General features: G+C 43.7%; 1 pseudogene; it reads right to left on the bottom strand.

Annotated features, from left to right (window-relative positions):
- Window positions 1–27,841: 27,841 nt before the first annotated feature.
- LOC146856003 (uncharacterized) lies at window positions 27,842–124,021 on the bottom strand (annotated as a pseudogene).
- Window positions 124,022–144,179: the final 20,158 nt, after the last annotated feature.

Genomic DNA, 144,179 nt, shown 5'->3' with positions numbered 1-144,179 from the left:
GACTGAATAAACTCATTTGCGACAAAACTTGTAGTCAAATAGTCTCTTATTTGCAAATATTTTAAAAAAAAGTTTATCGGTAATTTATAGATTATACGCAAATTTTCAAATGATTTAATTCCTTTCTCATTATAAATTTCGCCCAGACATGAGATCCCATACTGAGCCCAGGATTTGCCAGCCTGATCCTGAAAAATCTCAGGGAGCAATGGATTCCCCAACAATGGAAATTTATTATGGATTTTTGGTAGGTTACACTTAAAAGACATGTCTCTCCAGATATCCACAATATCCCTCAGAGTCTTAAACTTGACTCTCTTAAAATAATTTGGATTGTTTATTCCATACAAAAACATGTCCCTCTGATTACCTAGAATAAGCTTAAATAATGGATCAGTCTGGTCCAGGCCCAGCAAACAACGAAAACAACCAGTAAATGAGGCCCAAAAATATATTTTGAAATCCGGGAAGCCTAATCCTCCTTGTTCATACGAAGATTTAAGTAACTCAATTGCTCTCCTAGGTTTTTTATAACCCCATATAAAGCTACTACAAATGCCCTCAAGTTTTTTGAAAAATATGTTAGGGATTTTCAAAGGAATTGACCGAAACAAATATAAGAATTTGGGGACTATTTTCATTTTGATTAAGTTACATCTGCCAAGTAATCCCAAAGGAAGCCTATGCCAAATTTTAAACAACTTAATAGTTGCCTGTAAGAGTGGTGCGTAATTAATATCTATGATCCGGTTAACTTTAGCAGTTATTTTTACCCCCAGATAGGTTACAGTTGTATACGCCCCAGACGTAACATTTTGAATCCCGATTGTAGTGAGCACTTGAGTTTTATTAACATTCAGCTTATACCCTGAAACATTACCATATTTCTCTGCTTCGTCGTTGATCCTAATCACGGCCACGCTTGGATTAGTAGCATAAACCGCTATGTCGTCAGCGTATGCCGTGAGTTTAAGTTTAAAAGTACCAGATTCCAACGGATTAATATGTGCACAAGATTGAAGAATGCGTAGGAATGGCTCTATGTATAAAGCAAAAAGTAGTGGAGACAAAGGACATCCCTGCCTGGTCCCACATAAAATCCTAAATGAAGCTGATCTAGATCCCATATCAGAAAGATTAGCTTGTGGGTTACAATATAAAGCTTTTACACAAGACTGAAACTGCTTACCTATACCTATCTTTGATAGTAGAGCCCATAAGAATTCCCATCTAACACGATCAAATGATTTTTCAGCATCTAATAGGATCATACCGAAATCTATTTTCTTTTGCTCTGCAAAATCAAATGCGCTAATAGCCATGTTAACGTGAGCAGTAGTATCCCTCCCTAATATAAATCCGTGTTGACTTTCAGAAACTAAATCCGGCATAAGCGGAGCTAAGCGGATTGCCAAAATCTTAGAAAATATCTTTGCGTCCGCATTAATAAGAGAAATTGGCCGGTATGAACCACATTCAGTTGGTGGTTTGCCCTTTTTTAAAAAGAACACAATCTGTGTCCTGTTCCATGATGCCGGCACCTCTCCACTAATAGCTACATATTGTATCACCCTAGTAAGAGGTAAAAGTATAATCTTTTTGAAAGATTTATAGAACTCTAATGGTATCGAATCGATGCCAGTCGCTTTCCCATTAGGCAATAATGATAATGCCGATTCAACCTCTTCTAACAAAACGGTTTCTTCCAAAGTGGCAATTTTCTCATTATCTGCAACTTGAAGACCACTATTATTAATATACCGTAGTACCTCGTCTTGATTAGAGGGCCGTGTCAAAGAATATAGCTGTTGATAAAACTGCAAGAATTGATCTAAAATATCTGATGGTTCCGTATATAATATCCCATTTGTTCCCATGATAGAACCAATCTTAGTTTTAGCTTTTGTCTCTGCAGTCTGGTATGCCAATACATGTCCTATATCCTCCTCATACTCATACTTTTCTAACCGATGCTTACAATAATTTGCAGCCATTTTTTCTCTTAAATTTTTTTTTACTGCAATTCTTGCATCAATTAAAGAAGAAAACGTACTGTCCTGGGCCTTTAGATCCTTATTCTTAACTACCTTCACATGTTGTCTCTCAATGTTACGCAGATTAAGTACTAAAGTCCCCATTTCACTTTTTCGTTTTCTATTCTGTAAGAAAATATATTTTTGTGTAATGCCACGGACAAACGCTTTCATAGTATCCCATACAGTTATTGGGGATGCGGACCCAGTATTTATTTTAAAAAATTCCTCCAACTGCTGTGTGGTGCTCGACAGGTATTCATTATCTGTTAGCAAGTACCTAGGGAAGGAGAATGGCCTAATCTCCTTATCTTCAGTTTTAACCTGGAAAGAAAAAATAATAGGATTGTGGTCAGAAGTCACCCGGGGGCATATTTCCATTTTTGATGTTGTAAGTAAACTATCAGACACAAGGGCCATGTTGATCCTAGAATATAATTTATGAGGGGCCGAATAATAAGTATAGTCCGGTATTAAAGGATATATATGTCTCCAAGCCTCCTTAATAGACTGAAGCCTCATCATTTGTAGAATTGCTCTCCGTATTTTACACATTCTTAGGTTGCGCCTATTCCCCGTAGAATCTATATGATAATCTATAACGCAATTGAAATCCCCCATAATTAGTTTTTCCCCCTCCCAATTTAACAATTCCAAATTGAGGAATTCAAAAATAGCAGGGGCATCCACATTAGGACCATATATGGCACAGATCACATATTTTTTAAGCCCTATATCCAACTGAGCTATTGCCCATCGTCCCCATTGATCAGCCTGTTTTTTAATAACTTTGCAATCAAACTTTTTATCTTTTAAAATAGCTACCCCTTTGATAGATACAGTTTGAGTAGTACTAATAATTATATCCAACCCCAAATCCACCAATAAATTTCGGTCTTTGTAAGACAAATGTGTTTCTGTTAAAACCACCAATTGAGACTGATACATTCGTAGCTCCTCTCGGACTAGCCTTCGTTTAACTGTGCTATTAAGGCCGGCAACATTACAAACCAAACATTTGATCCAATTCATAATTAATTTCTGTCTTTTGAGTTAATCCTCCTCCTGTAATAATAATTATCAAAATTAGATGAGTTATAGTATACGCTACTTTTAATCTGTTGTTATATTCATTTCGTTTATTAATTATACCACGCAAAACTAAAAAAAATCTTCCCCATTCTTTAAATCCACAGTGTCCTAATGATGATGATTTTCTCCCCCCCTTCAACCCCATGCTCCCTCCCTGCCCCTCACCAAACATAATTCGGATCTGAGAGTGACACCTCACCCCGTCTCTTAGAAGAACCCCCCCCCCCTATTAACAGCTGCAGCTGGAAATGGCAGCGCTGCAGAGCCGCAGCCCAGTAGGTCAACCCAACCCTCCCTCGTTTCTAATCATAAATCACAATTTCTGCAAGTTCTGCACTTCTATTTTAACTTCAAAAAAAAGAAAGAACAAAAAAAAAGCGTGAGCAAGAGAGAAGGAGAAAAAAAAAAAAACAGGGCCCAAAGACACAATAAAGCAAACCCCCAATCTATCCCTGTTCGGCAGCTTCTGCCCGCCACTTAGCGACTGCCACACTTGTTTCCTTTTCTTCCAAAAAAATATAAGTATGGCTGCCCTAAAAACTTTCAAACGTGCAGGCTCTTGTAGAAAGGCCTGAGCGCCAAGAGCTTTTATAGGGTCAATAAATTGACGTAGTCTCCAGCGTCTGTCCATTGTAGCCTTACTTAGATCTGATCTGACAAAGAAAGAAAAAGAGTCTACCGAGACCGGGGCATTAGGTCGTGCTTTTGTTGACACTGCCTGTCTAAGTAAGAAGTTCCCAAAATAAATCAAAAATGGACGAGGATATTGCCCTCCCTTGTTCCTCTGGGTAGACGGTAGTCTATGGACCCTTTGAAGTTGGGAGTCCCAATCCCAATCAGAGAGATCAGGAAAGGCCTTTTGAAATAGTTTGACCAAGAACCCCCTCGGATCCGACCCCTCTGCTCCTTCTGAAATACCAAAAGTCTGAGATTCTGTCGTCGCTGGCGATTTTCAATATCCTCCAATTTAATTTGTATGCCCGAAATCTGTTCCTCATGTTTTTTAGCAGAAACATCTGTAAGCGCTGATAATTCTTCAGTAGCGGAGACTCTCTGCTGCAACTCAGTTATATCTTGTGTAAGGCCGCTGATTTTATCAGTCATTTCCCGCAGGGATTGTTGGATTTTGTTATTATCTTCTCTAACCTGCATATAATGTAGCTTCGCCTCTTGTCTTTGCTCAGCTAAAGACTGCAAGTCAGAGAAAGTGATGGTGCCGCCCCCTCTTGAATACCAGCAGTTCCTACCTCAGATAGAACCCTCGCCCGAGTGGCTTGGGTTTCCTTTGAGGAATACACATCGCTATGACTTGAAGATATAAACTGTGCTCCTCCTGGAGCACCCTGCTCAGAGCTAGCTTCTGATATCGCACCCCCAGAATGAGGTTTCATTAAATTATCCTCGACGAAGCTAGCACCTGAGAGTCTTAATGCCATGTTTCGCACGCCACCTTTTGCTTGCACCCAATTCCTAAGGGGGCTGTTATCAGAAATAGCTATTCCTGCTAAGGGCACAGTATGGAAATGAAGTGTATTTTTTTTAGATTTATTTTTAACTTTCCTTTTGCCCTTTCTGATGATCGATGACTTACTCCCCGTCTGCTCTAAAAGCTCGGCTGGCTCTTCTATATCATCAAATGAAGCCGAATCATTAGCTTCGCTATTGCCTTCTCCTTCTTGTGCAACACTGTCTTCTGAAGTAAAAGTCTTAGCTCCCCCGCTGGCGAAGCCACATTATGCTGCCCCGCTTCTCTGCTTTGATTTCTGCTTTGATTACGAGTTTGGCTCAAGTCAAAAGATGTGGGCAGCTCCGCTACCTCTTCCTCTTCCTCGTGTCTACTAAGCACCTCAGCATGCTGTGCTGACAACAAAGGCTCAGTTAGCTGACTCCCCCCGCCTTCGCCGTTACTCACGCTGGACACATTCCCAACACAATCATTGTCCAATACTACCAAAGCTGTATCTATAGAGGGAGCACCAGTACTTGTTACAACAATGTTACCGTCCGAAATTGCAGTGAGTAAAGTCTCAGTAACATTGTTGCCAGAAGAACACTTGCCTGCCAAGAGCTCCGGAACTCTCCCTGTTTGTAGTAGGTGCGAAAGCGGTTTACTGGTCGTAATGCCCGGTCTCTCCTTTACACCGGCACTGGTAAGCAGGCCAGTCTCTCCTCTCCCAGCAATATTACGGCCGGTGCGGGTGCTCCGCGGTGTCATTTTCGGCGGCGCCATCCTTCCCCCGTGTTCGAGGTCTGAAACAACTGCTGCAGGAGAGAGACCTGACCAGTAGATTACCGAGCAACCAGACGAACGCCTCGGGAGAGAGCAGTAAGCAGCCAGCAACCGCTCTAATGATCTTAGACTGAATTTCAGAAGAAAAAGCTGCCACATTCGTTCAGCTCTATTGTTGCAGAAGACTTCTCCTCGGTATTTCGCTCAAAACTTCTTCATTGCGCGAGTTATTGCAGGGGGTATAGGGAGACCGTCAGGCTGCAGCTCTCCATGGCGGCTTCAATCCGCCATCTCGGTCGGTGAATTTCACGTAGCTCGCATCGTACTTGCTCGCTCGTACAGATGTACGAGTCAGGCAGAAAACACGCGTACGGCTCGTAATTTTTCCATCCGGATCGCGTTCGGTGCCCTTCCGACCCGGATCGGAATTGGCCCCTTAGTGTCAGAAAGTCAATATGTTCTTGGAATTTGTTACTTGAAATGAAAAGGTTACATTTGATTTAAAAAAGCTGGATTTTGAGAGTCATGTGCTAATATTCGAAAACAAAATTCTTTTAAGTTAATAACAATACCATAATGGGATCAGGGACACAGTGGAAACAGCAACAACCTTTATTTCATTATTCTCAGTATCATATAGACTGGTCTAAGAAGAATGAGCACTTTTAATGGTATTTATTACTACAGGAATTATCTATTTCTCAGCACAGCCATCAGTAGCCAATGCCTGAAGCTCTTGGTTGCACCACTTGACGAACCTCTGTGCACCAGGCCTTGTATTGCTCGTTTGCTTACAAGTTCATGCTTTGCTAATGCCAGAAACTGTGTCCTGTTTCAGTCCATCAGACTTCTCCCAGCGGTACTTTTTATTTTGATTCTATTTTTTGTTCCAAGTCTATAGTCAGGTGGAGCTTCTGCACTGCTCCTTCTCTAATCTGCTTCGTCTGTTCCGTTTACTCTGGTTATCATTTTTATTTGCGTGTTGTCTTTTATCTTCTTGTCTGATCCAGCTGTACATTTGCTTACTCTTTGTGTGCTTGTGCTTAGCTCCAATATCCTGCACATGTGGCTACTCGTTTTTGCCCCTTGTATTATCTGTCCATTGCTTGTGTTTCCCATCTTGCAGTCAACAGTGGTCCTTACATTCCATGCCTCTTGCTTGCTGATGTTTTTAGGCTCCCTAGCTTTTCCGCATCTTGGTTGTTACAGTTTATAGTATCCGTCATTTTATCCTGCCATCGTCTCCATTGTTTCCTTGCTCTGTTTATTGTAGTTTCTACTTTTTGTGTCCTAGAATGGAATAGTTGGTTTTTCAGTGTTCCTGTTTTACCTTGATGCCTTTGCCTTGTTACATTTGCCACAGTTCTTAGTGACTTTGTGCTCGCCCTTTGTGTTTTGTGATTCTTCCTATTTCCATGGTTGCATTCAGTTTTCCAGCGCCTTGTGTGTGATTGTTTACTTACAATTAAATTGTTTCCACCAATCACCTTGAACTTGTCTTGGGCCTGAGTGACTTGATAAGTGAACTATGTTTGTCATCATCTGCACACAACTGTATTCCTCTTTTACTGGGTTTTCTCGTGGATATCGGCTGGCAGTTCCTACACCTTGCCCGCCTTGTGTTACATATATCTTTAAGTGCCTTAATTGTGGCAGTGTAATGTTGCTATTTTCTTAGGAATCTCCACTGTGCTTCCAGCTGGAGCCACAGGAGTTTTCTTGTGTATGTAAATACAATCCTTGTTTATGCCCTAGGGTGCAGGTTCAGAATCACACTCTCTGGATGAGTAATGTGCACAGAGATGTTGTGCTTCCCTGTTGCTGTGAAAACCTCTAAGACTTATCTGTGTACAATCATTCTGGTAACCTTATGTATTTATCCATTCATGTATTACTTTCCCTATTTATGCATATTTGAGTTGACATTCCCTTGTATTATGTATCTTTTTCTTGTTTCCCAGCCCTGTTTATATCTGTTATTCCTGGTGTATGCCAGTACTTGTTCCTCTGCATTTCCCTAATTTGTTGTCTAACTCTGCTTTTCTTTAAGGCGTGTTCCCCTCTGAGCCCACAATGCATCCATTATAAAAAATATTGCATGTCTGTAAATTCATGTATTCCACAGCAATGCAGCAGAATGCCTTTTAAGTTGAACATTTGGCTTAATTCTATGGGCCTTATAAGTACTGCAGTCCGTAGGACCGTCGTACTTGCACTGGCGGTCCGACCACTGCCACACTACAAGCCTGCCAGCATTATTAATAGTTGGGCGACTGTCAGAGTGCCACAGGAAGCTGCATCCATCGGGGATCCAGGATCCCACAGCAGACGCACGCAGTCGTGGAGCTTCAATATGCTGGAGGTGCTGCAGCGTCACTGCAGAGCATATTATGAGCTACCTGCCCGCTGCTCCTTTCCTGGCGGAAAACGGTTGTGGAGAAGCAACTATGGGGGCCCTAACAGGGCCCCTGTGCCACTCCTGGGCATGTGGGTGCATGCAGGGGGGCACATGTTGTGCCCCCCTAGAACTGCACCTCTGTTCCTGCAAGGTGCGGCATGCATGACACTGTGCAGGAATGTGCTGCATGTGCTATCATGGCAGCGGACTGTATGTTAGCCCCTCCTATGAGTTTAACAGCCCACTGTCATGAGACTGCCACAACACCGCCCACCCAACCAGAATTAAACTCCTAATCTGGCTGTTGTGTGGCCAGTAATAAACTCCTAATCTGGCTGTTGTGTGCACCACAGCTTGGGCAGTCCTCTAGCAGACAGCGCAGTGGTGTCAATGTCAAAATAAGGCCATATATTTCTAACTTTTGAGAGGGAAAATATATAATGCCCTCCTTTGCAACATGTAGATAGATAATCTAATGCAAACATTTAATTTTGACTATATCTATTCCTTATACGTGATTTTAATATTACTTGGCTAACCGAAGGTCTAATCCCCTTATTCTAAGTTGAGCTAACCATACCATGCAAGGTGAATGCCTTAATTCAAACCCCTTATTCCCTCAAATACCTGGCCACTTAACCTACTTCAAAAGTCTAAAGCGCATGGAGCCCCGGGAAAAAGCTTGGACACACCAAAGCATTATTTCTATGTTAATAATTTGCTATGTTACTTCCTTTCTTTTGAAGAAGAGGCCTTTATCTCCAGCAGAGCTTTTAACGCATGAAGAGGAGACAAAATGTGCCACCAGGGGTTGGGGATTTTTTATCCTGTTTATGGAAAGCTAAGGTTGAGATCTTTGTTAACTCTTGCACTGGGACAGAAGTACAATGAGATATATTACTGAGAACGCAACAGGGATAACACAGTGGAAGAACTTAGGTGGAAAAGTGTAAGTAGAATATTTTGATTTGCGCAGGAGTGTCACTAGTCACTGCTGCGTTCAATTTTTCTAAACTTCTTGAATATCTCTGTGAGGGAGAGAGCTGGTTAGTTTAGAGGAATAGAATAATACTGCCTATATATCCCCATCTATTGAAATATATTGTGGAGAAACATGTCTCAAGCAGTATCCTGAATCTTTTGGCCTGGATTGCTGCTTCAGTTGCTAAAGAGGTCAGCCTCTTGCTGATACACAAGAGCAGTCATAAGTGTTTTCCATGGAAACCTTCTTCCCTGTTGTAAATTAGTCCTAAATCTGGAAAGAGCAAAGTTCCTGGAGACAGGGAAAGTAACACCCACCTTGAAAACAACAAACGAGTGGCAAGCAGACATTTGATAATGAACATGATTGAGTATTTTTACCAATGGAGCCTGTGGAATGATGTTTAAGACATTTTACCTGCAAGTTTAGAGACTGTTGTATAGTGATTATTAAAACTGGGTCTTGGAAAAGGAGCACTAGGACTAGGTACCAAAGCTACTCAAAAGACACAATCATTCAAGCTGCATTTTCCATGATGGCCCCACCTAGAAATTCCAACTCCAAAGTGTGAGATTACAACAGGGCTGTGGAAAGGATGTTACCAGTCTTGCTATTGTACAGCTAGGTTTGTCCTGCTGAAGATTGTTGAACACTAGTGAAGTTTCTACAAGTAAAGGTAAAGTTATTGACTGAGAATAATCCTTCCCACCACCAGTCGGCCTAAAAGGATGCTTAAGACATGGTGCTGCATAACTTTTGACCACGGTGGACTAGCACAAAGTATTGTGACCTCACTCCTTCCCAAGTCCGGCACAAAGGATATCCGAGTCCCAGTCAGACACAACTCATTCACTTACAAATAGTTTGAACCATATTGTGTAAATTGGCTTTTTTTAATGAAAAAAAATTCTATCACTTAAATCACCCTTTCTTCCTTTTTTCGTCTTTTTACTAATTAAATTATATTATATTTTTTAAATAGATTTGTTGAGATTTACTTGACTGCAATGTTTTCTTTATTATTGATGTTCAGGTATCGTAAACAATTTTCCCTGAGAAGTCTACCTTGTGCCTACCTACCAAGGATGAAACCTTCTTAAAGGGGTCATAATGCTTTGGCCTTAATACTGAATAGTCACATCTAGACTGCAGCGTCTATCTCTTGTAGTTGAACAATCCAATTCTTAACATATATAGTCAAGATTAACTAAATTAGTAGATGGAAAGACTAACAAAGAAACATGCCATAGGTGAGGGTGTATTGCAGTACCTCCATGAAATTGAATCCTGGTAGATTATACTAGCCCAGTTATCTACAACTCAGGCACCTTATTACTTCAAAAAGCATGAAACTGACTTTTTAAGAGATGATACTGGGATCGTGTATACGCCCGTGTATCTTCTCTCCCCACTCTGTTGTTACTTATGTGGATCTAATCAAGTACTATACCTACTGCTTCCATGCGACCGAACCCACACATATCGGATATCGATGTTTTTGTGCAACTTTTTCTTGATATATGTAATTTTATTGATGTTCACCTGTTGAATTCGAGGTTGGCTGTTTTTCAGATGAATCGATTATGTTTTTTATCTCTTTTATCATTTGTTTAGACCTAATAAGTCATGTATTGATTGACTGATTGATTGATTGATTGATGGGTCTCATTAGTAAATACTGGCCAAATCCGGATTACCAATTGTGTGGAGAACTCTGCACTTTTGAGATTTTCCCATGAGCCATTATGTCTGGTAAAATATTAAGAATGTATGCAGCAAAAACATATATGAATCATGTAAAATTACCAACAAACACCTACTCAGGCAGCTATTCCACATTTCCCAGTATAAATCTTGCAATAGTGCAGCTAGTCATCACCACAAGAAGCAGTGATTTTGTGTGGTATGCAGATGCTGTTTTATGCCCGACTTCTTCAGACCAAGGTACCAAAGCACACTAGGAAGTCAACTGGTTATTGTGCACATAAAGTGTGAACAAGGAATTCAATTAACTCAAACACGCCAATATTTTAAGTTTGTATTTATTCTTTCAAACGTTTCGTAATCCTTAAAAGGCAAGCCTGACATCACAGACAGGTCAGCAGCCGACACGTGTTTCGCCTCATGGACTTTTTGAAGGTTGAGACAAAGTAAACTGTATCACGAAAAGACGCAAAATAGCGTCAGTGAGAGAGGTACTTGCCGCAATCCTAGGGCGTTTCAAGAAAGCATACATTGGCAGTTTGCGTCCCGGGGAACCGTAGGGCTTGATAAACCGGCCACACACCCCTAATTCCAGAAAGAGTCGCTTCCCAGCAGTAATTTTGTGTGGTTTCCAAATGTCATGTTATGTCCAACTTGTAATGAGCACCATTGTGAATTCTACAATAAATGAGAGAGCAACCTGTGAAACGTGCAGGGATCCGCTGTGATTACTTTCATATGTGCACTGTTTTTTAATGTTATTACTTATGGAAACAACAATAATGCATTTCTAATTTGTTGGTCCCTAAGCTTTTGCATTTTCCTGAATTCAGTGCATTTCGCTTGAGTTAAATGAAGGTGCAAAGCTGAAGGCTACGAAATAAAATCACAGCAGTTAGCAGCAACATATGCTTTTCTGCAGATTCAGCAGCCTGCTGCGGATTGTGGACATTATGAATTCCAGTTCAATGATCAGGTACAAAGTTATTGTGAGTTCCTTGTATTAAGCTGATTTATTTCGAAATCTGTTACGAACTGAAGTACATTGTTCAGGTATGTACTTAGCAAAAAAAAAAAACAGACTGCTGCTTTACAAAGACCATTACACTGTGTATGCAATTGCATTTCGCCATCTGTATCGGTAAATGTTCAGTCGGATATGTTTGGAAAGCAATAAAGGCATGCTAGATCGGCTTTCCTCATTCTAACAGATTGTCATTTATGGAGCACAAATCACAACAGAAAGGGCATCTTGGTGCTTAAAAATGCAGTTTTTTTTAACCTGACTAGCGTGCATTTCTTACAACCATCTAACTACATTGCTACGTTGATGTTGCCACCCGAATGCCTCAGTTAGGCACTGGAACAAATATAAAATACACCATTACCACTTCCTTCTCATATTATTATCATATTGAGGCCAAGCCCTGTCCCCGAAATAGAAATCCTTGCTAGTCCCCTATATAGATTGCAAAACTCCCTTTTACCCTTTCCTTGGGTGAGATGTCATGTTCTATGCTGTCTATTAACTATTTATGTTGCCTGTCTATATTTGGATTTCATTTTGCGATTTCTACTATGCCTGGGATCTGACAGAGAGAGGTAATATTTTTTGCAGGCCATTCAAAAATACACATCGAAGCAAAGTCGAATTCTAACTTTTTAGGTCTCGCCTAGCGATGGCTGCGCTTGCGCAGTCTCGCTCGCGAGACATAATGACTTGGGAGAAGAGGGGCTTGAACCCGCCCCTCTTCTTCCCTGTTCTCCATTGGCTGGCCTAGTAAATGCTGGCCAGCCATTAGAGAAGAGGTCCCGTCACTCTAATCCTGCCCCGTCCTTTTCGGATCGGGGGGCGTGTTTTTTGCGAGAAGTCTCAGGGAGGAGACAACAGCAAAACACGCCCCCAAATCCGAAAAGGACGTGGCGTTTCTCCGAGGCATTTTCTGCCGTGCCTCGGAGAAAGGCGGTGGTGTCCCGGCGTTGCTCCCTCACCTGATCTCCTGTGATCAGCAACCCAAGACGTTACATCAGTGGTGCCTGCGAGAAAGGCACAGCAGAACTCGACGGGTTTACAGGGATTCCAAATGTATTCTCCAACAGATGCGTTTCGACAGAGCATGTCTTTCTCAGTGTTGGTTTTTATCTGTTAAACGGGTGTCTATGAAGACAGCAAACAACTTGTGCACGAGACGAAATGCAGTACTGTGAGTGAAACACTCCTGCACTTCTCAGGCCCCTGGCAAGATACGCTCCGCACAGCGGAAGAGGGAAGAGGTGTGAGGAGAGAAGGCGGGCTGTGGAGCTGCTGCTCGGTTTGTTTGTTCAGCCTGCATTTTGAAACGGAGCAGGAGTTAATTCTTAACTTGCTCCCAGTGGCGTCACGTGCCAAGGGCATGTGAGCTGGGAGACGGAGGGCAGCGGAGCTCAGCTCGGCTCCTCCATCTGGGAATTCAGGGGCCGGCGGGCACGCGGAGGGAGGCTCCGGCGCGGGCACGCAGATTAACACACTCCGCACCAGGGCGGCAACTACACCAAACTTTGAGGGGGGGCGGTGGGGCTATGGTTTTCAGTAGTGGGGGGGCTGCGCTTGCCACAGTATGTCACAATTATTCGTTGGTCTCTCTTCTCTGGTAAATGGTGCTTATTTATATATTTTTTCTAAAGTAGTCCAGTACTACAGGGTGTAAGGTATGTTTTTTAAGATATTCACCCCCAGAGGTTTTAGGAAATTGGTGGCCAGTGCTGGGGTGCAGCTCGAGGGAGGGCGTTTGGGATGTCGTTCCCAACCACCCCCGGTGAGCGGATTCTGGTGTGTGTAATTGGGCCCAGGGACCTCTAGTCGAGCTGGCTGTGTCTGCCTGCGAGAAAGGCACAGCAGAACTCGACGGGTTTACGGGGATTCCAAATGTATTCTCCAACATATGCGTTTCGACAGAGCATGTCTTTCTCAGTGTTGGTTTTTATCTGTTAAACGGGTGTCTATGAAGACAGCAAACAACTTGTGCACGAGACGAAATGCAGTACTGTGAGTGAAACACTCCTGCACTTCTCAGGCCCCTGGCAAGATACGCTCCGCACAGCGGAAGAGGGAAGAGGTGTGAGGAGAGAAGGCGGGCTGTGGAGCTGCTGCTCGGTTTGTTTGTTCAGCCTGCATTTTGAAACGGAGCAGGAGTTAATTCTTAACTTGCTCCCAGTGGCGTCACGTGCCAAGGGCATGTGAGCTGGGAGACGGAGGGCAGCAGAGCTCAGCTCGGCTCCTCCATCTGGGAATTCAGGGGCCGGCGGGCACGCGGAGGGAGGCTCCGGCGCGGGCACGCAGATTAACACACTCCGCACCAGGGCGGCAACTACACCAAACTTTGAGGGGGGGCGGTGGGGCTATGGTTTTCAGTAGTGGGGGTGCTGCGCTTGCCACAGTATGTCACAATTATTCGTTGGTCTCTCTTCTCTGGTAAATGGTGCTTATTTATATATTTTTTTCTAAAGTAGTCCAGTACTACAGGGTGTAAGGTATGTTTTTTAAGATATTCACCCCCAGATGTTTTAGGAAATTGGTGGCCAGTGCTGGGGTGCAGCTCGAGGGAGGGCGTTTGGGATGTCGTTCCCAACCACCCCCGGTGAGCGGATTCTGGTGTGTGTAATTGGGCCCAGGGACCTCTAGTCGAGCTGGCTGTGTCTGCCTGCGAGAAAGGCACAGCAGAACTCGACGGGTTTACGGGGATTCCAAATGTATTCTCCAACAGATGCGTTTCGACAGAGCATGTCTTTCTCAGTGTTGGTTTTTATCTGTTAAACGGGTGTCTATGAAGACAGCAAACAACTTGTGCACGAGACGAAATGCAGTACTGTGAGTGAAACACTCCTGCACTTCTCAGGCCCCTGGCAAGATACGCTCCGCACAGCGGAAGAGGGAAGAGGTGTGAGGAGAGAAGGTGGGCTGTGGAGCTGCTGCTCGGTTTGTTTGTTCAGCCTGCATTTTGAAACAGAGCAGGAGTTAATTCTTAACTTGCTCCCAGTGGCGTCACGTGCCAAGGGCATGTGAGCTGGGAGACGGAGGGCAGCGGAGCTCAGCTCGGCTCCTCCATCTGGGAATTCAGGGGCCGGCGGGCACGCGGAGGGAGGCTCCGGCGCGGGCACGCAGATTAACACACTCCGCACCAGGGCGGCAACTACACCAAACTTTGAGGGGGGGCGGTGGGGCTATGGTTTTCAGTAGTGGGGGTGCTGCGCTTGCCACAGTATGTCACAATTATTCGTTGGTCTCTCTTCTCTGGTAAATGGTGCTTATTTATATATTTTTTTCTAAAGTAGTCCAGTACTACAGGGTGTAAGGTATGTTTTTTAAGATATTCACCCCCAGATGTTTTAGGAAATTGGTGGCCAGTGCTGGGGTGCAGCTCGAGGGAGGGCGTTTGGGATGTCGTTCCCAACCACCTCCGGTGAGCGGATTCTGGTGTGTGTAATTGGGCCCAGGGACCTCTAGTCGAGCTGGCTGTGTCTGCCTGCGAGAAAGGCACAGCAGAACTCGACGGGTTTACGGGGATTCCAAATGTATTCTCCAACAGATGCGTTTCGACAGAGCATGTCTTTCTCAGTGTTGGTTTTTATCTGTTAAACGGGTGTCTATGAAGACCGCAAACAACTTGTGCACGAGACGAAATGCAGTACTGTGAGTGAAACACTCCTGCACTTCTCAGGCCCCTGGCAAGATACGCTCCGCACAGCGGAAGAGGGAAGAGGTGTGAGGAGAGAAGGCGGGCTGTGGAGCTGCTGCTCGGTTTGTTTGTTCAGCCTGCATTTTGAAACGGAGCAGGAGTTAATTCTTAACTTGCTCCCAGTGGCGTCACGTGCCAAGGGCATGTGAGCTGGGAGACGGAGGGCAGCGGAGCTCAGCTCGGCTCCTCCATCTGGGAATTCAGGGGCCGGCGGGCACGCGGAGGGAGGCTCCGGCGCGGGCACGCAGATTAACACACTCCGCACCAGGGCGGCAACTACACCAAACTTTGAAGGGGGGCGGTGGGGCTATGGTTTTCAGTAGTGGGGGTGCTGCGCTTGCCACAGTATGTCACAATTATTCGTTGGTCTCTCTTCTCTGGTAAATGGTGCTTATTTATATATTTTTTCTAAAGTAGTCCAGTACTACAGGGTGTAAGGTATGTTTTTTAAGATATTCACCCCAGAGGTTTTAGGAAATTGGTGGCCAGTGCTGGGGTGCAGCTCGAGGGAGGGCGTTTGGGATGTCGTTCCCAACCACCCCTGGTGAGCGGATTCTGGTGTGTGTAATTGGGCCCAGGGACCTCTAGTCGAGCTGGCTGTGTCTGCCTGCGAGAAAGGCACAGCAGAACTCGACGGGTTTACGGGGATTCCAAATGTATTCTCCAACAGATGCGTTTCGACAGAGCCTGTCTTTCTCAGTGTTGGTTTTTATCTGTTAAACGGGTGTCTATGAAGACAGCAAACAACTTGTGCACGAGACGAAATGCAGTACTGAGAGTGAAACACTCCTGCACTTCTCAGGCCCCTGGCAAGATACGCTCCGCACAGCGGAAGAGGGAAGAGGTGTGAGGAGAGAAGGCGGGCTGTGGAGCTGCTGCTCGGTTTGTTTGTTCAGCCTGCATTTTGAAACGGAGCAGGAGTTAATTCTTAACTTGCTCCCAGTGGCGTCACGTGCCAAGGGCATGTGAGCTGGGAGACGGAGGGCAGCGGAGCTCAGCTCGGCTCCTCCATCTGGGAATTCAGGGGCCGGCGGGCACGTGGAGGGAGGCTCCGGCGCGGGCACGCAGATTAACACACTCCGCACCAGGGCGGCAACTACACCAAACTTTGAGGGGGGGCGGTGGGGCTATGGTTTTCAGTAGTGGGGGTGCTGCGCTTGCCACAGTATGTCACAATTATTCGTTGGTCTCTCTTCTCTGGTAAATGGTGCTTATTTATATATTTTTTCTAAAGTAGTCCAGTACTACAGGGTGTAAGGTATGTTTTTTAAGATATTCACCCCCAGAGGTTTTAGGAAATTGGTGGCCAGTGCTGGGGTGCAGCTCGAGGGAGGGCGTTTGGGATGTCGTTCCCAACCACCCCCGGTGAGCGGATTCTGGTGTGTGTAATTGGGCCCAGGGACCTCTAGTCGAGCTGGCTGTGTCCGTGGCCAGGTTTCCACTCGGATCATAGCACTGGAACACCTTACAGAGCTTGTATACATCCACCCCCTTCCCTCTCACACAAAAACAAGCCAAGGCTAAACAAAGGACTGGCTGGCTGTTAGGTGGTGCAGAGAAGCATTGTTTACCTGCACACAGCACCTTTACAATATTTACAGGACAGGAGGTCAGCACACGAGCCCGCTCTCTCAGGATGCCTCATGTCCAGGCTCTCTAACATATAGAATGCTGAAATTGCACTGTATTCAACGGAGGCTGGAGCGTAGGGTTACCCCTGGACGGTCACTATAAGCAGCTCAGAAGTTATTGTCCAGAGAGACTCTTTCTATGCAAGAAGGTGTAAATGCTGCACCCTGCCCCCAAAAGCTGTCCAAAAAATATTTAGTCTAGTCTGGCACTTTCCGTGGAAAAGCATCTCGCAGCAGCTCTGCCTGCTGTGGCTTGGGGGTGGGGGTCGTTCATGGTAAAATATTAGGGGAATTAACCCCTGCGTTCGCTTTGGTCTGCTTCTGAAACACAGCCCTGTGCTTAAGAGTCACAAGATAGACGCTTAGCCCCAAATCACCGGGAAATAATACGAAATACACACACCTCATTCTCAACACACACGCCCAGGAGAAATCCCATTGCAACATTCAGCGGCAATATACATGACGCATGGACCGCCATCCAAGAATGCAAACTATACGCAAACATTCACACGCACACGTCACAGAATATACGGCAAAATTTTATCACAATGACACGATCTACACTGAGCGGAAATCACCAGAGATAAACTACACTCGTCACCAACAGGATAGAATCACCATGACCGTCACCACGAAACACGAACTTCTCACTGAAGAATACATATAAAAGGCACGCGTCATTACCGAATAAACATTACAAACACATGTAATCACTAAATAATAAAAATGACTCGCACATCTTCGTCTCGAAATATGTTGCGCACACGCATCATCATTACCCAGACAACATATAACCGTCACCATCAAAAGAAAACCAACAAGCATTTACAATGCAACGGTCTCGGCATTGTTAAAGTTAGAGCTATTGGCATTGCTCATGACAATGCCGTTTCTTTAAATGTTTTAAAAACAAAAACATAAACAAAAATAATGTCATGAGCAATGCCAATAGCTCTACCTTTACCAATGCCGAGACCGTTGCATTGTAAATGCTTGTTTTCATGATGAAAGTACTGGCTGAGTTTGAAGGTGCACAGAGCAGCTGGGGCCCAATTATGTAAATGGCGCACTTTCCCTGTTTGTACCCGGCGCACCTTAAAACTGGTGCGCCAGGCGCAAACAGCGAAAGTGCGCCCTTTTACATGGAATGCGCTGCCCCCAGGGAGTCCGCAAACTCGCACTGCCCATTCCTGTGAGAAATGGAACGGCTGCTTTGACGACGCTCTGTGTTTTCACATTGTAGGCGGCACACGTCTGCACTTTAAAGGGGGATTAGAGATCCCGTTGTGAGCAGATGAAGCCAGTGACTGCACCTGCCTGCAAGGAGATGTCTGGGGGGTCCATGGGACCCCACTTTGGCCCTTCCAGAGGGCTGCTATCAGGGTGAACACTGACAGTGTGCCACCTTTTAGATGGCGCACTGTCAGTGTGCCTTTTAAGAGCTTGTTTGCCTCTGGACTCACGTCTGTAATAGGGCGCACGTGCAGAGGCAAAAGTATTCCCTCATTTGTATGGGGCACGCCCCCATGCAAATGAGGGAACGCCCCGGAAGATAGCACTGGTGCTTTATGTGCGCCAGCGCTATTGGTATTACAGAAGGGGCCGCACAAGTGTCTGCGGATGCTCCTGTAATACCAAAGTGTCCGGGGTGCGCTAAGTGGGTGCCCTCGGGGCACTTATGTAATTTGGCCTCTGGGACTCCTTTGTCTGCTCTACATCACCAAATCCAGATTCTCACTCACTCTGTCTAAGAGGCAATAAGAGTCTTGCCGTTGGGTGTTTTCCTGTATACCTTTTAACTACTTCATCCTATGGTAAGGCGTTTTTATGGGCCACTTGTAATGATGTCCCTTGTGTTTTAGTACCGGATAATAATGCAGCAACACAACCATTAACAAGTGCAGATGGGAAAAGATTTGAACCTTGATTTTAGTAACTTGAGTTGCTTAAGGTGACATTTGCACAAACTTGTTTATCCAATATTTCAGGATCTAGAAGTTCAATCAGCTCCTCCTATTCATATATTAGAAAATGTAATGTTGGAGGCCTCCTTCCTTTCCATTCCTTAACCTTTGCACTATATGAAGATTATAACAAGGAATCAGTGCAGACTCTAACTGCAAGCTAGAATATTTTTTTAACCATGCCAGGGGTGTTTTGTGTACTAATGGAAAAGCATGCTTTTCAGCTGCCTCAGTTAGAAGGCTACACTCTCAGCACCAACGCTGTGCCACGGTGGACTGCAGGTCACTGAGGGGCTATGAGATGGTCACCACCGGATCATTTACTTCCAATAAATTGATACGTAAGCACAAACACTCAGACACCATTTCAACTTTGTGCCTTTGCACAAAAACAAGGATCCACTTCCCACCTAATGATAAAGGACTGGCTCCCCTCCTTAGATAGATAAATACCTAGGATCTCATTTACAAAGACTTGGCATAGGGCAGTGCTGTAAACCATTTTGCAGCACTGCCCTACACCAATTTGAAAGGGCAGGTACCATATTTACAAGACATGGTCCATTCCTGCTTATTTCAACCAGCGCCGGTGCACAATTTCCAACCAAGAGCCTACACAGGCAACCTTGCACCATGGTCTAAGGGTGTCGGTGTTGTTGGTATGATTGTTTTTGTGCAGAATACGGCACCTTTTTGCACAAAAACAATCATAAGAGGCACGTGGGAAGAGGAAAAAGTCGTTACACCTGCTCTGGGAAGGTTTATGTTTTTGGCGCTGTCCCATGTTTAATTGATGTTGTAAATCTGGGGAAGTGTCAAAATCCATTGGTGTTAAGTGGGAACACCCACAGCAATGCCCATGGAATGCCTCCTTGATGTAGAGTCAGACAAGGCAGTGCTTTGCACTGTCTTCTCTTACTCCATATCTATGAGGCCATACAATTCCACACAGGGTGGCTTTGCGTCACCTTATAGCTATTGTTAGATTTGGGGGTCTCTAGTTGGCAGAGGTAGGTACCTTTGACCACATAGGGTCCCTTGCATCTAGTCAGGGTAAGGGGCTACACTCCTAAAATAACCCCTGCTCACCCCCTTGGTAGCTTGGCATGAGCAAGCAGGCTTATCTCAGAGGCAGTGTGTAAAGCATTTGTGAACACATACAGTAATACAGTGACAACACTACAAATGGGCACCACACAGGTTGTATTATAAAAATAAGTGTTTTTATATAGACTTATCACAAGACTAAACAACAAAAATTCACAATACTGGACTCAAAAGTAGACTTTAAAATGATAGGAAATGGCTCAGTTCTCTTAAGAATTTAAATGCAACATTTACTCTCAAAGTACCTTGGATGCGTAACGCAAAGCAAACAAAAGGGTCGCAGGGAAGGTGATGCGTCAGTTCCTTTCACTCAGGGGAGTTGATGCTCGCTTCCTTACTGTGTGGGGAGGTGATGCGTCGGTTTCTTACTGCTCTCCGGTAAGATGTGACAAGATGTCGTCTTGGTGTGATACTTCTCTCCGGTGCGATGCGACAAAATGGCGTCTTGGTTACGATGCGACAACGTTGATACGATGTGTGCACGCATGGCGGCCGTGCGGCAACTCGATGATTTTATGAGCCGCGACAGGCCCTGCGGTGATGCAGGGGTGACCTCTGTGGCGGCAGCACGCTTCTCCGGTGATGCGACGCGCTTCGGTGATGCAATGGCGACAGCGGCATTGCGGCACACTTCCTTGGCGATACAACAGCAGCTGCTGCAGCAGCGACACGCTTCTCATCGCTGAGTCATGCTTCCAGCTCCTAGCAACACACAGTCTCCCAGACGGCCCAGCACAACAGCAGGCACTTCAATTCCCAGCAAGGGACTTCAGGGGGGAGCTGGTTGGTGGAGTCTTGTATCCCTGAGACTTCAGGCAGGAGGCAAGCTCAAGTTCAAGCCCTTGGAGATCTTCTGCAAGTTGATGAAAAGCACACTCAGTCCTCTTCTCCTTTCTTTGGCAATGAAGCAACCACTGCAGGCCAACCCCCAAACACACAGCACAGGGCTAGAGTCCTCCTTCAGTTTGGTTCTTCTCCTCAGCAAAGGTTTGTCTTGATTCCCAGAAGTGATCCAAAGTTCTGGGGTCTGGGTCCTCCCTTTTATAAACCAAAATCCTTTGTCTCTGAAGGCAGAGAGTGTCTGTACCTAGTCAAACCCAGTTATGTGCAGTCCTGGAGCACTTTGTTTGCAGGACTCCTTCTTTCCTTTGACAGTGTGGGCCAGGGTCATTAGACGCACCACAGGAGGTGGAGCCAGCATTGTGTAAGGCAGGCACAGCCCTATTCAGGCCCAGGTGCTACTCCCCCATCACCCCTCATGCAGATAGGTCTACTCAGCCTTGTGCTGACTCACCCTTTCTCCTGGAGCCCCCCAGCCCCTGTCACTCAGAAACCAAACATGGAATACACAACCTAGCAGAGGCAGGCTTGGAAAGTTAGGCAAGAAAATACCTACTTTCTAAAAGTGGTATTTTAAAACACAGAATGTAAAAATCAACTTCACTAAAATATGTATTTTATCATTCTGAGTTCAGGCATACTAAACTCGAATTTCCACCATGTTCCCTGGCTCAGTTAGGATTATAAGGTGTTATAATCAAGCTGCCCATTCTGGGCTATAGAGACAGGTAGCCTTGCAATAGTGAAACACGAAAATGGCTATAATTCACTATCAGGACATGCCACACATATTGGGGCATGTCCTACCTTTTACATACAATTCACCCTGCCCTTGGGTCTACCTTAGGGGTGGTTAACATGTAGAAAAGGGAAGGTTTAGGGACTGGCAAGTGGGTGCACTTGCCAAGTCAACATGGCAGTACCGGACTGCACACAGGCTCTGCAATGGCAGGCCTGAGACATACTTTACAAGCTGCTCCGATGGGTGGCACAATCAGTGCTGCAAGCCCACCACCAGTAGCATTTTATTTACACGCCCTGGGCACACGCAGTGCACTGTACTAGGGTCTGACAGGTAAACCAAATAAGCCAATCATGGAGTCACTAATCCATACATCAATTTAACATAGGGAGCACTTGCACTGTGGCACTGAATAGCAGTGGCACAGTGCCCAAAGCATCTAAAACCAGCAAAAACATCAGAGGCAACAGCAAAAATGGAAGGGAGACCCACGCCAATGGTGCCAGGTCTAACAAATATGATTGAGAGGCCTGCGCCACCAGACTGTCATAAAAAGTGATGTGCCTGGTGGTACAGGTCTCATGTAAATGAGGGCTCTACTCTTACTATCTCTGCAAGGGCCTCAGATGATACATACAAAAATTGCACTTCTCACCCGAGATCATCAGCAAGGATGTCAGAAACCATGCCGCACAGTTGGTGGTCCTCCCACCGTGTTACGATGTTGGTGGTTGGTGAACGAAAGACCACTGTAGCACCGCAGCCACTCATTCTCGGACCGCCTCGAAGGTGGTAGGGGACAATCAGCTGTCAGAGGGCAGTACATTGTAGTTCACCGCCGCCCCGAATTACATGTTGGCTTTCCCACAAGCCGACCATGGCTGGAATACCGACTGCTTTGAGTCGGCGGAATTGAAGGAATTGGGGTGCAGACTCACACATTTCCATTTCTCCCATTCAGTCTCCCACGTTGATCCCTTCCTCTAGGTCCCCCCTTCACAGATGGAGCTGAAATCTAAGGTGGTCCTGGCTGTTGAGAACTAAAGCCCTCACAGACTCTAGCTAAGCTGGACGACTGATCCCTTTATGTATATACTCCATCATTTTTCAAATTTTTAAATTGTCTTATTTATTGTGTTTATATGTATTTTTAAATTTTTTTAAACTTCTGCTGTATAACTTGGGATCTATGGATGCTACTGTACTTTTCTGGTTTGTGCTTATTTTGTATGTTATATTTGTATGTGCTTTTTAAGATATCTTTTTATCGAAATAAAGCTTATTTCAATTCAATTCTAAGTAAGTCCATTTTACAGTTTTTATCCATTGGCTGGACTAGGCTGATGTGGTCCAGACTCTAGCAACGGGAAAGTACTCGTAGTAGGTATTTATTTTTTAACATGTGTCATACATATGTGAACATTCAACACTTTGACAGTCAAAATATACACACATGCCTCGATATACATGAAAAAATATTCCCTGCCATCAGAAACACTGCCGCTGGGCCAGCGGTGACATTGGAATATGGCAGGAGGGAGACCACCCCTGCTATGGTCTTCTTGGGACCACCGCCGTGGCGGTACAGTGGTAAGACCGCCAAACTCGTAATCAGGCGGTTAGTCACTTTCTGTGATGTGGTCTAAGTGTAGATATTTATCGTGCTTACAGAAATATGGCAACTATAGCAAGCTCACTCTCTCAAAAACGGCCCAGAATATCCTTTCCAGTCAAAGGGCCCGATTCACAAAGGGCCTTTACACTCATGGTGGGAACACCATACTGCAATTTCTAATTGTGAAGTGTGGTGTCCCTTTGTGAATCAGGCCAAAAGTGTTCAAGTTCTGTGAATAAATCTTAGCTTTGCTTTAACTCAGTGATTGGCTGTATTCCGGTTTATCTCATGAGGTATCGTAGACACTCTGTGAAGGTCACTTATTGCACCTTGCAGCACAGCTAAGATCACCTTCAGACATTCTAGGCTTGTGTGAGGCTCCTATATATGATGAAGGAAACTCATTTTGTCCCAGACTTTATATCTCTACACTTAAGGTCTGGGCACAGTAAGTCATATGTTTCATCTGTGATACTAATGCCACAATTATTGCAGAACACCATAAATCTGTCCTTCTTTGTAGGGACAGTATAAACACTGATACTTTCTCAAAGAAACTTTCTGGTTGTTCTCCATTTTCATCTGCTCTAATAATGTGTAAAATATTTGTGCAACACACATGCATGGTAACACAATGAAAACACCACAAAAAGACTCCACACAGGTTTAGAAACAAAGAGAATATTTAATTGAGTAAAACAAGACCTTCAAACCTCCAATGAGTAGAAGTCGAGATATGAATTTTTAAAGAATAAATCAAAAATACTGCTAAGAAGTCACTAGTGGTCAAAAGATTACTTGAGGTTGTGAGGGACAGGTACAAATGCAAAGTTTAGGCCGACCTTGATGGAGAGAATGCCAGCTACAGGACCCAGGCAGATTCAGCTGAAGAAATACCTTGCCTGGGGCAAGTCTCGGCGTCGAGAACCTACTCTGTCATTGTTGAGCCGCACAACGAGGGTCGCGCACGATTGTTGCGCTTCATTGAAGTGAATGCAATGTGGCGTCATTGAGCTGCACAGAGCATCGTAAGCGCATGCTGTGGATCCACCATTGTTATCTGAGACACTAGCACTCAATGTCCCTGAAAGTTCAAGCTTAGGCAGCCAGATCATAAAACTGAGGAGAAATCTTTGGACGTTCGTTTTTAAAAATTAAAATCTTTGTGAAATTTTGAAGGTCAGACTTTTCCTACATTGACAGGAACTGCCATAGAAATGTTGGCGGACTAGCTGACATTTTAAAATATGGCAGGCGAAGTAAGGGCAGTGTGGCCGATGTAAAGTCCTCCACCTGCCTGTCTGCCTTTACTCTTTCTGACAAACACTAAATCAGGCCTTCTGACTAGAGGGGAGTGGCACAATGGGCAAGAAAATTATGGATTGGAATGGTACCCCAAGGAATTGCCTGTAGGTTTATTATTTGCAAGCATTCTCCGCATTACCTCTGGGTTGTACAATTGCCAGTACTATGCCAGGAACCCTGAGACTGGTGCACCTTTCCAAGCCTACTTCTGCCAATATTTGTGAATTTTAAAATGTGTTACATTTGCATTAATTCAAGGAGTCCTTCAATGGGTCCCGATTTGTATAACCAGACTCAGGGGCACCAGACCTAACCTCCTAGCTAATAATGCATTTATTTGAGGGGTGTCACACCCCAAACACACCGCCCCCCTTTTAAGATATGCCCCTGACTGGGACTTGATTCAACCCCTCCTTTTGCACTTCATGGGAATCAGATCTAATGAGACACTTATATGATTCAGAATGACAGAAGATATTAACATACCCACATAAAGTAGCCTGAAATTCATGGTTGAAATACATTTAGTTTATCATAGTCAACAGAGACTATTTGACATCTAAATGAATTAGTAGAATAAATGCTGGTGCTGACTTGAGATGCATTTGATGCTACTTACCAGAATCTAACCTCCCTACTGGTCTACAGTGGAGACAGTGTCTTGTGCAACGTGACAAGAATTAACCACTTTCACAGAAATCTCTGTATACGGACTCTTTTCTCACCCCATACATGGAGAAGCTTCTAGTAGGTTCATAGGGGCATATTATCAAGGATGGCGTTAAAATTATCGCCGGTTTAGCGGCAGAAAACTGCCGCTAAAGCGGCGATAATGGGCTTGATAATATGCCCTGGAGAATTTCAATAGAAGCCCAGGTTCACACCAGATCAATATCTGATTTAATTGTAGCTCTCTCATCATCTTTTACCTGTGTCTTATTCCTTTTCAACTTCTCAGGTCTTTCAGAAGTAATAGCTAAATACAGTCAAGTCCCTTCGACTATAGCTTTCCTTCATCTCTGTTGCTCCTCATCCAATCGAGCATCTGATTTTATTCTGGAATTTTTCTCTCTCCTTAGCAGGGCTCTTTTTTCCCAAATATTTAATGCTTCGAATTGTGTGGGTCTAGGTGGTGGCTTCATCTTGTAAAGCTTTTCTCTCAATCTTACAATTATTCTTGATTTAAATATGCCATATCTTGGAAATCTCAAAGGACCTTCCTTTTCAGTGATCTTGCATCATTGACGGAGCCACAAACTTGTATGCAAGCCCATATTCGTTATCGGATAAAGTGTTGATGTACCCTCTGGAGACGCCTTTTCACCTTCCTGTACTGGAATTGTCACTTCACCTCTCACAACATTTTTAAAGCCTTTAAAACATTTCAAGATGTCGGATTATTCAACACATAGCAAACAACGTAATTCAAATTTCCAAATGTTTTGATTCTATTCTGTAAACTTTCAGATTTTTTTTTTTAATCTTGTTATAGATTTTATACATGAAGACTTATCAAGCAATATCAATGCAGCACTTCCACAACAATTTAACTATAGCAGCGCATCACTCTGTTTCATCACCAACCAATAATTGAACAACAGTACACCAACCAAACTCTGTGTGCCACATTATGACGTATGATCTCACTCCTTGCAGAGGTTCACCCTCCTTTACAATTTCTCTTGTACACACAATTCAACAACTCTATGCGAACATAAACAAGCCTTTGCAATGCAATCGGTCTCACCTTTGGGACCTTATATGTATTTAGCTATGCAGCAAATTAGCCGGGTGCTGAAACATCTACTGTTCTTTAACATGGAGGGAAATTAATCACCAAACTGCGTGACACACCAGGTATGGGAACACATGGAGAGAAATATTGCCTTTCAGTGGGAAATGGTATAGTCCAAAGCTCTGTTTTTAATATAAAAGCAGGGCCTTCGGTGGTCATATCACTGAAAATACAAGATTTGAAAAAAATATTATTGTCTACGGGTGCTCTTTGAAGACGATTTCTATGGACTGGAATCTAGAGAATGCTCAAGCGATTCTGGTATTTTACTGACCTCTGCTGGTCGTTTTCTATCAAGAAAGTTAAATGGAGGCAGTTGAAAAGAAAAAAGTCACTAAGCGGAAGCAGACAAGTCCTAGGGCTGATCTCCAGAGCCCACAAAGTAAATACACATATAACTATATACTAAAGTATATATTAAAGTATATACAAGAGGTCTTGAATCCGCAACCTAATAAACATTCTGTGTCTGCTCCTATAAAGAAAAAAAAATACAATTCAACAATCAGAATATTCATGTTTTAACACCCTCTGACTTTTTCACTACGAAATATTTTCTCACACACGCAAGTTAAATCTCAGCCATCAGGAAATCTCCCTAATCCAAGTAGCTTCACCTTTTGCACAATTAGGTTCTGCCAACACTAATCAATATTAGTACATTCACAACAATTTGGTATAATCCCTATCTAAATTGTGTAGTCGGTGGTACCTCACGACCTAGACCACAAAACCCTTAGCAGACAAGAAAACCATAAATCAGCTCTTATTTTTATGTCCCAGAATCTTAAACTACTTCAGAGTCCGATAATCTCTTCAAATTCTTCACAATAGGCACATAAACATCACCAATTCATTCCACTTTCTTCTTCAACATTCAACAATTTCAACAACAATAACTGCAATGGTGATAGATGACCTTATTGATATTCACACCTCCAATACATAGCTGCCAAGGTTTCACATTTCTATGTGTGACATTTTTATAATTTTAGTGAAATTATGAGTGATATTTCAACGACTATGAGTGACACTTTCTCAGGAGCAAAATTCACACAATGAAGACAGGGGGAAAATAAATATCAGAAATTACAGCTATTTGAGCAACAAGAAACTCCAAGACGATGTTAAAACTGCTGCAGAGCACCAGAAATGGAAGGGCACTAGATTAGTGCCCTTGTAACCTGATTGTACTGCATTTGCCTGCGAAACCCTGAAATTAAACATTAAACTAATCTTTCAGAGGCAGTACTTTATTAAATGTGTGTGCATATATGCAGACACACACAAGGTTAAATACAAAAGTACTTACTGGATGCAACAGATTGTCATTTGCATTATAAAATAAACAATATACTTTTAAAGTCCATATGTACATAACATCTAGACCAAGCATAACACCTGTCCAACTTCACAAAACTTGAAATGAACAGACACACTAAGACCAGTGCGAACAGGCCAGTCAGATCATTTACAGTGTCGGGTGAAGAGTATCAGAGGCTGATGGTGACTCATTAATTACACTAACCTGTATCAGGGTTATGGACACTTATATCTGAAACCAAATTAACACACAGGCTAAGATGTTATTATGTACTTCTACGGAACTTGTTGTACTCCCATGTCATAGCTCTTTTCTTCTTTTTCACGTTTTCAGGTGGAGAATATTTACAGCATATTTCACCTCAAGGTCTGTTCATTTGAAACATTAATATAGAAGACGTTCTTCTATCAAGTGATAAACTGGGGCGGAATTTGGTTTTATTCTTTGTTACTCTTGAGAACACCCTTTCTTAATCAGCATTGCTATGATGCAACGTAAAGATAATTTTGACTACTTTTAATATAGGGAAATCTTGCTTCTTTGAGAGTCAACAACAGTACATTCTGTGAGTATGGAATGCCAAATGACATCCATCCTTTAAATGACAACCTCACCAGTACTACAGTTTATTTCAATAGCAGCCCTTTCTCTTCCATTTTTTTTTATGTCCTGAAAGTTAGAGACATAGTATTTTACAAATTCTTGCTCTAATCAAACTAGGTCCTGCTCTGTAAACTTGAGGTAGGTCGAAAACCGTTCCACCAAGAACAGCAAACTATCAAAACTATGTTTCTTTTCTCAAAAAAGTTAAAGACCTGTGCATGCTTGACAACATTGTCATTAACTGGAAGAACTTTCAAAGCAAACTTTAATCCATTCTTGTGTAAGCTGCCTACTTCTTCATAGAAAGCTTTCTGGGATCCTGGTTCAATGTGCCCACTTTCTAACATGTTTCTTAACTTTCCTTGCATGGTGATGCAAACATACAGACTTGAATCTGGGACCTGGCATTCTTCTGATTTTAAATCATCAGGTAAACTGGCATCTGAGCTCCCCTTGAATGACTGTATGACATCTACATGAAACACTCTACTCAAGAGCACAACAATTAGTTCAATCATGGGTTTGTTTAGGATGTGAATGACTGGATCTTCCCTTTGAAGCAAAAGGTTAAAATTAACAAAAGCAGGTAACAGAGTCTGAAGAAATAGGCAGTGGACCTCAGTCATAGGGTTCTCAAAACTCTTAACAAGTCTCCTTAACCTGGCCTTGCTTGTTCTGTCACTGTCTGGTGTTGATAGGAAGTATGAACGCAGAGCAGCAAACTAAAGAATTAGTCTATCCAAACATGCGGACAATCCTAACCACCTCACAGAAATAAATATCATCATCCGGCGGCAATCAGAATTAACACATTGGCAGAATTCAGCATGCATATTCTTACGTTTGGAAAAATAGTCAAACCAAATGTAGACTACTACAAGCAATTGTTCTATATCAAAATGTTTCAAGCTAGAACAGAAAGCAGAAACTGCATGGGATGCTGTATTGTGAGCCATGTGGCATGGACAAGCCATAAAATACACATTAGAATTCAAAGACAGTACTCTAGTTTTAACAGAGTTATGCCATCCTACATTCACTGAGGCACTATCTACACCAAAGCAATACAATGTTCCCAAGCAATGGAATGCTTTGCCATTAAATTAGATACTGCAGTAAATATACCTTCAGCTGTGCTTTCTTTGATTAAACACTTCAAGAAATTTGCAACATACCAAACCCTGCTTCATATAAAAAATACATCCAGTTATTTTCAATGCTTTTACCATTGCTAACCTTCAACACACATACTAAAAGCTGAAGATGTCATATCAGCCACTAAGTCGGTCAATAAATTTGGTGCAATGGAATCATTTAATACACAAGTTGCTTTCGTTCTAGCACAAGCAAAACCCTATGCGATTTTAGAGTCTGGGAAACATGTCCTTATGAGGTTGCTCAATTGATCATCAGCAGTAAAGGGCACAATATGCTCTGCCAAAAATCCTGTGAATTGTATTCACAACCCTCTCTGGCAAGGGAGTCTTCATTGGAACTCTTCTTTGACATGTAGCCTGAGATGGGCTTCATTTTCATTTTTGTGCCCTGAAGAGATGTATAAACTTTACCGCTAATATGGCATTTCAGATCAATCTCCCCTTGATGCCCACATGAGACATTCTTCTCACAAATCAAGCAGTGGAAGACATATGTATCGTCTTAACAGGAGCAGTGATCCCTGCAATTAAAAAGAATTCCAAAATTAAGATTGTCCTCTATGAGTTTTAGAATATATGCATTGTAAAATTAAAACACTAGTGGATACAGTGAGTCAGCTATTCACAATCACCTTCTGACCACATCTAATACAGGCTGCTTTAGTACAACACAAAAAGTCTATGCTATCCATTATGACATTTGCTGAAAGCTGACTAGATACTGTTTAGGGAAGGACACCAAGTAATGAATTGAGTCTACCGGGACCGCTATTGCACTGACGTAAAATAGAGAAGTCCAGTTCATCATAGTGTAGCACTACCACATGATTGACTTAAAAGTAAACTGTACATAGAGAGAAACTGAAATGCCCAGGAACACACAATGTGTGTGAACATTTATTAAAATGTTAGTCTCCTAAATAACTGGTGCCAATAGTAGAAAATATGCATTCTCTTCATATAATGAAAGGGAAACAAACATATGTAAAAACAGTTGTCATTGTGGTGGTTTGACTCTTAAAACATATGAGCCAACTCAAAACTGATGCAACAAAACCTCGGTGGAAGCATGGGGTAGCAAAAAGAACCTACATGGAAATAGATATGCTATTGTCAACACACTTTAAAGTATATACCCTTATTGAGCTACCTTTGCATTGCTCTGCTTGCATCCAGGACAGGTCAAATTTACTTCAATACTACCATGCCCTAGATTTGTTCTCACTATATTTCCTTTGGCTACCACCAGCCTTTCCATTTCTGGAAGTCATAGCTGAAGTGCAGGGCTCACTGTCATCAGTATCAGACATTATTCACCCAAGACATGGAAGGGAATGAAACTCAAATATGCCCAACATTCTACATGTATGACCAATGGGGAGAAAGCATGGTTTCGCCAATCCACAATGCGGTCATAGTGAAGATGCAGTCCAGCAGGTGTTGCCTCCCAAATGAATCTATTATTCTCCTGAGCTCCCTCTGTTTTTATTTTGCATAAAAACACTGTTTTGACTGTTCACAACTATCTGGCATAAATGAAAATATCTCTCTTTTCTTTTAAGTCAGACCTGTTTTCAATTCAGGTCACTGATCTGTTCTGCCCTCGGGAAATATTAAAGTATGCCCTTTCACTAATACCAATGTGTCTGTGGTACACAGCCAAAGCCAAAAGTTAAGAGTTTAGTACTCACAGTACGCCTGGTGTGTCGCTGACTCTGTTCTGCTGTGCAATGGCTGATCCTGTTCAGCGTACTCCTACAAAGATTTCTTGGGTCTCTCATGCATTCACTGCAAAGATGGTGGGCTATGAATATATAGAAATACACAAAAAACACAATATGAATTTACTGGTCCAAGTTTATTATGAAGGTTAGAACCCAGAATGCACTAAAGCAACACAAATTAACATTTCAATATGGTGTTGGCATATTGAATTCAATCAAGCACAAGATCATAGGAGACATGGAAGAAATCCTGGGTTGAATTCTGAGCTATATTAAGCCTCCGTATTGTTACCAGCCACTGCCCCTCCACTTCTCATCTCCCACTGTGCCAAGGCTCAATAGCAAAGAGAGAAAAAGACTAGCTAATACATGACACACCTTGGGATATAACACCACAATATACTGATATGGCTAGCCAGACAGTATCAATGTTAATTTGCACCCAATATGGTTTAAAAAACTCACTACAGGATTGCTGTGTTATTAAAGTGCTGAGCATTGTGAAGGCAGCCACAATCATGGATGCCTTCACCTAGTATTCTGCTTTTGTTTAGCTAACACACTGCGTTATAGGACTTGTGGATTTCATTCACCATACAGAAACAAGCAGTATAAAACTTTACTAAAACCAGTCAAGCTTAGGGGTGGCAGACAGATACACTAAAACTATTGAAACATAAGTGTCAACATAGGAGTAAAATACATTACATGTGCAGGCTCACAATGGATTAATTTTGGAAAAATCCCTCTATACCTTTATCCAACAAAACATGTATACAACAAGTTTCAGCATAAAAACTTAGACTCTGCAGAAACTTAACAAGGGCAATGTATATATTGCAATGGCATGGTAGCCTGTAACATGATTAACCACAGACTTAGGCATAGTTGCTGGACCATCATACATGCTTCTCTTGACATATTTGCAGATAGCCTGAGGACACTTATACAAACCATGTGACCTCCACCTCCTTAGCACACCTGCCATGCAGAGGAATTCCTCAAGAAAGAAAAAGATTTTTCAGTGTGAAATGCAGTAACTCACAGCTAACCTAATAAAATACACATTTCTGGTAAAACATGTGCTTCATGATCTTTTGTGAAAAATGTCACTAGACAAACTGCTCATCTTACTGCAGCACTCCTTTATTCACCAATTATCTTGACATTTTTGTTGTTGCACGAAAACTCCTGGGTACACAAAGAATTGAGCCCTACCATCATTTAAACAAAGAACCCTCAAGGTGAGCACCAGGTACAGCCAGGACACAAGTTCCACTAGTAAACAGAACAGATCTCTCATGATCTAGTTGTGAAAAGAAGTATTCACAGCTAACATCAAAATGCACAGTTCTGCTAAAACATAAAGTTCATGTTTGCAGCAGGAATATTAACCCTCTGGGCTGCCTGCTGAAAACTGCCACTAAACAAAACACTGATCTTGCACTGAATTATCTTGAAATTACTTGGGGGCATATTATCAAGACAGGCGATAAAATTATCGCCGCTTTAGCGGCAGAAAACTGCCGCTAAAATGGCGATAATGGGCTTGATAATATGCTCTATGGAATTCCAATTGAAGCCCATGTTAGATGTCCTTCACATCTAACATGGGCTTCAATTGGAATTCCATAGAGCATATTATTAAGTCCATTATCGCCGCTTTAGCGGCAGTTTTCTGCCGCTAAAATCGGCGATAATTTTATCGCCTGTCTTGATAATATGCCCCATACTGTGTTAACCAAGTACCCACCCTGGGACAGAAGCTAGTTGTACAAATTAACAAGCACAAAAGAAGGGTTTGTAAGAATTAAAGCTATACTACTCAAACAGCTTTGGTAATATGCAGGTACATTGACCTTAACATATAACCCCTTTCTGTGCTCGAACATTTAGGGGGAGATTACTAAGCTTTGCGCTGTTTCACAAAAGTGATGCCAAACGATACAAAATCTTTTTTTGTAATTTACTTTCCAGCGCTAAACTTGTTTAGAACTGGAAATAACGTAAAAGTAATGCGAAGCAGCGCAATACGCTGCTTCGCGCTATGCACTGCTTCGCATTACTTTGTGCCATGGGGGCGTACCAAGGGTGGTGCATGGGCGTTCCCATGCAACCACCCAAGGTTCCTCAACCTAAACCAAATTTACTAAAAACAGTAGATTGGGTTTAGCGTGAGAAAACTGTGCCCTTTTCAACTAGGCGCAAGGAAGGAGAAATACGTTAATTTCTCCTTCCTTTTCTGACTATGCAAAGTGGGAAAAGCTTTTCCTTGTGTCGAGCATAGTATTTTGTACAGGAAGGATACCCTTCCTGTACAAAGCCTATGCTGGACTCTTGCACACACCCAAGAGCTGTGGCGCTAAGGTGTGTACAAGGCGCACCGCAGCTGTAATCAGTGCCAGTGCAAGGGAACGGGGAGGAGAGAGCCATATCTTTGAAGATATGGCACTCCTCTGCTCTCTTCCTGTCGCGCAAAGCAGTGCAGCCTCGTGGGGGGCTTCGCTGCGATGCACAACTTTTTTATAAATCTCCCCCTCAGATTGTATTTTCAGTAGTTGGCACATTAAATCTCCCTGGAACTGTTTATTTAATAAAGTGAATGACTTTGTGGCTCAGTCCCATTGCTATCTGCTGCACCTAGGGGAGAAATAAAAAAAAGGCAGCTGCTGATGTCCTTGCTTGGAAAGAGAGAATCTATTCTCTGCTAGTCACACAAGGTCACACAAGGTCTTTCACTCACTGGCTCAGGCAGCTACACTCAGCTGCTGTAGTGGCAAAGTGGAAGTCAGTCTGTCTGGAGTCACAGCTGGCGAGTAGAGAGGAGCTGCTCTCTACTGTGATGCATTTAAGGCTTAAAGCACCACCTCCTCAGCTTTCCCGGGATCAGAGCATGTGTTCTAAACACGTGCTGAGGATGTTCTGTTCTCAGGCGACAACAACAATTCTGGGGAGAGGGCAGGCCCAGGCTGGGGCACACTAAGGTAGGAAAACATTGGATCAGGGCTGGACATCTGTGTTGCTGGGGGCCGGCAAAAACAGATGAGATCTTACCTTCCAGCCCTTGACTCAGACGAGGTCTAGCCTCTGGCTCCTTCCTCCTAATGATGTTGCAGTCTTCTTGGAGCATCACTCCAGGGCCTCTCTCTCACATGGTGGGACCCAGCCCAAGCAGGATATGTGTGAGGCCTCAACTCACTGAACCATCTTTGAGAACCTGGACTGGTCATGATGATGCTCTGTGTTGCTGGGGGCCTCCTCCTCCCTTGTAATCAAATATGCTGCCTGCAGCCTGCTTATTCCAGGACCTCTCTCACATGGGTCTCTCTGGACCTGGCCCCAGCATGATGTGTGAGCCTGAACACACACACTGGTGCCAGTGTTGCTAAGGGGGCCAGCAAAAAATAAAAACAAACACACTCAGATTGCCGGCCAATGTGGGGCCCACCCCCTCTGCCTCAAAATCGAGAGAGCATGACCATCTGGGCTCCAGGGCCTCTGCTCTGAGTGACACGAGTGACGAACACCCCAAAAACAGGGATGAGACTCGCACATCTGTAAAGTCCGCTGAAAACAAACACCTCTCAGTATGCTGCATGTAATTACTTGCACCATTTCATTAAGCAGTTTAATGTATGTGATGTAACGAACTCCAGCAATGAAACAAGTAAACATTAGCCATATATCTGTTTATCAGCTACAAACTGACTGACATTGTGGAATAATTGTCCATAGTAGAAAGCTGAAAATTTTATTACAGGCACAGTATTCTAGTGCTTCCATGTCTAATTGACGGTGCTAACAGTTAACCTCAGAAGATAAATTGGACAGCCAGCCAAGCTCGACCGCACCTAAGCCAAAACCTGATCAGATCTGCAGAATGTGAAAACAAAAGCATCTTTGCAGCACAGTGATGCCCAGGCCTGCCGACTGACTCCCTCGCCCACCCTAACTCTTTTAGTCTATCATGTTGGGCATAATGTGTCCTTCATAGGGTCTGTGTGGGCTGAGATGGGGCTTTAAAGTTCCCTAATAGGTGGCGGGCCCTGAACAACAAGATCATGTGCTCTGGCCGACAATTATTTCATCAATATAATATAAAAACTTGGAAAGTTATGTGACAACTACTTGAAGTCAAGTAACTGGGAAGACTACTTGCTGTCTGTGTTCAGTTCTAGATCTTCAGAGCCAGCCAGCAACGTGGTCTTCTGGTGTGTCGGCAACCAGACTAGGCAGCTCAAGCTGGCCGGCAGTGACACCCGCAGTAATACTCCTCTGCTGCCTGGCATTCCATTCAGTGCTGCAACCACTCAGTGACGTTGACGACTCTGTCACTGCATAGCTTAGTACACTCACTGTCCCTCACTCGGCCACGTGGGCCCACTGCCCAGAGAGAATCATTGCCGATGGTCAGAACTTAGCCCCTGGGCACCGACGGGCCCATAGAGCGGGCGGCCCGGTCAGGCTGCAGGTGAGAGCAGCAGTGCTGGGAGGGGCCATCCGAGCACCATTAATGCCGGCGACACCCGCCAACAGGCATTCCCTCAGCAGCCACGGCACCATGCTGCTGACCAGTCTACTGGACAACCTACTCTCCACACATGACTCCCAGCAGGACTTGAGGTCACATCCCCCCACGGCGCCACAACCAGTTAAGACAACCATTGGGGCAGACAACTCCTGGGGTGTCTTGGTATCGGGCACAACCCCAGCCGGGCCGCGACGTCAGGCTGTCGTAACTCAGCGGTGCCACAGTGGAAATCATGAAACCAGGCTTGCAAAATAATACCTTGTAGCAGCACAACTGTGAGCCTCACTGCTGGCAGTGCCCCAGCAAGCCTGCGGGTGCAACCGGAGCAGGCCACAGGCATGCGCTGGCAGCAGCCTGTTGTGGCCACACACCCTAGTATCAGATTGTGTAACAGTTGAGACAGGCATTAATGCGTGTGACAATGCATAAAGCTTCAACATTAAAGTCAGCTCAATAGATCAAAAATAGTTTGGAGCAGAATTTCCTATAAAGAGAGGTTAAAAAAACTCGGGAGAGTCTCTGAGCAATGTGACATAAAATCTTGCTTCGGGTAAATGGAACTGAACAAGTGTCCGAAAAGAGTTAGGAAAATGTGTGTTAACCTACTATTGGAACATGCACTATTGTAGACAACATGTTTTATCAATGTAGCTTGCAGTCTTATTCCTCCTTCAGCCAGCCAGTCAGCACTTGATGCTTTCATGGGAGCAGGCTCGCTCCTCATCTTCTCACAGAAATACAATAGTCTAAAGGCAGCAGTGTTGAGTTTGCAACTAAGCTGTATCACATCTAAGTTTCATTCTAGGTCATTCTCCCATTCAGGTCTGCTTTCCCACATATAAACTACATTTCTAACTTCCAATATATCAAATGTATTCATATGTTTTATAATGGTCTATGTAGAAGTTGAAACATCAATACAACAAAAATTAAAACTTTTTAGCACAGCAACCATGTATTCTCTTTAAGAATACGCATCTTCATATATAAACTCTTCACTACTCAGTCAGTCTGTCTGGAGTCACAGCTGGCGAGTAGAGAGGAGCTGCTCTCTACTGTGATGCAGTTAAGGCTTAAAGCACCACCTCCTCAGCTTTTCTGGGATCAGAGCATGTGTTCTAAACACGTGCTGAGGAATTTCTGTTCTCAGGCGACAACAACAAATCTGGGGAGAGGGCAGGCCCAGGCTGGGGCACACTAAGGTAGGAAAACATTGGACCAGGGCTAGACATCTGTGTTGCTGGGGGCCGGCAAAAACAGATGAGATCTTACCTTCCAGCCCTTGACTCAGACGAGGTCTAGCCTCTGGCTCCTTCCTCCTAATGATGTTGCAGTCTTCTTGGAGCATCACTCCAGGGCCTCTCTCTCACATGGTGGGACCCAGCCCAAGCAGGATATGTGTGAGGCCTCAACTCACTGAACCATCTTTGAGAACCTGGACTGGTCATGATGATGCTCTGTGTTGCTGGGGGCCTCCTCCTCCCTTGTAATCAAATATGCTGCCTGCAGCCTGCTTATTCCAGGACCTCTCTCACATGGGTCTCTCTGGGCCTGGCCCCAGCATGATGTGTGAGCCTGAACACACACACTGGTGCCAGTGTTGCTGAGGGGGCCAGCAAAAAATAAAAACAAACACACTCAGATTGCCGGCCAATGTGGGGCCCACCCCCTCTGCCTCAAAATTGAGAGAGCATGACCATCTGGGCTCCAGGGCCTCTGCTCTGAGTGACACGAGTGACGAACACCCCAAAAACAGGGATGAGACTCGCACATCTGTAAAGTCCGCTGAAAACAAACACCTCTCAGTATGCTGCATGTAATTACTTGCACCATTTCATTAAGCAGTTTAATGTATGTGATGTAACGAACTCCAGCAATGAAACAAGTAAACATTAGCCATATATCTGTTTATCAGCTACAAACTGACTGACATTGTGGAATAATTGTCCATAGTAGAAAGCTGAAAATTTAATTACAGGCACAGTATTCTAGTGCTTCCATGTCTAATTGACGGTGATAACAGTTAACCTCAGAAGGATAAATTGGACAGCCAGCCAAGCTCGACCGCACCTAAGCCAAAACCTGATCAGATCTGCAGAATGTGAAAACAAAAGCATCTTTGCAGCACAGTGATGCCCAGGCCTGCCGACTGACTCCCTCGCCCACCCTAACTCTTTTAGTCTATCATGTTGGGCATAATGTGTCCTTCATAGGGTCTGTGTGGGCTGAGATGGGGCTTTAAAGTTCCCTAATAGGTGGCGGGCCCTGAACAACAAGATCACGTGCTCTGTCCGACAATTATTTGATCATTATAATATAAAAACTTGGAAAGTTATGTGACAACTACTTGAAGTCAAGTAACTGGGAAGACTACTTGCTGTCTGTGTTCAGTTCTAGATCTTCAGAGCCAGCCAGCAACGTGGTCTTCTGGTGTGTCGGCAACCAGACTAGGCAGCTCAAGCTGGCCGGCAGTGACACCCGCAGTAATACTCCTCTGCTGCCTGGCATTCCATTCAGTGCTGCAACCACTCAGTGACGTTGACGACTCTGTCACTGCATAGCTTAGTACACTCACTGTCTCTCACTCGGCCACGTGGGCCCACTGCCCAAAGAGAATCATTGCCGGTGGTCAGAACTTAGCCCCTGGGCACCGACGGGCCCACAGAGCGGGTGGCCCGGTCAGGCTGTAGGTGAGAGCAGCAGTGCTGGGAGCGGCCATCCGAGCACCATTATTGCCGGCGACACCTGCCAACATGCATTCCCTCAGCAGCCACGGCACCATGCTGCTGACCAGTCTACTGGACAACCTACTCTCCACACATGACTCCCATTAGGACTTGAGGTCACATCCCCCCACGGCGCCACAACCAGTTAAGACAACCATTGGGGCAGACCACTCCTGGGGTGTCTTGGTATCGGGCACAACCCCAGCCGGGCCGTGACGTCAGGCTGTCGTAACTCAGCGGTGCCACAGTGGAAATCATGAAACCAGGCTTGCAAAATTATACCTTGTAGCAGCACAACTGTGAGCCTCACTGCTGGCAGTGCCCCAGCAAGCCTGCGGGTGCAACCGGAGCAGGCCACAGGCATGCGCTGGCAGCAGCCTGTTGTGGCCACACATCATAGTATCAGAGCTTGTGTAACAGTTGAGACAGGCATTAATGCGCAAGACAATGCATAAAGCTTCAAAATTAAAGTCAGCTCAATAGATCAAAAATAGTTTGGAGCAGAATTTCCTATAAAGAGAGGTTAAAAAAACTCAGGAGAGTCTCAGAGCAATGTGACATAAAATCTTGCTTCGGGTAAATGGAACTGAACAAGTGTCCGAAAAGAGTTAGGAAATGTGTGTTAACCTACTATTGGAACATGCACTATTGTAGACAACACGTTTTATCAATGTAGCTTGCAGTCTTCTTCCTCCTTCAGCCAGCCAGTCAGCACTTGATGATTTCATGGGAGCAGGCTCGCTCCTCATCTTCTCACAGAAATACAATAGTCTAAAGGCAGCAGTGTCGAGTTTGCAACTAAGCTGTATCACATCTAAGTTTCATTCTAGGTCATTCTCCCATTCAGGTCTGCTTTCCCACATATAAACTACATTTCTAACTTCCAATATATCAAATGTATTCATGTGTTTTATAATGGTCTATGTAGAAGTTGAAACATCAATACAACAAAAATTAAAACTTTTAGCACAACAACCATGTATTCTCTTTAAGAATACGCATCTTCATATATAAACTCTTCACTACTCCATTAAAAGACACATTTCTAATCATATGTTAACAGAGACCTTTGTTTAAATATCAGCATTCTTTGGCAATATATATAAACATTTATGCAACTATTATGTATTATGAAAAACACGTTCATGGAAAGGTCAAGAAATAAACTTTTTATGCACATATGGGGTTTCTAGTCAAGTCAGAATGTCAGGCAATATTGCTTTAACCATTTGAGGCCTAGTACCAGTAAATATGTTTGCAATATACAATTGTTATGCATATAAATGCATTTTATTTTCATTTAAGCCTGCACAGGTGTGCATTTCTGCACATTATTGAAACTCTTCATTTTCTATATTTTAAAAAGACTTCCACAATGCCAGTTCACTAAGTTAAAGTTTGTCTCTTCATAACAGAAGAATACCACCTTAGTCTAAGCCTGATGTAAAACAGTTCAATGCAATATGCTGCACCACGTCCCTTGGCACAGACAACACCAGATATGTATCTACTTGCATGCAATAATAGATGCTTTCTTTCCTGCTTTTATTATTTAATAAGGACTTGGGGGCATATTATCAAGGGTAGGCGATAAACTTATCGCCGCTTTAGCGTCTGTTCATGGGCAAAAAGCAGCAATTAGTTTATCGCGAATCAGTAAGACCACGCTAACGTGTGTTTTGCTAATTTTGCTCCCGTTTCCAGCACGCCTAACTTCGCATTCCTAATGAGGTGCAAAGTAGGCGTGGCTGTGGAAACGCCATTGGGTAAATATCGTGAAGGCAGCTTTGCGATATTTACAATGTGGGGAAGCGATTATTTTAATTGCGCTAAGTATGCCTTAACGCAGGAATTTAACGTTATGTTAAATTCCTGACTAAGGCATACCTAACATGGGAGGTGGATTCATGTGATACGACCTCAGGGTCGTATCATCAAGCATATCGCCGTTTTACATGGAACATCGCTGGAAAACCAGCCATGTTCCATGGAAAAGGGCTCTATCATTGGAATATACATCGCCATGGCGCTAAGCGTTGTTAATACAACGCTAGCCTGGCGAAATATTCCAGCGATATAAAAAAATACGGTATACAAGGTCAGCGATAATTATCGTTGAATGTTGCAAATATGCCCCTTCGTTTGTTTTCTTTACTTGGTGGAAGTAGATTAGGACTCCCTATAACAGGAACAGTACTTTCCAAATGAGAATTCTCATTGGGTATAATGATTACGTTGAAATCATATATTTTACCAAATGCGGGCTCTCCCTAAATGGTTTCATTTTCTACACACAGTAGTTATTGATGTTGATTTGCAATGTACATATTAGAAAACAATATGAGCGGATATCGTTTGGGTAAGGTGTACACATACAGCCAGGCACGTTTTTCAGTATTGACAGCAGTTACTTTGGGACCAAAGAAATCTTGCGACTGATGGCCTTGGAAAGTGCAACAGTTTAGATGTATCTATGATACAAGAGTAGTTTTATGGACCATCTATAGATTCAATATGGCCTCAGGTAATTGCCTGCCAGTGTGAGCTGCTTGTTTGCCGACATTCCAGATTGATAGCTCAGTCATGTTACCAATTTCAATTTGCATGTAGATTCACTGTAAGAAAGGTGTTTTATTAAATAATATTCTAAATCCCAAGTGGTTTTTGAATGAGAGAATTGCTTTGAGCACCTCAATAAGACACTAACTGTATCCTCATTTTTATTGCTCCGATGGCTGTTTCCTTCTCCCCCTTTTCGCTCCCAGTGATGAACAATGGAGTCTGCTGGTACAATAACCTAAAACCTACCTTACAGAAATCCTTTCTCATGATACAATGGTGTATAAGGAGACACGAATTGTCAATATATTGCATGTTAATTTAAAATGGAGTATTCTTGAAAAAATGCTAGCGATATACACCGCGAAGTCACGTTTCCAGAATAGGCCACTAATTGTTTGTTTTGCTTTAAATACATTTGGGACTAGATCGGGTTCTCTGTAATAGATTAAACAGAAGAGCTGCATGTCAAGTGTGATTAAGGAAGAACATTATGGAAAATAATGAAACCATAAATGATTAAAATAAGCTGTCTTTATAATGCAATGCCTAGAAGATAGACTTATTTGCATATACGATCTGATGCACTTTGTGAAATACCGATTAATCATTGGATTAATCTTATCTGTGGATACTTAGGGAGAAAGTGGGAGCATTTTTCTGGCATTTCGTTTGAGGTAAAAGTAAAAGAAATGCTGTCTTAAAGCATATGGGTAATGTTTCATACAGTGTTCTAAACATAATAAAATAATATTAAACATATTATAGCAGCTCTATTTTTCTTCTCTGAGCTTCGTTCGTGTAAATCCAGCTACAGAATGACTGCTTGGTTTCAAAGGTCTTCTCTCCCAAAAGACAAGTAAAGTAAACTCATGGGATCTCATAAGATTAAAACAAGGTCATGTACGAGGCTCATCTGTGCTTTGTGCTTAACGGGCAGGTTTACTAGTTTCTTACACAGTGCAGCAGTCACAAATACTTTGCTGCATGAGGAGAGAGCACAATATCTACAGAAATATGGCACTCTCCTCCCCTCCTCGCTCAAGCACCCATGCACTATGACGCAAAGGTATGTGCATGGTGCTTGGAAGCAAATTTCTGCACCGGCGCTAGATAGAGGGGAGGAGAGTGGCAAATCTCTGTAAGTATTGTGCTCTCCTGCTCTCTCCTTCTTAAGCAATGCAGTGCAACATTTTTGGCTGCTACGTTGCGTTGAATGAGAATTTTGTAAATCTGGGCCTCAGTTACCTACCTGTGAAGCTCTCCTGCTTGAGTCTTTGTTCTCTTTGTTTCATTTTATCAGTCGAAATCATGGTTTCCGAGGTGCTTTGCATGTTTTTAGTCTACTAGCTGCTTGCCCATGGTTTTCATGACTCTATGGCCAGAATACACCCTGGTCTTTCATGCCGCTCCACTACAACCTTTTGGGTAGCAGACACAGCTGGGTCCGTGCAGGTAAGCGCAGTAGAGCAGTGGGGCAGGGCGGGGTGGAGGGAAATCGACAGGCGATGGAAGAGGATTTATTTACTTATGTAATTTTCCCTATACCGTCGTCTGTCAACTTCGCCCTGCCCCACCCCGTGCGCTTACCTGCACAGACCGCTTCTGAGCAGACATGAGAGTGTTGTAGGTTGCTTCTCCACTGCTGTCTACCAGATCAAGAGCTGTTAATATATCTGAGAGAAAAAATGTTGCAGCTTCTTCTGTTTGGTGATAAGGAATGGTTGAAAATGTCCCTTTAAGTCTTCAGGTTTGGGATTAGACCAGGTTTTTTTAACCGGAATTTGATCTAAAATGCTTAAAATTCAGTGTGGAGTATGCTGCTCACTATTGAGATCTTGAAAAAAGAGAATTAGGGTGTTGTAATTTATTGGAAACATATGGTGGTCCTGGGTCAAAAGGACTAGCCAGATTTCTTCGGGGCCATTTTCTGTCAATGGGGTGTAAGGCTCTCTGCTCAGGACTTGCTAGTGGTTGAGAGGGGGCATTAAAAATGCTCTCCCCTCATATCCCTATTTCCCAATCTGAATGAGGCTGATAGGCACCCAAACTGTGAGAAATGCTTGCCTTTCACCTGTGTTGGTAATGGCAGTGAGAAGAATTCAGTCCTCAGGTGTAATATGTATGTAGGCAGGGTAGATGCCAAATGTCAACAAGCCAGAGGATGGAAACCATTATGAAAGGTCTCATCCCTCACTCACTGTTAGTTTCACAACTCTGACTGATTCCAGTTTTGAAACTTCACAGCCAGTCTACCTTTCATATTTAGTCCTGAAGCATCCAGCTGTTTATGACTTCTGTTTACATTTTTTCCTACTCTCCTCGCCTCTGGAAACATTTCTGAGCATATTCAGATCTTCCATTACCCAGCTTCTACTCCAGCTCTGTTTGGATTTTCAAACAGTCTTGAACCCTCATTAAGCCAGGCTCTAGTCTGCGCTTCATTGCACTGCACGCCTTTTACGAGTATATGATGTTACAATGCAAACATTTACAACGCATGCTTTTACAACGCTTTTTTTACATCGCAACTACCATTACATCGTATGATTTTACAATGCATGCCATTACAACGCATTTTTAAAAACTACCATTACAACGCATTCCATTACAATGCATACCATTACAACGCATATTATTACAACGCATAATACTTTTAGGGCAACAGTAGGGTAAGTGTTGGATAGTGTAGGGGGTAACAATTAGTATTCCAACTCCAGTGAGTGCAACAGTAGGGAAAGTGTTGGCTAGCATAGGGGTAAAAATTACTATTCCCATCTACCCCAAAACCCATACTCACCCTAAAACTTAAAAATCTCCATTACTTTCCTTATAATTAGTTGTAATGGCATGCGTTGTAATGGTATGCGTTGGAATGGCATGCGTTGTAGTGACATGCGTTGTAATGGCATGCGTTGTAATGGCATGTGATGTAAAAGCAGTTGTGTTGTAACAGTTGCACTGTAAAATCAGTGCGATGTAATGACTGCGTTGTACTGGATTTTCCCTGCCTTTTACACCAGTACTACCACCTTTCTGGAGTCTGGCTGTGCTTGCAATCTATTCTGTCTTCCAGTGTTGAAGACCTACTCAAAGCACATCTACAAATTGAATTCAAGTGCAACCACCTCATCTGTTTCACCTTGTCAGGAAAAGGAGAAAAGGAATGGATAGGTTCATTGCAAGCTACATTTTTTGCATCGTTTTCATTAGTTTTCATTAAAAACATGGTTAAGACACTAAACAAAACATATTAGGCATCATTATTCAACTTAATAATATGTTCATGAAACAGACTATCACATCAAATATGTGAGAACATAGTTTTCTGCCTAGACCCCTGGAGTGGAGGACTAGTTCAGCCACATACCCCATATTTTTATATGTTTTTGGGGCAACCCGTTTATGTATAAGCATATTTTACTACCCTGGCACACTAGTCCATACCAGTAGAACAAGAGGAGCGCTCTCAGAGCACCAATCAACAGCAGTGACTGGAAATTTCCTTGCAACTCTAAATTCATCCATCAGAGCTAAGTCTGCCATCCTGTGATTAACTAGGGAAGAGTTCCCACTATCTCCCAGAGAATTGACTGAATATGGACTGAGAATAGCTCTATAATTGGACATATTCACACATGTGGTAAACCCTGTCTGACTCGGCACTACACATAAGGCAAGAAGGGTCAAGGCCCTTCTTATGTTACGTATTATTCAGAATGGGCTGTAGTATACTCTGTGTAGGTATTTGAACTGGATGAGTAGAAGTCTCATAGAGATTGCCAGCATACGAGCAGCCAATTTGCCTCAAACCAGTCTGCATCATCTAGAGGGCCATCATCTTGTGCTGATCTGTCTCACAGTGCCACCAGGTGGTTGTAGTTGTTAGCCACCAGTACAGTAAAGCCTACATGCCCCTGACCTCTATAGCTGATAGCGTGATTTGTGCCTCTATCAGATTATATTCAGAGGTTCGTAAGGACATCTGTGTGTGTGCCATATAGTAAGTGAACTATCCATGTGGTTTTATTAATTCCAGCTCTGATGCCACTGTAGAGTTCTCTCAGTTTGAGAATAGCCAGTCATTCACAGGAATAACTTTGCTTGCACTGTAATAGAATTTGGCCCAAATCCTCCTTCATATGGCGGCAAAGGGCACTTTCTAAAAGATATTTGAGTTTGTTTGGTGGGTCAAAGAAACCTTAATATTACAGATTATACTGTTTGAAATAAATGGAGGATGGTATCCTGTGTGGAAAGATTTGTAGTACATATAGTAATGGAATTGGCATCTATATTATGTGCTTCTTGAGGCTTACTTTGGTTCTACTTGGTGCTCTTGCAGTTGTCAGGTCAAAAGTTGTGTGCTTGTAGATATTGGTAAATCTTACTTTAGTGAGAGGTGACTTCAGTGCTTGTTGTTGGTTTCTGAGGTCTCTGATGAGCTTAAACATTTGCTTTGTGGGGGGCATGGCATAATTCCCATGGAAGATGGCATCATCCGAGTGATTCTCCTCGGGATGAGAGCAGCTTCTCGGTAGCTGTTTCATTGGAGGACCGACTTTGGCAAACAGAAACAATTCAAGGACTTCGTAGATAAACTTTTCTCAATTTTCTACCTCCCTGGTTTCAAGAACCATGTATTTTCTTGTAGATGCGGTTCTCTTTAGCTCGCCGCTTGCCATTTTGTAACTTGGACGATCTCCAATAAACAGAGCTGTGCCTCTGAGGTGGTGCGCCTGTCTCCCTTTCATTTGAAACAGTGCACTCCTGGTCTAAATATTACATTTCTCCTCCTGTTGTCCTTCTAGATGGCCTGCATATTTCACAATCTGACTGTGGGACCGTTTTTTACACAAGACACAGAATGTGACATAATGCTATTTCAGAATAGAACACGTTGTAATCTACTTAATGCATGCATTTTTTGCTCTGTTTTGGTAGCACTTCTTTTTCAGGTACCTATATATCTTCATACCCTCATTGATGAGTTTCTTCTTCTCTCATATTTTCCTGCATTATATGTCTATATTGCTTAGGTTACATAGGTGCTTGGATCTGTATCTGTAGTCCCTCTTGTTGTTTTTTGGGATTGTGCAAGCACTCATTTGATCTCACGTTCTTGTATAGGTGTATGAAATATTTGCCTTCATGGAAGACCTCTCATTTGGTAAAAACATTTACTTTGGTTGTCCTTCAATTTTGTCTTATCTATGGGAAGGCTGAAAAAAACAAGTTCCTCCCTGAAGTGTTCAATACATAAGTTTCTCAAAACTTGTACTATTTTTTCCCCGTTTTCAAAAATGGAAGACTTTCTGGCTTCGCTTAATAAGGGCAACCCTTCCTTGAGTTCTGTTGTGACTTCTGCCCCACTTGCTTCTGGGAAAGCTTGCACCAAGCACATGAAAAAGGACCTACTATCCCCCTTCCTTGGATCTCCTGTTGGAGGAGATTCGTGCTTTACACGCTTATATGGAGCAAACCAATGGCAAAGTGCAGACAGATGGAGAGACTGACTGCAGTAGAACAACATGTTTCCTCCTTTGGAATGACAGATCTAAAAATTATTGCACTTCAATCTCAAGTTTCCTCACTTCAGAAGCAGGTTGAGGACCTTGAAAACAGAAATAGGAGAAATAATCTGCAAATATATGGATTACCTGAAGGCACGGATGGCTCTGAATCTCTCACCTTCTTTCAATCCTTTCGTCCTAAAGTATTAAACATGTCAGCTGGAACTCCCCTTATTATCCAACGTGCTCAAGATTAGGTCATCAGCCTACTGTTCCTTCCAGCTCAGGACAGCCAAGCGGAGTTACCTTGTATTTTTGGGAATATACTAAACTCCTTAAAATACTCTCGGTGGTCAAATCAGCAAAGTGCATTTCATGGTCAATTTACACTCTGTATTTTTCTCAAGACTATGCCAAGAGTACAGCTGATAGGGACAGGGAATTTCTAAATCTGAGGCCAGATTTTTGTTCTTTTGTAGCCCGTTATGGTCTCTTTCATCCTTGCTTATTTAAAGTTACTAATAAAAATAAAGCCAAATAAATATGAGGATCCCATCAGATTGAAGAGCTTCATCAACGCTTGTGTTGGACTTGGCCCTTTTTACAGGGTCATCCCAGATCTTTTTGCCTTCCTCCTGTATTTTTTCTGACCTGTTGTTGGTGGTATTTTGACTCTGGGCACTTTACCACTGTTGATCAGTGCTAAAGTGCATATGCTCTCCCTGTAAGTTACTGTTATGGATTAGTGATTCCATGATTGGCTTATTTGATTTACTTGTCAGATCCTAGTACAGTACACATGTGTGCCTAGGGCATGTAAATCAAATGCTGATGGTGGGCTTGCAGAATTGATTGTGCCACTCACAGAAGCAGCTTGTAAAATGTGACTCGGGCCTGCCATTACAGAGCCTGTGTGCAGTCTGGGACTGCCATGTCGACTAGGCAAGTCCACACACTTGCCAGTCCCTAATCCCTCCCTTTTCTACATATTAGGCACCCATAAGGTAGACCCAAGGTGCCCCTGTGGCAGGGTGCATTGTAAGTGAAAGGTAGGAAATGCCCTGATGTAAGTGAAATACTGCCAATTTCGTTTTTCACTATTGCAAGGCTATCTGTTCCCATAGACCAGAATGGGGAGTTATTTTCTAACATCTTATAAACATAACTGACCTTAGGAACAAGATATGAAAAAAAGGTTAGTATGCCTGAACTCAGAATGTTAATATGCATCTTTTGGTGAGGGTGTTTTTTACATCCTGTGTTTGAAAATACCACTTTTAGAAAGTGGGTATTTTCTTGCCTAACCATCCAGTGTGCCTCTGCTAGGTTTGTGTATTGTATGTCTGACTTTTGGATGACACTGGCTGGAGAGGGCTGTGGCTCCAGAAGTCTGATGAGTCAGGGCTGGGCTGAATTGACCTGGGTTGCATTCAGAGTAGGGGGAGGAGATTTCCTTTCACCTGCCTGGGCATGATCTGCCTTCAACAATGCTGTCACCACCTCCTGCCAGGAAGCTGCACCAGTGAGAACAGAAATGATTTTGGCTGGGTACAGACACTTGCTGCCTTCAGAGAACAAAGGATTTGTGTGTATATAAAGTGGGGCCCAGACCCCAGACTTTTAGATTGCTTCTGGGAAATCAAGAGGAAACCTTTGCCTAGGAGAAGAGCTGGATAAACTGAGGAGGAATATTGCCCCTGTGCCTGTTTGCTGCCTGGGGGTTGGCCTGCACTGGCTGCTTGCTGCCAAGGAAAGGAGAACAAGGACTTTGCTGTTTTGCTTTGCCACCTGCTTGAAGAAAAGATCTCCAAGGGCTTGAAACTGGGCTTGCCTCCTGTTCTGAAGCCTCAGGAAGACAAGGACTTCACCCCTCTTGTCTCCCTGCACCTGGAACTGATGATCAGCTGCTACAGAAGGAAATTGCAAAATATGAAAAAGATAATGCCTCGGGACTAATACTATCACATAAATTTAGGTGAAAAGATAGATAAATTATCTCTTCCCTAGAGTAATATTTTTTCTCCAACAAAACCTATGTTACTTTATTTTACAACTAAGTCAACTGCGATTCCAATGAAAACAAAAAGTATATAAGAATGACTTTTTTGTAGGTGTAAGTATATTTATTTTATACCCCACTTTTTTTTTAAACTCTTTTGTTTTTAGACATATATATACAAACAAATACAATATTTACAATACTTACATATAGCTAAACCACTGAACATATACATATCAACAAACGCCCTTTGTTTATACCAGGATGCTTATGGGCTTATTTTGAAACAGCATTCCTATATATCGAAGATCACTTCTCCAGAGACACTACGAGATTTTATCGTTTACAATCTCCTAATTATTTTGAGTGCTCTTTCAAAAATTATTCCAAACCACAAAACACAATCCAGTGAGTGTCTTCAAAACAAATTTCGACGCGTTTCAGCCAAATAACTCTTTCGGCCTCCTCAGGACTAGGGCATCCGAACAAATAATTTTCAACCTCTTGTCCAAATAGAGTCTTTTGGAACAAATGGTCGTCTTTTCTTTTTTCTATAAATTTTTGTATATCTTGGCGGGCTTGTAAATCACTATTAAGCCATTGCGAAACAACTCATTACACGGTTCTTGTTTTCGGCATTTGCTGTGCATTTACAATGTTTTAGTACTTCACCTCTCCAAGCTTATACCAGGGACCAACTTCTAACGTTCCATCTCTCCAGTCTGAAAGGATCACGTCTGAAGGAAATTGCAACACCGATGCCGGCGAGCGACACTGTAACCTTCACCGAAGCATTACGCACTGCCCGACTTGCACCGTAGGCTCAACACCTGCTAACGCCGTGCCGCATCGACTCCGAAGCCGTCAACGAGGCCGCTGCCTGCCCCTGAGCCAAGGACACCGCTCCTGACATCCACGATGCACCCTCTCGACTCGCACCGCTGCCCCGACTTCACTGACGCAATGCTTCATCAACGCAAAGCCGATCCTCAACGTGGGTGACTCCCAAATCCATCGACACAGCACCGTTGTAAGGAGCTGACACCTCGCCGCCATTCGTGACGTCACCTCCTCAAAACAGTAAGGAACAGAGGCATCACCTCCCCTGGGGTTTTAAGGAACCAACGCCACCGGCGCCGATGAAGCATCACCTCCCCGACGCTGTGCACCGTCTTTGCTTTCATCGAATTCCAGGTACTGTTCTTTGTGGGTCAGCTTGACTCCGGGGCCGACACCGGGCACCTCACGGTCGGCGCAGTACTTTGGGATTTTCATCTGTCGCGACATCGTAATAACTCTAGGTGGAGTTAATTGCTGCTAGGAACTTGATTAAAGTGGATAACCTTTGGTCTTGTTTTAAGTTTTGATAAAGATTACTTTCTTTCTAAACTGGTGTGGTGTCCATTTGTAGTATTTTCACTGTGTTACTGTATGTAATGCTTTACACACTGCCTCTGAGATAAGCCTGTCTGCTCGTGCCAAGCTACCAAAGGGGTGAGCAGGGGTTGTTTTAGGAGTGTATCTCCCATACCCTGACTAGAAGCAAGGGTCCATATTTGGACAAAGGTACCTACCTCTGCCAACTCAAGACCCCCATTTCTAAGAGCTTGCAAGATAGAAAACATGGAACTTCTGTATTTTGAGAGTTAGAATCATAGATAGTCTTTACTAATTATTTTTTTCATTGATTACAGGTGTCGTTCTTTTTTCTGTGCCTGTCCTCATTTCATGCCTTATGTGCTGCAATCATGCTCATGCCCTCTCCTGCAAATTTTGTACATGTGATCTGTTCCATGTAGTCTCATTCCCCTGTCTTTTTTGGGGTGTTTTTAAGTATGTTTTACTTTTTCTTTGTTATCTTATTATTGTTCTCCTTCCTCTTTCTTTCTAAGGGGTCGATTACAATGTCATTCAGAAAGGCTGCGAATGGCATTTGGTTAGTCTGAACCCTATTTGGAACTCGCCTTTCTGACCAAAATTGACACTTTCCGAAGGACCGACTATGATGGTTGGAAACCGTTCAGAACTTCTGACTTGGTTTGTATTTTGAGTAACCGAGTCAGATGGAGACGAATCGTGTTGGTCTACGGACTGCTTTTCCCACCGAGTGATTAGGCTTTCGGATTCAGACAGCCTTTCCGAATCAGCTGTTATGACACGGATCGGCTGTCAGAATCTGACTTTGGGGGCACATAGCAGGAACCCCTTCCCCACGACCCTCTGCATGGGGCCCGTGGGGGGAAGCCATGGGACCCCTCTTTCCAACCATGCACAGTGTGGCAGGCACCATGGGCCAGTGTAGTCGGTCGGAACACAGGCTCCCATTGAAGTCAATGTGAGTCCAATCGATCGATTTTCGGAAGCATCGTAATTGGTTGGAAGGACTTGCAGATTCAGTCGGAAACGATTCTGAAACCAATTTGGTCAGAAGCATTTCCCATAAACATCATATTTGACCCCTAGGTCTTTTCTCCTACTTTTTCACTTTCTACACTTCTTTTATCATTGTACTCTTGTACTTCCTACTGTTTTATATTCTTCACCTAATTTTTGCTATGTTTTAAAGTGCTATGATGAGGTTGGTTGTTACATGGTTTTTACATGGTTTCTTATATGATTTTGTCTGGTCTGCCCTTTCTTTTTTCTTGAAATGTTTATATACCTCTAAAAATTATTTCTTAGCCTGTCAGGGGTTTAAATTCCCCCATTAAGAGACAGTGTGTTTTATTGCATCTGTCAATACTTGGAGCTAATATAGCTTTACTTCAGGAAACACACCTTACAGAAAATGAATCTTTAAAATTAAAAAGGAGTTGGGTAGGCGAGGTTTCCTGTTACCAGGGGATGGTACATGGAATGAAGTTAGAACTCTTTGTCATAAATCACTAAGTCAATAAGTTGTTTTCTCAAGAATCTGATGATGAGGGTCGATGGTTATTCACTAAATTATTGGTTGGGAATGTTCCAGTTTCTTTGTTCAATGTTCATGCTGCTACCACTGCCGATTGTTCTTTTTGCTCTCACCTCAGTCAGCAACTCATACATTATCCTGATAATAATCTTTTTTTAGCAGGTCACTGTAATCAGATTATTGATCCTTTTATTGACCGCAATTCTATAGTCTCTTTAATGCCAACTAGAGCACACAAACATTTTGTTTAAACAATTAAAAAATAGACACTTCGAGACTTTGTAACCCTATTTTAAGAGACTACACATATTTCTCCCCCGCACCCCAGACCCAATCAATAATAGATTATTTTTTCATATCACATAACATAACCCAGTCTTAACAAACCGCTGATGTAGGTTCCATCCTAAGTTCTAATCATGCCCCTGTTTCAATCCAACTAAATATTTTTAGTAAACCCAATTGCCTAGATGCTGGCATTTCAACAACTAATTTCTTTTAGATCACACCTTTACCTCCTCTGTTACTTCTTTTTTTAATTAATATTTTCTTTTTAACCAAGCAGATCACTTACCATTTCACGTCATTTGTTATACATTTAAAGCGGCTGCACGTGATTTTATCATTAGCTATGTTTCGAAGTAACAGAAAAAATCATGCATTTATGCTGTGGAACTTTTAGCAAAAATGAAGTGACAGAAACACTCCTATTATTCCTCTAAGTTGAAAGAATGTGCATCAGAGCTCATTTATAGTACATTTCAATTCAACAAGGAGTCTTTCGATAATGCTTCACTTTATTAAAGTTGAGTAAAAATTTTTACTTGGATCAGATTAAATCAGGCAAACTGTTAAACTATCTTTAGGTCAACCAAAATAATTGAATGGATTATAGATACAAAACAAATACCAACATACAATGATTCAGAGGTTCTAGAGGATTTTGTCCAGTTTTATCACTGTATACACCGGAACACCTACCTTAGGACACTGACATTATTCAATATCTTTCTATGCAAAAGCCTTCTGACACTCAAGTCCGATATATTACAAATGTGAACTTCACACCGCAATGAATATACTTAAATAACATAAAGCCCTAGGTCTGGATGGTTTCACAGTTGAAATTTTCGTGCACTTTGCTCAGTTACTTCTCCCTAAGTTGCATACTCTCATAACGTCTTCATTTATATTGACATGAATCGTCCGGCTCATTTTTGGATGCCTTAATTTGTCTCATTCCAAAGGAAGGGAAGAACCCACATTGTTGCAAAAATGAGTGCAAACATTATAGGCCTATCTCTTTAGATAATAATGATTATAACTTTTTTTCTAAGTCTTTACTTTTATGATTAGATTCATTCCTTCATAAATTGTTCGGTAAAGAACAATCAGGTTATGTTAAAGGACGATTTATTTCTGGCAGCACTTATGTATTGTTTGACACTTTATCAAAAACTTCCTATACGTCTGAACCTCTTGGAGCAATTGCCTTATATGCAGAGAACTGAAAAAAGTAATGGGGCGACCCGGTGTCCCTCAGAACCTGGGTATATGTATTAAACAAAACAATTGGTTCTGTCGGGGTATTTCTCAATTGCTTAGAATATAATAGTAGCAATGGCTTACTTATAGCACATACCAATGATTGGAGAAAAAAGAAAAAAACAGCATAACACGCACCAAAATTAGTATTCAATAATATATTTAGAAACAGGTATCAAATCTTCATGGCTGTCGCAATTTACAAATTCAATTGCGATAGGAAATAAGTGACTGTGGTGAAAAGGTGACACGTGGTGATTGGTGACGTTGACAGTCTAGGCAGCCTATGGGTTTAATTAAAGAGCTGGGTAAGGTGTGTGTTATGAAACAGAATTATGAAGTCACTGTTTGGCTTTAAAAATAAAGTTTACCAAAATGCAGATTCTTTATTGTGTTTGCAAGTCTCAAATGGTTCTATTCCCAGGGGGGCTTAATTATACAGCCTCTCAATACTCCACCAGCCAGTTGGTGCCTACGATAAAATGACAGGGACTAATTCAGTGACTGACAGTATTATTATTATGTTTTATACAGGTGGTCCGCTGTAAATGTGACATACCTCAATAATATTATTTTAACGACTTCCACCCATCGGTTGGAGTCTTTGGTAATATCCAGTCAAGTGATTTACTAGAAAAAATGATAATTAAAAAGGTTGCTTGAGTCAATAATTAAAGAACACTCATTGGTGTGAGAGCGCGCTTGTCAAAGTGTTTCCTAACATCCTCTCACCGTGATCTGGAGCAAGCGCGTCGGTCCGGTAGCTGCTTTGGTTAAAAAATGGGGCCGGGGTGAGTGGCAGGATATAAATAACATTTAAAGTGTGTGAGCGACGTGCACGGTCGAACGTGTCTGCTTAGAATGCAATGTGCACGCATGGTGCAGCAGCTAGGTGTAGCTGTCATAAGAACCCGGCTGTTGGTTTCAGGTTTAGAGACCACATGTGATTAAGGAACGTGACGAAATTGCAAGGCACGGCAGTTTGAGGTATTGCATAATTGAACGGTTTACCGCATGTTTCAAACATACATACAGGCGAATGCGTAAAAGACACGGTAGTTTGAAAGGTTTTAACAAATGGAAAGTGATTCATGCGAGTGCAGAAGTTGGACTAAATAAAAATCTCCAACACTTTTAAGGTATAGGAATAATACGTTACGTTTGTATGAGGTTTCAAAGAATACAAAAGTGTGAGTGCATTCGAGATACAGCAGTTTGAGAGATTATAGAATAGAAAATGAAATGTATATATCATTTTAAAAGTAGTTCAAATGCATAAGTCTGGCTCAATAAAACGTCCAACATAATTAAGGCATGGGAAATTTAAGTGTCAGAAATCCTGATATGTATCTGTGGGTATAACTGCGTGAAAACATCTTGCAGATATCTAAGGTTTAGTTGGTAAATAGACTGTGGCATCCATTATGTGGAGCATTTTTTCGCATACATTAATACATAACAGAAGTAATGTTACTGAGTGCAATCTAATGTTCTAGATTCAAAGGGTACGAGCATATTTATATAAACGTAACATCATACTTATTTATGGCTCGGTTGGTAAATGGACCATGGCATCAATTATGGGAAGCATTTTTTCGCATACATAAATGCATAACATATATAAGGTTACCAAGTGTAATCTAATGTTCTAGATTCAAAGGGGATGAGTACGAGCATTTTAATATAGACTTAGCATCTAACTTATTTATGGCTCAGGTTATGAATAGTCTCTGGCATGAACTCAGATGTGCAACTATGCTCAGACATTAGTATAAAGTAGAAGTGTAGAAAGTTCTAGAAGTAGATTTCAGAATTCTTGAGTCTGACCATCTGCCTGCATGTTTCCTCAAGTTCATTTAACCCTGTGTTTAATGAATCCAGGATATGGATCCATCTGCATTCATTAAAATTTAACAATGAGAGTATGCTGCCTCCTCTAGGATGCAGAGTGGTCTTTTCCAGTATCCACCACTGTAGGTCATCCGCAGTGTGATTGTTTGTGGAAAAGTGTTTGACCAAGGGAGCCTCTTGGACCTTACAGCGGAAACTACTGCGATGTTGGAGAATCCTTGTCTTGACCTTTTGAGTGGGTTGGCCAACGTTGATTTTGTCACAGGGACATCGTATGGCATAGATGACATTGTGACTGTTGCAGTTACTATGGTACCTCAGATGATATGTTTTTCCCATATGTTGAAATGTTGAGCCAATCATTGCAAACTAACAGGCTTTGCAGTTACAACATTTGAAATGACCAATTAGAAGTGGTAGATTGAGTTGTTGTCTAATGTCCAGTGGTTTCTCAACCTCTAGATAGGAGCTTACAACATAGTCTTTGAAATTTTTAGCTCTCTTGAAGGCAAAAATGGTATTCTCCTGGATCCCAATCTCAGTGCTTATCAAGTTCCAATATTTCAGTAGTACTTTCTTGATTTCATGAATGCGTGTGTTGAACGTGGTTACACAAACCAACTCCTCAATCTCTTCCATTGCAGGTTGTATCTCAAGGAGAGTTTCTCTTGGGCGGTACCAGGCCCTTTTTCTAGAGCGGTTTAGAAAGCCTTTCGGATATCCACAGTCCCTCAGTTTTGAAATAAGGATATCTGTCTCCTTGAAGAAATCACTTGGCTTTGAGCAATTACATCACAGTCTTAAAAATTGTCAATAAGGCAAATTATCTCTGAGGCTCCTGGGATGGTGTGAGTCACATTTTAGGGTGGTATTGCGCTCAGTGGGTTTTCTGTAAAGTGTGGTAATCAGCCTTCCGTCTTCATTCTGTAATGTGATGTCCAAGAAGCTAATGGCTTCACTGTTGTAGGACATGGTGAATTGTATGTCCAGAGTGCGTGCATTTAACCATGTTTTAAACTCAGTTAGGCTCTGTTCTGTGCCTGTCCACACCATCAGCACATCGTTGATGTACAGATTCCACACTGATATGTTGTTCAAAAAGGGATTAGTATGGTCGTACAGGTGTGTATCCTCATAGTCATCCATGTAAAGATTAGCTAAACTGGGGGCAAATCCAGCCCCCATAGCCACGCCTTTGCATTGCAGGTAATAGGTGTTTTGAAAAACAAAATAGTTCTTCTTCATGGCCATTTTTAGTAGTTAAATCAGGAAATCGGTTGGTATCCACACAGGTGCAGGTCGGTATTACATCAATGGCATGTTCCTGGGGAATGCTTGTGTATAGAGAGGAGACGTCTTGAGTAGCTAGAAACTGTGTTTGCGTGTCAAAGGTTTGGCTTTCCAATAATTGTATGGTATGCATATTGTCTCTTAGAAAGGAACATGTCTCTACCACAAAGGATTGAAGAAAACTGTCCAGAAATTGATTCAGGGGCTCCAGGATTAAACCACACCCCGATACGATCGGGCAGCCAGGTGGCTTTTGTAGGTCTTTGTGAATTTTTGGTAGTGTATTGATGGTCGGTATTCTTGGTTCATATTGTTCAAGAAGTTGTATTCATGTTGTGACAGAAAGCCTTCTGTTAGTCCCTGATGTGTGAGTGATCAAATGAGCGTAGCAATTTCTTCGGTAGGATTTTTTCTTATCTGTTGGTAGCTATTCCTACAGTTCAGTTGTTTGTTAATTTCAGTAATGTAGTCCTGAGTGTTTTGAATCACCACGGCTCCTCCTTTATCCGCTGATTTCACAACAATCAATGAGTTCTTACTTAGTGAGTGGAGGGCCTGCTTTTCATCCTTAGTTCTGTTATACTTGATGTATTTTCTTTTGTTAAGGAGGTCCATCACTACTTCCATCACTATTTTTTCATAGGCGAGGATTTTTTCACTCAGCAAGTAGGCTGCAGGAAGAAAGGTCGAAGGAGTTCTAAATTCAGTAGCAGCTGAGCGTTTTCCCCATTTCTCACTCTTCTTGAAGTGGTGCTTCAGGCGTATTTTGCGAATAAATTGTGAAGTTCCAACTTGATATTAAAATTGTTTGGTGGAGTCGTGGGAATAAATGATAGGCCTTTTGATAGTACATCATGTTCACTTGGTGTCAGTACATTATTTGAAATATTGATGATAGGGTCTTTTGAAGCTAAGCTGATCTGTGTGTTTTGAACCGTTCTTGTATTTTGTTTTTGTCCATGTTCATCCTTGTGGAATGACGATTCTTTTTCTGGGGGAACCTCTTCATCTCTATCCAGTGATCTTACCTTGTGTTCATATACAGGGGATGTGAGTGCTTCTTCCAGGGTATTCATGTAGAGTATCAAGTCTTCTTCCTCTGGGAAGATATCTTCATCCATATTCAGTAGTGATAATAGATATATGCAGAGAAAGCGTTTGATCGAGTCTACTGGCCTTTTATTTTTCAAATTCTTAAATGGTTTGGGCTTGGCCAAAAAATGATATTCTTATGATATTCTTGTTTTTCTTCTTTCTTCAAACCTGCAGGCAGTGATGTTTCCCAATGGCTTCACCTCTTCATATTTAAAACCATTTGTTGCCTGAAATATGACAAATTCAAGACATTCATGGTTTTGTTTTCCATAAATTAGCAGCATATGCCGAGGATGTATATTATATCTCTCACCACCTTAATCCTCACTTGTAACCTTCTTACAAGAAGTGGCTTCTTATGTGGCAGTATCAGGCTATAAACTGAACAATGATAAGTGTGAGTTATTAACTTTCACTAAATACAATTTTAGAGATGATTTTACCACTTCCAATTTAGTGTGGAGTGCCCAGCATATAAAATATTTGGGTTAATGCATTACTCAATCCATTAAAACTTCAATTTCCATAAATATAGAAAGCTGAACATAAAAATTAACTGCTTAGCTGGTAAAATGCACCCCTTATATCTTTCTTGGTGGGGTCACCTTGATACCATTAAAATGATGTTTTCTCCTATTATAATTTATATGATTTCTATTATACCATTTCATATACCCTTTAAATCCTTCTAAAGGTTAATTCTATACTTTCCACTTTCCTTTGGAGTAACACAAAACCTTGTATGTTGTTGTTAAGACAAACAAATCCAAATCCTATCTCTCCCCTTTTTCTTTCCAAGAGTATCTTTCTTTTACCCCAAACCACAAACTATTTCTACTTCCTTCCTTAAATATTCACTCACATTGTTGGAGTCTATACGTTCTTGTACTCCCACATATCTCAAAACCTTTCTTAATACTACTATTTGGCATAATACATTCTTATTTATTAATAAAATGCGTTTACTGGAGGTACTGAAGAAAAAAGAGTTTAATTTGGGTGCATCAAATTTTTGCTCAAAATACTTTTGTATCTTTTTCACAAGCTTGTCATCTTTTTGCTTCCTCCCTCTTGTCAGACTAAATATTGGCTTTTACAACATGCTCTTTGCTCTGTGTATGCTCAATTTCATTTTTATCTTCCTTCTGTTTCAGTTTCCACTAGGCGATTGTGTAACCTTCTGCTCACTAATTCCTAAAGCATATACTATTTATTCCCATTTTCTCTCTCTATTACAGACCGAGAAAAAACAAATGTAAAACTATCTTAGGAACAGGATTTAGGATTGGAATGGCCTATTCTCCTTTGGAACAAAATATAGGCCAAAATTAGGGAATCCTCTTGAGCGTCAAAACCACACAAACACTCTTTTTTAATCTATATCAGACTTCTCCTATCACCAATGGTCCTACATAAGATACACTCTGAGTTTCTTGACACTTGGTGGACGTGTTCCTTAGAACATGCTGATTTAAAACACTTACTTTTCACCTGTCCTTTTGTTCACGGTTATTGGAAACTACTTTGGATTCTGATTAATTCCATTTTTCCCTCCACAAGTGTTGGAAACATCTTTCTTGGAATTCTATCTGGTGATTGGTCTACATGCTCATCTAATTTGAGAATACTGGATTTATTAATAGCAGTTTCATTTCAGCAGATGACCAAAAATTGGAAGGACTTAATCAAATAGTCTTTTCAAGCATGGTGGTATTCAGTCTGTTATATCCATAGGTTGGACACAGCACATGGTTTCCCTCTTTCGCTTGCTGTTCTGAAACATTTGATGCTATGGTCTCCTGTTACAAAATTCCTCAAGGAAAATGCAAAACGCTCTTTATCATGAACATCCACTCAGCAGGAAGTTTTTCAACCTCCTTAACTTTCTTCTTATTAATAGTACAAATGTTTTAGAATGTTTATTACTGGTATTAAGCTTTTTATATCAATTGTATTGAATCTCTCCATGTGTAACCCAGACTTTCCTCCTCCCAAACCATGTACAATTCCCTTTTTCACTGATAATCTCTTCAATCTTAATTGTAAGAATATTTACTACAGTATTGCATTATGTACTTATGTCTCAATTTACCTGTAATAACCTTACTTTTGAAAACTTAAAACATGTCCTTTGTCGGAAGAATGAAACTGCTGCCAGTTTTTAATAGTGTGTTTCTTTTGCATTGCATATAATTGCTTGGTATGATATGAGTCATCTCTTTTAATCTTGTTTCTCATTGTGGTTGCAATGCTTGCGCCATCCTAACATATGCTCTTGAATCTTTGCATTAGCTTTCTTGAGAAGATGATTGAAGTACTTCACATCTGTCTTTTTTGTAATTTCATAGAGCAGTAATCTCCCTGATCAGCACATCAGCTGGTTGCATGTTGTTTTACGACTAAGGGCCTGATTTCGATGTCAGGTGGAATTCCTTCAGCCCATCACAGATTCGGTCCCCACCGTCTCATTAGGATGCGACCGAAGACTGTTTGGTCGCAGTCCTACATTTCACTAGGGGAGCAGGAATTATGGCCCATGTCCCCATAGTGAAATGGGAGGTATGGTTCATCCCTGCACCACGTGACTTCCACAAGATGCAGGGATCAGCAGGGTGGCACCAAAGATGCCCCCTTGGCCTTGAACCAGAGGCCCTGCACCAAAGGGGGCCCTGCTGGGGGCCCCAAACACTCTTTCTGACATGATTTCCATGACAGACAGGCCGGCGTGGAAACCACGTCAGAAACCGTGCATTGTAATCTCAAGAGCGGAAATGCCCGCTCTTGAGATTACTGGCCAAATTCCGACTGGCCGATGGGCTCTCTGAGCCCATTGGAAACCAGCCAGAATGACCAACCAGTTTACTTTCTGGCCGCCTATATCTTAATTAGGCTGCCGGATAGTAAACTGATGAGCCTAATATGATGCAGCTCGGAAGGCTCCGGCCATCAGTCATTTTCCCCCCTTAATGTAATAGACAGACATAAGCAATACAACTTCTTAAAATTTTTTTGGTTGACAATGTTGGCTATACAAGGGTGAGTTGCCTTACAACAATATTCCTCTTAAATCTACCAGAGTCTTGCTGTTTTTTTCAGTGTACAGTGATGAAATCAGTGTCTTTCAAAGGGGTTCTTAATCCTTACAACTTAGGGTGACATTCTAGAGCATGTGTACTCGGAAACATTTTCCCAGGGGCCAAAATGTTAGGTCTCTTGTGGGGCAGAGGGCTGCACTTATGCCGGCAGGGTGGATGCAAGGGGGGTCTGTGTGGGTTGTTAAGATGGGTGTAGGGCAATCAAAGTATTTACATCTAGTGTCTGAATTGTAATGCACAATGTGGAATCAGAAAACCTTGGCTGCCCCACTCGATTAACTTGTGTGATCCTGGGCAATTGTTTTATTTCACTTTCCCTCCTTTTTCTTCATCACCTTATATAAGAAGACCTCGTAATGCATGACTTCATGATGTGTGCTTTAAAAAAACTTCTCCTGATTCTCTTGATTTAATAAACTATAATATTGTTCACGTATGATAGCAAACCCGGCCACCCTAACGGTGCACACATAAACTGACTTGCCTCTTACTTCACTATTGGCATTCTTGTCAGGGTGAGGGAAGAAGCATAAATGTTTCTAAATTCACATTTGAAAACGATCATTTTTAAAATAATACTCCTCAATGCACTGGTATAATCTGATTTACCAAGAAAAAACGGTGGTTCTGCATGTTAATAAAATTCACATTTTTAATTTTGAACAGACCTTATCATATTTGTGCACATTTGCTGCAAGATGTCTTTATAAATCAATGTGTTCCTAAAGTTAGGCAGTGCACCATGTCCTAGTTACTTCTTTTCTTTAGCTGTAATTAGCATTTAATTAGAACATTGGAATGTTGGAAGCTCCATTGAAAACAATGGAGTGCTCCGGGCTTATAATGACTGGTATAAGCCCGGAGCTCCAACATTCCAATGTTTCTATGTTCACAGCTCTGGCTGTGAACAAAGGCTTCAGGGAGCCTGAGGGGATTCCAATCCCCTCGCGCTCCCTGAAGGCTTCGTTTTATTTGTTAGAAAATTCTGCCCTCTAGTGGAAGAATGTTCTAATAGCCTTATAGCCCTTCGTAGCAGGGCTATACCTGCTTTTAAAGTCCCTCTGCTTTGTTAACGATGCAGCGGGCCTTTAATAGCCGGTATAGGCCGCTACGGCGGGCTATAAGGCTATAATAAATGCTTTCCCATTACATAACATATTTTAATGTTAGTGATGAGTCGAATATACAGCAGCCCTGGGCTGCTGTTGACCAGAGGCCACACATGAAGGTCAGGAGGGCCGCATGCGGCCCCGGGCCGTACTTAGAGTATCACCCCAAGACTCCAGTATCTCATAAACAGTACTGATCTGAGAGACTCTTCTCTATCAAGAAGGACATTGTTTCCATTTTTAGGTTGACAAACATTTTAATCACAATTGTAATTACATAATGAGTTGCCTCAGTTATCCACCCCCCATTTACCCCTCAAAGACAAACAATGTAAAATATATGTCTTCAGCTTGAAGATTTTATTTCTCAACAAACTGCTGGTTTACCGTTCAGCGGGGGAAGCCGTTGTAATCGAGTAAAACAGGTTCCATCTTTCAGCATTGTGTAAATCTTGTTTCACTAAAAAACAGATTTTGATTACATGTGGTGCATTATTTGAGGTATTCCATTAATATATGCGACTCAAGGACAATGTATAGAATATAGTCTTTGATGTAGTAAATATTTCATGCTGCCAAATATTTTCTTAAAGTGCATAAAATATTACTGCATTCGGATTCATATATTTAAGCATGCTTACTATGTATAACTAAACATTACGGGACAGATTTATGTTGCACTTGCGCCACTTTTGCGCCGCCGTTGCGTCACTTTTGTGACGCAGCAGCGGCGCAAATCCTGCGCCATGGTGTGGGGTATTTACAACGTGACGCATCTGGGAGATGCGTCACGTTGTAAAGCCCTGCTCCACATGTAGGCGTTCCAGGGCAGGTGGGGGCGTTCCGGCGCAGGAACGCCTCCTAAAAGTGGCTGAGTGAAATCTACAAGATTTCACTCAGTCACTTTTGAGCCCATGCTGCGTCAAAACCCTGCGCCTGCTTGCAGCAGGCGTAAGGATTGACGCAGCATTGTGCAGATAGGGCCCCCCAGAGCCTTGCTGGAGCTGCGTCGCGCTTGCGACGCAACTCCAGCAATGCGCCACTTTTACGGCACAGATGCGTGACGCATCTGTGCCGTTTTTGCCCCATGGTGCGCCGCATTATAAATGCGGCGCATTCATGATGGCGGAGCTGGGGCGCAAAATAACTGCCACATCCCTGCTGATATGCAGGGATGCGCCAGTTATTATAAATCTGCCCCTATGAGTATATCATGTTACAATTTATATGATAAAAAGTTCCAAGCAATAAATATATTGCCGGAAAAGGGACTCCTTTACATCCCCTAATATACTTAGATCTATCAATTCACACATTTGAACATATTATTAGTAATTCACTTTGAGTCATGAATTTTCAATTTCTTTTTTTTTGTGGCACCTTCACACTGATAACAGAAGCAAATCTAACAGCCTGCTGCCAAGTGCAACTTGACAAAGATGGATATATTTAGATATGCTTGCTTACTTGCAGATTTGCAGACCATGTGCTTTCATCGTAGCCTCAGAAGTAGTTTCTATCTCTCATGAAAAAAGTAAAGGTGATTTTGTGTGATCTGCATATTTCCCAAAAAAGAAATGTAGACACATTTCATTCCTGTCACAACATGTTAGCAGTTTGTACTCTGTACTATATTTGTTTTTGAGGACAGATGAGGTGTCTCTGTTGAAAAAATGTGTGCTCTTTTGAGCTGTTTGCCAAAGCTAACAGCAATGTCGAATGAGGCAGGAATATTCTTCATTCTCTCTAAAGTTTAAAGCCATGATATTCTTTTATAATTTTAAATTGACATTTCTGAAGATTTAATTGGTGATTTTATGTCACGGCTATTAGGTTTCATTCCTACTACCTAATATTAGGTCAGCTTGTGTACACCAGTGTACAGTTACTTGAACTGCTACAGGGATTCTGTTTGGAAACAAACTATGCCTGGGATCAAGAATGTCAGTATGCAGGGACCGAGTCACCGAACCATACCAGTACCTGTAGGCCCAAATCCTGACTAGCCCATAGTTTCTAACACGCCCTCCTAACCCTCCAGGAGTAATAGGTAAGTTGGCACCCCAGAACATAACACTTTAGTCTTCAAGGAGAACCGCAGTACAGGTCATCACCTTTTGTTCTCTCACTCTTGTATGTCCAGACTGAGTCCCAGGAAGATGTGCTGAATAACAAAAACATGTGCACTATATTTCTAAGATAATATTGTGTCACAAAAATAAACGTGCTACTTCGCAACATGTGCCAAGCAAAAGTGACCAAAATCTACAGTTAAGCTAACCTAGGGAAGAACTACAAAGGGCCCCAAAGGGAACTAGCGACACACTGCCCTGGTCGGGGCAGTAATGTAACAGCTTTGAAATATTAGAAATCTAAGACACAAGCTAAGCACACTCGAGGCTTTGCTAATAAGCATGTTTAAAAAACAATTATAATCATGATAAAAAATATTGCATGTCTATTTGGAAAAGGTAGCCAAATTAAGGTGAGTCTGAGTCATTCATGATGTCTTTTGCAAGTTTAAAAGCGAATGAATTCAGAACGGATTCCGTCTCTGCAGACGGCGATTGTTTGACAGCCCAGTTCACAAACAGACATCAATCAGATATGATCCTTGGAATCAGCCGATGCTAAGAAAGTAGCTGAGTAACCCACATCTGTCTTATTAGAGCCAGCATATAGTGATTCATGTGCTGAAGCACTCGTCTCTGTTGAAAGGAGTGGCTCATAGCTCTCAATCTGAAAAAACCATAGGCCCAAGGGACAACTCTGAAAATGGATCACTAATGAACTCATCAAAAGGTCAATGTCCATGGGAACTGGGTTCCACAGAGCCAGGTAAATATCTAGTGCCCATTCAAAGAGACACTGGGAGGCAGTGAGTTGCATGCAGGTAAACTAGGCAGGTCGGAACGGCAATGAACAATTATGGTCCAGTTTCTTGAGCAAGAGGATTCCAAAGAATCGAAGCATGTGCTCACAGCACAGCTGGAGCGGTGGTAGTTTAGTGGGCTTGTAAATAGAACATCCATTGAGGAGGAGTAAAACTAGTGCCAAAATGCCACAAATGAGGAATATCACCAGTGCGATGCCCAGAACACACTGGAAAAATGAGAGGGAATAAAAGCCAGTATTACTTTAAAGATTTTCTGGAAGGAACTGATTAAGCCAGAACTGATAACTTTAAAAAAGTGAGTAAAGCCGGCAGTATTAGACGCATAAAAAATGTGTTGAATTAATTTGCTGAAATGTAATGGGAGGTTGGTGTTTAACAATGACTGTATTTCACTGAATGTCCTTGTAATTTAAATGTTTCTTGAGCAGATGTTAGTGCTATATCTTTTTGAAATAATAGTGCCGTGAGTCTGCTTAGATTGTTAAAATGTGCCTTCAAATTTGAAATGGAAGGCCAAAATGAGCTATCCATAACCTCTTGAGGGGAAGGGAAGATTACTTTGTTGCAGCAGGTCACTATCTGGGTAACAAATAAAATGCATGGGATCCCAGCTTTCATACTGCAACAGTCTTGATCGCCTAATATTTAGGGGCAAACTACAAGTCTTGAGGTCCATGGACCGCCAGACTCACAGGGGCATGGGGGTGCAGCAGCAGTGGTGGTGGTCTTCTGCTGTACTATTTCAACTAGAGCCGCTGTGCTGCCCTGGGACTGCTGCAACCACCAGGGATTCCCTGGTTGTGGTGCAGCAGTCTTGAGGCCACAATATACTTGGTGGGACTGCCAAGGTCCCGCCAACCATATTATGAGTTTACTCTCCACCCCGGATTTCATGGCGGTTCCATCACCATGAAAACTGTGGTGGCAGGCAAAGAAATAAAGAGGGCCCTACATGGCCCATGTTGTCTCTGGGCCTGGGGATGTATGTAAGGGGGCACATGTTGTTCCCCCTTGTGTGCATGCACCCCAGTACCTGCACGGCATGGACTGCACCAGTCCATGCCATGCAGGTACTGATTTTGACATTCCCATTGCAGTGCCTATATCATAGGCACCTCCGTGGGAACGTCACAGAGCCACCTGCCTGACCAGGAGAAAACTCCCAATGAGGTGGGCGGTTCAACCACAGATTTGGCTGTGCGGGAGTGGGGCAGTCCCACTCAGGCACCACCAAACTTGTAATCAGGCCCTAACTAACTTCCATTTGAAAGGACTTTAATGAGTGTGAATATTGCAGGGGCTGGTATTCCTTTTTAAGAAACAGGCCAAATTCGCTACTGACGTATTACATGCCCCGTGAATGGTAAGTATGCCTGGGCAGAGCTTGTGCAGTTTCACTCTTCGGAATTCCGCGGAGCTACCTGGAAACTCAACCAAATTCTGTGGAGTTCTGTGAGCGGGCGGAGTTTATTGCTTGGCCAATAGCCACCCCTAATTGACACACTACTAAATTACGTCCACAAGCCTTTCACTCTATTCTATTCAAAACACCCCTGTTCAAGTCACCACATCTTTGAAATGACCCCCTGCCCGCTACTCACAGGATCGTCCAAGTCTGTTTGGGATCCGCAATTCATCGTTGGACAGATTGCATTTCACATTTGTCCATAATATCAGCACTTCCAGTTCATTAGGGAGCCAATTCCATGGCTGAACATATTTTATGGGGGTCACCTGGTAGAGGGAGGGACTCTTGATGGGTAAGGAGACCCAGGATTGCAGTATTGGGGCAACTCAGCCAATCCTAGCACACTTCACAAAATTCTGAAGTGCTCATTCGCTGTGGAGTCACACGTGCCTCAGCCTTCACTGTGTGTAAACACTGCCCGTCTGATCGGTCATCAGCTAGCTGGTGGGTGCCGTGTCGTTTGGATCTGACAGTCAACCTGTGGCTGGCATATCACATATGGTACGTCATTCACAAAAACCACCCAGTGAAATTTAGTCTATCGTGATAGCCTGTCTCCGCCCGGCATTCCCTGCTACCATCTCTGATTGGGGAGGATATCCTCCCATGGCACCGGGTGTGAGGCGGCAGCCTGCTCCCGCTGAGGGTGCTGATGTAGTTCTTGCTGTAGATTGGAGATTGAGCCCTTTTCACCCCCACTTTGTGTGAGAACCAGCAGCCCCCCTAGCACAAGCACTTCCACAGTGTGTGAATTCGCTGACCCAGCATGGTGACAAACAACGTTACCCAGTCGTTTCGTGCAGCTATCTCATCTGAGTGGCTGCCTCATTTTCCAGCAAGCATACACCCTGCTATTTAGCAGAGGTTTGGGGCGTTGGAGTGATTTCTCTGTGACAGTTTTCGGTAAGTGCATAGAGAAGAGAGCCAAGTGCCACTATGAGACAAAGGAGTTTAAGCTGACTTTTGATCATCTTTCCCTGCATTGCTGCCCCCATCTACAAGCCAGCAATGTCTACTTTACGTCTTGGAAGCACAGCGAAAGCAGCAGCATTATTGCAATGGGCAAGCTTCAAAAGATAAGACAATTGTGCTCACAAAGCTCATCGGTGAGCTCCGCTCTGCCAGGGGTAGCCGGACTTTTGCCAAACTCTGCGCTCCAAGCAGAGTGTGGAGTCGTAAAAACTGTGAACCCTGCCGCCGGTGTGGCGTTTACCACTCACCCTTAATGGTAACATGATTGTAAAGAGTGACTGTCTGTCAGAAGAATTGCATTCCTTTCCTGTAAGGAAGACCTCTTTGTTGGCACGTCCACAAAGATATGAAAATAGAAGTGACCATAATTCATGAATGAAGCTGCCCCTAGGGGTTCATATCTACTGAAGGAAAAGAAAATCATGCAAGCTGTGAATTGGAGTGTTGAAATTGACAAATTTATGCCATGTATTAACCAGGCAGCTGAAAGTCTTTCTGCAATAGTAAATGGGAGCTATTCTAACTTCTCTAGCTGTAACATTGTGTATGTGTCATTTTTCTTCGCCATGAGTCCTTGTTTACGTCTCAGATGGAAAGGCAGGAATAACTGGCTGGAATTGAGAAAACACCAAGAAACTCAACCATTTTTGAGGGTTTGAAGTGGCTAGCTAATCTACATAATAGATCTAAGCTGGCTTTGGCCATGATACAATGTAGACATGTCACTATGCATGATATCAAATACAGACGAGACAACGTTATTCAAATTGTAAATGCGAGAATACTATTATCAACAATAGCAAGCGCTTCATCCAGATCATTTGACTTAAGTGTGTTTCAGCTTCTATTTGAGACAATTTCCAAATGCCATTATATGTGGCATAAATAAATCTTTTAGAACATGGAGACTTAGGACCTTATAGGAAATCTGATAAGTCCATGTCTTCAGACAAGAGAGAAAGATGGTGTTTTACTGCAGACAGTATGGAATGTTCCATCATCTGGTGACACAATTTCCACACAGAATAGGTCAGCTTGCATTAAACCCTAAGGTGGAATTCAAGAAACAAACATGACAGCCTTTAGTGTCTACTGGCCACACTAACCACCCGTGAGGACCTGAAAGTGTTGAATTAAATGTACCATTCTGCAACATGCTATTGAGCTGTTTTTCATTGTCATTTGTCAAGTTTTGCTAATTTTTAAACCAGACAATGGAAGGAATATTGGGTGCATTCCTTTAATTTAAGCAAATTCTAGACTTGTGGGTGGATATTCTTAAGAACGTGCGATAATCATCGCCAAAATAGGTAAACCAATCTCTCACATTGCCGTCTATCGCGGGAAAAAAACTCTATGTTAACGTCACATTCTCAACACGGCAGTAACATGCGATAGTGTCCTGATAATGATCAAATGTCAGTGATAACATTACCAGGACGGTGATACAATCCCAAACCTGAACGCGAAAATACTTGCGTTGGGCTCAACCGCCTTGACAAGATCAGCGATAAGCTGTGCTAGGCCTGCAATTCACACACATCAGGTGGGAAAAATCACTATAAAAGCAGAAAAAGAAAACACAAACAAAAACATAACAACTGTGAAGCACAATGGAGGTAGCCAGGGCAGGAACAGAGGATGACGAGAACCCCACAAGCACCCCAGAGGCCCAGGCCGGGACCTCGAGGTCAGGGAAGGGCAAGGACAAGAAGAAGAGGAAGACGCAGTTTAGTCCACAGGAAAACAGCGTGGGAAGGTGGAATCTGACTACATGGTTGCCCCCACTTATTTCCTAGTGTTTTGATGGTTTTTTACTTAGTTTGGCTGGGAACCTGCTATTCACGTCCCCAGCCTATCTGCATTCTCTTACAAATTGATTGCATGTACTTTAGGTACACTCCAGATTGGATTCTGCGGTACCCTTGTGAGTTCCTAGTATATGGTATACTATGTACCCGGGGCATAGGTACCCCAGAGGCCTACCAGGGGCTGAAGCATGTATTGTGCCACCCCTAGAATGTCATGCAAAATGACACCACAGGTCTGCTACAGCAGCCTGGGTAAGGTGGTGCATGCACCCCTTACTGAGGTATAGGTTCACTATACCTCACCTATCACTGCACAATAGTAACCTATCAGTCACCCCTATGGCAGGCCTCATCAATCCTAAAGGCAGGGTGCTTGGTTATATGTGAGAGGGTGCTGAGGCAGGAGCTAAGCCCCTCTACAGCCTTCGGAATCCCTTCTCCAGGGTTGTCAGTGGTGCAGCCTGACCGTATACTCTTAAGTGCATTAAATCTTAAACGGCAGTACTGGTATACCCGGTAGAAATCTAATAGAGCCCTGGCATCACAAAATGGATGCTGCAGCCACAGACACGAGTCTGACCTCCTGCTGCTGACCAAAACTCTGGCAGGGGAGGCCTGGACAATAGGTTTCCTGTCACAGGGAGGTGTAACCACCTCCCAGACAGGCTTATGTGTATTGGAGCTGGGTGGGAGAACTCTCAGAGTGCTGCGAAGTCCTGCACTGGGGGCACATTTGGTGTCCCTGTGCATAGTCCAGCTCAAACTGGTTCAGGGGCTTCCAGCCCCTGCTCTGGTGTGAAACTGGACAAGGGAAATGGGTGTAGCCACCCCTCTTTCCAAACCCTCCCATAGGTGGGTCCCCAGAGTTAGTCCAACCCCTTCCTTAGGTATGAGTAAGGAACCTCTGTAACCAGAACTTTAGATATCCCTGGACGAAACTCTGAAGCTGAATCCTGGTACTTCGATGCTCTACTAACAACTATAGGACTGAAGAAATCTCCCTTGGGGTCAAGGAGTGACTCCCCTGCTTGGCAGGCACCAACAAAGCAATTTGCCGGTCTGCATCTCCGAAGCTCCCGCCGGTCTCCGAAGTATTTGCAGCCCAGGAAGAGGATTTCCAGACATCTCAGAGGCCAACCCGAGTCCCCAGCAAAGCTGAGACCCGCAGCCCTCGTGAGTAGTGTGGAACCGGAACTCCTGGTCAACGTGCACTTTTGCAAGTCCATTGACTTCTCGACATCTCTTGAAGTTATGCTTGGGCTCACTTGTAGCCCCTACCTTGAGCACAGAATCCACCGAAGATTGTTGGCCAAGTCACCCCGAGTGACCCGTGGTCTGCCACTTTGTGTTTCATCTTGAGATCCCTTTGCGATCCCTGGTCCGTCAACTAGTGGGTCCCTGAGGGGGTAACTTGGAATTTCCTTGGGCTTCCCTGGTTGCTCCAGATGTTCCCTGACTCCCAAGTAAGTGGTGAGTCCCTCAGACCTTGCTGGTCTGCCCCAAAGCATCTTTCTCTTTTCTGCATGGGTTGCTGTTGCCAAGGCTTGTTGTGTCCAATCCGGGCACCAACGCTGCAGCACTCGACATCCTTTGTGGGACAGCTCGAATCCAGCTCCTTGTCATCCTCGATGCCTCCTGGTCCTCATGGCTGAAGAGTCAAGCTTCACCTCCTTCACCTGAAATCACCTGACATCGGTGGGCATCCGCCTATCGCCTTACTGGTCACTGGCAAGTGACCCAGACTCTGTCCCCTCTGCTTTCTGGTTCTTCTCGACTTCGATCCAGGCTTGGATCTCTTCGGACACTTCGCATCTTCCCGGCAGCAGCACTTCTTCGCCAGCTCCCATTGAAATCGACGATGCGACGTGACACCATTTGACACCTATGCACCGGGCTTCCCTGGGTGAGGTAACACGAGTACTCCGGTGCTCCCGTGGGTGTTGACCCTAGAACTTCCTAAGACCCAATGGGTTTGGACCTGACTCATTTCTAAGTGACCCTAATCTTTAAAAATCTAACCGCGACTTTCCCCATAGAAGCTAACGGAAGCTCGCAGCTGTGTTCACACACTGCACACGGCCCAGTGGGTCGCCTGTGTCACTACCTTGGGTGGTTCATTGGGGTCCCAGCGATTCTACAGGCTCTAGGCCTTGTGTCTAGTTAAGTAGTGGTTCTTATACCACTATTTTAGTATATGGTTTGGCTCGCCCCTAGGGCCTGATGTGTATTTGTGCTATTTTACTGTGATATTTGAAGTGTAACTTATGTGTTTTAACCTCTAGTCTTATAAAGAGTCTAGGAGGGTGTGTTTAGAAATAAATACATATATTTTATATATATATACCTGGTGTGGTTATCTTTCATTTAGGCACTCAAGAGATTATAGACTGGTAAAACAAGCTGCTTTACATTCCTTCAAGACTTAGCCTGAAGGCTGCTCTCCCTAGCTAACACTAGGATACCTTTCAATACAGGTTGTCTTTAACCTATAACCAATAAGGGGTTGTTTGGACTGGTACAGGGTGCCCACTATAACTAGTGGACAGCATATACCAAGCCAACTTCTCACATTGGTGGCAGCGGGTTGGATTCCAGCTTACTATTGTTTTACCAGATAATCTCAATTGAGTGACTAACTGAAAACCACTAAAGGGACCCTAGGTACATATAATACAAGCTTTAGAATACAGTAAGTTCTACTGAACTTAAAGTTGTGTGTTAAGGGCTTAGCACACCCTTTCTACAACTCAAGAGAGTTTAGTAGGCCACACTAGAGTAGGTAGTGCAATACACCACACCTCACTAGTAATGTCTTCAAGGCCAGGAACCAGTGGGTCCCTGCCAGAAGCCAATGGGCTTCTTGTCTCCAAGTATGATAACCTCCCATTCATGGAGCTGAGAGCATTATGCACTGCTAGGAAACTTAAGATAGGCAAAAGTCCAACCACCAAGCATCTCATAGAGGTACTCAGGCTGGATGATCTCAGAAGACCTATAGGGTCTGAAGGGGTAGGCAGAGTGGGTGGGACAGCAGTGGAGGAAGGGCCTAGGGGTGAAATTCCCCATGACCTGACCTCTGATGCTGGCCAGGCAGATGACAATGATCTGGACCTGGAAAATCAAGCTCCCCTGGAAGGTGATGGAGAGGGCCACAATGGTCCCCTCTTTTTCCCTCCTGGAAGAGTTGGTGGTGGGCCTAGAAGGTCTAGATCTCCTTCAGTGGAGTCTAACCATGCTGGTTTCATCAATAGGGACCTCTATCTTTTCTAATAGGAGGGAAACCTCTCAGGAGAGAAGGGAGAGACTGCTTACGTATGAGGAAGCTTAGCTTGAAATCAGAAGAAAGCAGGTAGCTCTGGATAAAGGAGGCCCTAGAGCTCTACAGAGCTAGAAAAAAGTTGGGACTAGAGTCCCATGGTGGCAGCAACGTCCCTAGAGATAGGGAGAGGTCTCATGACCATAGAAACCTGAGTAAGATTGTCTCTCCATACCAGAGTGGGGATGACATCCACAAATGGATAACTGCACTGGAAAGGGCCTGTGAAGTTCAAAGTGTCCCCCAGGAGCAGTGGGCAGCAATCTTATGACTCTCCTTTGCAGAAAAAGGTAGAGATAAGCTCCTCACTGTTAGAGAGGAGGAGGCAGATGGTTATAGCAATCTGAAAAGTGCACTAATGAAGGGTTTGGCCTAACAACTGAACAATACAGGTTAAAGTTCAGGGATACCCAAAAAGCACAGAATCAAGACTGCGTAGACTTTGTAGATTGTGCAACTAAGGCTCTGGAAGGTTGGAAACATGGGAAAAAAGTGCATGCCTTTCAAGGATTGTACAATTTGATTATGAGGGAGCAGATCCTTAATAATTGTCAAAACCAGCTTTTACACCAGTACCTGGTGGACTCCGATCTGACTTCTCCCCAAGAATTGGGAAAGAAGGCAGACAAATGTGTCAGAACCAGGGTAAGTCCTAAAAATCAGGGTGATGACCAGAAGAAAGATTCTACCAAGTCCCAAGAGAAAGGTGGGGATAAATCTAAAGATAAGTCCCCTACAGGGCCCCAAAAGTCCTCCCCTGGGGGTGGGTCCCAAACTCCTTACTCCCCTGAAAAGAAACCATATTGCCATTTTTATAAAAAGCCTGGCCTCTGGAAAACTGATCCCAGTTGCCCCAGGATTGGCAATAAAGAAAATGTTCCTCCAACTAATACTACCACTCCTCCTGGTACTACTAGTAGTAATCCCCCAGGTGGTAGTATTGCACCAAAAAAGTTAGGTGCATTCTCATGGGGAACAGAGGTGGGCCCTAGTTTAGACAGGTCCCCCTCAGCAGCCGCCTCAGTCTGTGATTGTGGTATGGGATTTGCCACTTTTACCATGGGTCCCGACCCTTTGGACAAATACAGACAGGAGCCCTTGATTAATGGTCAAAAAACCTGGGCATTCAGGGACACAGGGGCTAGTGTCACCATGGTGACAGGGAAACTAGTCTCCCCTCACCAGCTTGTACCTGAGTTTAAGTACCAGGTGACCAACATAGATGGTATCAGAAGAGATCATCCCATGGCCATAGTCAATCTCAGCTGGGTAGGGGTCACTGGCCCAAAGAGAGTGGCAGTTTCCCCAAACGTGCCTATTCATTGCCTGTTAGGCAATGATCTGGAAATTTCCGCTTGGGCTGAAGTTGAGATACAGCCTATTTAAAGATGGTAGGCCTCCCTGAGAAAGTTGGTGGGGCTGTGATGGCCGCAGCCCAACCCCAGGGGAATTTTGGAGTGATGGAGCCTGAAAGAATGGCCCACTCTCCTCCACAAGAGAACACAAGGGTTGAAGAAAAGTCTTCATGCCCCCAGACTTTAGGTAAGGGTCAGCCTCCTCAGGGAACTGATCCTACCCCTAGTGAAGGAACTGCCCCAGAGGTAGTCAGGCCTGTCCTGGCAACACCTCTGATGGTAGGGGACCCTTCCAAGGTGGTACCCAGTCCTGAGCAGGTAACCTGCCCCTCTCTATCCTTCTTCAGTCAGCCCAGGGCTGCAGAGGTCAGGGAGGTCAGTGGACCCCACAGTGACCCCTGTCCAGAGGAACCCCTCCATCAACAGATTAGGGGCACCCAGTCTAGTAGCCTTAACCGGATGAAAATTCCTCAACACACTGAGGGATCTCCCATACCTTTGTGTAAGGACCTCCCCTAGAAGGACTCTGTTGGGCAAGGGCAAACCTGGGTTCCAAACCTGCCCTGTCCCTCCAGTGTTCCACCCAAACCGACCCAACCCCCATCTGTAGGCAGCCAAAGGCTGACCATTAGAGCAAAGTGCAACTTAGTCATGGAAAGAGAGGCATACATGGTGACCAGTGATCTGAGAAAGCTGAGACCAACTTTATTAGGGCCTCACTTCCCTACTCAGACACCTCACCAGCCTTTTACTTTACCAAAACACGCCACAGGTAGAAATTCCCCATTGTGGAGACCCTCTCATACCCTTAGGGTGAGGGATAGCTTAGTGGACCATAAGACAGGGGGTAACCATGCTAGTGCAGGTACTTCCTTATATGGCCACTTAGTCAATATAGGCTCAACTGGCAAAGGTTAGCCTTATCTCCTTTTGTTTGGGGGAGTTATGTAGGAAGGTGGAATCTGACTACATGGTTGCCCCTACTTTTTTCCTGGTGTTTTGATGGTTTTTGTCTTAGTTTGGCTGGGAACCTGCTATTCATTTCCCCAGCCTATCTGCTTTCTCTTACAAATTGATTGCATGATTGCATGTACTCCAGATTGGATTCTGGGTTACCCTTGTGAGTCCCTAGTATATGGTATATTATGTACCCAGGGCATAGGTACCCCAGAGGCCTACCAGGGGCTGAAGCATGTATTGTGCCACCCCTGGAAAGCCATGCAAAATGACACCACAGGTCTGCTACAGCAGCCTGTGTAAGGTGGTGCATGCACCCCTTACTGAGGTATAGGTTCACTATACCTCACCTATCACTGCACATAGTAACATATCAGTCACCCCATGGCAGGCCTTATCAATCCTGAAGGCAGGGTGCTTGGTTATATGTGAGAGGGTGCCCAGGCATGAGCTGAGCCCCTCTGCAGCCTTCGGCATCTCTTCTCCGGGGTTGTCAGTGGTGCAGCCTGACCATATACTCTTAAGTGCATTATATCTTAAACGGTTAATGCTAACTTTGGACTGACTGCACGGAAACATGTCCTGTTTGGTGTCAAACACCTTGGACTCATACCCCCACATCAGTTCTTGATGTGAGGATATGATCCCACCCTTCTAGAGGGAGAGACATGGCAGTACTGGTATACCCGGTAGAAATCTAATAGAGCCCTGGCATCAACAAATGGATGCTGCAGCCACAGACACGGGTCTGGCCTCCTGCTGCTGACCGAAACTCCGGCAGGGGAGGCCTGGACAATAGGTTTCCTGTCACAGGGAGGTGTAACCACCTCCCAGACAGGCTTATATGTATTGGGCCTGGGTGGGAGCACTCTCAGAGTGATTTGAAGTCCTGCACTGGGGGCACATTTGGTGTCCCTGGGCATAGTCCAGCTCAAACTGGTTCAGGGGCTTCCAGTCCCTGCTCTGGTGCAAAACTGGACAAAGGAAGTGGGTGTAGTCACCCCTCTTTCCAAACCCTCCCATAGGTGGGTCCCCAGAGTTAGTCCAACCCCTTCCTTAGGTATAAGTAAGAAACCTCTGTAACCAGAACTTTAGATTTCCCTGGACGAAACTCTGAAGCTGAATCCTGGAACTTTGACGCTCTACTAACGACTAGAGGACTGAAGAAACCTCCCTTGGGGTCAAGGAGTGACTCCCCTGCTTGGCAGGCACCAACGAAGCAATTTGCCGGTCTGCATCTCCAAAGCTCCTGCCGGACTCCGAAATATTTGCAGCCCTGGAAGAGGATTTCCAGACATCTCAGAGGCCGACCTGAGTCCCCAGCAAAACTGAGACCCGCAGCCCTTGTGAGTAGCGTGGAACTGGAACTCCTGGTCACCGTGCACTTTTGTAAGTGCATTGACTTCTTAACGTTTCTTGAAGTCGTGCTTGGGCTCACTTGTAGCCCGCACCTCGAGCACAGAATCCATCGAAGATTGTTGGGCTAATCACCCGAGTGACCCGTGGGCCACCATTTTGTGTTTTGTCTTGAGGTTTCTTTGCGATCCCTGGTCTGTCGACTGGTGGGTCCCTGAGGGGGTAACTTTGAATTTCCTTGGGCTTCCCTGGTTGCTCCAGACGTGCTCTGACTCCCAACCAAGTGGTGAGTCCCTCAGACCTTGCTGGTCTGCACCGAAGAATCTTTCTCCTTTCTACGTGGGTTGCTGTTGATAAGGCTTGTTGTGTCCAATCTGGGCACCAACACTGCAGCACTCGACATCTTTGTGGGACAGCTAGAATCCAGCTCCTGGTTGTCCTCGACACCTCCTGGTCCTCATGGCTGAAGAGTCAAGCTTCATCTCCTTCACCTGAAATCAGCCGACATCTGTGGGCATCCGCCTATCGCCTTCATGGTCACTGGCAAGTGACCCAGACTCTGTCTCCTCTGCTTTCAGGTTCTTCTCCACTTCAATCCAGGCCTGGATCTCTTCGGACACTTGGCATCTTCCCGGCAGCAGCACTTCTTTGCCAGCTCCCATTGAAATCGACGACGCGACCCAACACCATTTGACACCTATGCACCCAGCTTCCCTGGGTGAGGTAACATGAGTACTCTGGTGCTCCCATGGGTGTTGACCCTAGAACGTCCTAAGTCCCAAAGGGTTTGGTCCTGACTCATTTCTAAGTGTTCCTAATCTTTAAAAATCTAACCGCGACTTTCCCATAAAAGCTAACGAGGGGGTCGCGGGTGGGTTCACACACTGCACACGGCCCCCGTGGGTCCCCTCACTCACTACCTTGGGTGGTTCCTTGGGGTCCCAGCGATTCTACATGCTCTAGGCCTTGTGTCCAGTTAATTTGTGGATCTTATACCACTATTTTAGTATATGGTTTGGCTCGGTCGTAGGGCCTGATGTGTATTTGTGCTATTTTACTGTGATGTTTGAAGTGTAACTTATGTGTTTTGACCTCTAGTCTCATAAAGAGTTTAGAAATAAATACATATATTTTATATATATACCTGGTGTGGTTATATTTCATTTAGGCACTCAAGAGATTATAGACTGGCAAAACAAGCTGCTTTACATTCCTTAAACCATAGCTACCACTAGGATAGCTTTCAATAAAGGTTGTCTTTAACCTATGACCAATAAGGACTGGTACAGGCTGCCCACTAAAACTAGTGGACAGCTTATACCAGGCCAACTTCTCACAAACAGGATCCTGATAACGGAGGAGGTAAAATACCATCAACAACTATTTGCAACCTCTAATGTGTCATTGGCGACAAAAATGGAATATGGCAGTCCATCGTGGACAAGGAAAATGCCATCGGAGTGCTGTGGAGAACAATGGAAGAGGTCAAGAGGCGCTGAAATGATGTGAAGCACAAAACCAAGCAGAAACTCGGCAACAACCAGAAGGCAGCAATGCAGACTGGTGGTGGGATTCCAGCGCCACAGGAGGAGCTGGGCGAGATTGAGGAAATGGTGTCCGCAGTCATCAGTGTGGAGATGTTGGCAGGAGTTGGGGGACCGGACACTGCGCAACAGGAGCCGACACAGCAAGAGGGTGAGTATCGACCAGGGACGGGGGAACGGGGGGAGATGGGCACAATGGCACACATGCACAATTAAGCATAGCACAGTGCACACCCACAATGACTCTGGAGCATGTACCTGATCCCCTTGGCACACTGCAGCACACCTAGAAACTGCAAGTAGGCCCGTCGACTATGTGCCCAGAGGGGGCCCTCCCCACACATCACTAATCTCACAACAAACCCATGCACATGTGCTGAATCCAGCAAAGCTGGGAGTCCGTGACCCACACTGACAATGCAAGTGACACTGCATGACAATTAGCATGGCTGCAGTACCATTATCATGACATGGTGCACGCCAAAACACTGAGGTGGCTGAGTGTGGACCACATGCGTAATGGAGCAGGTCACACTCTGACACATCGACGTGCACAAACAACCCCTGACGTCAACAAGACATCTGTGGACAAACCATGCCCAAGAGACCCAACTCCCACCAAGAGCCCAATTTATCCAAGTCTGCAACATCTCAGCACTGTATAACCACAGAATTGAAAGGCACACCGCCTGAAAGGGATAAGGGCCAGCAAAATCAGAGCTGTAGGGGCGACTCTCCCACAATACAGCACCCACACATAAGAAGCAGATCACGTCAACATGGACAACAATGTGGTACAAACTGCAACACGTTCACAACAGAAAAGAGAATACTACTGCTGCCGCTTGTGTGTAGAAACTGGCCAATCACATCTGGCATAGCAGGGAATATGAGATGATGATGTACAAGTACAACACACACATCTGTGATGTTGTCGAAATTTCCACTGTCCCATTTCTAATAGGCAGCTCCTCCCAAACAGTCACAATGTACATTGTCATGCAGTCTATATGCAAACTTGTACAATGTGTCCACATACATGTGAACACAATGTTAAACTGCATCTTCCCTTCACATTGCAGAGGGAGAATCAACACCTCCTGCAGAGCACACCCAACAACTCTTCACTGATGATGGAGAGGACCTACCCACCTTCGACACTGATGCCCTCCAACAGCTCAGTTGGACACCCTCAGCACCCTACCCCAGGAGCAGGGCAGCCCAGCTGCATCGAGGAGACCTCACCCCCTGCACAGACCACAAACCAGGATGCACCATGGCCTTCCAACGACATGTGTTAGGGAGCCAGGAGAAGATGGCTGATCAGGTGCAGTGGGGTTCAACCGCATGGCAGCCAAACTAGATGCCATACGTGGGTGTTTAAGTCCCATCAGGGACAACTTACAGTCCCTAAAGGACACCCACAGTCCGCTCCATGCTCTCCAACGATCCATGGATAACATCGCTGGAGTCCTGACTCAGAAACAAGGACAACTGTCAAGTCAGAGTGACTCCAGCGGTGTTGAGACACATACGGAGGACCATGGAGAACAACGGAGCGGGTGCAGATGGAAAGAATGGCTGCCACGGCTGCACACCAGCATGATGTAGCTGGGATCTACCATGCCGTGCAGACCCTCATCATGGCATTGCTGCCAAAAGGCCTGGTGCAGATGAATGCTGCTGCTGCTTCGACATCCACAGCTCTGCCCACTGATGTGTCAGTGCCACACAGTGCTGGAGACAAAACACCACCACCCACATGTGAGTCACATGAAACATCAGAGGACGAAAATACGGATGATCCTGCCGTACTGGTAAGAAGGAAGCAGTAGCATTCATCTCCGCCATATGACCTGTTTCTATTTGGTTCTGCCCTCTGGATCATCACCTTCCACTGTCCCTCGATGCACTCTGCTACACTCACCTTTGACCTCGACATGGACTGCCATATTCTGTTTGGTCACCAATGGGACAGCTATCAGACTGCGTACTGAACTCTTCCTCATCCAATGTACCTGTCATTCCCTGAAGGACTCTAGCTGGCCATCCACGGACCAAAAATGTAAAGTGGGGTTTGCATGGCCCTGTACTGCTCCAGCTACAACACTCCACTGTATGTGCATTAAACATTTAAATTCACACAGATGTGCCATGTCTATGATCATTCAAGTGCGAAAGTATGAAGGAATGTAAGGTCAGTGATTCCCCCTTACGTCCATGTTGCTCATGTTGTGGGACTTGAGTCACAGGGTGCAACATTACTGATTGCGGTCCGGGTGGCACCGACACTATAACAGAGCCACACGCATTAGTTACTTCCTCGTCCAGGCCAGAACGGAACCACACCCAGAGCCCCGGGGTCATTGTTCACACCCTACGCTGGACTGGCATACGCCAGACCAGCCCGCTCCCCTTACGCTTTCAGGGGGGGATGACAACGCTACATGTCCCAAGTCTTCCCTGTAGTGATCTGCTGATCACAGGTCTAGTTGTCAGAATGCCACAGCCACTCCCTGAGGCCTGGTTTACACCCACACCACACCCATCCAGGCCAGGCGTCACAGGACAATGGACCCTGCCAATAAAATTGGCCAGGTGCATGTGCTCGAGGCCATTTCCACTATCTATCTGAGATTGTCCGTGTGGTCATTATTTATGCATGAGGGCCTATGGCCCTACCACATCACATTCCCCACTGCCGGAGGTGACATGATGGCGTCATCACCACGCGACTCAATCATAAAGGGCCCATGACTTGCGGTGCACAGAGGTGGTGGCAGCCGAGGCACTTTGGCTGGCAAGGGCCTACCACCACGAGACATGACGTGCGGTGCACAGAGTTGGTGGCAGCCGAGGCACTTTGGCTGGCATGGGCCTACCGCTACGAGATGGTGACTTGCGGTACACAGAGTTAGTGGCACCAGAGCTGATTGGGTGTGCAGCCTGCGATGATGCGTAGTCCTCGATACGCAGTCCTGCCAATCAAGATTCCATTTGAATTGTGAGCTCAGCTGGACCACGTGTATGCCGAAGGCAGCAAGCTGCACAGACATGACTCCGCGGCGTGGTGCAGCAGGGTGTGCTGGGGGCTTGTGACGCGGAATCCAGCGATCGGCTGAGGAGGTTGCACTGGTACATGGTGGACCCTCTAGGAAACACGCCAGTGGCGGCAGGTGAGCATTGAGGCCTGGGTGCGCAGGGTCAGGCAGTCATCACTGGGTGGTGGACCGGTCTGGGGACCAGGGCTGGGGTGCTTGAAGAAGACGGAATCATGCACACTGCCTGGGAAGTTTGCGATGGCATTGGTGAACAGGCCCCGGTGGTCCACTTTTGCCTGCACATTGATGGGATGCGTGTGGTTTCTGTTGCAGTGATTGTGTGCAGAGTCGGCAGGGGGCACAAGTAGTACATGTGTGTAGTCAATTGCCCCCAACACATGCAGGAAGCCTGCTATGACGTAGTTCCTTTGCTTGGTCTCCAGCTATTCCTGCGCAGTGTGGAGAAAGTGAAGGTGCAGGGGTATCAAGCTGATACAATACGTGATACTTACAGGTATGATAAATCCTGCCAATTAAAGACCGTAACAAATGTTTGTGTGGTTGAAACCTTCCTTTTCTTTCCTGCGAAGGTTACGACCACACAAACTTCTGTTACGGTCTTTTTGTGCAGGATTGTTCATACCTGTTTGTCCAAGTGCAATTGACTGTACCAGATTACGTTTGTGACTATACGGACACTTGACCATTGTCACCATTTATCCAACAGGTTTCTGAATACGGACTTTTGGAATATGGAATTGTATTGGGGAGTTCCCGGACCATATGCAGCTAATTGGATTCACAAGTTGCCCTGATGAAGTTCCCCGTTGGGAATGGAACGCGTTGGCTGATGTTTTTGTGTTGTTAATTTATGTTTTTGTAATAAATAACTGTTTTTCCACTACTGTTGACTACTGAACTTCATGATCTGGTGCACACCCATTTCAGAAACTTCAATCTTGGATCTGGAAAACAGAGGTGCCAGGCAACGGCTGGGGATGGGGTTGGTTGCGCAGGAACACTACAAATTGGGACTAGCGTGTGGTGAGGATACAGGGGCACGCCATTGCTTTTGTGGACATGCATCCAAGACATGTGTGAGGAAGTTTGATAGGGCTGGCTGTGAGACTCCTCCGGCTCTGGCAGTTGTTGGTTGGAAGGTACCGGAGGCCAACAAGTGCAGCACAGCCAGGAGCTTTGTCTGCAGAGAGATGTTGGTTGTCTGCTGTGTTGGTACCATCAGCCTGTGGGCAATCTGGGTCAGGATGTGGAGGATGGTTGTCCTTAAGAGCCTGTAGTGGCAATGACATCCTCTGGTGTTAAATCGCTGAGGCTGGTGTGTTTTCAAAAGGTCTGTTGTCTTGTTCTGCGCTGCCTCGGTGGTAGTCCAGGGGGTGCTGGGGGTGGGGGTGGTCCTGGGAGTGATGTTGTTGGGTGTTGTGGCCCTCTTGGGTCTTCGAGCTGCATGATCAGTGTCTCCAGATGTGTTGGTCTTCAGATGTGGCTCTGGGCTGGGATCCCTTTCATACTGCAGGTAGTCATACTGCTTTACACCAGTAAAAAGCAGGTGTTAAATCCCTGCTGCTAACACACCTTATTACCTGTTTTTGGATCGCACCGCAGATCTGGCTGCTCATTGAGAATATCGCGAAGTGGTGTTTTTGTGTGTTTTTACAAGAGAACGCCTACTCTGCATATGATTAGCGTTAGTTGTTGCTCTCATCCGTGGCAATGTTTTTTGCGGAAGCTTTTGCTGGAAAACTGGCGATATCGACAGTTTGCCCCAGCATGAGAATGGGGCAAAAATTATTTTGGCACTTTTGCTGCGCTAAAGTGCTGATAACTCGGCGATAAGTCCTTGAGAATATGCCCCCTGGTCTGTTGAACAGTGTCATTTAGAAAAATCATTGTGTTGGAATTAATTCAGAACAAGGATTCCATCCCCTGAGCTTGCCAAGGTGTGGTACTCAAAACAGACTTTATGTCAATTGAATCCTTCCAATAATCATAAGCTTTCACAGCTAATTGAGTGACAAATGAGTCTGTATATATTAGCTTAGTTTGTGCAAGCATATATGTCTTTGGTGGTGTAGGAACTAGCTTGAAATAACATGCTGTTGGGTCCAATGTATCATATCCAGCAAAGTATGTGAATTTATCCCTATATATTTTGTAGCTCCCTTGTGGGGGAGTGGGGCAATGTTTCCTTTGTGTGTGATTAAAAAGTGTGTGTTGAACACAAGCTCAATGTAAATAGTGATATCCATAATGATGGTAGTAACAGAACTTTTCACTGTCATTTGCAGAATTTAAGTACAGATGCTCTGATTCGAAAACAGTGTAGTATTCTGGCTCCGAGAGCACAGAATTTACAGCTTCAACATCCCAATCATCCAAATGTAACCCAGGCACAATAACACCACCCAGATAATCCCTAAACACATATGATATCTGCTAAATCTCTGTAGGTCTGAATATAAAAAGATAACTTTATCCCATACAATTCCATCAGTTACTGGAGAAGCTTAAATGGTCATGAGGGACAAGTCTCTTTTTACCTTATCTTGAGATGAGTGAGGCGTCAACACCTCATTGCCCAGTTCTGTAGCAGATCATTCTGGATGAAAATGGCCATTAATCAGCAAGAAAAGACTGTCACAAATTCAATCCACAGGAATAGAAAAACCAAGAAAAGTATTATCCAAAAATGTATCCAAGGTGGGACCAGATAAGTGTGTTTCAGCCATGAAAAGAAAACACAGATCAGTGCAGGAGGAGTGTCCAATATTGAAAAATCACCAAAAGAATCTAAAGAAAAATCATCTCAACCCGCATAATACTCAAAGCAGTTTGTCGAAGAACTGGTGCCTCAGGTACCGCGACTGGACTGTAAAAACCCAGAAGAGGGGGATCTGTATAAAAACATCATCTGCAGAAGAGACAGTAGTGAGAACAGTACTCACTTCAGTCACGTTGATGAAAGTTACAGTGGATGCAGGGATTACCTGTAGTGCATTCTCCATGCCCCCCAGCTAGGGCAAAACATCTTTGGTGGTGCTCAGTAGCTGTAGAGGAATTTCCTGTATGGTAGTAAGAGGAGTTAGGGAACAACCAAGAGGACTCCTCATGGCCTACTGTTCAGAATCGGCCACACAATGTAATGTGTGATCAAAAGAGACAAAATGATTACCTGTATGTGAGAAGTTGGTCTGGTATACGATGTCCACTAATTAAAGTGGGCACCTTGCACTAGTCCAAACAACCCTTATGGTGATTTAAGAGGTCAAAGATAACCTTAGAAAGCTATCCAAGTGGTAGCTGTGGAGAGCAGCCTTCAGACTTAGTCTTGAAGGAATGTTAAGAAGCTTGTTTTACCAGAATGCATTCTTATTGTATTTGTTGAATGAAATGAGAACCACAGAGTAGTTTTAAAAATATGTATTTATTATTGTAACACACCTTAAATACCTCACAGTATCTGCTCCATGCAGATAAACATAAAGCACACAACACTGTAGCACAGAAACAAACGTAAGAGCACTAATACACAGTGGGCTCCTGGGGGAGACCAAACCATATACTAAAATAACGGTATGAGAACCACGACTCGAGTCAAGACAGTGTCTACAGGTTGTAGAATCGCTGGGACCCCAAGGAACAACTCAAGGTGAGTAAGGAGGGACCCCACGGAGGATGGGTGCAGTGGTAGAACATGACCGCGTGCTACGTACAATTCAATGGGAAAGTCGCGGTTGCAGTTTTAGTGTTTAGGGACCCTTCCCAGTGGATTACGAAAAAACCCTTTAGAACATAGAAGGTTGGAGAGCCACCCCACCTGTGGATACCAAAGTACCAGAGTTACTCATTCCAGGGAAGCCGGGAGCATAGGGTTGAAGTGGTGTTGGAAACCACCGTCATTCTCAATGGGAGTCTTCAAAGGAATGCCACTGCTGGAAAGAAGTAAAGTGTTCGGTGGAACCCACAGGTGGATTCTTGAAGGAAGGAACCTAAAAGCAGAGGGGACAGAGTCTGGTTCACTCAGTAGTGAACAGGGGCTCGGTAGACGAATGCTCACTGATGTCGGGTGCTTCAGGTGAGAAGAGGGAGACCTTGACTCTGCAGCCACGGGGACAGGGAGACATCAAGGATGACCAGGAACTGGATACAGGCTGTCCCACAAAGGCTGTAGAGGGCTGAGGGGTCAGTGTTCGGCGGGAGCACCAACAAACCTTAACAGCAGCAACCCACGAAGAAGGTCGAGGAAGGTCACGGTCTGGCCCAGCAAGGACCAGGAGACTCACCGCTGCAAGGGGAGTCAGGGCAGGTCTGGAGCAACCAGGGGAGCCCAAGAAAATCAGTGGTGTCCCTCAAATGGACCCACAGGCCGAAGACACAGGAGTCGCAAGGGGACCTCTAGCAGTTTCACAAAGTAACAGCTTGCAGGGCACAGTGTGCAAGGAGGCCAAAGTCCTTTCTACAAAATATGCACAGAGGTTGGGGCTATCGGTAGCCCAATGCACTTAGTTGGGAAACACCAACAAACGTATGCACTTGCAAATGTACGCTGTGCACAGGAGCTCATGTTATGCAGGCCCCACGAGGGATACTGGCCTCAAACTCAGTGAGAGGGCAGCTCAACCTCAAGGAACATAGGAACCCACCTCCTGTGTTGCTGGAGCCCTCGGTGTCTTCAGAAGCTCAGGATCAGCAGACTGGTCAGTTGCATTAAGGTGCCTGCGAATGCAGGGGAGTGACTTCTTCACCCCAAGATACTTCAGTTGTCCTTGATGCTCTGCAGGTCTGGCACAGAGCCTGTATGGTGCTTGGGCACATACGATGCTTTGGACAGAGAGGGAGACAAAGTCCAGACAGTCAAAGGTCATTGGTTTCTTGATCAGAATCTTGTCCACGTCGAATCTAGGGTCCTATAGCCAGGTAAGCCCTTTTGTACCCATGGGAGAGGGTTGTACAGATTCAGGGGACCCTCCCAGGGGAGGGTCAGGACAGTGGGGAGGATACTCTCCTGTCCTTTGTCCAGTTTCGAGCCAGAGCAGGAGCCAACGGACTGGTTTGAACTGGACTATGCACAGGGACACCACGTGTGCCGCAGATGCAGACTTTCAGGCACTTTGGAAGTGCACCCACCCATCCCCAATACACTAAATACTGTCTGGGAGGTGGTCACACCTCCCTCTGACAGGATGCCTATTGTCCTGCCTTCCTCTGCTCGAGCTTGGCTCAGCAGCAGGAGAGCAGCAATGTGTCTCAGGTCGGCAGCAACCATTTTGTGCTGCCCGGGTCGAGAAGGCTGGTACCGGGAAGACCAGTGACCCCACGAAGCTTGCTTCAGAAGGGTGGTATCATACGGTGTGGAGATATGATTCTAAGGTGTTTGATACCAAACACGACACGTTTTGTTGCAGCTGTTTTCGAGATAGCATTTTACGCGAGCTGTGGAAATGTGGATTTTCCTGATCAGTTATGTCCCCTATCTTGGACCCCAACGGTTCTATGTGCATGTCACAAGTACATGTATGATCCCTCCAGTTCCAGTTTCCAAACGCAAACATATGTGCGTCCACCGTCAACATGTTCTCTGTCAGATCCGCCATCAATGGGCTGGATATTCGATTCCTAAGTATGACAGGCCACCGACTTTATATGGCTAAGTTACTCCATTTTTACAGTTCAGGCAAGTAGGCCCGATTCTGTCCTCAAAGCCTTTCCCTGCTCTCTGTCTCTGACAGCTTCAGCTTGAGCTCGCATCTGTATCCATGAACTTTGTCCTACTCCCTGTGCAGCTAACGGTGCCTGCCTCGGCCAGTTTTGCCTGCCTGCCAAGAAGCTGTATTTCACCTTCGAATTATCTACTTTGCTCTTCAGCCGATGCATTCCTGTCTAGTGATTTAGGTAAACATTTCCTTTAGCTCACAAGCAAAGGACTCGGCCTTTCCGTCCTCCTGCAAGTAATTCATAGCCCTGTTGCCATGGAAAGTTTTCTGTCCCTCGCATCTCATATAGACACTTAGACGCTTGTACACGCACACACAGTCAGTATAGAATAGATTCTGTCCGAGAGTCTTTTCTTGTGGATAACATAGTTCTCTAAACATAGGATGTTAGATATGATTTGGGATTAGGTTGACTTGACCCCCCAGACTTCTCGTCTCCACATGTAGAGCTAAATGTCAAGTCCCCTTCACCCCCTAGTTGCACGTCAATCACACGTCATGCTGCTGCGCACGCATCTATGTTAAGTATTATCTTATAGATCCACCTATGCATGATAATCAGAGCCAATCATGTTTCTTTCTGCTCCTTATTACGCCTAGTTTCGATTACGTACCACTATGTCATTTCTCTTATCAATTGTTACGCCTTTTGCATTCGTTTCATTGTAATGTATGACCTATAAAAGTTACTTCTTGTCAATAAAGTATTGTACTTCACTTCCTGAACCCTCGTGGTGACGGAACCTGAAGGCCGCCACTCGAGTCGGCCATTTTGGAATAAAGCCCATTCAGAAAATCTCTTATACCACGGATTCTGCCTCTTGTTATTCTGAGCTATTTTACTTTATTTTAGATTCCGTATGAAATTCAGTCAAGGTAAAAAGAATATTTACCACATAAATGGCGCCCGAATAGGGACACTTTCTCATCTCACGCGCCGGCGGTGCGTTGCAGGCCCGGTCTCCTGCCACAGCTGGACGGACCATAAACGCGTACCAGCAGGATTTCCTGTAAGCTCCCTCCGGTCAAACGGGGGCGACTGAGGCTGCGATCAACCCAGACGAGGCGGTGAGAAGTGCGAAGTATCCCGACCAGAGCCTAGCTGAGAGAGCAAGATCCGAGGTATACAGAGGCCCACCAGGTTTTCGAAATCCCGATGTCCAGAGGGTCCGCTGTCCGCAGTCATCGAGTCCCGTCCATTCTCTGAGGCCTTCCGTTTCAAGGAGCTACTCGGTGAGTACCATCGCCGGGGAGGCGTGTTGACAGCACATAGGTTGTGCCGGTCAAGACGGATTTGGGTACACAAATCCGGTCTGCACTGTTTAGCAGTGTATATGTACTGTTTAGCAGTATATCAAGTATTCCGAAGTATTCAGTTTTTGTCAAGAATTCTGCTTGGTGATTAGTTATGCAGACTGTCATCATTGTCGGTCATTTTTTTTAAATGTTTAATGTTTAATGTTTAAAGTGTTCAAATGTCTTGCATATTGTGGTATGAATGATTGTTCATTGTTCACTGTTCATTATTGTGTTTTTTTTTTCCTCGTATTAAGTGAGTTCAAGAGTAAGTATCAGATCAGTTGTCAAGATGCCGCTCTTCTCGAAGTTAAGACAGATTACTACCAGAAAAGGGGTGCTTGAAGAAGCAGTTCCTATTCCTCCTAGGGACACTCCAGGGCATTTTATGTATCACAAGCATGGCTTAGATGCCATATTGTTTCTTGATCTATGGGTAGATTATACCAAGGGATTGCCGGAAAGTCAAAGGTGGCCCGCAGCGGGAACCTGGGATGCAGAGTGCATCATGAAAGTGGAGGAAGAGTTATGGAAAAGAAAAGTCAGACAGTCACAGAAAGACGCTGTTGAGTTATGGCGTAAAGAATCTCATAGACGTACAGAAAAAGCACGTAGACAAGAAGAGAGGAGTAAAGAAAGTTCAAAGGAAGTTCAAGAAAATCTATTAATTGAGGAAGGAATCCGAGTGAAATCAGAACAAGTAGATAGACAAAGAAATGCTCTTATGAACGGTATGTATCCTCTTCTAGCCGAAGGATTACCTAAGGCTACTCCAGAGATACCAAAAGACTTGCCACCCCCATTATTTCCAATTAAGGTACATCCAAAAGGGCATCCCAGAACCGCAGAAGATGTTTTTCTTTCCTCATATCTAGATGACGCAGCTCCCGAGTATGCTAACCCCACACCACATAGACCGTCTGGCGGAGGGGTTCAACGTCAGGACCAGGTATCTGTCCCCGTGCAACAGCAAGTCCCGACACAAGCTCCGGCAAGCAAATCTGTTTCATCTGTCCCCGCAATCGATCCGACAGTGGTATCGACACCTATAGTTGCTGTGTCACGTTCGACGAATCCATTCACACCCGACACCCCAGATGGGGCCACGGGAGGTGCTAGCAATACCTTTACACCACCTAGAATAAATAAACTTGTTTTTCAAGTGTCAGCGCATTCACGTACACCCAAATTCGTAAGTGAACGTACGCTTAAGGAACTCCTTATAGATTGTAGATATGACCCGGTGGTCGGTAAAGAGGACGAAATGGTCCTGGCATCATTACGTATCAGACGAGCCGCAGAGTATTTAGCGAGGTTACCAGGAATGACTACGCATCTAGATAAAATATATCATTTTGTCCAAACAGGGCGAGACCCAGAATGTATTAACAGAGCTATGGAATTCCAGAAAGTAGAGATACAGGGGGAACTGTTACGTTTCCTCATAAACTGTGTGATCAGAAATCAAGACCGTCCGGGGGTAGACCCGAATACAATGCTTACTCTTACAAGATGGAGCCAGAATATATCAGAAGGGAGACACGATAAGAAAAACTGTATAATAGCCATGTGCCGAAAAATCCGTAGAGAAATAGAACGTATTCATGAAGAAAGATTGGAAACAGACGAGTTCGAGCAAGATGAAGTGTCCGAATCAGGGAATTCCGCAAGACAGTCAGAGACCATAGCCTACGTAGGCAGAGGAAGATCCTGTGATAATACTAGATGCTTTTCCGATCCCATACACTCTGTATGTCCAAATAATAGCAGAACGTATCCGACGCCTGTAATAAATTTAAAGTCTCCTGAACATTTGTTTTAAGCCGCAGATAAAATACTACGAGAACGAAGGGGTTACCACCTCCTCGATTCCATGGATGAGCAAGAATTAGCCAGATCAGCCGTTCACTGGATTGACAGTCCTGAAAAATACGGTGATGAGACCGTAGCACACACGTTTTTTAACCTCAGTGCAGATGAACAACGTTTAGCTGGAATCTATATGATTCAGCAACTCCTTATATTATATAAGAGCCAACATGCTGACCCTGGTCCTTTACCTGATATATTAACGGAACTACTCACGAACAGATGGAGAGGTTCTAGTAATAAGTTAATTAAAGAAATATTAGTGTCACGTAAACAGTATGTCCTTTTTGTAAGTCCGGACTCTTTCTCGCTGCACCGCAGAGAAAGAACACCGTATTATATGGATAGACAAAATCCCTTACGAGAAGTGCACCCAATAAAAGGCGAAGACAATCAGTTTCACCGTGTATTTGTATACACACCCATATCAAAAATTGAATTGTTAGAAATGAAGAAAGTAGTACCAAGTCATGACAAAGACCCAGCGGGTTTCCACCGAGAAATTAAGGACATGTTGCTGATGGGAGAGTATACCTATCCTGATATTATGACGATATTAAAGGTGCTCTTACCTGCTGGCATTTATGAAAAACTGAAAGAAAAAGAGTGGGAAGTGGGAGACCAAAAGATAGATTGGACAGCATTAGAAACGGAAGAAAAGGACCGAACTGCAGGTTCAGGGCTCGGGGATAAAGTCAAAGCATTACCAGGTTTACTAGTACAAGTACTGCCACGTTTATTAACTACGAAAAAGGAAGATTGGGGTGCAATCACGGCCTGTAAACAAAAGCATGATGAAGACACAAGTGATTATTATGCCCGATTTGAAAAATGTTTTGGAATAAATAGTGGTATAAAAACAAGTAGTGAGTCGTATCCACACTTATTTGTGACAAAATTAGTAGAAAATGCATTACCTCCAGTAAAGAATAGAATATTGAAATTCGAGAGTACCTGGCAAAGTAACACTCCGTCACAAATGCTACAAATGTTACAGTATCATCACAATAGAATTAGAGATGAACAAGAACACGAACAAAGACGTATGAAAGATACAAAAATGAAAATGCTAGTGTCTCAGACAGTACCGGCTGAAGGACATAAAAAGGGTATGACACAGTCCGATTCAACAGGACCGGTAAAAGGAACATGCAATTATTGCAAAAAGCCAGGTCATTACGTACACGATTGTCCAGTTTTAAAACATAATATCGCCATAGGTAAAACACAAGAAAGATCACGGCCACACAGACAAGATCAGAATGAACAAGGAGCTATGCCGCATTCCCAGGCCATGCCAGCCGCACAACAGCCAATACAGTTTGTGCCAGCTGCACCACCGTTGCCTGCTACTGCCACACAAACCACAACACGACAAATGTATCAGACTGCACAGTATGAATATCCTGAGTATCAGCGTTACGCATGAACAAGCCTAGAGAGGGAAGTTGACTTACCGCTTATCGAGATTCCTGTAGATCAAGAAGGACCTTATGTACATAGTAAATTATTAGGTCAAGATAGAAAATTCTTACTCGATACAGGGGCAAGTCGAACAACTATAAAACGTAGTGAAGTTCCAGGGGCACCCCTCTCAGGCTCTCAAAATGTTTCCCTTGGTTTTTCAGGAAAACCTATTGTTAATGAAGTATCACAGCCTCTTCCATTTACGATAGGACCTTTGACACGAACTACAGATTTATTGCTTACTAAATCATGCCCAGAAAATCTGTTAGGAATTAAAACTCTGAAAGCCCTAGGAGCCATAATATGTTGTTCTCCGGAAGGAGTAAGGTTGTTTTTACGTGATTTTAAAGGTCACTATGTGTCTAGAGACATGGATCCCCGACTACAGACTTTACCAGCGCATCTATGGGCACAAGGCCCTACTGATGTTGGTTACATGAACATTACACCATACCGAGTCACACTCAAGGCAGGAGTGGTATTACCACGAATGCGACAATACAAGTTACCGCAAGATGCTGTAGTGGCTTTGCTGAAAATCATTGATGAGTTAATTGCCCAAGGAGTAGTTGTAGAAACAGACTCCAATGTATGTAATTCGCCGATAATTCCGATTCTTAAACGAACTGACCCTACTGCTCCGCCAGTATACCGATTGGTTATTGATTTGCGTGAACTAAACAAGTGCATTGTGCCACAATTTCCTGTGGTCCCCGATATATCATCATTATTGACAGCAATTGATTCCGAAGCAACATTCTTTACTGTAATTGATCTCAAGAATGCCTTTTTCAGCGTCCCAATAGATCCGGAAAGCCAATATTTGTTCGGATTCAGTTTAAATGGGCGCAGCTTTAAATTCTCACGCGCTCCCCAAGGATTCACAGAAAGCCCCAGCATCTACAGCCAAGCACTGAAACGAGAACTTGACAGTATCCACATGCCAGTCAATACTGCACTGCTTCAATATGTTGATGATCTGCTGATCACCGCGAGAAGCGAACCTGAATGTGAAAAGGCTTCTCTGACAGTTTTACATTTTCTAGCCGACAAGGGGCACAAGGTGTCTCCTTCTAAGCTGCAATTCTGTGTCCAGCGAGTTATTTATCTTGGTCACTCGCTGTCCAAGGAGGGAAGGCAGCTTACACCAGATCGCATCCAGTTAATTGCTAACATGTCAATACCCCAGACACAAAAGGAGGTGCGGGCTTTCATAGGCCTCACTTCATATTGTAGGCAGTGGATCCCTCAGTACGCATTTCTAGCAAAACCACTCATTCAGTTAACCACACAGGAGGCAGCCACATCGACTGTTCTCCCTTGGACTCAGGAACATACACAAGCTTTTGAAAGCCTAAAGGAAGCTTTATGTCAAGCACCTGTTTTAGCAACACCATGTTATAGCAAACATTTTACACTCTTTGTTACAGAACGTGAAGGTACTGCCTTGTCAGTACTCACTCAGGATCAAGCAGGATCACGCAAGCCATGTGCTTATTTTTCCAGTACATTAGATCCCGTAGCTCAGGCTTTGCCTGCATGCCTGAAATCAGTGGCAGCAACAGCTTTAGCAATCAGACAAAGCGATGCCATAGTGTTAGGACATCCATTGACAGTACAAGTACCACATGCAGTAGAAGTTCTTGTGAACCGAACACAAACACAACACTTGACCATAGCAAGACTTACCGGTTATGAACTGACATTGTTTCAGCCACACATAGAGATCCGACGGTGTAATACATTGAATCCTGCTACGCTTTTACCTGTAATTGGAACAGACCCACTAGCTCATGATTGTGTTGAAATTATTGAAATAAAGACGAAACCTAGACAAGACTTGACAGACGTTCCATTGTTAGATCCAGACCTGACGTTGTATGTAGACGGATCGTGCATGAGAGCAAGTACAGGAGATTTAGTGGCCGCGTATGCAGTCACAACAGACACTGAAGTTATTGAGACAAACTGTATAGATACTTTGTCAGCTCAAGCAGCAGAACTTATTGCTCTAACACAAGCCTGTATTCAAGCTACAAACAAGAAAGTTAATGTATACACTGACTCACGTTATGCATTCGGAGTTGTACACGACTTCGGCGTGCTGTGGCGAGAGAGAGGTTATTTAACCTCCCATGGTGCCCACATTCAGCACGGAACCCTCATTCATGCCTTGTTAGACGCAATACATCTACCAACTGCCATATCGATTATGAAATGTAAAGCACACACGAAGGTTACTGATATCATTTCTCAAGGCAATGATTTAGCTGACAGAACAGCTAAACAGACTGCTCAGAATCGCACATTAGACATGACAAAGCCAATAGTTCAGACACCAACACAGTGTATGACAATTAAGGATCCCGCACTTGACGTAATTGACATACAGACACATGCTACTGCAGAAGAATTAAAGAAATGGACTGAACTAGGAGGGATCCAGACAGATCAGGGATGGATGACGAAGGAGAAATCTGTATGGTTTCTTCCTGACTCTATGGTCCAAGCCATTATAGCTACAATTCACAGCCCAGCGCATTTAGGAGAGAAAGCTATGCTAGATAGCATTCAACACATTTGGTTCAATAAACATTTACGAGCAGCAGCTAAACAAAAAGTCCGTACCTGTATGATATGTTGTCAGTTCAACCCAGGAAAAAGTGTTCCCGTAGAACAGGGTGGATTCCAGACTCCTAATCATCCTTTTGAAGTGCTCCAAATGGATTATATCCAGATGGAACGATGTCGAGGATTCAAATATGTTCTTGTAGTTGTCTGCGCTCTCTCCCGATGGACTGAGGCGTACCCAGTATCAGATTACACGGCCCCGACTACTGCCAAACAGTTAGTTCGAGAATTCTTCCCACGGTACGGTTTACCACGTGTTGTATATTCAGATAACGGCCAGCCTTTCTCGTCCGAATTAATGAAACATGTCTCACTTTTGTTGGGATATCAGTGGAAATTCCACTGTGTCCGACACCCCGAGGCAGCAGGTCTCGTGGAACGACATAATCAAATTTTGAAAATCAGATTGTCTAAAATATGTAAGGAGAAAGGTGTTGACTGGATAGTAGCCTTACCAGTTGCACTATTTTACATAAGAATGGTAGCACACTCTCGAACAGGGCTATCCCCGTATGAGGTGATCCTCGGAAGGCCACCAAATATCTGGGGGACACCTATACCACGTAAAATAACTGATGTTAATTGTAATATGCTGACAGATTACTTGGCTTCCTTGATGTCTGCACTACAATCTTGTCGTTCACAGGTAGCTGCAGCTTTTCCTGACAACACTGAGGTGAAACCCCATGACGTTGCTCCGGGAGATCTGGTGCTTGTGAGAAATTTTGATCGGAAGACCCAGTTGGAGCCCAGGTGGAAAGCACCGAAGCTAGTCCTGCTGACCACAAGAACAGCCGTGAAAGTTGAGGGCCGCAAGGGATGGATACATTCCAGCCACATAAGGAAATTTCATGGACTATCCTCGGATATGGACACTGTGCCCTGCACTCCCTCACAGACTGATTCAAAAACTTCCCTTTGTTGAACAGAATGACTCTCAGTGCTATAAATTAAAGCTTAGGCCCAAACAGTCGAGCAATTTGATTGTTTAAGTCCTCTCCAAGGTGAAGCGGTTGAATTGTCTCTGACATGTATCCCTTGGACCTGAGTAGAGAAAATACCGGAGAAATGTTGAAACGACAGGCGTATTGTAAATCACTGCGTAGCTACTGTATGAGGACATTATTAATTCTGTTTTTATTGAGTGTTTTAATAATTATTACGAGTGTGATTTTGCACATATATCATCCTATTTCTAGACATGTTTATAGTGTTGCTGCTGAACATTCTTTTAGTGACCTACCGCCACATGAATTATCTTATAGACTTGCGCTGCGCAATAACACCTTCATTAGTATGTTACATCATTCCCATCAGACTAGTAATGCCACCAATTGTTGGGTGTGTGGCCGACTCCCTCCCTATCAGAATAACAAAGGAGTTCTGCCTTTCTTTCCACATCCGTTCACACACAATGGCTCCTGTGGAGCATGGTTTAGTTTACTAAATTCCATAGACCCAGACACAGCAGTTCATCAACAACATTGGATATGGGGAAATCTGAATCTAGTTTTATTCAAAGTCTGTCATCCTAATAAGGAGGGTCACCCCAGTAGAACAGGAACTGATCTAGAAAATGAAGTGTATAAATTAGGTAATTTTACACCTAATCTTATGATTCTGAATGTCAAATCCGAAGTTGAACTAATTCTGCCCACTATGTCAGTATTTCCAGTTAAGGGTGAATTATGTGTAAGAAAAGTTGGTTCCATACATATGGGCCACAGCCAATGCATTACTACAGTAGAATATAGTGATCAAGGTAAATCTTCATTTAGAGCTTCTCGCCATTCTTACTTTATATGTGGTCAGACGGCATATATGCGTCTGCCTCTAGATTGGGATGGTACCTGTTACATAGCATTCCTTTTGCCACCTGTTTTCCTAGCTCCCCCTGATTATTATCGGAATGTTCATTTAGTACACAATAGAGAGCGAAGAGATCTCCCAGTTGTCGATTATACTGAGACGGCATGGGACAAGTATGTAGATTTCAATAAAGGTATCTTTCCCTATATAGGTACAATATCAAATAGTAAGCTAATACGTAGACTAACCAAGACTCTCGAAGCTGTAGTAAACGAGACTATAGCTGCCCTAGGCAATCTGACAGAGGAACAATCAGTGATGAGAATTGTTGTTCTCCAGAATCGTCTTGTCCTTGACGTCATCCTGGCCGATAGGGGCGGAGCTTGCAGGGTCATCGGATCCAGCTGCTGCATATTCATACCAGAAAATTCGCCATCTGTATATAAAGCTATAACACGCCTTCATAAGATTGTAAGCCAGATACACGAGAATCCAGGCACTTGGACGTGGTCCGGGTGGTTTTGGAGTGTGATATCAGCCTGGGGATGGAGAGTTCTATCCTTCCTAGGTATTGGCCTTCTTATGCTCTTCAGTTGTTGTTTATGCCTGCAATGTGGACCAGCGATTTGTGGTCTGTGTGCCACATCATGCATTCCATATCAAGGTTCTCGTTCAAAATGCCGGAAGAAGAAGGAAGAAGAAATGATGCTCCATGAGCAAATCGATGGAATGATGAAGATTGATATCTCTTGAAGGGCAAGTAGGGGACAAGGAGGGAATGTGGAAATGTGGATTTTCCTGATCAGTTATGTCCCCTATCTTGGACCCCAACGGTTCTATGTGCATGTCACAAGTACATGTATGATCCCTCCAGTTCCAGTTTCCAAACGCAAACATATGTGCGTCCACCGTCAACATGTTCTCTGTCAGATCCGCCATCAATGGGCTGGATATTCGATTCCTAAGTATGACAGGCCACCGACTTTATATGGCTAAGTTACTCCATTTTTACAGTTCAGGCAAGTAGGCCCGATTCTGTCCTCAAAGCCTTTCCCTGCTCTCTGTCTCTGACAGCTTCAGCTTGAGCTCGCATCTGTATCCATGAACTTTGTCCTACTCCCTGTGCAGCTAACGGTGCCTGCCTCGGCCAGTTTTGCCTGCCTGCCAAGAAGCTGTATTTCACCTTCGAATTATCTACTTTGCTCTTCAGCCGATGCATTCCTGTCTAGTGATTTAGGTAAACATTTCCTTTAGCTCACAAGCAAAGGACTCGGCCTTTCCGTCCTCCTGCAAGTAATTCATAGCCCTGTTGCCATGGAAAGTTTTCTGTCCCTCGCATCTCATATAGACACTTAGACGCTTGTACACGCACACACAGTCAGTATAGAATAGATTCTGTCCGAGAGTCTTTTCTTGTGGATAACATAGTTCTCTAAACATAGGATGTTAGATATGATTTGGGATTAGGTTGACTTGACCCCCCAGACTTCTCGTCTCCACATGTAGAGCTAAATGTCAAGTCCCCTTCACCCCCTAGTTGCACGTCAATCACACGTCATGCTGCTGCGCACGCATCTATGTTAAGTATTATCTTATAGATCCACCTATGCATGATAATCAGAGCCAATCATGTTTCTTTCTGCTCCTTATTACGCCTAGTTTCGATTACGTACCACTATGTCATTTCTCTTATCAATTGTTACGCCTTTTGCATTCGTTTCATTGTAATGTATGACCTATAAAAGTTACTTCTTGTCAATAAAGTATTGTACTTCACTTCCTGAACCCTCGTGGTGACGGAACCTGAAGGCCGCCACTCGAGTCGGCCATTTTGGAATAAAGCCCATTCAGAAAATCTCTTATACCACGGATTCTGCCTCTTGTTATTCTGAGCTATTTTACTTTATTTTAGATTCCGTATGAAATTCAGTCAAGGTAAAAAGAATATTTACCACAGAGCATATAATGCATCTCTACCTATCTGTTGGGCTGCGTCACCGACAACCCAGGAGAATGGTCTCCGAAGGCTGCAGAGGGGTCTGCTCATGCAGGAACACCCTCTCACGTAAAACCCAGCACCCTGCCTTCAGGATTGTCAAGGCCTGCCAGAGGGGTGACTGATAGGTTTAAAGTGTGGTGACCTATAGCTATAGTAAACCTATTTCTAAAGTAAGTGGTGCATTCACCATCTTACACAGGCAGCAATGGAGGGCCTATAATTCCATTTTGCATGGCCTCTCATGGGTGGCATAATACATGCTTCAGCCCCTGGGAGGCCTCTGGGGTACCTATGCCCTGGGGCCGTGTGTACCATATACAAGGGACTGCCAAGGGTACCCCAGTGTCCAATCTGGAGTGTACCTAAAAACATAACACAACCAATTTAGGGAGAAAGCAGATTGACTGGGGTGCTTATTAGCAGGATCCCAGTCAGACTAGTCATAAATCAGCAAATCACCAGGCAAAAAGTGGGTGTAACCATGCAGTAGGATCCTACATTCCTACACTGTAGAACCAGGAAGTGGTGGAACGATTACAGTTCTTGTACCTTGAATGCCAAGGACTGGCACTGCAGGTCAGTGTGATGCACTACTTTCTGTCACATGAGATCCCCAAATTTTGAAATCCAGCCGGAAGTTTCTGGCTTCTCCTTTATTCCTGCAGAGACAGATGTCTTCAAGTGGGCATTGGATCGGGTGTCACAGATGTTTTGTAGATCCTGTAAGACAGCACAGTGATCATTTACATCAAAGAGTGTTGCTCCCACCACAATTTCTGGACCGTCAAGGTCAGGAATGTACATTCTGATTCTAAAGAGGACCTCGTATAGGATCCGGCCAACCAGAGATCTGTTAAGTGCTCGTAGTACCCCATATAGGTGATAGATCCAACTATGCCCTGTCCCTAATACTCTAGCTGTTTAGGACTGCTTTAAATCATAGTTCATCCTCTCCACAACAGAATTGCCCTCAGGTGATATGGAAAAGAATAATGCATTTTTACACCCAGGGAAGCCATAGTATCCCGGTATGCTTTAGAAACGAAAGCCCGACCCTGGTCCGAATTAAATGTACTGCATGCATGTGTTCCGATAAAGACTTGCATGTCTTTAATACCAGTGCGAGTGTCAGCTGAACGCTATGACCAAACACAGAGGAACTTAGATCAAGAATCACCTGCAACTAGGATAAATTTAAATGCAGTATCTGAAATAGGTTGACCACAGCGGTCCAAATAAATGCAGCCAAAAGGCTTGTTATTAATTAAGAAGTGAGTCTGTGGTGGATACGCCACAGTGGAAACTTTAATTTGTTGACAAATGTTACAACATAGAACATATTTCTTGGCCTGTGGATATAAGCTATGCAACCAATAATTTTACTTTAGAAACGAAATTGTGGCCACCACACCAGCATAAAGAATGGTCCGAGTCTGTCTTAAGTATATGAAATCAATTCAATTATTTTAAATACGTGTTGTGTCAAAGGCTACAACATTGGTGTTAAATCACAAATGTAGACCACTACGATATTACAATATATTATAAATCCATATCTTATGTTATCAAAGCGCCAGGAAACATATGTCATTTGTAATGCATTTATTTTTATCAACAATGAAGTTTTTACATGGGGTAATAGGTTGCATAGAAAAAAGGAAAGGGTTTGGGACGTGCTTGTGTGGGATAGTGAAGAAGAGAATCGTGAGTTCACAGAGAAACCATTGAAATTATTTGTAACAATCCACTGGTAATAAAGACCAGTATTTACAGACCTGCCCGTAATGCAAACATTTTTTACACAATTGTTTTAATTTAAATCATGCAACCATGCATGTTCATGTAGGGGAAGGATGGGGTAACCGGTACAGGTCTAAGGTAGAGAGCGACGACGTTTCGACTCGATTAATGCATGGAGGGCAAGTGGGGACCTCAGCTGCGAGTCTTCATCAGTACGGGGTAACGCAACCAATTCCTTATGCAGGGCTGGCCTCACAGGTCAGAAACAAATTCTAGTCGACCACAGATACCAATCATCCGGTCAACAGGAAAGAACCAAGGGGCGACAGTGCCCCTTGGGAGCCTATTTCTTTTCTAGACGCGATCGGGAACCTTCCCGATCGCGTCTAGAAAAGAAATAGTGATTCATTCACAAAAGGCATCCTCCTGAATGTAAGCTTATGGATTAAGGATCTGTGATTTACTCACATGTTTGAACTGCCCTCTTACGGGACGACACTCATCTATTACAAGTAGGTTCCCTGGGCACTGTCGCCCCTTGGTTCTTTCCTGTTGACCGGATGATTGGAATCTGTGGTCGACTAGAATTTGTTTCTTACCTGTGAGGTCAGCCCTGCTTAAGGAATTGGTTGCGTTACTCCGTCCTGATGAAGACTCGCAGCTGAGGTCCCCACTTGCCCTCCATGCATTAATCGAGTCGAAACGTCGACTCTCTCTACCTTCGACCTGTAAATTTGTGATTTAACACCAATGTTGTAGCCTTTGACACAACACATATTTAATAGCATTGAATTGATTTCATATACTTAAGACATTCTCGGACCATTCTTTATATTCCCGTACTGTACCCAGGTCCGTTGTTGTCGGTTGGGTTACCCCATCATTTATAATGGCCACCACAGTGACTTGAGCAGGGGCAATACCACTGTGAATATTCACCAGTTATCCTTCATATTTTGTGCTGACTTTCCGAATCCAGTGCTCTTTGCCCAACCACCAGCGAGGGAGGATGGGTGGGGAGGAGGGGGATACATGTTTTTTTTGGGGGGGGCGGAGGAGGTGGGAGGAAGGGGGCGGGTAGTCGGAATATTTTCTATTGTCTGCCAAGCAGTACCTCTTTTGGTTTCAAGCTGCCCACGTCTTTCTATAGGTTAACATGCCTATTAAAGTATAGTTTGATTCCCGCGTGTAACATGGACGCCTCCTTAATGAAGTTCAAGACTGCACTGTCTTCAATCCACCTTATGCTTTTTCATCCACCACCAGACACTCACGGCCCCGTTATCTCACCCTTGAAGTTGTTTTTTTCAGGATCAGAAGTAGGGCTTCTAAAAAGTAGTTTTATAATACAGCTGCATTTATTTGCTTTATTTTACAATTTGAAGCCCTGGTGAACCCAGTTGTTTAATGGTATGCTATTAAAAGAGTATTAATTGGGGGTTTGCACAGTTGAATCTATTTTGTCACCATTTGCACTGTTGGCACAAAACACAGGGCAGCCACTTGGAAGGGTGTTCCTGGGGTTGCAGTCATCTGTCACCAGCGAAGAACACTAGAGGTGGAGAATGAAAATCCCAGCTCTTATTGCCTTGGATAGTACATCAAAGAGTAATGGCAATATTTTCCATAAGAGAACGCCTGTTTTTCTCTATCACATATACGGTGTTGTGTAAAGGAAAGTGCTGTTACCAGACTGATTTTCTCTAATAGCAGTTATAGGGGCGAAGGGAATGATATATTTCTAAAAAAAACACACATACAGAATTTTACAAATGTTTGTTCAGTCACCTAATCAAGTATGCAATATAAGGGAAAAAGGGGATTGCAGCCATCTTAACCTGTCCTATCAAAACCTAACTATGAGGAATGCTCCTTTGCTGATATTCAGATCAGTTATTACATCAGATGTTTAGCAGTCAGTGCCAGTTGAGGATGTGGTGGAGCTAACAGAGTAAGTGGGTGGGGCCAGTGGAGGAAATGGGTGGAGCCGGAGAAAAGTAGGTGTAGCTTCCAACAAACATTTGAGCACCTGCACTTCATATTTTACAAATTAAGCACTGATCCCAAGCAACTAGAGGGACACAAGAGCATGCAGAGGGATCCCAACAATAGCTAGTGCCCTCCCCAACAGGCATTACTCCAAGCGTAAACTATGGACAGCATGCACGCAGCAACCCCTGACACGTATCCAAGGTAACAGGTATTGACAATGGGACAAAAGTTAACGAAATGATGGCGACAAACAATGTGGCAAGATCTATATCATATGCAGCAGTAGCAACATCACCTGCGATTAATATACCAACTCAGTGAGATGCAATGCCCCTCACCCCTTAACCCCCTATCCTATTGTTCTCCCCCCACAAGCCAATATGCTATTACCAGCAATGTTGTGTACATTTTAGTGGTATGTTTGTTTACGTAATATTATGTTGTTATAATAGGTACTGTACCCTGTTTGCCTTCGGTTCCCGATACGAAACTTGCAGTCCAAAGTTTATTATTTGTGACAAGCACTGCTTGTAAAAAATGCAAATATGCAATTTCAGTTGTCTGTTACTGCTGTAATACATGAAAATTCGTAAGAGTAATTAAGAAATTTAAACAAAAAAAAATGGCTGTCACATACACAAATGTCAGAACGTGACTTTGGTGAACCGTGTGACATAAAGTGCATGCGTGCTATGGTAAATAACCAAAATATACATAAATTAGAAGGACAGAGATACAATGTAGATCTGTCCCTGTCAATATTTATACTTAAATCAAATATCTCCATTGTTAGCCTATGGAGCCATTCACTACAATCGGGAAAAATAATAATAGAATTGGCAGTTTTTCCCTCACCAGGGCTTATAAAAATATATTTTATTTATGTCCCTGCTTTTAGTTACAAGGCACCCTACACCTGGGGCATCTAGAGGAGACCTTAGGGATGAGGTATATGTACAAAATATTATAGTTTGAGACTTTTTGGAAGTACCTTTGATTACAAAGTAGAATTTGCGTTTAATTAAATTTTAATAGCAGACTGCAGGGCAGGGTTGGCTTTTAAAATGACAGCAGGCAGCTCAGTAGTGCACTCTCTAGAAAGGAAGTATACTGGGCCTCTAAAGCTCCCTGCCTTACTATATACCTTTTTATATACTAGGGACTTACAGTGGTCTGTCATTGCTAATTGTAATTATACCTAACCATATAATTTTAATCAGAGCACCAGCCTTGCATCTGGTTAGCAGAGCTCAAGGCACAATCAGAGTCAGGAAACAATCACTTAGCAGTGAAAAATGGGGGCAAAAAGTGGTAGGACACTACTAAAAAGTCCTGATTTCTCACAATGCATAAAGGGGAAATTAAAGGTGTGCTTTGAGGGGCAATGATAGTATTGATTTTGCATGCCGGATGGAGATGAGGCACAGTGATATCATGATGTTTTGTAAATAGATAGCCTTTGCTTTTTGTAAGGCTCTTGACAATGTATTCAAGGTGTGTTTCTAGGTACGAGATTGTACAGACACTTGTTTTCCACCATCTATGAAGGCACAACCTTCTCATGGCATCAGGAAGCAAATTATTCATGTGTTCTAAGCTGTAGATGTGGAGAGGCTGAAGAGATTGAGTGCAGCAAAGGATAGGGTTTTAACCAGCCTAATGAAGGATATTGCTTACTTGGTTGAATAATATTTTGAGTTGAGGTAGCCTAAGCTTCTTTGGTATAGTAATGCAGGGTGAGATTCAGGAGTATGTTTTCTTGTTGAGATGCGAAGGGGTAGTTGGGTTGGTGGTGGGAGGACTATTTTTCTACAAGGTGACAAAGTCATGGTCAGAAGTGGAGTGATGATTAGTATGAGAGAAACTTAGCTTGTTAGAAATTACTATGATGTGTGCATTATTATTTACTGTGTATGGAGTAGAGGTGAATGTATTGCATTCAGAGTAGTCAATAGTTGGGTAAAAGATTTGCTCTTTTCTTTGATACTAAGGTTTAAATTGAATCTTCAAGCAGGATGAGGAGGGAAGGAATCAAAAGGATGAATGCGAATAATTAGATCATCAAAAAAATAATCAATAGAGCCAAGTGGCTGATAGAGTGTGACAATGTTAGTTAATAAGAGGGCAATGACCAAGGTGAGTGGAATTTAAGGGAAGTAGGCAGTGTAATTGACACAGAGCAGGCACTTCTGATTAAAATGTGGTGTATAAATAAATGTGTCTTAATTTGTCTGGAGTACTGCTGTTTTGACAGCAGCTTTTGGGTTATGCCATGTCTTAATGATGGCTGTGAAGTTTAGTGTGGGATTCTATAAGTCAAACACAGACTGAGTGTTCCATAGCCACAAAGAGATAATAATAAAAAATGCATCAAGAAAATTGTTACATTTAGGGGATTAACATGTTGTAATTTATGTGCTGGTTATCCGATGACTAGATAGAGAAGCAGCTTGTGAGCTTTCATTGGGTTTGTCATGACTTCCCTGTATTCAGCCCTGTGCTGACTCACCCTGTCTCCTGGAATCCCCCAGCCCCTGTCACTTAAACTCCAGACAAGGAATGCACATCCTAGCAGAGGCAGGTTTGGATGGTTAGACAAGAAAATACCTACTTTCTAAAAGTGGTGTTTTCAAACACAGAATGTTAAAACCAACTTCACTAAAAGATGCATTTTATCATTTTGAGTTCAGGCATACTAAACTCGAATTTCTACCATGTTCCCTGAGTCAGTTAGGATTATAAGATGTAATAATCAAACTGCCCATTCTGGCCAATAGGGAAAAGGTAGCCTTGCAATAGAGAAAAGCGAAAATGGCTGTAATTCACTATTAGGACATGCCACACACACCAGGGCATGTCCTACCTTATACTTACAATGCAACCTGCCCTTGGGCCCACCATAGGGGTGTCTGATATAAAGAAAAGGGAAGGTTTAGGGACTGGCAAGTGGGTGCACTTGCCTAGTCAGCATGGCAGTACCAGACTGCACATAGACTCTGCAAGGGCAGACCTGAGACACACTTTTACAAGCTGCTTCTGTGGGTGGCACAACCAGTGCTGCAAGCCCACCAGCAGCATTTGTATTACCAGCCCTGGGCACTCCTGGTGCACTGTACTAAGGTCTGACAGGGAACCCAAACCAGCCAATCATGGAATCACTAGTCCATACATCAATTTACAATGGAGAGCATATGCACTTTAGCACTGACTAGCAGTGGTAAAGTGCCCAGAGCCATAAAACAGCCAACAACAGGTAAGAAAAAATATAGGAGGGAGGCAAAAAGTTCAAGGATGATCCTGCAATAAGGGCCAAGTCCAAAGGTTGGCACCCCAGAAAACAACACTCTAGTCCCCCCAGGAAAACCACTGTAACAGGTCATCAACTTTCGTTCTCTCACTCATTCATGTCCATAATAAACAAAATAAGGAGACAAGGAAAATGTATAATATTTGTTGAAACTATCGTGTTCTATCATGAAGCAACTGTGATGCAATTAGAAAACATATTCAACTGAGTAGAGTAAGCAGCATTACTAATAAACTGTATACAATGAAAAGCCCTTATAATGGCGAATAATATCTTTGCCTATGCCTGACCTCACAATGTGATCACAGTGATATATCGGAGATCTCTGATATTAAAACCGGGCCCTATACCTAGCATTTGCAGTTAGCTGGCTGCATCTCTGATTTGCTCAGAGCTGGCATGCTCTTTCTGGGACCTTCCTCTCTGTTTTCCAACCAGCAAGTCTTGGCTTATATGTCAAGAAATGGCATTCTTGAAAACAGCAACGGGCTCTATCTGTTATGTCAATGTGTTAGTGACTGACCTCAGAGAAAAACAGTGCACAATATTGTTTAACTTTGCACAAAATGTCCAAACCGAGTCCCAGGAAGCAGTGATAAATAATAAAAACAAAGAGAAACTGGGTATAAATATTGAGACCCAAACCCAAGAACTTTAAATCACTTTGGGAAACAAGAAGAAACCTTTGCTGAGGAGTGGAACCAGAGAGCCTGAGGAGAGACTATCCCTAAGCTGAAGTGCTGCTTGGGGAATTGACCTGTAGTGGTTGCCTCACTGCCAAAGAAAGGAGAAAGGAACTTTGCCTGTACTTTCTTTAACTTGTGAAGGATCTCCAAGCGGTTGAGAAAAGAGTTTGCCTCCTGCTGAAGTCTCAGGGACAACAGACTTCAACCACCAGCTCCCCTGAGTTCTTTGGAAATGCCTGCCGCTGTATTGGGGCCTTCTGAGGAACTGCGTGTCGCAAGGAGCTGGAAGCGCGACTCACGAAGAAGAAGCGTGTCGCCGCCGCAGCCGCATCACTGAACAAGGATGTCGCAGGTGTAGCTGTCGCATTGCATCGCATCGTAAAGAAACGTCTCGCAACATCGAAGAAGCGTGTCGCCGCGGCAGCCGCTGCTGTTGCATCACTGAACAAGGGTGTCGCCGCTGCAGCTGTCGCAAGGAGCCGAAGCATCTCGCATCACCGGAGAAGTGTACCGCCACCACAGCCGCTGTCGTCGCATCACTGAACAAGGGTGTCACCGCTGCAGCTGTCGCATCGAGCCGATGCACCTCGCACCACCAGAGAAGTGTGCCACCACAGCAGGCGCTGTCGTCACATCACTGAACAAAGGTGTCGCCGCTGCAGCTGTCGCATCAAGCCGAAGCGTCTCGCATCATCGAAGAAAAGTGTCGCCGCTGTCGTCGCATCACTGAACAAGGGTGTCACCACTGCAGCTGTCGCATCAAGTCAAGACGTCTCGCATCATCGGAGAAGCGCATTGCAGGGCCTCTCGTGGCTCAGAAGAATTGTTGAGTTGCCGAACGGCCATCGGGCGTGCATGCATCGTGTCACAGCAAGAAGAAGAGGCCATCTTTGTTTCATTGCACCAGATCTTCATCGCATCACGGCGTTGCGAGTCGCATCACCACGGAAGCGCAGTAAGAAACCAACGCATCCCCGTTCCTGCGTGTCAGGAACTGACGCATCACCTTCCCTGTAACACTTTCGTTGTATAGCGTTACGCATCCAAAGGTACATTGACTCAAAGTGTCACATTTTAACATCTAAAGAGAACTAAGCTAATTCTACCATTTTTAAGTACAGTATTGTGGATTTTTGTAGTTTATTGCCTTGTGTTAAATCTATATAAAGAATACTTATTTTTTATATAAAACTTGTGTGGTGCCCATCTGTAGTGTTGTCACTTGATTACTGTATGTGTTCACAAATGCTTTATACACTGCCTCTGAGATAAGCCTGTTTGCTCGTGCCAAGCTAACAATGGGGTGAGCAGGGGTTATTTTAGGAGTGTCCCCCTTACCCAGACTAGGCGCAAGGCTCCCTATTTGTCAAAGGTACCTACCTCTGCCAACTAGAGACCCCCAAATCTAACACCAACTTACCTGTTACTCTTGGAAGGTTAAAAGGACAGGTAAGGCACTGTGAGCTAGTCAGAATTTGGGCCCATGGGTACTGATGTGGTATCGTGACTCATTCCCTACATACTGACGTTCTCTGATCCCATGCATAGTGCTATTTTCAAACAGAATCCTTATAACATGGCACCACAAACGCTTGGTGTGGTATTTATTCATGGGTCTCCTGAGTAGTGCTTTTGCGTGTCCATTATACCCTTACACCTATCACTGAAGACATCCATGGTGTTGGGGACTAATCCTTCAGAGTGTTTTAGGAAGCACCTAGTACTGTTGGTTTTTCAAGCTTGAAGGTTTAAAAGGCCGAAACCTATTTTGTGTTGTACTTTGTTTCGGTTGCTGTTTTTCTCGTGGTGCAGCCAAAACCTATTGCAATAGCTGCTAATTGCAGACCTGCTGTCTATGCACATGTTACTGCAGATGGCCTTACAAATGTAGGTGGTGACTTTTATTTTCGTGATCGAAGCCCATGATGGATAGCGCTTTCAAATCTTGAATTCTTGGGTCAATTTTCTGGCTGTGGATACTAACACAAACACATTTCATGAGTTCACAGTTGCTCCACCACTAGCACAATACAGAGTGAATGTGTTCTATGCAACTTTCTCCCTGGGAACAAACTACTTGGTTCTGCGGCACCCTACCCCATGTACTTGCACCAGTGGGTATAGGTCCCCCTAAATAATGCAAATATTACTGCTCCACAGCTACAACCATTGAATGCTAATTTAAAAAGACTTTATATATGCTAACTCAATATGTTTCGTACACCCAGCACAACCAGCAAGAGTTGGCCTGCCAGGGCAAACCCAGTTGCCTGCAGTACCTACGATAAGTCCAGTAATTGTTCATTCAGTTATGGGTAAAATCCCCACTAACCATGAGAAAATTCTATTTTGGATCACGCAAACAATCAACCAAATTGAAGCTGTGTTTTCCCTTATGGGACAACAAGGCAAGCACCAAATTTTATTTTGATATATGCTTACCCCACATAATGGTTCCAACTATAGGTGACAGTAACACTTAGGGGATAGTCTTTGTCACTATATGTACCATCAGTCATGGCACTTCGTCTGCGTCAGTCTTGCCAGACATGTTGAAACAAATACAGAATGAACATGGGGTAGCTGCTGCCCTGGATATGGGGATGCAACTAATGGGAAATGTTCCCCTTGCGTCTACAATGATTCTGTCTAACATTAAAGGTAAAGTGGTATCTCTGGCTATACCTCAGTGGCTCTCAGTGGTTGCACATCCCAAACGTAAATGTGAGATGCTTATAAATATTGCTGATGTGTATACATCCTCAGGACGCAATCATTTTGGGAACCAGACATACTAAACCACCCCTTGGCAAACCTAGTACTAACAAGGAAGCAGAGCAGACCCATGAGTTTGTTAAAAGACAATGAGATAAATCTAAACAACCACAGAAAGGTAAACCTCATGGAGGTGCTACGATTTTCATGATTGCACCTAAATCAAGGCTAGGTATCATATTTCGGCTAAATGTTCTCGTTTCTTGCAGGACCCATCTGAAAAGCAGTACAAGAGAGGAGGGCAATCTGAGCACAGACAAGTAGAGCATGTGAAACCAAATAAGGAGACACAATGCATGTCTGATGTGAAGTTAAAAAAAGATCAAAAACCTCCTCAATATAAAGCCCCATTTCAGAAAAAGAAAGTTGCAGCTATAACTGTAAAATATGCCGCAGACACTGAGAACACTTCCACTGTACATAAGTTGGGTAGTGATGCTCCTCGACAGCAAAGCAGCAGTCACTATAGTGCACTGGAATCTCCAGGAGTTTCTGACAGCAATAGCAACTGATAACTTTGTTACAGTTGAAACCCCAGCACTTAACCCCACCAGATAGGTTTTATGACTTAGATATACAATTTGAGGGTGACATACAATGCAATTTTATAGTAATATTTTGGGAAAATGTAACTTTGTCTTATGATATCCTTTTATCGGAGGTCAATATGCCCCCTCTATTTGTCCAAACATCCCCGCAGGGTGAGGATGTACTAATACCTTTATTTTCCGTTCTTGTCCCTGATGAAGTCAAAGAAGCTAATGCAGTAGAATGGGCATTTGCACATGCCCCGGCTTTATACCACAATCATTTCCACTGGGATAAGGACTCTTCTTATCATTTTATACCCATGTGGTTCAGCCTGCAAGTGCAACCACAATATCCTATTAAACAAAATGCTAAGGCACTTTAGAGAAACACTCTCCCAATTGGAGTACCAGGGAGTAATTGAACCCTGTGTCTCTCAAATGAATAATCGTCTTTTCTCCAGTTTTGAAACCGGATCATTCAGATTGCATCATTTTAGAATGCAGCATTTAAATAGTCATACACAAGCTTTTGCTATACAAAATACAGACAGTACAGAATTGATTAATAATATAGTCCATAAAAAATACAAAACATCCTAAGATATTCCCAATAGTTTTTTCAGCCACAATCCTGCGCCTGAAAGCAGAGATTGGACAGCCTTCTCTACCCTTGGCTTTAAGCATAATTTTACCCATCTAGCAATGGAATATAAGAACAGTCCAGGGCTGTTTGCTGGTTACATAGTATCATTTCTACGTGATATTGACCCAGATGCATTGTACTACTAGATGATATCTACCTTACGTATGCTGTGTTAAAAACACACTTTGCCAGAGTGGATTGCATAAATTAGGATTCACTGTATGTGGCTATAAGTTCAACTATAAGAAAGCTCATATCAAATTTCTAAGTGTCCTTTTCTTAGGATGTGAGTAAAAGTCTTGCCCGTCACTTTTTGGATAATTGTGCACAGTTGCAATCTCCAAACACTTTGAAGGTACTCCAAACCTTATTAGGTTTTCTTAATCTTTGCAGAACATACATTCCCAACTATGCACTAACGCATTTATACAACCTGTTTTTCCAGTTCACATTGGACAGCAAAATATACTGATACACTCAGATTTACAATCTGACTTGCTTGCAACACGTCACTTACATACATGTGTAAATACTACAAACATAGTCATACGAGTTTCACCAGCTGCAGTTGGATTTTCCTATAGCACTTTTAATGAAGGTGAGATAGTGGCGATAGCATATAAATCGTATTTATATTCCAATGTGAAAATGCGTTTTACTTCCACTGACAAAATACTGACTCTGGTGCAGATGGCAATTCTTAAAGAGTGGCCTCTTGCACAAAGGAAACACATCATTGTTGTTACGACAGTGCCAGCCTTAGAGGCTGTGACAAAGGCTAGTGTCCTGAATACTAAATCCCTCCATTCTAGATGGATACAGTGGACAACATCATTAACATCTGTTGATGTAGACTTCACCTTTGACCCATCTTTACAGACACAAAAATTTCTACTGTATGAGAATGTGTATTCCATACCCACCTCTGTCTTACCCCTTGAACAGTTTATACTGATGGTTCAACTCAGCCTTCTACAAGCTATAAACAGCAATATTCAGTGTCATATGCTACCGTTGTTGGGATAATATTGGACAGAAAATTCCAAACACAAAAAACTCACACCCAGTCCTTTGGGGACTGCGCGGCACAGTATGATGAACTGAAAGCTTTGCTTCTTGCACTCAATCATAAAAATCCTGAATTCCTCACACTTACTGTGTGTGATTCTTGTTACTGTGTACAGTCCTTTAATGATAATTTACATCATTGGCAACAGAATGGATTCAAAGATTCGAAAGGCAGCACAATCAAGCATAAAATGCTTTGAGTTAAAGTGGCAGACCTAAAAGATTACCACAGGCTTATGTTATTCATACATTGAGTCATCAGCATGTGGGAGCACATGTTATGTGGAATTTTCTGGCTGATGAAGCAGCATAATCTGCTGTTGCGACTCATACTATTACTGCAGTTACTTGTTTTAAAATGAAAGTAGATTCTGATATCTTGGCTTCCGGCAATGCTAATAGAGGCAGCATCCCTTAACCTAAAGGCTTTCCATCTAAATATACTTACCACTTAAGTGAACAAAACAACCCTTTTGGGACCATTCCAGGGGTTGATCATTGTTTGATTCCCAACCAAGACCACAGACTAATTAGTGATAGCTGCACATGAAGGTGTTGTTTCGGCATATGCTGGTGTGGTGGCCATTATAAATAATGGGGTAACCCAACCGACAACAACGGACCTGGGTACAGTACGGGAATATAAAGAATGGTCCGAGAATGTCTTAAGTATATGAAATCAATTCAATTCTATTAAATATGTGTTGTGTCAAAGGCTACAACATTGGTGTTAAATCACAAATTTACAGGTCTAAGGTAGAGAGAGTCGACGTTTCGACTCGATAAATGCATGGAGGGCAAGTGGGGACCTCAGCTGCGAGTCTTCATCAGGACGGAGTAACGCAACCAATTCCTTAAACAGGGCTGGCCTCACAGGTAAGAAACAAATTCTAGTCGACCACAGATTCCAATCATCCGGTCAACAGGAAAGAACCAAGGGGCGAGAGTGCCCAGGGAACCTACTTGTAATAGATGAGTGTCATCCCGATAAAAGGATATCATAAGACAAAGTTACATTTTCCCAAAATATTACTATAAAATTGTGTTGTATGTCACCCTCAAATTGTATATCTAAGTCATATAACCTATCTGGTGGGGCTAAGTGCTAGGGTTTCAACTGTAACAAAGTTATCAGTTGCTATTGCTGTCAGAAACTCCTGGAGATTCCAGTGCACTATAGTGACTGCTGCTATGCTGTCGAGGAGCATCACTACCCAACTTATGTACAGTGGAAGTGTTCTCAGTGTCTGCGGCATATTTTACAGTTATAGCTGCAGCTTTCTTTTTCTGAAATGGGGCTTTATATTGAGGAGGTTTTTGATCTTTTTTTAACTTCACATCAGACATGCATTGTGTCTCCTTATTTGGTTTCACATGCTCTACTTGTCTGTGCTCAGATTGCCCTCCTCTCTTGTACTGCTTTTCAGATGGGTACTGCAAGAAACGAGAACATTTAGCCGAAATATGATACCTAGCCTTGATTTAGATGCAATCATGAAAATCGTAGCACCTCTCAGAGGGGTCCCAGGGTGAGGAACCTCCATGAGGTTTACCTTTCTGTGGTTGTTTAGATTTATCTCATTGTCTTTTAACAAACTCATGGGTCTGCTCTGCTTCCTTGTTAGTACTAGGTTTGCCAAGGGGTGGTTTAGTATGTCTGGTTCCCAAAATGATTGCGTCCTGAGGATGTATACACATCAGCAATATTTATAAGCATCTCACATTTACGTTTGGGTTGTGCAACCACTGAGAGCCACTGAGGTATAGCCAGAGATACCACTTTACCTTTAATGTTAGACAGAATCATTGTAGACGCAAGGGGAACATTTCCCATTAGTTGCATCCCCATATCCAGTGCAGCAGCTACCCCATGTTCATTCTGTATTTGTTTCAACATGTCTGGCAAGACTGACGCAGACGAAGTGCCATGACTGATGGTACATATAGTGACAAAGACTATCCCCTAAGTGTTACTGTCACCTATAGTTGGAACCATTATGTGGGGTAAGCATATATCAAAATAAAATTTGGTGCTTGCCTTGTTGTCCCATAAGGGAAAACACAGCTTCAATTTGGTTGATTGTTTGCGTGATCCAAAATAGAATTTTCTCATGGTTAGTGGGGATTTTACCCATAACTGAATGAACAATTACTGGACTTATCGTAGGTACTGCAGGCAACTGGGTTTGCCCTGGTAGGCCAACTCTTGCTGGTTGTGCTGGGTGTACGAAACATATTGAGTTAGCATATATAAAGTCTTTTTAAATTAGCATTCAATGGTTGTAGCTGTGGAGCAGTAATATTTGCATTATTTAGGGGGACCTATACCCACTGGTGCAAGAACATGGGGTAGGGTGCCGCAGAACCAAGTAGTTTGTTCCCAGGGAGAACGTTGCATAGAACACATTCACTCTGTATTGTGCTAGTGGTGGAGCAACTGTGAACTCATGAAATGTGTTTGTGTTAGTATCCACAGCCAGAAAATTGACCCAAGAATTCAAGATTTGAAAGCGCTATCCATCATGGGCTTCGATCACGAAAATAAAAGTCACCACCTACATTTGTAAGGCCATCTGCAGTAACATGTGCATAGACAGCAGGTCTGCAATTAGCAGCTATTGCAATAGGTTTTGGCTGCACCACGAGAAAAACAGCAACCGAAACAAAGTACAACACAAAATAGGTTTCGGCCTTTTAAACCTTCAAGCTTGAAAAACCAACAGTACTAGGTGCTTCCTAAAACACTCTGAAGGATTAGTCCCCAACACCATGGATGTCTTCAGTGATAGGTGTAAGGGTATAATGGACACGCAAAAGCACTACTCAGGAGACCCATGAATAAATACCACACCAAGCGTTTGTGGTGCCATGTTATAAGGATTCTGTTTGAAAATAGCACTATGCCTGGGATCAGAGAACGTCAGTATGTAGGGAATGAGTCACGATACCACATCAGTACCCATGGGCCCAAATTCTGACTAGCTCACAGTGCCTTACCTGTCCTTTTAACCTTCCAAGAGTAACAGGTAAGTTGGTGTTAGATTTGGGGGTCTCTAGTTGGCAGAGGTAGGTACCTTTGACAAATAGGGAGCCTTGCGTCTAGTCTGGGTAAGGGGGACACTCCTAAAATAACCCCTGCTCACCCCATTGTAAGCTTGGCACGAGCAAACAGGCTTATCTCAGAGGCAGTGTATAAAGCATTTGTGAACACATACAGTAATCAAGTGACAACATTACAGATGGGCACCACACAAGTTTTATATAAAAAATAAGTATTCTTTATATAGATTTAACACAAGGCAATAAACTACAAAAATCCACAATACTGTACTTAAAAATGGTAGAATTAGCTTAGTTCTCTTTAGATGTTAAAATGTGACACTTTGAGTCAATGTACCTTTGGATGCGTAACGCTATACAACGAAAGTGTTACAGGGAAGGTGATGCGTCAGTTCCTGACACGCAGGAATGGGGATGCGTTGGTTTCTTACTGCGCTTCCGTGGTGATGTGACCCGCAGCGGCGTGATGCGATGAAGATCTGGTGCAATGAAACAAAGATGGCCTCTTCTTCTTGCTGCGACACGATGCATGCACGCCCGATGGCCGTACGGCGACTCAACAATTCTTCTGAGCCACGAGAGGCCCTGCAACGCGCTTCTCCGATGATGCGAGACGTCTTGACTTGATGCGACAGCTGCAGTGGCGACACCCTTGTTCAGTGATGCGACAACAGCGGCGACACTTTTCATCGATGATACGAGACGCTTCGGCTCGATGCGACAGCTGCAGCGGCGACACCTTTGTTCAGTGATGCGACGACAGCGCCTGCGGCGGTGGCACACTTCTCTGGTGGTGCGAGGTGCATCGGCTCGATGCGACAGCTGCAGCGGTGACACCCTTGTTCAGTGATGCGACGACAGCGGCTGTGGTGGCGGTACACTTCTCCGGTGATGCGAGATGCTTCGGCTCCTTGCGACAGCTGCAGCGGCGACACCCTTGTTCAGTGATGCAACAGCAGCGGCTGCCGCGGCGACACGCTTCTTCGATGTTGCGAGACGTTTCTTTACGATGCGATGCAATGCGACAGCTACACCTGCGACATCCTTGTTCAGTGATGCGGCTGCGGCGGCGACACGCTTCTTCTTCGTGAGTCGCGCTTCCAGCTCCTTGCGACACGCAGTTCCTCAGAAGGCCCCAATACAGCGGCAGGCATTTCCAAAGAACTCAGGGGAGCTGGTGGTTGAAGTCTGTTGTCCCTGAGACTTCAGCAGGAGGCAAACTCTTTTCTCAACCGCTTGGAGATCCTTCACAAGTTAAAGAAAGTACAGGCAAAGTTCCTTTCTCCTTTCTTTGGCAGTGAGGCAACCACTACAGGTCAATTCCCCAAGCAGCACTTCAGCTTAGGGATAGTCTCTCCTCAGGCTCTCTGGTTCCACTCCTCAGCAAAGGTTTCTTCTTGTTTCCCAAAGTGATCTAAAGTTCTTGGGTTTGGGTCTCAATATTTATACCCAGTTTCTCTTTGTTTTTATTATTTATCACTGCTTCCTGGGACTCGGTTTGGACATTTTGTGCAAAGTTAAACAATATTGTGCACTGTTTTTCTCTGAGGTCAGTCACTAACACATTGACATAACAGATAGAGCCCGTTGCTGTTTTCAAGAATGCCATTTCTTGACATATAAGCCAAGACTTGCTGGTTGGAAAACAGAGAGGAAGGTCCCAGAAAGAGCATGCCAGCTCTGAGCAAATCAGAGATGCAGCCAGCTAACTGCAAATGCTAGGTATAGGGCCCGGTTTTAATATCAGAGATCTCCGATATATCACTGTGATCACATTGTGAGGTCAGGCATAGGCAAAGATATTATTCGCCATTATAAGGGCTTTTCATTGTATACAGTTTATTAGTAATGCTGCTTACTCTACTCAGTTGAATATGTTTTCTAATTGCATCACAGTTGCTTCATGATAGAACACGATAGTTTCAACAAATATTATACATTTTCCTTGTCTCCTTATTTTGTTTATTATGGACATGAATGAGTGAGAAAACGAAAGTTGATGACCTGTTACAGTGGTTTTCCTGGGGGGACTAGAGTGTTGTTTTCTGGGGTGCCAACCTTTGGACTTGGCCCTTATTGCAGGATCATCCTTGAACTTTTTGCCTCCCTCCTGTATTTTTTCTTACCTGTTGTTGGCTGTTTTATGGCTCTGGGCACTTTACCACTGCTTCTCAGTGCTAAAGTGCATATGCTCTCCATTGTAAATTGATGTATGGACTAGTGATTCCATGGTTGGCTGGTTTGGGTTCCCTGTCAGACCTTAGTACAGTGCACCAGGAGGGCCCAGGGCTGGTAATACAAATGCTGCTGGTGTGCTTGCAGCACTGGTTTTGACACCCACAGAAGCAGCTTTTAAAAGTGTGTCTCAGGTCTGCCCTTGCAGAGCCTATGTGCAGTCTGGTACTGCCATGCTGACTAGGCAAGTGCACCCACTTGACAGTCCCTAAACCTTCCCTTTTCTTTATATCAGACACCCCTATGGTGGGCCCAAGGGCAGGTTGCATTGTAAGTATAAGGTAGGACATGCCCTGGTGTGTGTGGCATGTCCTAATAGGGAATTACAGCCATTTTCGCTTTTCTCTATTGCAAGGCTACCTTTTCCCTATTGGCCAGAATGGGCAGTTTGATTATTACATCTTATAATCCTAACTGACTCAGGGAACATGGTAGAAATTCGAGTTTAGTATGCCTGAACTCAAAATGATAAAATGCATCTTTTAGTGAAGTTGGTTTTAACATTCTGTGTTTGAAAACACCACCAAGTAGGTATTTTCTTGTCTAACCATCCAAACCTGCCTCTGCTAGGATGTGCATTCCTTGTCTGGAGTTTAAGTGACAGGGGCTGGGGGATTCCAGGAGACAGGGTGAGTCAGCACAGGGCTGAATACAGGGAACTCATGACAAACCCAATGAAAGCTCACAAGCTGCTTCTCTATCTAGTCATCGGATGACCAGCACATAAATTACAACATGTTAATCCCCTAAATGTAACAATTTTCTGGATGCATTTTTTATTATTATCTCTTTGTGGCTATGGAACACTCAGTCTGTGTTTGACTTATAGAATCCCACACTAAACTTCACAGCCATCATTAAGACATGGCATAACCCAAAAGCTGCCTGCTCTGTGTCAATTACACTGCCTACTTCCCTTAAATTCCACTCACCTCGGTCATTGCCCTCTTATTAACTAACATTGTCACACTCTATCAGCCACTTGGCTCTATTGATTATTTTTTTGATGATCTAATTATTCGCATTCATCCTTTTGATTCCTTCCCTCCTCATCCTGCTTGAAGATTCAATTTAAACCTTAGTATCAAAGAAAAGAGCAAATCTTTTACCCAACTATTGACTACTCTGAATGCAATACATTCACCTCTACTCCATACACAGTAAATAATAATGCACACATCATAGTAATTTCTAACAAGCTAAGTTTCTCTCATACTAATCATCACTCCACTTCTGACCATGACTTTGTCACCTTGTAGAAAAATAGTCCTCCCCCCACCAACCCAACTACCCCATCGCATCTCAACAAGAAAACATACTCCTGAATCTCACCCTGCATTACTATACAAAAGAAGCTTAGGCTACCTCAACTCAAAATATTATTCAACCAAGTAAGCAATATCCTTCATTAGGCTGGTTAAAACCCTATCCTTTGCTGCACTCAATCTCTTCAGCCTCTCCACATCTACAGCTTGGAACACATGAATAATTTGCTTCCTGATGCCATGAGAAGGTTGTGCCTTCATAGATAGTGGAAAACAAGTGTCTGTACAATCTCGTACCTAGAAACACACCTTGAATACATTGTCAAGAGCCTTACAAAAAGCAAAGGCTATCTATTTACAAAACATCATGATATCACTGTGCCTCATCTCCATCCGGCATGCAAAATCAATACTATCATTGCCCCTCAAAGCACACCTTTAATTTCCCCTTTATGCATTGTGAGAAATCAGGACTTTTTAGTAGTGTCCTACCACTTTTTGCCCCCATTTTTCACTGCTAAGTGATTGTTTCCTGACTCTGATTGTGCCTTGATCTCTGCTAACCAGATGCAAGGCTGGTGCTCTGATTAAAATTATATGGTTAGGTATAATTACAATTAGCAATGACAGACCACTGTAAGTCCCTAGTATATAAAAAGGCAAGGGGGATTCAAACTTCCTGTGAGTTCCGAGTATATAGTAAGGCAGGGAGCTTTAGAGGCCCAGTATACTTCCTTTCTAGAGAGTGCACTACTGAGCTGCCTGCTGTCATTTTAAAAGCCAACCCTGCCCTGCAGTCTGCTATTAAAATTTAATGAAACGCAAATTCTACTTTGTAATCAAAGGTACTTCCAAAAAGTCTCAAACTATAATATTTTGTACATATACCTCATCCCTAAGGTCTCCTCTAGATGCCCCAGGTGTAGGGTGCCTTGTAACTAAAAGCAGGGACATAATTAAAATATATTTTTATAAGCCCTGGTGAGGGAAAAACTGCCAATTCTATTTTTCCCGATTGTAGTGAATGGCTCCATAGGCTAACAATGGAGATATTTTATTTAAGTATAAATATTGACAGGGACAGATCTACATTGTATCTCTGTCCTTCTAATTTATGTATATTTTGGTTATTTACCATAGCACGCATGCACTTTATGTCACACGGTTCACCAAAGTCACGTTCTGACATTTGTGTATGTGACAGCCATTTTTTTTTTGTTTAAATTTCTTAATTACTCTTACGAATTTTCATGTATTACAGCAGTAACAGACAACTGAAATTGCATATTTGCATTTTTTACAAGCAGTGCTTGTCACAAATAATAAACTTTGGACTGCAAGTTTCGTATCGGGAACCGAAGGCAAACAGGGTACAGTACCTATTATAACAACATAATATTACGTAAACAAACATACCACTAAAATGTACACAACATTGCTGGTAATAGCATATTGGCTTGTGGGGGGAGAACAATAGGATAGGGGGTTAAGGGGTGAGGGGCATTGCATCTCACTGAGTTGGTATATTAATCGCAGGTGATGTTGCTACTGCTGCATACGATATAGATCTTGCCACATTGTTTGTCGCCATCATTTCGTTAACTTTTGTCCCATTGTCAATACCTGTTACCTTGGATACGTGTCAGGGGTTGCTGCGTGCATGCTGTCCATAGTCTAAGCTTGGAGTAATGCCTGTTGGGGAGGGCACTAGCTATTGTTGGGATCCCTCTGCGTGCTCTTGTGTCCCTCTAGTTGCTTGGGATCAGTGCTTAATTTGTAAAATATGAATGAAGTGCAGGTGCTCAAATGTTTGTTGGAAGCTACACCTACTTTTCTCCACCCATTTCCTCCACTGGCCCCACCCACTTACTCTGTTAGCTCCACCACATCCTCAACTGGCACTGACTGCTAAACATCAGATGTAATAACCGATCTGAATATCAGCAAAGGAGCATTCCTCATAGAAAGGTTTTGATAGGACAGGTTAAGATGGCTGCAATCCCCTTTTTCCCTTATATTGCATGCTTGATTAGGTGACTGAACAAACATTTGTAAAATTCTGTATGTGTGTTTTTTTTTAGAAATATATCATTCCCTTCGCCCCTACAACTGCTATTAGAGAAAATCAGTCTGGTAACAACACTTTCCTTTACACAACACCGTATATGTGATAGAGAAAAACAGGCGTTCTCTTATGGAAAATATTGCCATTACTCTTTGATGTACTATCCAAGGCAATAAGAGCTGGGATTTTCATTCTCCACCTCTAGTGTTCTTCGCTGGTGACAGATGACTGCAACCCCAGGAACACCCTTCCAAGTGGCTGCCCTGTGTTTTGTGCCAACAGTGCAAATGGTGACAAAATAGATTCAACTGTGCAAACCCCCAATTAATACTCTTTTAATAGCATAACATTAAACAACTGGGTTCACCAGGGCTTCAAATTGTAAAATAAAGCAAATAAATGCAGCTGTATTATAAAACTACTTTTTAGAAGCCCTACTTCTGATCCTGAAAAAAACAACTTCAAGGGTGAGATAACGGGGCCGTGAGTGTCTGGTGGTGGATGAAAAAGCATAAGGTGGATTGAAGACAGTGCAGTCTTGAACTTCATTAAGGAGGCGTCCATGTTACACGCGGGAACCAAACTATACTTTAATAGGCATGTTAACCTATAGAAAGACGTGGGCAGCTTGAAACCAAAAGAGGTACTGCTTGGCAGACAATAGAAAATATTCCGACTACCCGCCCCCTTCCTCCCACCTCCTCCGCCCCCCCCCCCCCAAAAAAACATGTATCCCTCTCCTCCCCACCCATCCTCCCTCGCTGGTGGTTGGGCAAAGAGCACTGGATTCGGAAAGTCAGCACAAAATATGAAGGATAACTGGTGAATATTCACAGTGGTATTGCCCCTGCTCAAGTCACTGTGGTGAAATTAGTATATATTCTACCACGGTCCAGCATGCAGAAATACAATGTAGTACACATACCAAAATTGGTTTAAAATTGTTTGAAAAAGAAAAACAAAAATGAAAGGCATTTCCCTGAATTTGATTGCTTTTGAAATGTACAGCGGTGTCTGTTTATGACAGGACAGTTACATTTAGACCTGTCCTCTCTTTTATATTGTCACTTTTTAATTATGGAAATAAAGCTGGCATAGGAGAGAAGGGGGGATAAACTCCCCCATAATCACGCTTAATTTGCTACCAAGCACCGGTCACACATGGGTACAAGACTGTCATTTCCGACCTGTGCGTGCACAAGGTTTCACTTTAAAGCCTGAATAAATCTAGAAAAGGGCCGGTCAGAAGGGCTGGTATAGATCCCGCCAAGCATTTGGGCGAGTGAGCCCAAAAGTTCTCTTGAAAAAAATAGTTTTGGAGCGCATGCCATGCGCTCGATTTACTTATTCCAGTCAAGATTTCTGACGCCTTTTGTTTTACTGGACTGGACCATTGGTTCATGACCTTCTGTGAGCAAGAAACTCACATACATAATTGTACCCGGATGGAAGAGGAAATGCGCTTGCCTCTCTTTTATGCGAGGGGTTACAGGGAACTTAATTCGTGCTCGGCGCATGCCATGTTTTGACAAGTCAGGGGCTGGACGGGCAGGGCCTTGGCTTTAACTTAACCACGGCAGGCCCTTAATTTACTTTATTCCTTAACTTTTTACCGTTACTCTCGTGGTGGGCGGCCAGCACTGCCTTTAATAACTAATTACGATTAGGCGGCTTGGTGCTGCTTGATACCAGAAAGACAGTACTGTACTCCTCGATACCTGCACAGCACAGGCTGCCCTTCCCTCAATGTCTTCGTCGGTCGGGTCGGCACTCGGGCTGAATTGAACAATGACGACTCGGGTGGTGAGGTGCGATGGTTATGCTGAGGCGGCGTGGCAATGTTAAAAAAAAATCTACGCACGCACGCACGCTTCGGCGCGCACAGCCACTACCCCCATCAGAAACCAAATCCAGCCCAAATGTGTGTCCTGCCCGCCCACCGCAACAGTGCAAAACTGAGTGAATTTGAACTAAGGACCGTGGCCCGGGTCGCCATGTTCAACATATTATTTATTATTAATTTATATGAATCTTCTCTTCAGGGCAGGCTAAGTGACTAAGAAGTCTCACAGCCTCCCGCAACACAGTTAACCGCCATGAGTCACTCGGGAGACATGAAAAGCACGCTGCGAGTACAGTAAGGTAAATGTTAAAATCATCAAGATGTGACGTGCGTAGCAGATGCGTAGACCCGGCCCTGATAATTAAGTGCCGGTGCTAAGCACCGGAAAGCACCGGCACAAATTAAGCACTGCTTGGGATAAACCCTGTGGCGCTTATTCATGGGCGCTTGCGTCCCTTTTGCACCGCCGGTGTATCACTTTTTGTGACGCACCAGCGGTGTAAAAAATGCGCCATGTTGCGCAATATTTACATAGTGACACATCTAGTTAGAAGCGTCACTTTGTAAACCCCTGCGCCACATTATACCTGCACCAGGTATAATGTATGCAGGGGGGCCTTCTGGTGCAAGAAAAGGTCATAGAAGTGTCGCAGTGAAGTCTTGGACGCAAATGCGTCAATATCTTATGCCTGCCTCATGGCAGGCGTAAAACTGACACAAGCATATTTAACATGGAATTTGCCCATGTGTAAATGACCCATTGCTGGAGTTGCGTTACTTTTGTGACACACTCCAGCAATGGGTCATTTTTGTGCCTACAGATACGTCAGAAATACTGACGTATCTGTAACTCCTTGCGACATGATGGTTGATACTGTAAATATGACACATCATTGCTATCGCAAGGAGGGCGCAATGAAAAGTGATGCATCGCTGTTTTCATGCAGCGATGCGTCACTTTTCATAAATGAGGCCCTGTGTCTCTGAGTGTTCCTGCCATGCGCTTCGGGGGTCTGTGAGTATTGTGTCCCAAGCCACGGCTAGGGGTGTCTTACGTATGCCAATGGCAACTTTTCTCCGAAGCACCATGCTTTCCGCCTGTGCCCAACATTTCATGAAGTGATACAATGCTTTCACTGATGGGGGGTCAGGGTATTTCCAGTGATTAGTGATGAGGCGCTTTGCCACTATAAGTCCCAGATCTATAAAGCGGGTTGTCACCTAATGTTTCTTCGGCCTCCAATATGGCCCCAGTAATCACTCCTCCCAGTTCCATTCCAGTTCGGGGTCTGTGCAGCGCGCTAAGTGTATTGTGATGATCTCCCAGTAGGTGTCAGCTTGTTGCATGCCCACAGCATGTGTATCAGCTCACATTCCACCAGTTTGCAGCAAGGGCACCGCTCATCTACTCGATTGAATATTCTATTGATTTAGGCTGGTGTCATGTAAGCCCTTGGTGTTATGTAAAAATGTATGAGCCTAAACTTGGTGTTCCATGGTATGTAAGTGGGGCTGTCTAAAGTTGTTACCCATTCCCGGTCTGTGCTTTGTCTCAGCAGATCTCCATCCCAGTGTCCTCTTAGCTTTACTAGTGGGTCTGCTGCATGTGTCCTTAGCAACTCCGCTAACCACCGAACAAGGTGCCGGCACGCCCCCATTGTATGTAGATACAGAATTGCTAAGTGCGTTTTTGGTTCTTTTGCCATGTCAGAGTAACCATAACGATCTAATGAGTGCTGCGTATAGTAAAAACTGGCCGCTCGGTAGGCCCATTTGACACAAATGTGTCAAATGGGAGCAACTGCCCATCTTGAAATACGTCCCCCACCGTCTGGAGTCTGGCGTTCTCCCATGCGCGGAGTTCCACCGCTGTAGTCACTTGTCGCTGCCTCAGCGTTCCCAATAGCGGAAGAGCAGGCACATATGGGGGGACCTCTTTGGTGAATCGTAGGACTCGCCGGAAGCAGGCATATGCCACTTTCACCAGCTGCTCGGTAGGACCCTGCCCCTTCCTATCTGGATGAAACATTATCTGCCCCTAGGTATAGCCCAGGTGTTGTGTAGCAGTGTCAGCAAGCTGCCTATCGCTGATCCAGCGGGCCACCCACTGCAGCTGTGCTCCCAGATAATATTGCTCCATATTTGGGACTGCCCCTCCACCACCATCCACGGGTAAGGACATTTTGGCTAACCCACTCTATTTCGACTGTCTTGCCAAATTAATTGTCTCATGTCCACCTCAAACAATCGGAACACCGCAGGCTTGATGTATACCCGCAGATTTGCAAAGTGGTATAACAGTTGTGGAAGTGCCACCATTTTCCATAGCGCCACTCTGCCCATAGTGGCAAGAGGCAGTGTGCGCCAAAGCCGCCATCTGCGATCTGAGTGCCGTCACTGTTCTGGTGTAATTACCTTCGAAAAGGTCCAGTTGTTCTCTAAATATCCGAATCCCTAGGTACCGAAATGCAGTCTGCTGCCAGCGCACTGGCCTGCCATTGGCCGTTAGCGCGGGGTCTGAGGTGGTGTCATTAGAGGGATAAAGGCATGACTTGCCCCAGTTATTGCGTAACCCATCTGAAAGTGCCTTTTCTGTTGCATCACACGACTGTCGGAGATTGCACAAATATATCAGAAGATCATCGGTATAGAGGGACACAGCATGCACCCCATCGCCTAGTGGTATTCCCCAGTCTGCCATGGTGCTACGCAAGGCTACCACCAGCGGTTCAATGGCCAGCGTGAACAATAGCAGGGAAAGGGGGCAACCTTGGCGCGTTCCTCAACCAATCAAGATGGTCTCAGAGACATACGGGCCTGTCTTAACCTTTACCGTAGGACATTTGTAGAGATATCTAACTAGGCCGACGTAGTCACCTAGGTCGTATTTGGCTAAGGTGGCAAAGAGAAAGTTCCATTCGAGCGTGTTGAACACTTTTTCTAGGTCCAACACTAGGCACCCCGAGTGTGGCCAGTGCTCTCTTGAGTAGTGGGCGATTCTGAAAAAAACGTCGTAAGTTGAGGGACGTGCTGCGTGCCAGTACAAACCCGTTTTGATCCTCATGTACCAGTTGTGGGACCACTGGGGCCAGTCTACTTGCCAATAGTTTGGCAAGTATTTTATAGTCTGAGTTTAACAGTGCCAGTGGGCAATAGGAGCCCAGAAGCTCCGTATCTCTATCCAGCTTAGGCAGCAAAACAAGCAGGGACTCACGCAGCGACTGAGGTAAAATGGCTGTCTCTTGTGCACTGATATATAATGGCAGCAATTTTGGGGCAAGTGTGCCTTGGTAAGCCTTGTAAAATTCAGCCGACAGCCCAACCGAACATGGCGCCTTGCCTGTGGCCAATAACCGAATCGCAACTGCACATCTAACAGCGTTAGTGGCTCATTCAGCTCAGCTCGTTGAGAGTCATCTACAATTGGCATGGGTAGCTGTGACAGATACGCATCCAGCGCCTCCGGGGTTGCCTGTACCACTGGTTTATATATGTCGGTGTAGTGAACAGTAAATTCGCCATATATGTCGCATTGCTGCGTTAGCTGTTGATCGGCTCTGGATCGTAAGATCAGCGTCAGTTGTTGCACAAGGTCTTGTTGTATAAGATATGCCAATAGTCTCCCCGCTCTATCAGCGGAAGAATGAGTACGGGACGAGTGCACCACATTATTCAGACAGCACAATCTTTCCATTACCTCAGCATGTTTTTGTCTTTGATCGTCTAGCGCCTGCTGCGTGGCAATGCCCCCTGCTAAGTCAGTTTCGAAATTGATGAGGGTATCCTCAATAGGTTTAGCTTTACGGTCCAACTGCCGACGTATACTCCAAGTCAGGCTCAGGCATTGTCCCCGTACCACCGCTTGGTAAGCGTCCCATAGTGTCCTGTGATCAGTTACTGAGCCTTCGTTTGTGTCAAAGTATGTGACTATGGCCAACCCCACCGAGTCCCGAAAGGGAAAGTCCTCCAGTGCTACTGCCTGTAGACACCATAGTTCAGTGGCTGGCATCGGATCGGCCCCACCTAGCTGTACCATGTGTGGATTATGATCAGAATGTGTGCGCCCTATGTAGTCCGCATTCACGCAATCTGCTATCAGTGCCATGCTTCTCACAAATCTGTTGAGTCACACGTGTAGGTCATGGGGGTGTGAGTAGTATGAGTAATGGTGGGTGTGCAGATTTAACATCCTCCATAAATCTACAAGCCCCCGACTACAGTGCCACTCACTCAAGCCTTTAGTGTTTAGCCGCTTCAGTTGTCTGCTGCAGTGTCGGGAAGGACCTATCTAATCCTGTATCCAATACTGTATTATAGCCCCCCCTAACAACAAAAGAACATCACACCACTGGGATAGCTTTACTGATAATGCATGCCAGAATGGGGCCTGGTCAGTGTTCGGGGCATATATTGAACCTAGCACTATCGGCCTGCCATTGAGCTTGCCTTTCGTCAATGCATATCGACCATAATCATCTATTTCCGTTGCTTCCGAAACATAATGTGTGCCTGGCCTGACCCATACTATTGCTCCCTGTGCATATGATGAGTAGCCTGTGGCAAATATCTGCCCTCTCCATTTATGCTGTAGCCTGTGTATCTCGGGCTATGATATGTGCGTTTCCTGCAATAACGTGATGTGTGCTGCATTTCTCTTTAAGGATGCATATGTGTTATTTTGGGGCACTGGCGTGTGCATACCCCTGGCATTCCAGGTTATTATTGTTGTCAGTGGCATCCTTTATCTATACATCATACATGTATGTCTCTTCGGCTTGCTGCTCTGCAAGAGGGGCGGGTGGCACGCACATGTGGCCTAGGCCTATTCCACCAGCTCTCTGCACGCAATTTCCAATAATGTGATAGTGAGATGCTATATGGGGGATTAGACATTTTGTGGTATAACTGTGACAGAGCAGAGGAACAAATGGTATCTGCCCAAACCTTGAACTGTGCCTCGCTGCAACTTTTGGCTTTGCATGCCGTACTACTTGGTGTATGGATAGGGGGTAGCCCTAACTGAGTGTAAAATGAGCTAATTGAAGCTCTGGTCCTATGAAAACAATTTGTTATGGTCCCTGCGTCTCTTCTTACTGTCATTGCAGCCCCTTCGGACCCATGGCGGGAGAGAAGGCAGCGGGAGGGATGGCAGAGAAGATATGCCTACAGCAGTGCACAAGTCATATTGTCAGATCTCCACTCTGCAACACTACACTCCTCTCTCTAGGATAACTGCCCTCTCTAATCGCTGTATAATAAGTATGAGGACAGCCCATGTTTACATTACATAATGTAATCTGCTGTTTGGGGTATCACTTCAGGCACTGGCTGCAAGTCTTCACCTAACAGGCATCTCGCCGACAAGCTGTCTGTGCTCATGGAGTGCTCTGGTGAGGCATCTGTGTCCCTACATTCTGGGCTCATTCTCATTGTCACCACTGTCTGCAGGGCAGCACGGCGTTTCTGTAGGCACTGCTCTAAGTCAGGGACAGCCTTAAGCTGCGGCGGGCGTTTCCTGATGCATGTGCGAGGCCTCTGCCAGCTCCTGCGGCTGCGGCTGCTGTGCTGTGAGTTCGTGGCTGTATTCCGTTTTACCAGTGACACGCGGTGTCCCTCCATTTTAAGCCAGTCCCATGCCTCTTCCGCTGCAATAAAGAAATGTGTAACTCCGTCCTTCACCACTCGAAGCCAGGCCAGGAAGAGAAGAGAGTATTTGATGTCTAATTCCCGCAACTTCTGTTTAACTGACAGGAACGTGCTTCTCTGTTGCTGCACACCAAGAGAATAGTCTGGGTAGAACATCACCTTAGAGTTGTCAACTCTCACTTCTTCCAGCTTACGTAATTCCTGCAATATAGTATCATCTTGATCTTTGTAATTCAGGATTCGAATTAGAATGGACAAGATCCAGCTCCTGTTTGCTGCTGCCCCGCCAGAACTCTGTGCTCCCTTTCTATAGCAAAGTCTTCAGCCAGGTCTCCGTGTAAGAGACCCTATCTCGTCCCTCCATTCCCTCTGGGAATCCCACGATCCATACATTATTGCATTATTATTCTCCAGAATGCACACTTTCTCAGCGACTGTCCGCACTTCAGCCGAATAAGCCTTGGTGGTGAGGAGGATCTCCTCAATTTCAGCCTCGATTCCATCAACCCTCTCAGCCAGCTTGCGGTGATCTGTGTGCAATATTGTAAAGTCCGATTTGACCTTATCAATTCACCCCTCCAGTGACGTGCGCGTTTGTGCCGGGGACACACCCAGTTGCATCACCTGCAACACATTGTCTATCTTAGATCCCAGTGTGGGGTTGTCCACATTGTCATCAGGCTCTGGTTCATTTTCTGGGTGCTTGGGTGGCACCGAGGACGTCGTGGACTGCATGCTTGTTCCTGCCCGTTGTCTGCCCATTATTGCTGTCAGATGGGTAGGGGCTAGGTCAACTGTAAACGTGCGCGCTGGGTAAGCCACCATGTATGTGACAGCAATATACAAATTTAACTATGAGAAAAAATGTTTACATTTTTTTAAACAACTGATCTTTTGTTTGCGGTGTGTTTTGACTTTCATTCCATTTAAAATAATTACTAGACCATTTTTTGACATTCAGTGTCATTTAGGATAGATACTGCTAATTATTAATTGTGTTTGCCAAGCAGTTGTTCAAGTCAATACAACTCCCTGTAGATTATATTGAAACTACAAGGACCAAAAGGACTGTCCTGCTGGAATTTGGATCTGCACTCAAAGGAATGAATTTGGAAGAACTGCACCTGCTACACAATCTAGTACTACAACCCTAAGGATTTTACCTTGCTTCAAGAAGGATTAGGGAGTGGACTACCTGCAAGCTACAGGTTAACAGAGCCCACCTACATTATGCCCATTAAGATTCTCCATCCTGTAGTGCATCCAGCGGTCTTTTAAGGATTTGGCCAGGTATATTGTGGGAATTGCAGTCCAGACATTCCAAGGACCCTCTAGGAGAATCCTGAAGTTTGGTAAATTTTGGGAACTTTTTGTCCAAAAACTCCATAAGGCGACTAACTCGACATCAAGAGTCAGGTTGGGTTACCTTCAACTGTGATCCAGCCTGGATTTTAGGTTTGTCCAGCTGTAGACTTCCAGGAATAGACCGAGGCCTCGCGTAGAAGCAATATGATAACGTTGCATCGAAATCAGCCTAATGGAGGGGACTGCTCAACATCGAGAGAAAAATCCTGCAGAAAAGTTTCTAAGTCTATAATTTTGACCGAGACCTCCCGCTTAGAGTATCCGATAAGGGCTTGATCATGGTCTGCTCAAACCTACACTTTGTCCTGGTCAAGTGCAACCAGTGCAACCAGATGTCTCAAAGTGGCGCTACAGTTTAAGCACTAGAACGTGTTTAATCCTTAAAAATGTATATCTCTGGTTCCCTACATTTGATTTTTGTTGTTTTGGTGTCTATTTGTTCATAAAATATAACCTATTTTTATGAATTGGAGTGTAACTTTTATTGTGTGTGGTGTCTTACTTGTTTAATGTATTGCTGTTTTTAAATGCTTTACACACCTGTCTCCTAAGTTAAGCCTGCCTGCTCGTTTGCCAGCTACCAAGCGCCAAGCAAGTGAATAATTTTTTGATACCCTAACTGAAACTTTTAGTGTTTTTGTGGCCATATTACTAGTGATAAGTTATTACTTTCCGACATGGGCTTTTTATGGCATTGCTTCTCTAAGATTACCTGCAATACAAACACTCATATGATTTTAAATATCACCCCTCCAACCTCAACCTCACCTCTTTTTTTCACTCGCTTAGGCACCAGCTTTGCTCTGTGGAACTCATCTTCAGACTTGCATCTGATCTGATTCTCTTCTGATCCTTCCAGACATGTGATTAACCCCCTGTGCCTCTCTTCCACAATGCTTCTCTCCCTAACCTCCCTATTCATCCACTCATTTCCAACTGGAAATTACTCACACTGTTTAAAATCTGCTGTTATATATCTTCAACTAAAAAGCTAAATATTGAGCTTCTTCTTCTCTGACTATTGTCCAATATCTTTATTAACTTCTTCTTCAAGATAATGGTTCAAATTGTTATAAATGAACAAGAGATCATCTTCTGAACCAGTCAATTTCCTTAAGCATTGCACAAAGGTCTACTTCTGTTCCTCATATGCACCACTTCCTTCAGGGATATTATCTCCATTTTCAGCTTCTCATGTCACATTTGCACTGATCACACACAAATTTACTTCTGCACTTCACACATCTCTTCCCATCTCATTCCACTATTATATTGGATGACCCTCAGATCTCTCATGATGCGCTCCTCCAAAATGGAGGTTGTCTAATATTAGTCCTTCTCTACACCCACCCCTTCCACATGATCTATCAAATTTCTGCCAGGCATCTTGACTGTCTTCTCTTCAGCAAGATACCCCTGTAAAAATGTCATTCTCTCTGTTTCAGTACCCTCAGGACACTAATTTATTAACTTGTACTTAGTAAATTAGGTACTGCAGCAGTCTGACATGGGCTTCCCTCAATATTCCTTCTCTGCATTACACACAGTTCCCAATTTTGCCATGAGAACCTTATTCTAACTGCCCTGAGCAACCTCACCACTCCTCTTTACAACAAAGGTTCATAATGCTTAGTTAGTAAAACATTACCTTGTAAAGCATTTGGGCAATTGTATACAAAGAGCATCTCTCCATACTATCTTCCCAATGTAATGACTTCTTGCACATGCCGCAGGAATTTACGGTACATCAACTAGAACTTGCCAGTCACACCTGAACCCCTTGCACACCATCCAGATTCAAATCTCCCTAGCTTCTAGTCCCTACTCTTAGGAACTCACTGCACCCTGACATTCAAACCGACCCCACATTCAACTGTGTTAAAACACACTACAAAGGACATCTTATGACACTGGAATTAAAAAAATAAAATTTGCAGAAGCAAAATGTACCAAATATGTCACATTTGCACTGATCACACACAAATTTATTTCTGCACTTCACACATCTCTCCCCACCTCATTCCACTATTATATTGGATGACCCTCAGATCTCTCATGATGCGCTCCTCCAAAATGGAGGTTGTCTAATATTAGTTCTTCTCTACACCCACCCCTTCCACATGATCTATCAACTTTCTGCCAGGCATCTTGACTGTCTTCACTTCAGCAAGATACCCCTGAAAAATGCCATTCTCTCTGTTTCAGTACACTCAGGACACTAATTTTTTAACTTGTACTTATTAAATTAGGTACTGCAGCAGTCTGACATGGGCTTCCCTCAATATTCCTTCTCTGCATTACACACAGTTCCCAATTTTGCCACGAGAACCTTATTCTAACTGCCTTGAGCAACCTCACCACTCCTCTTTGCAACAAAGGTTCATAATGCTTAGTTAGTAAAACATTACCTTGTAAAGCATTTGAGCAAATTGTATACAAAGAGTATCTCTCCATACTATCTTCCCAACGTAATGAATTCTTGCACATGCTGCAGGAATTTACGGTACATCAACTAGAACTTGCCAGTCACACCTGAGCCCATTGCACACCATCCAGATTCAAATCTCCCTAACTTCTAGTTCCTATTCTTAGGAACTCACTGCACCCTGACATTCTAACCCACCCCACATTCAACTGTGTTAAAACACACTACAAAGGACATCTTATGACACTGGAATAAAAAAAAAACATTTGCAGAAGCAAAATGTACCAAATATGTAAGTGGGTCAGGCATGTTACCATATCTGTATAACTTTTGTATTGCTTTCTTTCTTTCTTTTGGTGTTTTTGCCTCCTCATTACAAAATACTGTTTGATTTTATATCTTTGTTTCCCGCTGCAGTTTATATATTCCATCACATCTCCGTGGCTGTGCACCTCCATTGTTCCTACATAAAGCAGTTTTAATAGGAATGACATGCCCCAGGTTGCCAAATAAATTAATATATGAATAAAAACGTGAATAAAGAACTATCACATATCAGTCTCTACAGAAATATGTGCGAGTGAGTTATAAGGAATGTAACAAGGAAATCATGAACAAATCAGCCATACTTTGCAACCCAATGAACATTCTTAATGATGTCCTCAAGATTAGAAAGAGTTATTGGTGAAAGTTTAATGAAAATTAAAAGAGAACATGTAAAGCCAGTCATGAGACCCTGAAATGTTAGAGTAGTGAATTGAGAGGGTGTGGTTTTGATGCCAAACATGATGGTGGCGTGATTCTGGAGCTCCACGCCGGCACTCCGTACGAAGCTTTGTTTCAGTAGGAGAGCACCTCACTTCTACACCAAACTGTAGGTTTGTGACTTCTCTTCCTAGCGGGAAGCACTTGGACTGTTTTTTTTGTTTTATTCCTTCTATTTTCGGAACTTTTGCAGCCGCACACCGTTTTTCCATCAATTTGTTTTCATTTTTTTTTAAATATCTTTATTGCATTTTACCTTTTCTGTTACATAAGTTTTCAAGCATCAATACATATCCCATTTCTAATAACATCACATGTTCTATGACACTGTGCATATAAATCAAAGCATTTCCTTCTCACAGTTATGGTGTCATTCGTGCCAACAGTATAAGATTGCTCATGCGGTTATAAATCGCCTTGGGCACCCACGGCCCGCACATTCTGTTATCTCCAATTGAGGGCCAGAGTGAATTTGTTTAGTGTACCTCTTCATAACAGTGGTCAGTAATGCGTGAAAACATCAATGCAAATAGGAGAAAGTTAATCATATTTGAACTCAACTCTTGAATTGCATCATATAACAATTCATGAGCAAACAGATCAATATATATGTAAATGCCGTACCTGTTCACTGGATATCATCTTTTATAACATTTCAACCACATCCGTTAACGACAAATAATACATCAAAACAAAAGAGACATCAAATGACTGAGGGAGTATGTATCCAGTGTCTAGCGTGCCATCTGGGTGTAGTCACGACTAGGCTAACGTGCGAGTAGTGAACGTGGGCCGCTGCTCCTGCTTTCCATGCGGTTGCATGGTTGTTAGGGTAACGTGTGACAAGAGCCACATCCGTGTAGTATCTTTAAGGAATGCGAGGCCTGCGCCTAACCCAACAGCTGTAGTCGGGATAACATATGGATGCAGCGCGTCTTCTATGTCCAGGTGACATGTCAGGTGCTAGGTCCCGCCTGTTGTGTAGGAGGTGCCCGCAGTGTGGCATTAGAGCGTGTGAGAGTTCTAAGCATATCATCCCAGGTCTGTGCAATGGGATACTTTTGCAACCCTGCCGTTTCTTCCCTGTGTAGGGTGGTGCCCTCCGCCTGTGCCCATACTTCTAGGGATTTCACCCAATGTAATACCTCTGGTGAATCCTTGTGCTTCCATCTCTTAGTTATAAGTTGTTTTGCTGTTATGAGGTCTAGGTCACGAAATCTGGAGCTCACTTTATTGGCCTTAGTTCTTTTATAAAACCCCAGGATACAGACCTCCCACGTGGTAGGTACCTCAGTGTTAGTGCAGTTGGTAATTGTTTCTGATATCGCGCGCCAATAAGGTAAAAGCAGGGGGCAAGACCACAGCATATGTAATAGGCCAGCACCTAGGAGACGGCATCTTGGGCAATCGGAAGTGTTGATGTTAAAATTATTATTAATCTTATCTGGTGAGAGATAAGCCCTGTGTAATATGTAAGGTTGTATCGTGAATTGTGTGGTATGTGTGTGGCACTGGCTAGAACACGTTCCCACTCTTTATCAGTCCAGGGACGGCCTCTGTCTTCAGTCCAATATGTACGGAGTCTCTGCAGTGGCTTCAATACATGGATGAGCAGGGCCTGTACCAGCCAGTGTATCACATGCGATCCCTCCCCCATTACATGTAGGTACTGCAATATTTGATGTGTCGGCGGCTCATTAGTGATATCTCCCCATGCTAGTGTAAACGTCCGCGTAATGGTTGCGTAAAGAAGGAATTGGCCCACTGGTAATCCATTATGTACTGTTAGTGTCGCAAAAGGCAGTAAGGTGCGGTCTGCGTACAAGTCTCCTAGTGTCTCCACTCCCGCTTCAATCCAGGGCGTCAATGTCATGTCGGTTATAGGGTCCCTACCTATGGGTGACCCTATAAGTGGCAGCATCGGGGCATAGGGGATCGTGTCTTTTGTGAGGTGAAGGCTTCTCCTATAACAACTCAACATGTATCTGTGTCCGCAGGGAATTTTCGCCAGCGGGTGAAACAATCCGCATATCTGGGTCTGTGTCCAAACTGTTGTCTCGGTCGCATGTCTGCCCGATTTTTGCTGCTTTGCCACTTCACGACCCACTGTAATTGTGCAGTTAAGTAATAGAGTTCCAGATCAGGAACTGCCAAGCCTCCACTTTCCGGGGGTGCATACAGTATCTGTAGTGCAATCCTAGGCCACCCCAAATTCGAAATCAAACCTCAGGTTAATCCCTCCAATTCCCTAAAAAGTCTCACTGGAACATATACCGGAAGGTTCGCAAAATAATACAATAGCCTGGGTAGTACTATCATTTTGGTTAAGGTGATACAGCTCATCACATTGAGCGGTAGTGTCTTCCAGAATTGCATCTGTGCTCTTATTGAGGAGATGGCACGAACCAGATGGCCCTCCAGTATGTCTGTTGGGGACCTGTAGATATATATACCTAGGTATCTGAACGTGGTCGGATACCAGTCGAGCGCAATCCCATTAATGATTATGTCTATCACGGCCACGTCCTCATGGAAAGAGTAGGCGCCTGACTTAGCCCAGTATACCCTGAGGCCCGATACCGCATCAAAGCTACGGAACAGTGCTGATATTGCCATATCGCTGATATGTATAATAACAGGTCGTCTGCATATAGGGACACTGTGTGAAGTCCATCGCTCAAGGGGATGCCCCAATTCGCACCACCCTCTCGGAGGAGAGCCGCCAAAGGTTCCATTGCTAGGGCAATGGGGACTGAGGGCACCCTTGTCTGGTTCCTCGTCTCACCCTGATTTCGTCAGATAGGAGCTTGCCCGTGCGGGCCCGCACTGTGGGGCGTTAATGTAACAGCTGCACCAGTTGTAAATAGTCATCACCCAACTCGTACGTACGCAAGACCGCTGCAAGATAGGGCCACTCCAACGAGTCAAAGGCCTTCTCCAGGTCTAGTACTAGACAGCCAGATCTAGGCCAGTGCTCCGTTGCATATTTATGCACTCTAAATAGTCTTCGAATATTTAGGGAGGTGCTTCTGGTGGGAACAAATCAGTTCTGATCAGTTTGCACCAGAGTCGGTACAAACGGGGCAATACGTTTGGCTAGGGTGGAGGCAAGGATTTTATAGTCTGTGTTCAACAGAGCCAGCGGGTGATAAGAGCCCAGGAGGTCAGGGTTTCTGCCCGGATTTAAAAGAGAGACCAACGTAGCCTCATTTTGTGTGGGTGTGAGTGTTGAATATTCTAGAGCCGCTGTATATACCCGTAACAGTTCTGGTTCTAGTACATCTGATTATGCCTTGTAGAATTCAGCCGGTAGCTCATCAGGATCCGGCATCTTGCCATTCCAGAGAGAATAAATACTATCCCTTATTTCCTCCGACAGCAGAGGAGCATCCAATTCCCCTCGTTGATGTTCTGTTAGTTGCGGCAACGTTAGGGCGGAAAGGAAGTCTTGTATGTCGGTGTCCGTAGCTATCGAACAAGATCTGTATATTGTGGAGTAGTGTTCCACAAAAGCGCGGTCTATATCAATTTGGGTACGTACCGTAACTCCCTGTGCATTTTGTCTTGCTGTCGCGGGTGCGACAGCTATGTCTTGCCGTATCAGCCACGACAGCAACCTACCAGGTTTGTCTCCCATATGGTGGGTGCGCGCAGAATGTGCTGCATAGTTTAAATTACAGAGTCGGTCTAGCAATCCAGAGTGTTCTTCTCTAAGGTGCTCTATAGGCCCAGTATTGCCCTCCATCGCTTCTCCCTCCCCTCAATGCCGTTTTTCCTCATAACGGCATCGCGTTAATTAGCTCCTCTCAGGAATGCCTAATTCATACGTTCTAACAGCGTTTTGTACCTGTCACTCAAGCTAGACAAGTGATTTACATTTTACCTATTTACCTGCTTGTACGCTATTTTGGCACTCAAAGAAAAACTATGTTATTGTTCTGTCAAATGGCCGCCATTTTGTGACACCTCTTCACCTCCTGTCCTTCATGAATGGCATTGCGAATTCCATAAAGGATTTCCCCTCTTACTCATTATTTGCCTTGCTGCTTCCTCTATACTTTGGAAAAAATGATATGTTCTATCTACAAATGGCTACCCTTTTTTGAGTCTTCTCATTACCCCTCACAGCTTTTCGACATGATATGATTTTTTTTTGTTTTTCTCTGTGACTCTAACCTGACTTCTGCTTTTTGGGTGTCCACCTTACTGCCGTTTTGTTAGCGGTATGAAAGACTATGATAATTTTCAGCTTTCATTGAACATTTCCTTCTGCGTTTCAGCTTTCTTTTTGCCTGCACGCAACTGATCTATAAGGAGCTTAGATACTAAGAGGGTGGCTTCTGCATTTTCCTTTCAGATCTGAATCTCTTGTTTTCTCATCAGTCATCAGTTGAGCACCCCCTCTAAACCTACTGTACAATCAGACTCTGACTCTGCTCTCAACGACATGGAGGACACTTCTGCTCAGAAGCCTGACCATCAGACAGGCACCATTCCAAAATCACATCTGGTTAACAAACTACCTGCGAGTTCTACTAAATAACCTAAAAAAGATCCTCCTCCTCCAGTGAACTCTTCTTCACCGTCTATGGATATAATCCTTGAGGAAATTCACACCTTGAACCTTTCATAGAAGACACCAAAAAAACTCTACAACTTCTGGATGATAAATGGTTTTCGTTGGATTCGTGTATGCTTGTTGTAGAACAAAAAACGGACTCTCTTCAGGTCTCTTGTTCTCGTATTTCAGTTCTGGAGTCTGAATTATCTCTACTTAAGAAACAATCAGAGAAATTGGAAAACCAAAATCGTAGAAACAATCTCCAAATTTATGGTCTGCCAGAAAATCTTGAAGGATCCAACCCAACTGTTTTCTTCTCAACATTCCTTCCCAAGCTCTTGGAATTACCCTCTATGCCTTCTCTCAATATTCAAAGGGCTCACAGACTCGGTCTCAAGATCTCTGCAAAACCTTGTGGAGTCATCATGTTTTTCTTGCAAAATACTGACCTATTGTAAGTCTTGTCTGTAGTCAAATCTAAAAGGCAGGTTTTTTGGGAGGGTCATCACCTATTTTTCTCTCAAGATGTGGCTAAAGTTACAGCTGATCGCCGTAAAAGATTTCTTGATGTTCGACCTGCATTTTCAAAGTCACCTATAAAGAAAAGACTACCACATTCGATGATCCAGCCCTACCACAGGAATTTCTTCATCAACATGGAGCTGTGGCTATGGACACTTCAAAATGTACTTGATTTGTTTATTTTGCTTCGTCTTGTCTGACTGTTTCTTGTTTATGTAATTCCTTGACGGTTGTTTCGCTTGTATTGTTGTACTGTTAACTACTTTAGGGTGTTTTACCTGTTTTTATCTTTTTATATTTTCTTAAATGTTTTTTTTCTTCTTATCCTTATCGCTTTCTTTCCTTCTTATACAGATATGGTTCTTTCCTGTCATTTGCTTCAGCTGTGGTCTCTCCTATATGTTGTTGTCCTATCCCTGGTCCTTTTGGAGTTCGGTGGAGTTCCGATGACGTTGTCGTCAACTTCTGGAGTTGCCATCCCTCACCTCATCTTTTGTTGTAGGTATGTTCTTCAGTCGTCATCTGTATGATATATATTGTCTTCTTGTTCGATTTTATGACTTGCACTGTCTCCTTGTTTTCTATTTTGTTCTACCCTTCTCCCAGCCTCTCTGTACCATTCTTTGTATGTCTTTTTTCTTCTTAATACTCTTTCTGCTTCTTCCTTTTTCCTTTCAATCCTGATCAAACAATTCTTCCCTTTATATTCTCTCCCTTCCACTTTATTTTAACTCAAAGATTGATTTGTTCACTGTTCACTTAGAGAATGTTCATGTTAATGCTTTTTGCTCACATTCTGAGTTACTACATGGAATATTAAGGGATTAAGCAATCCCATTAAAAGACAGCGGGTGCTAACCCACTTAGCCTATTTAAAAACTGACATTGCATTACTTCAAGAATCCCATCTATCCGAGGTTGAAGCCTCTAAACTGAAGAAATGCTGGTTGGGGAAGGTGTGCTCTTCCTTGGCTCTAGGAAAGAAAAATGGTATCTTGATTCTTTGTCATAAAAAACTCAATGTTTCTGTTGTTCACCAAGAATCTGAATCTGATGGTCGGTGGGTTATTGTTAAACTTCTTATTGATAAAATACCCTTAGTTATTTTAAATGTATATGGCCCTTTTTCTGTTGAGAAGGTTTTCTGGACACAGATCTCTAATAAATTAATTTTATACGGTGATGATTATATTGTTTTTTGCGTTGATTGCAATCAAATTCATGACCCCTTATTGGACGTACATTCGCCTGTTAAATTTGTAAATACTAGAATGCACTCACAATTTACTTGCACCATATGCCATAGATCTCTTGTCGATATTTGGAGACTTTGTCATCCAGATCTCAGAGAATATACTTACTTTTCACCTTCACATCAATCACAGTCCTCTATTGATTATCTTTTTCTTTGTAAACCCTTAGCTCAACATGCCCTTCATTCCGAGATAGGATCTATTTTGATTTCTGACCATGCCCTTGTCTTTGTTGAGTTTGATCTAATACCTTTTACTCCACATACTGTAAGGTGGCGTTTTAATAATTCATTACTTGCGAACCCTAATTTCTCAAGCCAATTCAACTCATTTGCCTCTGAGTTTTTTGCTATTATTCTACTCCAGGCTCTTCTCCTCTTATGATTTGGGATTCCTTTAAGGCGGCTGTCAGAGGATTTATAATGAATTTTGTCTCACAAAAGAAAAAAGCTTTTGAGGTACAATCTGCCCAATTACTTAATAAAATTAAGCAATTAGAATACATCTATTATCACTCCAATTCTGGATCTTCCCTAAAAAATCTCATTGATGCCAAGCTTCTTTTTAACAGGTTATCTACAGAAGCTGCTTCTTCTTATCTTTTAAAAAGCAGTGCTCGCTACTATGGTGGCCAAAATAAAATGGGGGAAATATTGGCTAACTACTTAAAAATAAAGAAAGAAAGAACTAGAATAGAGTCTCTGCAAAGTACTACCAGGTCTCCTCTATTTAAAGATAATGACATCTTAAATGAATGTGTTTCCTTTTATAAAAATCTATATACTCCAGAGGCTCAACCAACTCAAACAGATGTATCCACTTATTTTCAATCTATTAATTCTCCTCCCTCCCAACTTCTTGATCTTGATTCTCTGGATCTTGATATTACCTTAGCTGAAATCACTCATGCTATATCAGTTTTGCGATGAGGTAGGGACCCTGGACCCGATGGATTTACTGTCGAGTTTTATGAACATTTTGCTAAGCTTCTTCTTCCAAATTTTTTACTTTTATTTAACTCTTTTTTTACAAATGGTTCATCTCAAGGCACTTTTCAAGAAGCCATGATATGTCTAATCCCAAAGGACAGCAAAGACCCTTCTCTTTGTAAAATGTATCGTCCCATCGCCTTAGTCAATACTGATTATACGATTTTTGCAAAACCTTTAGCACTACGCATTGATCTTATTTTACCTGAACTTATTGGACCTGAGCAATCTGGTTTTGTAAAAGGTCGTTTATCCTCTGATAATTCTAAAGTCTTCTTTAACGTCCTTAGTAAGGCTTCCTCCTTGAATTACCCTTTGCTGCCATAGCTTTAGATGCTGAAAAAGCATTTTACAGGATTGGTTGGGATTTTATGTTGCATGCTCTAAAATGGATAGGCGTACCCCCCCCCCAAATTGATCTCCTTAATTTCTTTGCTTTATTCGGGTCCTAGAGCTTCTATTTTCGTTAATGGTAAAACCTCAGATTATTTTTCTCTTTTCAGAGGAGTACGACAACGGTGTCCTTTGCCTTTGTTATTATTTGTTATAGCGTTGGAACCCTTTTTACCGAAAATTAGACATGATGCTCAGATCTCTGGATTTCAACTTGGTTCACATCAGGTTAAAATGTCTTTTTACGCAGATGATATCCTTTTATGCTGTGCAAATCCGACTACCTCCCACCCTCCTTTTCTTCATCAGGTCAATATTTTTCCTCTATTATCAGGTTAATGTTTTAATCCAGAAAAATGTGAATTTTTACCACTCAATGTTTTATGCCTTAAACACTATTTCACCCATACCAGTTTTTCCTGGCAATCTTCTAAAATTAATTATATTGGCCTATGGTTTTCCTCTTCTATCCCGACACTTTAAAATTAAACTTTGATCATATTACAAAATCGCTAAACAATACTATTATTCGTTGGCACCCTCTTTTTCTATCTTGGTGGGGTCAACTGGATTCGATTAAAATGATGCTTACCCCATTGATTTTATATACTCTTTCTATGATTCCAGTGCATATTCCTGGACATTATTTCAAGAAAATTGATTCTCTTTTAACTAAATTGCTATGGAAGAACAAATCTCTTCGAATAGCCTTGTCCTCCTTAAAAAAGGACAAGTCTTGTGGAGGTCTTAGATTTCCAGACTTCAAATCTTACCACTAGGCCTTTTTTCTAAAACAAACTTCCCATTGGCTTTCTTCAGAACTTCCCACTCACCCCCCTGTGTGGATTTCTATAGAGAAAATCTATACTTTCTCCTTTTGCCTTTCAGGAGTTGCTTGCTTTCACCAACAATAGTTCATGTATACACTCTCCCATTATTTCTCACTCTCGTAAGATTTTAGCTCCTTTTCTACCTTTTTCTTATCCTTCTATTGCCTCTCTTTCTCGACAACACATTTGGCACAATAAATTATTATGCATCAAGAATTGCACCATTTATTCAAAAGCTTGGAGATCCAAGGGTTTGCTCTGGATTTCCCAACTTTTTAATAAAAATCTTCCCCTATCCTTCTATGAACTACAAACAAAATGTTCATTATGTAAGCAATATAACTCTTTACTTCCTTCTCTTAATTAGTACCTTCTTACATTATCAATTAACCCTGCACTTCCTATAACATGTTCCTCTCTTTTTCCCATATTGGATACATCCCCTTTGGCTTCCTCCATTTATAAATGTCTATTAATGCCCTTAGAGAGACTCAAGTCAAAAACTGAATTGGCATGGGAAAGGGATCTACAACAATGCTGGCTAACCTCCTTATGGGATAAACTGTGACTCAAAATTCACAAATCCTCAAGAGCTGCTAATACTTCTCAAACCCTTTATTTTGTTTAGAAACGACTATTATTTTCCCTTGCAACATTAGCTTCTATTTCACATACTACTTCACCTACCTGTTGGCCCTGTTCCCGTTCTAATGCTGATTTGAAACTTGTTATTGGAATGTCTTAATATCGTTCTTTTTTGGCAACTGGTTTGGTCCCAGATTAAAAAGTCAATATTTCCATTTCTTTATCCAATACTTTCCTAGGTTCCCTGTCTTCTCATTGGTCTCAGTCACCACCTAATTTCAAGTTGTTAGATTTGTTATTGGCTGTAGCTCTACATCTAATAACTTCAAATTGGAAACAAGTAGACAAAATAACTTTCAAAGCCTGGTGGAATGCTGTATGTTTTCATCACAGGCATGATACCAATTATGTTACCCCCATTTCTTTAGCAATTAAGAGAGATCTTTTATGGCTCCCTCTTACTACATATTTATCTTAGTCCGCCTCTAATGTTGTAAATACTTCAGATGATGTCCGGAAACCGCCATAAATTCACCATGTTGTCTTTTTGTCTTAAATATTAAGATATTGTTATTCATGCTTACGTACTTGTGCTAGTTTATATTGTGATTTCCGTTTAAGCAATAGGTATTACTATGTTTACAGTGTTTTTTAATTTTATACCTTGTTGTGCTTTCTCTAAAAATGTCTGTAGATTTAGAATAAGTTTTACCCCATTTATCCCGCCTTCTTTCGCCCCCTTTTCTCCCCCCTATTTGGTTTAAAGACTTTTCTACATACAGCATGATTGTTATAATAGTTATTTTTCGGTATTCTTTAATATTTCTTATATTATTTGTGATTCTCTAAATTTAAATGTATATGCTGTTCATTCTCTCTCGATTTTTAATAAACTCAAACTTAAAAAAAAAAAGAGTAGCGAATTAAGTACTCCACAGGATGGTGCTCTGAGATGGTACACATCTTCTGCCACGCCCTTTGCATATAGAAGGGCAGGTGGAAAGTACTTGTAGGAAGGCCAATCAAAGCCTTCTAGAAGGCTGGTAAGGCTAAGAAATCTTAAATATGTGTACTATGCAAAAACATTTGGACTGTCCTGTATGCCCTGAATTTTGAAATAGCATGCATTCTCTTTGAATGCATAATGTGATTAAGGCTCAGCAGAAGAAAAGGGAACCAGAAATGTGGTTCTGGGCCTTTTATAGCTTGAGTATTGTTTTACTGGGAAACTGCTGTTGATCGTATTGTAACCTCCACATATAATCTTTAAATAATGTCTGCCCGCAGTTCATTTTCCTGCTGTTATGTAACAATCTAGTTATATGCAACTGTTTATATTTTAATCATTGGAATGGAATCTAGGATTCAATTTCTTCATCAGGTCTCTTCTCTCATGTGTGAGGCCATCTTTGAGAGTATAAGTGTGCTGGTCTACTTTTCATAGCCTGAATGCATAGGCGCTGGAAGTAGTGGTGCGTAGGGGGGTGCTGCAGCACCCCCCTAAATAAACCTGCAGGAGTTCCGAGCAAACGTGAAAGAGCATTAAAGATTACTTTATTTTTTGCTTTTATCTTGTCACATTTGCTGTGTGTTCAAAGACTATGGTTAAACGCCTGTTGTTGGACTTGGCCCTTTTTGCAGGGTCATCCCTGAACTTTTTGCCTTCCTCCTATATTTTTTCTGACCTGTTGTTGGCTGGTTTATGACTCTGGGCACTTTACCTCTGCTGATCAGTGCTAAAGTACATATGCTCTCCCTATTGTACATTGATGTATGAATTAGTGTTTCCATGATTGGCTGGTTTGGTTTACCTGTCAGACCCTAGTACAGTACACCGGGAGTGCCCAGGGCTGGTAATCCAAATGCTGCTGGTGGGCTTGCAGCACTGGTTGTGCCACCCACAGAAGCAGCCTGTAAAAGTGTGTCTAAGGCCTGTCATTGCAGAGCCTCTGTGCAGTCTGGTACTGCCATGCTGACTGGGCAAGTGCGCCCACTTGCCAGTCCCTAAACCTTCCCTTTTCTTCATATCAGATACCCCTATGGTAAGCCCAACAGCAGGGTGCATTGTAAGAATGAGGTAGGACAAGCCCTGGTGTGTGTGGCATGTCCTAATAGTGAATTACAGCCATTTTAGTTTTTCACTATTGCAAGGCTACCTGTTCCCCATTAGCCAGAATGGACAGTTTGATTATTACATTTTATAATCCTAACTGACTCAGGAAACATAGTAGAAATACGAGTTTAGTATGCCTGAACTCAGAATGATAAAATACATCTTTTAGGGAAGTTGGTTTTAACATTCTGTGTTTGAAAATACCACTTTTAGAAAGTAGGTATTTTATTGTCTAACCATCCAAACCTGCCTCTGCTAGGTTGTGTATTCCTTGTCTGGAGTTTGAGTGACAGGGGCTGGGGAATTCCAGGGGACTGGGGAATTTCCGGAGACAGGGTGAGTCAGCACAGGGTTGAATAGAGAGATCTACATGTAGAGTGGTGGGAGGTGTTGCACCTGGGACCTGAATAGGGCTATGCTTTCTCTCCACAATGCTGGCTCCACCTTCTGTGGTGCGCCTGATGTCTCCGCCCTGCACTGTGAACGGAAAGAAGGAATCATGTCAACAAAGTGCTCCAGTACCGGTTTGGACTAGGCAAAGGCCTCTCTGCCTTCAGAGAACAAAGAGAAACTGTGTATAAAAAGAGGGACCCAGACCCCAGAACTTTAGATCACTTTGGGAAACAAGAAGAAACCTTTGCTGAGGAGTGGAACCAGAAGTAACTGAGGAGAGACTATCCCTAAGCTGAAGTGCTGCTTGGGGGATTGGCCTGCAGTGGTTGCCTGACTGCCAAAGAAAGGAGAAAGGACTTTGTGTGCACTTTATTCAACTTGTGAAGGATCTCCAAAGGTTTGGAAAAGAGCTTGCCTCCTGCTGAAGTCTCAGGGCCAACAGACTTCACCCACCAGCTCCCCACGAGTTCTTTTGAAGTGCCTGCAGTTGTGCTGCACTTTTTGAGGACTTGCGTGTCGCAAGGAGCTGGAAGCGCGAATCAAGAACAAGAAACGTGTTGCCAAACTGCCGCTGCCGCTTCACAACACAAAGCACCTCGCATCGCCGGAGAAGAGGATCGACATCGCAGCAGACACCGCCGCATCACCGGGAAGCGTGTTGCAGAAGAATCGTTGAGTCATCGCAGGTCCAACGAAGCACCTCGCATCACCAGGGGAGAGGATCGACATCGCAGCAGACGCCACCGTATCACTGGGAAGCGTGTCGCAGGACCTGTCGCGGCTCGCATCATTGTGGAAGCAACTCGCATCGCCAGGGGAGAGGATTGACGTCTCAGCAGATACCGCCGCATCACTGGGAAGCGTGTCACAGGTTCTGTCGCGGTTTGCATCGCGTGGAAGCATCTTGCATCGCCGGAGAAGCGTATCGAAGTCGTAGCAGACACCGCTGCATCACCGGGAAGCGTGTCGCATCAAGAAGGAAGCACCATCTTTGTTTCTTTGCACCAGATCTTCAACACATCACCGTCCTTGCAACACTTTCGTTGTCTTGCGTTACGCGTCTTAAGGTACATTGAACTCTGAGTGTCGCATTTACTATCTTAAGAGAACTAAGCTAATTCTACCATTCTAAGTACAGTATTGTGGATTTTTGTTGTTTGTGGTCTTGTGATAAGTCTATATAAAGAATACTTATTTTTGATATAAAAATTGTGTGGTGTCCATTTGTAGTGTTGTCACTTGATTACTGTATGTGTTCACAAATGCTTTACACACTTCCTCTGATATAAGCCTGTCTGCTCGTGCCAAGCTACCAAGGGGGTGAGCAGGGGTTATTTTAGGTGCCTACCTCTGCCAACTAGAGACCCCCAAATCTAACAACAGTCTAGTCTGACAAATTGTGCTTATACTATTAACATTGAGGCTGGTGTTAAATCTTCTTTCTCATACTATAAAGTGTGTGGATTTTATAAAGTGAACTATATGTTAAATTAAATACATATAAATGACCTGTTAAAATATTAAAAAATTAACAGGAAAGCACAAATGAAACACTTTTTTTGTAAATTCTGAAGCGCGATGGAGGCAAAGATTTTAACGGACACTTAGGGGTCTATTAGGATGGCGGGCGGATTGCCACAGCCCGTATGGCAGTGGCAATCCGCCCACTGTTTCCGTCTGCCCCCCTAACATTTCCCCCGCCATATTACGATGGCGGTGGGGACCCAGGCGGATGGAAACACCGTCTGCCAGTTTTTTGCCGGTAGGCAATCCGCCCGATTGCCTACCGGGTGGAAAAGACATGCAATATGGTCCATATTATGATGATGGCAGTCTCATGCCTTTCCATGGTGGAGACTCCGCCATGGAAAGGCATGCAGAGAATGCCTTTGGGGGCCTGTTGCGGGCCCCCAGGGAGTTTGGGGGGCAGGTGGCTGCACTTGGGGGTACCCGTGGTACCCCCCGACACTTGCATGCACACGGTGCCAGGCACCACCATGCAAATGCACAACATGCCCTTTTAACATTGTGGTGGGTGCTGAATACAGCACCGCCCGCCACAATGTTAAATATACAGGATGCGACCTCCATGGTGGCAGTCGCATCCTAATTGGCACAGCGGGACCGCCGCACCACTGGCGGCCAGTCCCAGCACCCAGGCAGGATGGTAATAGACCCCTAAGTGATGCGCAAACAACAAATATTTGCAGAAACACGATTTCCACACATAGGGGTCTATTATAATGGCGCCCTTATGGCAGTGGCGATCCGCCCACCATTATTCTCAGCCCGCCTCCCATTTCCCCCTGCCATATTAGAATGGCGGGGGGGACCCCGGCAGACGGAAAGACCATCTGATGGTTTTCCGCCGGTCTCACAGGAGACCAGGCGGAAAAGGGGTCTAATATGGTGGCCATCCATAT

The sequence above is a fragment of the Triturus cristatus genome, chromosome 4_1, assembly GCF_964204655.1.
Source record: "Triturus cristatus chromosome 4_1, aTriCri1.1, whole genome shotgun sequence".
Classification (NCBI taxonomy): domain Eukaryota; kingdom Metazoa; phylum Chordata; class Amphibia; order Caudata; family Salamandridae; genus Triturus; species Triturus cristatus.
Note: the sequence above shows the minus strand (reverse complement) of the source record. Positions and strands in the feature narration are given on the sequence as shown.